The sequence below is a fragment of the Diabrotica undecimpunctata genome, chromosome 1 (genome assembly GCF_040954645.1).
Source record: "Diabrotica undecimpunctata isolate CICGRU chromosome 1, icDiaUnde3, whole genome shotgun sequence".
NCBI classification, from domain to species: Eukaryota; Metazoa; Arthropoda; class Insecta; order Coleoptera; family Chrysomelidae; genus Diabrotica; species Diabrotica undecimpunctata.
Window position 1 is genome coordinate 155,981,465 of NC_092803.1, and position 144,179 is coordinate 156,125,643.

Consider the following 144,179-nt stretch of genomic DNA (forward strand, 5'->3'; position numbering starts at 1 on the left):
TATGATACATATTAGGTAAAAAGTTTTAGAAGAACTTATTATTTACAATTTATTCTTATTCCAATGTTAAAAAATACAGTTTTACAGTCTTCAGTTGTGATTGCAAAATAATCCGGTTAAGACTGTTTAATGCCAAATCCATCACTAAATTCTCAATGTTAATATCAATTCCTCTGTACAGGTAATGATTTTCAAAACAATTAACAACATTGTAATGGATGCGCGCGAATAGCTGCCTGCTTTACATCTAACCAAATCATCAAGCCATCAAATAATAACATACCGAGAAGTGATTTTGCACGGTAAACAGAAACTTTTTATTGAAAAAACAATTCGTGAAAATGGTTTTAACGGTCGAGGCAAAACTGCAAATTGTTGTCTGGCATGTGAATGGATTATCAGACAACATGATTAGACAATAATTTGTAAATATGTTTCCAAATAGGCCGGCTCCAGCAAGATCAACAATTCAGTCTATTATACGTAATTTTTTTACTTATGGATCCGTGTTCGCTCCAAGAGGAGTTCGTAGACGAAGGGAGGTAAATCCAGATTTGGAACTAAGGAACACTTTGATTTGTGCAAGTATTGAACAAAATCCTACCCAATAAACATCTCGTCTCGGAGAACAATATGGAATTTCAAGATTTAGAGTAGGTAAAATTTTGAAAAGACATGGATACCGTGCCTATAACTCATAAATCCAACGAACAATTCCCTGGGGATCAATATAGACGTTTAGAATTTTGTCAAACTGCAATGAAAATGTCACATCAAGATGAACATTTTTTAGAGAACGTTTTGTTCACCGATGAATGTACGTTTTCATTGCAGGGCCGTCACAATTCAATGAATGCTCGGTATTGGTCTCGAGGAAATCCTCGTCAGATTTATGTCGCTCGTACCCAGCGTCCTCGAAAAGTAAATGTTTGGAGAGGCATAATAGGGAATCATGTCATTGGTCCATTTCTTATAGACGGTATGTTGACTGAGCGGAAATACTTGGAACTTCTGCAAAATCAAATTGTCCCAGCACTTCGTAATTTACCAATACCTTTCGATTCCATATGGTTTCAACACGATGGTTGTCCTGCACATAATTCTCGCATTGTCATCACCTGATCTTGCACCTTGTGATTTTTTATGTGGGGATATATCAAGTCCAAGCTATATGGAATTGAAGACGATAGGCCTAGTTCTCTCCAAGAATTAAGAGAAAAGATCTCTGATTCAATGAGAGGTATTAGTCCAGAAACATTAACTAATGTTAGACGAAACTTTTATAATAGATTGGGTTATTGTTCTGCTGCTAATGGAGGCTTATTCGAACATTTATTGTAAATACATTTCATTAGAATAATTTTTTTTTTATTTTTATAGAATTTCTACCTATTTAAATATTTTTGGAAATACATTTATTTAGAACGTTTTTTTATGTTTCAAGAATTTTTACTTTATTTTCGAAAGCACGACATTGTTTTTTCAATAAGATTTTCATGTTTTACTATAAACACTTCTAATAAAGACTGAAATGAATGTTTAGTGATTTAAAGCAAAACGATATAATATCTGCATAATTTCAAATTTTTAAAAAAGTAAAACCTTCATGTGTGATTTGAACCCTGAGCGCCTGCATGAGAACATCGTGACTTGAACTCTGATCCATCAAACTTTTATATTTCTTTAGTGACAGTTTGGGTTATTGTTCTGCTGCTAATGAAGGCTTATTTGAACATATTGTAAATACATTTATTTACAATATTTTTTTTTATTTTTGTAGAATTTTTACTTATTTAAACATTCCTTAAAAGTTCTTTTAATTTTGAAGATTTTTACTTTATTTTCGAAAGTACGACGATATTTTTCTTTCAATATATTTATGTTTAACTTTAAACACTTCTAATACTAGTAACGACTGACATAAATGTTTAGCGATTGAAAGCAAAACGATCTCTGCATAATTTCAAATTATTAAAAAAAAAAAAAAAAAGAAAACCAATGTGGGTTTCGAACTCTAATCATCTGCGACGTCTGTGTCGAATTCCTACCACTAATCCACGAAGGATTGTGATTATTCCGTGACAAGAATGTATTAAACTCCTCAACTCATAGTAGAAATTATTCTTGGTTAATAATTTAAAACTTTAGATTAAATAATTAGGTACTGTTAATTAAATTATTTTATTTACATTTTTGGTTTATTGTGGTCAATCAGTTTTTACTTTATGCGAAATTAAAAAATGGAAATACGTCACACATACGTTACACATAATAATTATGACCGAGGTGATTTAGCTCGAAGCTAACGTCTAAAGGTGTGAGACTATCGATAGTGGTAATGTAAATTATAGTGGTAATGTAAATCCCACCTCTACGAGTTTCATCCCTTTTTATTTCACAAGGTAACTGTGTTTTCTATCTCTTACGTTAAAAAGCCGGGTGGTAAGACACTCATCACTGTATACAAAGAATTAAGTCAAAATATTTGTATTACACTACATACTACAAGAATCATAAAGCAACAGTACGAAATAATACTCAGAAGTAAAATCAACAACTATAAGTGTCTTAATTTCATAAGGAAACAACTAACATTATTAATTAAAATAGCCTTTTATTTAAAAAAAATATATATTTTTATTGTACAAATCTATTACGTATAATATTACAATGGTATGGTAAAATGAGAAAATTTTAATCATTTAAATTTAATTTTTATTCATTTAAATTTAATTTTTAACACACTTATGAAATCTTTAATTGTGATTTTGTTAAAACTCTGAATTTTTACTTATTTCTCTATGGAACTGAACTATCGATATAAACTCTTCATATATATTCAGAATATTCATTCTGCCACTTGTTACACTATGAAAATATATGCAACACACACAAAAAACAAATGTTTCGAAATAAATATTCTACTTCAAGAGAAAAAAATGATTTAGGAATTAATGCAGTCACTAAAGGTCGTGGAGAAAGTTTTTTATTCCTTTTGTAAACTTGGCTACTACGGAAATATGTAACTTTTCTCAAACAGCGACGATATACGAATTATATTTCTAGACCTTCCTCGTACAATATATCAGCGTTGTTTTGACAATGTTTGTAATTAATTCTCTACTTCTTATAAGTTTCGTCTGACACGTAAATCTACAGAAAATCGACAATGAAATTTACTATTCACGGTGACGTAGAATTCAACACGTATTAAGAATAAGAGAATAGACTAAGAAATAGAATGAGGAGAGAGAAAGAAATAGTTCGTACTCGCACTAGACAAAAGTGAACATTTGCTCGCCGTATTAAGAAGTAGGAACTTAATTAAAGTGAATTTGTAGGATTTAACTGAAGGCAACTTAGTCATGTTTATAATTAGTAAGATTTCAATGTGGAACTCGAATGTATGACGGATCTCTATGGAAGTGAGAAATTCTGTTGTTGAGATACATTAGCGCAGCCAGTGTCGAGGAGACAAGTTCATTTCGGTATATTTCAAACCAAAATTACACGTTTTAATTAATTTAACTAAATATAGCAGTATTGTATTCGTAATGAATAAAGATTAAAATACAGTATTCTTGAATTTACGATACTAGTTTGAATAATATAACATAACTATAATTCCCTGAATAAATATGTTAATTTTAAATATAAGAAATTTTCTGAAAAATATACCCATATATGGCGACTTATTAATTTTTGGACTTGGGTTTCCTATTGTCCATTCCATAGGTCTTTATCTCTTCTTCTTCGTCTTCTTTTTCCTCTTTATAAACAATTCTGCTTGTTCATTGGCGGATTGATACCTCCATGGAAGGTTGTTACTTCATCTTTTGTGCGGTCGTCCGATACTTTTTCTGCCAGGTGGTGATTTATCTCTTGTTAGTTTGACTACACGGAACTCCCCCATTCTGCTTATGTGGTTATTCCATTCTTTTTTTATATTCGGTGTCTATTCATTTATACACTGTACGTTACATTTTCTTCTAATATATTCACTCTTTTTTGATCTCTCACCACATTTTGTGTTATTCTTTTCAGTACTCTTATCTTTGCCGTTTCCAGTAGTCGTTCTATTGTTGCTGTATTGGATCTTATTTCTGATGCATAGGTCATTAATGTTCTTACACTGGCTTTATGTCTTTATGTTGCATCTGTACACGATCTTCCACTACGAAAACCCTGTTGTTCAGCTGCTAAACTTGTCCTCTGATTTAGCACTTGTAAAATTTTAGTTGTAAGTTTTAGGATAGTATTTAACAAGTTTATACCTATGTAGTTTTCTGGCTGTTTTTTATCTCCTTTTTTGAATAGTAGAATTAGTTCGCTCATTCTCCATTCCTCCGGTATTTTATTGTGTTTTATAATGTTATTACCTAATTAATGTTGTTATTTGTTCTATCATTGCTGCTCCATAATATTTCAGTAATTCGTTAGGTATTTACCGTCTTTACCTGCTGCTTTCCTGTTCTTTACGTTTTCAAGTATTTTTCGAACTTCCTGTACATTTATATTAAGTTTTTCATTTATGGTAATTTCTGGTGTTTCCGGTTCTAGCGTTTTTTGTTCTTCCTCTCCATAGAGCTTTTTTAAGTAGTCAATCCACGTATCCTTTTCTACCTGTTTTGGTTCTATTAGTTCCATTACCTCCGGTCTTTTACCTCTTATGCAGAGCCATATTTCCTTTTAAAGACCTTAAAAATCATATTCCATTTCTTTCGTAAGGATTCATTTAACAGAAAGTCATATTTTCTTATAGGAGAGAAATCATTATTTGTAGAAAGAATTAGGGTGCCACCATGAGCTGAACTTTAGGTTTTTTCTTCACTTCTGTACAAAACCATGGAGTTCTTTGCCTTAGGAACGATTTATTTTTATTTATATGTCTTTCACCAAGAACTTCCTTGGATGACACTAAGATATTAGACGTAAGTTTTGTCCAGCTTTCTTCTACTCTACTACGTTCTGTGATATATACGTTTCTGCTTCTTTCTGTTATTATATCTTGTGGAGTCATCCTATAATCTTTCGACTTTTATCTTTGTGGTGTATTCGGGTGTTCTGTTATCACATATATGTGTTCTTATTCGGTTTTTACACAATACCAATCTCTCTCTACTTTATCTTATTTTATTATAATCATTTTATTCCTGCATGTTTCTTAAGATCAGTATTCCTTTTCATCTGAGATTTTCCTTTTTCTCTCTTTTATTCCAACGGCCATAAATATTTGCTGATTTTATCTCTTAAAAGATCTGGACATCTTTAATGCGATGGTGTGATGTGTGATCTTAAAAAATAATTACAGACATACAGAATAGATAGAAGGACGAGTAAGTTTAGGTCTACAAGCAAAGTGCGAGAGGAGAGAGAGAGAGAGAGAGAGAGAGAGAGATTCCATCTCTCTAAATATTTTCATTCCAAATCATTTCAAAAATAATTTGGAACAAAAGAGTTAAATATCCGATTTTTTGCAATGTTTAATATATATCTTTTTTGTATTTTTAGGTAGCGATCAGGTTGTATAACCTCTTTGCTTGCCTTTTGCGTGACATATTTTTGCAGTGGGTCATTTAAAGTTTGGCCCTACTCCACCAAGGAATTTTTTTTTATGTACTGTCAAATGGCTTTGGAACGATAAATATAGTAGTAGCTTCTTCTTTAGTAAGACTATCAGCAATCCCATTACCAAAAACCGCTTTGTGCCTTGGCACCCAGAACTCAGTTACTTTGTATGTCCTGCCAGGTGCATTTCGCTCGTGATAGGTTACGACTTATTTCAATACAGTGGGAGCGAAAGCGACGGAGTGGGCAAATTTGTTTCATTTGCATGTAGACCATTTGTTTAATATTATATAACTTTGTGTTTATAGTTCTTTATTTTTAGTTATAGTTTCTAATAGTTAGTTAGTATATTATAGTTTAGTTTCTAATTACTAAAAAATATAACTTTTTGTTTGCCAGAAGCTTTAAAAAATGGCATCTGTGTATAAAAAATCACCTATTTGGGAATATTATGAGATTTGCAGTGATGATTATTAACTGACTGTGACTTTGCTATGTAACAACAAAAACTCGCGGGGTGTAGAAGGATAGAAAGCAATTAATTAAAATTTTCGTACTTATTAAGCAACTGAATACAAAATTTTAGTCATATTTTAGGTAGTATTCAGCTCTTAGTATGTCGCTGATAGACTTTATATAAATAAAATATAAGTGTATCCTATTTTTAAACATACATTTTATTGATTGTGCAAATTAGATTGATTTTTATTTAAAAACTGTTCGCCTAAAGGCGGGTACACATTTGCGAGCAGAACTGTTCGCGAACCGTTTGTGAACGCTATATTCGTTAATGTGTACGGCAGAAAAAACCGCTTGCGTACTGTTTCATCGTGACTCGACTTCAAAGGAAGCTCGGCTTTCAGTTTGGACGGCGCTTACTAGACGCAGCGAACATTTTTATTGTGTCATCAAATCGACATTGTGTGAATGACGTGTTCCTTCCTAGAGAGACGTGAGAAAACAGTAAACTGATTATTGTCATGGACGTATAAATAAAGATAAAATCTTTATTTATACGTCGATGATTACTGTACATAATTTTATTTTTGTTAAACAAGCAAAAACAGGAACATAAATCAGTACCCAAATTATAAATAAAATGAATCATTTCGCACATGTATGTTCGTTGTTGGTTTGTCGCTTTCCATGGATCGAGATAAGTATGCGATCAGTACGATGTAGAATATTTTTCAAGGATCTGTACGCGTACTGTACGTATTAGGACTTTTCTATTGGTCCTTTGCAGCACGCGGTCATGTTTCAACCAATAGGCGGCGGGGTGCCAAACACGTATATGGAATGTTACTTTGGTACGAAATTCATATACGGAATAAATATTCGTATACCCAAAAAGACGACTTCTCATTTAAATCAGAAAAGGAGAGTAATTTTAAAATAGTTGTTAATGTAGGTATTGAAAAAAAAAAAGTAAATCAGTGCAATAAAACAAAATATATTTAAATAAATAATAAAAAATTTAAATTAAAAAAAAAATTAATTAAAAATTATTACGTTACGTTAAAATTATTGCACGAAAGATTATTCCATATTAAAACCAAAACGGTTTAGAAAAGTTTTTTAAACATGGCAGGAAGTTCCTCGGCAAGGCGATTTAAATACAAGGCCAATATAAAAGTACAACCAACTTCAATCAGTCGAAGAAAGTTACTAGAGGGTCACATAGATTACCATTTGGACAATCACCTAAAGTTCAACCTAAGAAAAGAAAAAGTTTAAAAGGTATCACAATCTTTCGTCCAACATCGCAGCAAATCAAACAAATGCAACTAAAAATGGCAAAGGACATTAAATTTTTAAATACGTTAACAAATATTTTAAAATCACTCTCCTTTTATGATTTTATCAAAAAGTCGTCTTTTTTGGTCTGCGAAGATTTAACATTCCGTATATGAATTTTGCACCAAAGTAACATTCCATATACGTGTTTGGCACCTGCCGCCTATTGTTTGAAACATGGACGCGTGTCGTAAAGGACCAATAGAAAAGTCCTAGGTGCCAAATACATATACGGAATGTTTAGATGCTACCAGTGGTGGTCAGCAAACGCAAAAGCATATCCAATCTTGACACAATTCGCAAAGATTTATCTATCGTCTCCCGGCAGTAGTGTACATAATGAGAAACTCTTCTCAGAAGCAGGTATTATTTATGAAGAAAAGTACAATCTTTTGCTATTAACACATACAGAATTTTTTTTACTCATCATAACTATAACCATTGATACATTTTGAGTATTCAAGTAATTATTTGTGATTAAAATTATGTATTTTTAAATATTATGTGTTTTCCCCCCATGGTTGGTTTGGTATTCCCTATTCGGCCAAATACTACATGCTATTATGAATATTTGGAAAAGTAGCCGAATAGGCTTGTAACGTTACTTGTCTGGATGGGAAGTAGGGGATTAAAAAAGAAATACGGAATCTAGGTGCAGGTATGTTAAAAAATGGGGAATTAAAATGTATCGATGAAAATGTCAGAATTTGGCACTGAAAAAAGGAAGAAAATAAAGGGCGCTACTTAGTCCTTTTTCGAGGGACGAGGAAAGCTCGACACTTAATCTATGAGGAACTTAATTTAAAAAAGTAGTCAAAAAGAAAGAAAAACAAACACACTTTCTTTATATTGTCGTTTTACGCTCCTGTTCGATTTACCTCCTTATTAGTTACCAAAAAGAAAAGGAAGATTATGAGAGAGTATTAAAGAAATAATTGCTACAAATTAACAATTTTTATTTCTTAAAAGTTCAGCCAGGCAAAAGTATTATAGAATGTCAACACATAAGCAAAGTGAACATAAATCAAACAAGACAAATAGGAAAAAACAAAAATGTAAATTTAGGCACATCGAGTATTAAACAAAGATTATTACGGAATAAAAAAATTGAGGGACATATCCTATACAGAAAAAAGTGGCACTGCACTGCACTAAATACGTAGGTAATTAAAGTTACAAATGAAATCAGGTTTATTTCTTTGATTCACCAGATGGAAAATATTCTGCGGTCGTATCTCCAAACATGCTGACAGGTTTTAAAATTTAATTGTTTAATTGAACTCACATACGGCTTCAGTGGGCACTGACTCTAATATTTTAACTTAATCAAAATTCGTTTTTCATTTCATTTACGGGTCGCGTACTCAACTGCGGCATTAAAAACAAACAGCCCAAGTCTGAGCTGGACTCCACATATTGTACATCGACGGCTATAAGCATGGAAGTGAAACGGTGACAATACTCAATCTCCTACGAGTGGGAACAGAAAAACTCTTATTTATTTCATGCGTAACTCGCCGCTTTAAGTTTTTGCTGCCTTTTTCTAGCGATTCGCTCTTTCTTTCCTACTATGCTGTGAAGGGTCATTGGCCATAATCTCTCTGGCTAGATGGTTGAAAGACTGCTCAGAATTACATTTTCCTAATTCATATAAGGAATAGTACGAACTAAAAAAGATACCAAATGGGATAAAAACAACTTAAAATAATCTGCTATGCAGACGATGCAATACTATTCTCTCAAAGTGAAGATGATTTATAACATATACTGCACCAATTTAATATAACTGCCAGAAAATTTAACATGTAAATTTCCCCAAAAAAACACAATGCGTGGTTATAACAGCAAATTTACTAAGATGTAAATTGGAGCTGGAAGGTCAGATAATGGAATAAGTAATGGAGATCACATTATCTAGCTACGGAAAGTTCGAAACAGAAGTAAAAGATCAAGTGAATAGAGCAAACAGAGCAGCAGGTTGCCTGAATGAAACAATAGGGAGAAATAAAAATATTAGAAAATAAATGAAAGGCAACATTTATAAAACAGTCATCAGACCACTAATGAAATACGCGGCAGAAACACGACCTGACACAAAGAGGACAAAAGGGATGTTAGAAACGGTTAGACGGTTCCTCAATAGGACGACGATCAGTAAGAAGACCACGAAAACGATGGAACTACAACTAACTGGAGGCAAATTAAAAAACAGACAGAGTCATGTCTAAATAAAAAGAAGAAGAAGAACAAGAAGAATACATAAGGAAGTATATGCCTGTATAGGCTTGTTATCTAGGAGCGTGCTTGATTCGTGCTTGATTCTAATCTAGCACTCGTACAGATTAGGTTGAGTCATTTGAATACATGATTTTAAGTGCGTGATAAAACTAATAGAAATTACAGATACTTGGTATTCTACTAAAAAATATATTTAAACCAAATGATCGACATATTCACGAGTCAGTAGTTTAAAATACAATAAATATGAGAAAAGTACCTATTAGTCCGAGAAACCAACTTGCCACGAATCCTCGTTATATTACAAAAATTAATTTAATAGAAATGAAAAATATCATCCCAAATAATAAATTTGACTTCACAAATTAAAATTTCTGAAGTCCAACAGCGATATTAAATAATCCTTTTTGGTCTATTCTATCGCAGGCCACGTTAAAATTATTTCCATATTTTTTAAAACGGAAAGTATGCAAGGAGGAAAGTGAAATTATTTAATCAACTTCATCACGATAAGCAGTTTTATCACTCATATGTATTAAAACTAGTTAAACAATTTTGTAAACGAGATTAGTAGCTAATGAAAAAAGGGAATGTGATAAATGTGTTAGGAATGAAGCGAGAGAAGTAGCAATTTTAGGTCAATTTTATGTTAATTTGAAGCCTACTTCAAGTACAAAAAAAATAGCTTAAAAATCTGTCAGCAGAGTAGTAAAACATAACAAATTTTATCCCTACAAAATACACTTGGTACAGTAAATAAATGAAGATAATTCAGATAGAAGACTAAGTTTTGTGAGATTATTACTGATACTCATTACTGATTACTGTTTTAGTGGTACCGTAAATTAACATAATTGCCGTTACAGGGCTGATGAAAATCATCGAAACACATAGCCAAGAGCCATTGAGATTAAACGTATGTGCAGGAATTTATGGGAATCGTACTGTTGGGCCATTTTAATTGTAACAAAATTTGAACCAAGAAGCATATCTAGAATTCTTAGAGGACACAGTTGATCCCATTTTGACATATAATCGAAAATGATTACAGTAAATGAACAGTACTCAGATTATTTTTTTCAAGAAGAACTACCTTCGCATTATAGAATAAACGTAATGCGATATCATAATGAATGGTTTCCTAGGTGGTGCATTGGACGAAGAGGTTTTATTTAATAACTGGCAAGATCCCCCAATTTATCTCCCTTGGATTTTTTCCTTGGAGTTATTTACAACGAAACTCATGACAAACAAAGATGACAAATCATCACCGTTCAGGGAACCGTCATGGAACATGTAGGTGAATATGCCTATCTGGATCAAAACATGAAACTAAATAAAGAAACCCAGACAATGAAAATAAGTAAGAATGGGATGGACTTGTGTTTAGAAACTGTCTTATGTACTGAAAAATAAAACATTTCATTCTTGTATCTTCTCCTTGTCCTAACATGCGGAGCTGAGATATGGACATTCACCAAAGCAAATTTGGAAAAATTGAGGAAAACTCAAACAGCCATGGAACGACAGGCGTTGGGGACTTTACTTCAGAAACATCAAACTTAATTATCAATTAGAGAGAGAACAAAAGTAAAAGATATTGAACAAGCTCTTCTTCTTAGAGTGCCATATCCCTACGGAACGTCGGCGACTACCATGCTTATAATATTGTTATACTGATCGCGGTCTTGCGCTACGGGTAGCAATTGGTCCGCTGTCAAACCTGTCCACTGCCGCAAATTCCTCAACCAAGAGAGTTTCTTCCGTCCTATCCATTTCTTTCCTTCGATTTTACCGTTGAGAATTAGCCGAAGGAACTCATATCTTGGTCCTCTGATTATATGTCCAAGATATTCTAGTTTACGCCTCTTATATGTCCAAAATATTCTAGTTTACTCCTCTATTCTAGTTTATTGAACAAGCAGCTTTATTAAAATGGAAGAACTAACTCTTCGAGGATATGATGGAATAGACAAATCAGGAGTTAGAGATCTTATTAGATAATGAGAAACACCCCGAATGCGGTAAAGCGATGGTATTAAAATAAATGCAGGATTAACATGGACATGTCTGGCACGGGACAGAGAGCATAAAAGGTTGAAGAGGCTTATATTCTAACCATCGAATAGAAAAAAGAGTTTACAAAAACACTTTCAATAAACTGATACTTTTAGAAATACCTAATAATGTGCCACATGTGGTATATTCTTTATGTAAAATTAAAGGTTTGTGAAACTGGAAGGATGGGAGTGAACAAATGACGGTTATCTATATCGTTGAAATATGTCCCCTTTGGAATAAAAATCGATCTGTTTTTTAACATCATTTTTATATCATTATTTTCATAGCATTTTCACCAAATTCAATGTATATTGCTAAATATCAGAGTGGTCTCTTTTGAGTGGCAAATCCGGTATAGCCTTCCAGCTAGCAACCTTAGAAGTTAATTCGGCTAATTGAAATAACAGAATGAAGTCTCTCGATTTAATATTTTTTATTTGAAGTGTTGCATATATCGATTGATTTACACTTATTAAAAAATCGAAAAAATGCCTTAATATTTAAACAGCCGCTGTAAATAATTAGGGTAAGGGGTAATAGCGTTTACTGAGTAATGACGCTCACCTCTGTAACTACAGTCCATCTAATTTACTTACCGTTGCACGTCATTATCATTGACAGAGATCGAAGTTGACATAGTTGCCAAAGTATAAAAAAATCCTGAATCCATTTTAAATCAAAAAGGTCACATAATTATTGCAAAAGTGGATTATACAACAAAACAAATTAATATTTAATGTAAATAAATAGAAACAAAACAAGAGTTAAAAAATAATTTGTTAAAAACAATTTGAGCCGCTTGTATGCATCGTATAAAGATGTAAAAGGGAATACTTAAACAAAAACAACACTTTTTTCATTACTTATTAACGTTAGTCAACACCGAAACTGTCAAATAAGTGTTACCAATTTATGCCAAAATATTACATTCGTTCCATTACAGTTACAGTCTGTTCCGAACAAATGTTCCTCATAAAAACGCTTTATAATGCATTTATACAAATTAAATGAAACATATTATTGTGTATTTCTTTAAGTTAACATTAATAGAAATCTTTAAATATTATTTCTACGTGTATATAATAAAAGATGTCTAGTGGCTGTAATGCCAGTGTACTCGGCAACGTGATTCTAAAAAAGAACACACCTACCGCCTAAATATTTCGTGTTGGTATCATGTGACCTCCCGGGCTATGACGCGGATGACGTGCAACGGTATGTAAATTAGATGAAGTATATGTGAAGCACGAGGGGAGGGGACCTCTAACAGACAGCGATGCGAACGGATCAACGGATAGTCAGTTCAGTTCGTATTATGCAACCGTGAAGTGCATTTGTTCGTCTGGGGCCGAGCTGATCTAATTTTTGGTTAGGTTTTTTTTGTTCAGTCCAAGTTCAAGTCCAAAAATTTAATACTTATTTAAATATTAATTTTACTTTTCTGACAATAAAACTATTCTATTTTTTGATAATGCAATCAAGTTTTAACAATATTGTGTATCTTTTTTTTTTTATAAATTTAAATTAATTACAAAACGAACGTTTGATGTTATATCGCTCATCTGAGCACCATTACCCCATGGTGACTTATTTTATTATTGTTGTAGATATGCCAAGAAATCGTCAAAGGACCACCGCTAAAGCAGCTTGAACTAAAGAAGATTTTCAATTTGCTAAAGCTGTGATTGAAGGAGGTTTGTCCAAACGAAAATCGTCAAAATAATATAACATACCATTTACCACATTAAGTGATCGACTAAAAAAATGAAAACATGAGCAACCCAACAATAGGTCGCAAGCCCGTTTTCACCCAACACAAGAAACTGAAATTGCTGAACAAGCTAAGTTGCTGGGTTCTTTATATTATGGACTTAATGACGCAAATTTGCGTAAATTTTTATATAAATACGCTGAAAAACATCAAATACAATTTTGATCAAAGCAGTAAAACAGCTGGATTGCATTGTGTACACGCCTTTATAAGACGCAATCCTTCAGTTTCTATACGCAAAGCTGAAGCGTTAAGTTTAAACAGAATTTTTGCTTTCAATAAAAAGAAATAACCTATTTCTATGATAAACATTGCAACTTAATGGAAAAACATAAGTTTATGCCTAACAACATTTACAATGCTGACGAAATTGGTATCACCAGGATGACAGACCCCGGAAAAGTGCTTGTCGAAAAATAACAAAGAAGAGTCAGATCTGTTACAAGCTGCTAACAAGGAAGCAACATAACAATCATGTGTGCGATGAGTGCAGCTGGAAACTTCATACCACCCATATTTATTTTTGCGAGATAACTAAAAATGGCTGGATAAATAAAGATTTATTTGTCACTTGGCTCAATATAGCATCACATAGCATCATTTGTCAAACCCACCCGAGAATCACCTGTGTTGTTAATTCTGTGGTCAATTCTGTTAATGGTCAATCACAGGAAACCTATTTCTCTCCAAACATTTAATTTTTGCAAGAAAACCACATTACAATGCTTTCCATTCCACCACACAGTTCTTGCATAACACAGCCGCTGAATGTGTCGTTTTATGGGTCGCTAAAAGCTGCTTATAGCATGAATACAACAGGCACATGAAGACACATTTAATGTCTAAGATAACTCCATACGATATTGCAGGTCTTTTCAATAAAGCATACATACACGTTGCGAATGTAAGTAAGGCAGAATCTGAGTTTCGAGCCACGGGAATTTACATAGTTATTGAACCCGCATGTATTCACAGATCAAAATTTTTTGGCAGCTTCGCTGGTTGCCCAAAAATCGAAACAAATCGCTGAGAACCAAGATCCAAACGTCCAGAATTTTGAAGTTGCGCAGTATGCTGGTATAGGTATAGTTTCAAGACATACATCTCCTTTGGCAGGTCCATCAAATAACGATACATACTCGGAACCTGTTTTGGAAGTTGCTTGTAACCAAGAAATTGTTGATGAGCATAAAACTTCTGTATCTTTTGTTGCTATAGCAATGACACCAACTACTGCTCGATCTTCTGAACCAGGCCAAAGAAAGCGAAAACAACATGCTACTATATTAGTCGCGATTACTATGAAAATTATTTTAGAGCACAAAGAAAAGAACAAAATAGCAAAACTCAGTAAGACTAAAAAATATTATAAGTCGATAACAAAAAATTATGAAACAAAAAATTTATAAAAGAAAAATTTTTCAAGAAATAATTCGGAAAAAGTAATGACTTGTGGTATAGCTGCGCCATCTGCGGATTGTGGGCTCGTGCCATTCATGTTCAGGATGGGATTCAAAAGATGGATACATCTGTGACTTATGTATCCAAAAAAAGCAAAAAATATCTTTGAGCGTGATTACCCTGTACGCTGAGCGGAATTATCCAATGTCAGGGGTAATGTCGCTCAAAAATGTTTTTTTATATTTTCCTACTACCTACTAGTGGTTTAAAATTATATGCTTTTGTTGTTAAATTGTTGATTACTCGATAATTACAGTTTTTTTTAGTTTTTTTAATTTTGATTTACAATAAATAATTTAAAAAATATACCACGTTTTCCTTAAGTGAACGACATTCCCTCTCCTTATTGTAATAGCGAAATTAATTGAACATATTCACGAATAGTGGTAGTGGTTGATTATTATCAGTATCGAAAGATATCAATTTATTATTATTTACTTATACTTAATAACTTACTTGAGATACTTTTTAAGAATCGATATAAAAATCAAAATAAAGTAGGTACTGCATTATTTAAACATAACCTCAAATTGTTTGTCCTTAATCCACCTTGTTATGTCCTATGTAGTTTTATTATATGTGACTATTATTTATATTCATGTATGGCTTAGATTGTGTATGTTAAAATATCTCTTATTTTACGATTAAAACTTTTTAAGATTTCAACACTCAAATATCCATAACAAATAATTGTACAAGGCTTTGTATTTAACAACAATCCAGGCCCCATTTAATTAGCATTGCGCACAGCAAATGAATAAAACGTCTATAATTTTTTAATAGTGTTTTCGTCACATGCAAATATGAAATTGTAAAGTTTCGTTATCTCTGTTTTCCCATTGTGCATGTGCATATACCTCCTCACGCCGTGGCCTAACTTTTGTTTTTGCAAAATGTTCCGGCGCGACGGGTCTCTGGACGGGAAGAGGGTTTCACTGTTTTTTCTTTTGTTGTTGAGTCCATTGGATGACGCGAGGAATATAGGGAGATTGTGAATTTTGCACCACCATGCTCATTCGATAAAATTCCAGTGCTAAATGAATCCAACAAATCTAGCATAGTGCTGACACATTTGAAATTTAAGAACGAGATAAATAAAACCTCTAACGGAATTATTTTTGTTTTTCCTGAACAACTAGAAATTTCAGAAAATTAGAAATTTTAAACCATTCTCACAATTTATTTTTAAATCGGAACATCACGTAATTCCTCAGTATTATCAACCAATCATCGTCGACATCCCCTCGGAATACCAACAATCAACAACTTTACTGCCAGTAAATACCCCCTTCCCCGAGTTAAATATAACACTACAACGACCGAGGTTGTCTCTTCAGTAGCAGCTAATCCAGCAAATTGTGGAGTAATTTTAATTAGCCGGCAAGCCTAAACAGGTCGAGCATTAACGGCCCCATATATTTCGGGGATGTACAGTCAAGTGAAACGGGGCTTAATCCCTCGTTTTCCAAGAGATTTGGACATGAGAGAAAGGGAAAAGAGCCATTGAAGTTATCGTCCCGTAGTGTTATAGTCCAGTACATGACGGCTCACTGGAAGTATGTAGTAGAGGAGTTTCAACACAAATGGCGTTAAACACGCAAATGATTTTTTAAAGTTCTGGCAAAACTTATTAATATACTAAAGACAGCAGTTTTGTTGGTAATATTGAATACACACAACCAAAGTTATATGGAACCATCTGGTATTTCTTATTATTTCAAGCGAATTAAAAAAAAAACCAACATAAGAAGTCAAAGAATATTTATTTTAAAGCAATTTAATCACCAATACATATAAATTAAAGAAAACGGTAAACTCTTAAAATTATAATTTTTTTTTTGGCTTAAACTTTTCGTCATACAGCCAGACACAAAAGGAATAGGACAATATCCATCATTATAATTTACCTAAATGCCCTATCAAAATAAAAGATTACATCGATATTAGGAGAATAGAGACACACTCTTTTCGCCTAGGGACCTATCAAGGCATTGATTTATATAAGACACAACAACACTAGGTCACGGAGAGGAGGAAGTTATACAAATGGTCTAAAACAAAGGTAACGGTGTTAATGCCCTATCAAAATAAAAGATTACATCGATATTAGGAGAACAGAGACACACTCTTCTCGCCTAGGGACCTATCAAGGCATTGATTTATATAAGACACAACAACACTAGGTCACGGAGAGGAGGAAGTTATACAAATGGTCTAAAACAAAGGTAACAAGATTAACTAAATAATTTTTAGAGAATTATAATGATAATTTGCTGTCTTTTAAAAATTTAATTAAAGAGTTGTAAATATCTACAAAGCCAAGTGATAATAAATATAGTATGTTCCAAGGAGCTGCTATTTTATATTTTAATAAATTATTTATAAGTTTGGATGAGTAGACTGTATTTTTAAAACAACCAAAAAATATATGATCTAAATCACTTTCCTCTCCACAATTCTCACATTTGTCATCATCCAAAACCTGTATTTTAAATAAGTGTTTTGGATAACATGCGTGCCCGAATCGGATTCTAATATTGGAAGTTATGTGCCTCCTGGAAGCTATACAAGACTTGTACCAAGGAAATTTGGGAATATCTGGCTGAATTACCGAGTATCTATTTTGATTCACAAAAGAGTATTCCTTCCACTGGTAGCTCCACTCCCGAAACAAAATAATATTATATATTTATTTGTGTTTTTTTAGTAGTCAGTGTAACCACCACTATCCCTTATGTAAGCTTCAATTTGCGTGGGCACGCTCCTAAACAAATTATCAATAATTTGTTGCGGCAGGTTGTTCCATTCTTCAAGAGCAGCTTGTATTAGCTGTACAGTGTTTTGTGGATCCTCCCGGTGAACTCTAATTCTTCTTTTAAGCATATCCCACAATTGCTCTGTAGGGTTAAGGCCTGGTGAGCAAGCAGGTTTTCCAGAACAGTGATATCTTCTGCTTCAAGGAAGTCTATAATCACTCTGCTGATATGTGGAGGCGCATTATCATGCATGAAAATTAAATGTTCTCCCATTGCACCTCTCGAGACTAACTACAGCTTCTAGAACTAGATCAACATACAAACGAGCTGCTTAAGTTGATTGGATGAAAATTAAAGAAGTTTTTTTACTGATCATAATGCCTCCTCAGACATGATACTTCCTCCTTTATATCTGTGAACATATCTGGTAACTTTCTTTTTTGCTTGTCTTCCTCGCTCTCTAAGTATACGAATTCGTCGATAATAATAAATGTCACATTTTGCCAATTTCTAATGTTATAGTTTTGGTGTTAAAGAAACCATTTTAAGCGATCAAAATTAAGCTATATAGATAACTCGGGAACCCGTAACTGACTACTGCTGTATAGTCCTTGGGTACGAAGTCTTTTTCATATAATTTTAACTGAAACACTTACACCTGCAGCTTCCAAAAGTTACCTCTGGAGTTGTGGGTGAGAAATTGTTGGGTCTCTTCTAGCTAATTGGTTAATGAAACGATCGTGGCGAGCCATTGTTACTTTTTGGCCACTTTGTCTTAGTCTATTCTTAAGCGTTACTAATTCCTGATACCTAGGATAAGTTTTTGACACAACGCCCTGTGTTACGCCAACCACTGGCGCTATGTCCCTCTGAGACATTCCTTGTTCCACAAGACCAATAATATTATCCCTTTGCACCTGCGTTAACCCCACATCAGGCATGTTTTCGTTTTTGAATGCAAAGGTACGTTTATTTATTTTCGTTTAATGTACAACTAAAGCAAACAATCTTTAACTTACCGAGCTGTGTTATCTGATTGTTTTATCGGTTTGTTAATTTTCAATAAAAGCCTTTATTGGTTTAAAATACATGATGATTCCATATAAGTTTGGTTGTGTGTATCTAGTTAAGGAATTGAACTGCGATGATGCATTAATTTTATGGAAAATATTTATCAAATTTAAATCCGATTCTAATGAACCGTTTGGTATGAGAAATAGCTATTATAGTGCGACTAGATATCCACTTAACCCAATGAAAATTAAAAAATCAGTATATCCTCAATATACCTTTTCATTCTCATATTACTAGAAAGGCACTTTTAGGACTTCATTGCATAAAATTTCGTAGAATACAAAAAGCGATGAAAATTAACAAGAAATTATGCAAAAATTCACAAATTGCATATTTAGATTGTAGCAATGTTTACAGAAAACAAAGAAAAGGGAACCAGAAGCTAAAAGCGAAAAAGCAAAATATGATATAAATGTCTTGTCAGAAGTAGGAAAGACCAATGAGCAAATGTAGAAATATCAATATTTATACTTAAAAAATACGGAAGATAGAGCAAACCTTGCAGTGAACTTTTTATTAAAGTGACGATTCTATTAGGATCAATGCAAATAACATTTTGTACGGATATGCTGTAAATGGCAACGATCCAATACAAGAGATATTTTTTGAATAAGACCCCATAAAATTTTTAAACGAAATCTTCTATATCAATGAAATAATATTTATACGTGACTTTAACGTTAGATGAGAGAAAATAATTTATGGCATGATAGTATGAATATATGGAGAGGTCACAAGAAACAATATTAGAGAAAAACTCACAATAAAAATATTTAAGTACACTTAGGAGGTCTAATGTATATTATAGTAATCATAAGAGCATAATCATAATAAGAAAACACTCTAAGCTAACCATATATGACGTAATAGTGGACAGAGGATCTGAACGTCAATCAGATCACTGTATCATAGTAGGAAAAAAGTATACAGGGTGGGTCATGAGGAACTATACATACTCTTATCTCGTATGAATGGAGGCCCCTGTGAGGAATAACAAATGGCCGTTAAAAACGGTCTGCTCCCATTATTTAATAATGTACAGGGTGAGTTGTGAATTTTACTGAAATTTCTATTGGTCATATTTTTTTAACTATATTTTGGTCAAAAGTTACACTACTACTACCAAATCAACTGATTTATTCAAAATAAAAAAAAAATCAGATTCTGCTTTAAAAAATTAGTTCGTTTTCAGCCTGTATATGGTTTTTTAAACGATTCTAGAATAAACTATTAAAAATTATAATCAATGCACCTTGGTACTGTCGCAACAGTATCGAGACGCAGATGAAACTGTTAGAAATATTTTATCCAAATCTGCCAAAGAAGATCAAAGGGAATAAGCCTTTTGAATTACTTTAGTCACTAAAAGGTAAAAGCAGAATATACTAGCAGAGCCGGTAAGAATAACAAAAGATGAAGTAAAAACCAATACAACATCAACAGAAAAGTCACTGTAGTAGATTGTGTATAGTATTGGAGCAAGAATTGAGCCCTGGGGTACTCCAGCTTATGGAGTGAATAGTGAGGATAAAGACGGACCGGATCGTCCGATTAGAGAAATAGGAATTTATTAGTTTAACAACAGATATGTGCAGTCCAGCAAAGTGGAGTGTTTCAATCAGGCCTGTGTGCCAGAAGCCTTCTATACGTCTAGGAATATGCCTATGACGTGTTTTCTTTCGTTAATTGATTGTGAAATGAAGGTTGTTGCTTCAACCAATGCATTTTGTGTGTAATGTCCAACCATGAATACGAATTGGTAATTTGGAATGGCGAAGTCAGCATCTAGGAATTCTACGAGTCTCTGCGTAAGGATCCTCTCGTAGACTTTACCTCGGGTGCTCAGTAGTGAAATGGGTCTGTACGATTCAGGGTTGGTTAGAGGTTTCCCTTGTTTGGGAATCATGACTGTGCTGGCCACCTTCCATGAGATTAGAAAGTAGCTCAGCGTAAGACATACATTGATTATGTTAGTGAGCAACGGGATTATATTCTCTGGAAGATTTTTGAGGCATCTTCTGTGGATGCCATCTGGGCCAGGAGATGTGATTTTACCAATGTTACATATCTGCCTGACGGTGTCCTAAGTCACATTGACCCTCATCGGGTGAGGATGGGGCCCCATATGAGCCTGAGGGTAGTAGAATTTATCTTCCACTCTCCGTTCATCTTCTCTTTTGGATCTTTTGTTGAAATTGGGGTGATTAAGGTAAACGAGTACGATGTGTATTTTTGAAGGCTTCGGCGTCTTGTGAATTACTAAAAATGACGTTATTGACTATGATGTGAACGTGTTTGACTTTTTTGCTTCGTTAGGATTTTGAATTGGTTCCAGAATCTAGCACCCTCCCGGTAGTCGAGGTTGGCCGTAACTCGCATCCACTGTATTTATTTCAGCTTGTTTAATTCCAACCTTATTGAAGCCAAGAGCTTGTTATATTCTGCTTTGATGAGGGGGTCTCGGAATCTTTTACACCCTCTGATCTCTTTACATTTTCTTTTGATTTGTCCCATGATTTTTGGTGGGTGTTATTGGAATGGCTAGGGATGTGGCTTCTTGAAGAAGGCTTTTTAATTTTAGAAATGCCTGTGTCAACTTGTGTATGTGTTGACATGTTTCGACATGTGTCAGTGTGTTGATATGTGTCACAAATCATAACCACCAGTTCAATATATAACAAATCAGTGCAAATTCTTGCCTATGCTGATGATATCAGCGTATATAGCACTAAAAGCATCAGCTACAGAAATGGGTTTAATAATAAATACCAACAAAACGAAGTACATGAAAATAAGCACACAACCACAAATCCTACGGCCACTTGTTATAGACAACGACGTCATCGAAGCAGTTAACCAATTTGTATGCCTGGCAACGTTCATCAACACTGAAAATAACACTACCGCAGAGATAAACCGCAGAATTTGCACAGCCAACGTGTGTTATTTTGGGCCCAATCTCCTTAAATCCCCAATTACATCGAGAAATACAAAGGTAAAACTCTACAAAATAATAATACTCCCAGTCCTAACATATGATTTAGAGACCTGGACTCTATGTGTTGAAAACATGTTCATATGTTTCGAAAGAAAAGATTCGCCTTAGCAATCTTTGGAGGGATCAATGGCAATGGAATGGAGTAATAGGTTAAGAAAGTACGTCTGAGGTGGGTAGGGCATATAATTCGGATATAACAAACTACTCCAGCTAGAAAAATGCTCCTTGATAGACCCATTCATCAGAGAAGAAGAGAAAGATTCAGAACAAGGTTTCTTGATAAATCGATGATCAAGAGATGAGAAATATGGAAATACGTGCTTGGCGGAGGAAGGCGATGGATAGGGACGACCCACATAGGGTTATAAAGCCATAATTATAATGATGATAAAAACCAATGCAACTTTCCGAAAAACAACAGAGCAGTGGATTCTGGAGACAAGTATTGGGAATTAATAAACTATGGAATTTACAACATACTCGGTCATCCGACAACAAAATTACAAATATGCATAAACAAACTAGTAATTGCTAAAGAGAGAAAAGAAAGTTATTTAACGACGATGATCCACGAAAAGGATAGAAATAAATGTGTCACGATCGAGACATTAAAGCCAATAAATTCAGTACGTCGAGTATATGAAAAGTTGCTAAAAAATGAATATGAACAACGAAGCATAAGAGTAAGAATAAGACGAATAAACAGTTTTAGATTCAAAAGATTAACAGTAGACAATATATTTACAAAACTAAAATAATAATAAAAAAGCTACTATATGTAAGGTAAAAGCGAGTAATAAAACGATTAATATTAATATTGAATTATTATAACGCGTATAATAAATCAATTTGTAAAAAAGCACGCTGGGTTTTACTAGTGTCTCACTTGTATATTTGTTTCATTCGTTTAAATTATGATCTTTTGTTACATCTTTACATCGTGTACATTTATTCCATTGTATTTTTAAATTATAAACTTTTATACAATGGCAAAATTCCCTGGTCTAAAAAGGAAAAAGGCCTCTACCGCCTCCAACGTAACGCCGCCAGTGCGCCGTCGAGCTCAGCAGTTGCGGTCGGAGGTCACACTAGGCAATAAAGAAGTTGCCTAGCTGGTCATTCGGGCTTAACTTACCTAAGCTCAAATTATGGTGGAGCGCCGTGGTCTCTGTTTTCTGCTCTACTCGACACGACGTACACCAACTGACTTTTATTTTACGCCCGTTCAGCCCTGCCTCGCGAATATCAATTACTAGGCCAGTCAGATTGGTTCCTTATGTTTTTAAATACATCGATGAACAGTTATTAAACGAAAATATATTGAAATAAAATTATGAAAACAACTGTTGGATTTTTACTACATACAAATATATTATATTAATAGCATTAACTGTTTATTCTTCTAGCAATAATTATCAACAACTCTCCATTAATTAAGTAAATATTCATTATTTTATAAATAGTCACATGCCGTTTTGAACCTACATGTTATGGCATGCATGTGAGGGTAATGTAAAAAATATAATAAACGTATAAAATTGCATTGCATTTTTTATGAATTCGAGTTCCATCATCGAACTACTTTTGTTTCGAGGTTTCACCTCCCATCAGGAATACTTGTGGTAGCTTGAACTGAAATGTATATAAAATAAAAAATAAAAATAAAAACGTTTATTACCCTTAATATAAATAACATTCCAGACCTAAGATATTTCAACTTAAGATATCGTAGCCTTATTTCTTGACGTCCCGCTTCTGCACCGCCTACTTTTTGGACTACCTCTCGGATCTTGAATTTTTCTCTCCTGGACCCCTTGGTTTCTTTTTTTGTAGGTACTTGTTTTCGGCATCGTACCTCTTTTCTTGATTGACTGTCTTCGGCAACCACCCGGCTAGACCCTGATCATATGGTCGATCAGTTTATGTTTTAATCTGAACATCCTCTGGATCCGATTCTTGGCGAGGATGTCTCTGGTCTTAAGGAGTCTTCTTGTGGCTTGTCTGTGTATAACTGAATCTTCTTAGCCTTCGTTAGTGGACTGGACCTTAAAATATGCGGAAATATTAGTTTCTTAGCAGTATTTGCTTTTACCTTGATTTGTTGAGTGTTATTCGTAAAGTTAAGTTTCCTGTTGAGATGGACTCCTAGGTAGTTGACTGAATCTTCTGATTGGAACCTGTTTCCTCTCATTGTTATTTCTACTACTGGTAGACTTGTCTCCTGAGTGAAACTGAAATGAAATTATATTCATCTATATGGCCGTTATAGTAACATAACTTGCCTGAGTACGCTAGTAGCGACCTCTATATGAAGCAAGAAGAAGTCAGGAGACTTCTCTAGGCTAATTAGATGTATTGCAAATACAAGCTTACTAGAAGCTATTGAACGATGTTAGTTATAACCTTTTATTCCGAAAATACTTATAACTATAACGGCCATATAGATGCAGATGGTTACTATAACGGCCATATAGATGAAGAGCTTTTAATTTAAGTTCGAGTTACGACAAGTGTTCCTGATGAGAGGTGAAACCTCAAAACACGTGTAGAACAATGGTGAAGCTCAAAATGAAAAGTAATGCAATTGTCTACCTTGATTGTAACGTCTTTTCCCTATGTAAAGAATGCAAAGGATGGTGTTTTTTAAGGGTAAACTGTAAATGCATTGTCGGAATAAAGTTATTCCTAACATCGTCCAATAGCTTTCAGTAAGCTCGGATTTGCAGTTTACCTAATTCGACATCGAAGAAAAGTCTCCTGACTTCTTATTGCTTCAGAAACTTATGTAGGTTTTAAATTTCATGTTGGATGATTCACAAGGAAAAGAGGAGTAGTAGCTTTAGTTGATTTTCTAGGTTCGCATTACAAAACCATTATTTCTACCGCTATTGAAGTGTCATTATCATTCTCTTCATCTCACAGTAATTTAGTAAATTTATATTGTCTAAAAATTACTTACCAAGTCCTGTTTAGCCTTCGCTTTGGGCTCTTTAGATGATTTTAATGTTTAACGATTATCATTTCGGCACTGAACAAGTCCTAAATTGGGCGAGACAATGAAGCAATAAACCTACCAAATTTTTGTAGTTGTATGGATCTCAATGAAACTTGTTGCATTCCATTCGTAGGAGTGTCAGGAAATTTTTTGAAAAAAAATGATGATGTGGAAATGAACATTGCATTATTAAATAAAAAAATGCATTTTATAAAGTGCATTCGAAGTGATGAAAAATGATGATGCCCATGAAAAAAAATTGTTAGTTCGGAAATAATTGACGAGATAGAGTTTAATATTACTACTTGGTTGTTTTCGGGGACGCTGAATATCGGCGAGGGTCTCCAGGGTATTTGGTACACAGGATAGGAGTTTTCTCTTCCTGATCGTCTCCTGGAGTTAAATGGAAATTCGATATATCAGTGCAAACTCGTTACTCTGGGGTTTTTGGGATCGCTGATCACGAATATCATAACGGCAATAGTATTAGAAGTACCTGGTCCCCAGAACGGGCCTCCTCTCCTGAAGGTTTGCGGAAATTCGATACAAAATCAGTGCAAACTTATTACTCGGGGGTTTTTGGGGTCGCTGAACACGAATATTATGTAGGCGATGTGTTTCGAGGTACCTTTTACCCAGGACGGTACTGGTCTCATTGAGTTTTATGGAAATTTAACACAAAATCAGCGCAAACTCGTTACTCGAGGGTTTGTGGTATCGTTCATCACGACTATAACGTCGGCGATGTTTTTCGAGTAATCTATTGCCTAGAATAGGACTGCATTTTTCTTGTTTAATATTGCAATTTTAATTTCCACATCATCACTTTAGTTCACAAAATGTTCTAACGTTCTTACGAGTCGAATGCAACAAGTTTTATTAAATTCCATCCAACTGCGAAAATTTATTAGGTTTTAGACTTTTTACTGCTTCATTTCCTCGTCTAAATGATCTCAACCTATTTCCTTCCACCTTGGCACCAATTGGAGCCACATATCATCATAATCGTCATTCGTCTACGGTCAAAGAAGAGTCTCGATCTTCATAAGCTTATTCTTCCATTTAGTCATATTGCTAGCAGCTTAAGGCCAGTTGTCAACAACGATCTCGCTGGAATTTTAATCGACATCATTTTTCCATCTTTGCATTGGTCTACGTCTTCTTCTAGCTCTCTTCGGTTTTGCCAATAAGTCGTACAAGGTAATTTTCACCTGCTTTCCCCAGATGTCTTGTGTACCGCAGGCGTCTTATTTTTTGCAGTAATAGTATCGTTAGCTATTGATTTGTATTTATTTACGGCTCAAAATTATACCAAAAACGCCAGAATCCATATTTATTTTTTGGGCATAGTATCCTTTTAAGGACTTTTATCTCGACTTTTATGTCTTTTATCTTTGTTATAATGCATCCACGTACCACATCCCCGCATTTGAACTGAAAGTACTAAGATTCTGTATACCAGGTTTTTTTTTTCTTCTTAGAACTGGCTTTTGATTAAGCAGTTTGATTAGTTCATAATAACTTCTATTTGGGAGCGTTATTTTTCGGTTTATCTCTCATGACATTATGTTTGTTGTGTTTGTGGTATTTACCATGCTTTCAAGATAATGTGCTATGTTTCTAATTCTGTGGTCAGTCCCCGATACCATGAACCTTGTTTTATTTTAGTTCATCACCTGATTAATATCCTCAGATACATTGGCAAGTGCTACAAACATCTCTCTGGACTTATGGTACGCGGTGGTATTTGTCGTGCGTGAAAAAGGTATAAGTCATCTGTGTATGTCAATATTTGGGTAGATTTTTTGTCTACTTATTCATCTTCAGTCGTTCTTGGAGGATCTTCTTGGACCCGCTGCAGTCTTCATCGAGTTCTTCTAGTTGCTCACGTAACTGTTTTACTGAAAGGTCTACAACCACAATCTTTAGTCAGGCACGCACGTAATTTTTTAAAACGTTCTTTGTTACTAAGATCACTACGAAACTACGCGGATGTTCCCGACGAACAATACTTTTTAAAAGTTCAAAAGTCTGTTTCAAAAGTCACTGTTTTTTTTTTATTTAATAAATTATCTCACACCGTGACACCAACTGTAGCGTTTGACCAATAAAACGAACGGTTCTAATTTATGTAAATGTATGTCGAGATATAACCGTCATATGGGTTAAGTCGAAATAAGAATGTTCGTTATAGTATTTTAAAGTTACATCTATTGTTAAACTGGTTTGTATAAATCCAACAAGGTCTTCGGATATATTGGTTTCTTTACGGATTCGTCTATTAATTATTATTCTTTAATGTCATATTTTATCGTCTTTTAGTGTTAAGTATTAATCAATTAATTTTGACATTTGCCAAGTACATTTTTGTATTAAACTTTACCTTTTAGTTTATAACTAAATAAAAAATGTAATTTTTGTCAATAATTGCGTTTTGTGTTAAAAGTGTTCCAGAATTCGGTACCAAATTAAAAAATATCTTTTCAAAATGATACGCGTAGCCTCCAATAATATAAACATAAGCGACATTTTAATACTAAGTACATAAGGACAGATGCATTTTGTCATAACTCGTGTCCAATTTATATTTAAAATATATTTAAGTCATTGAACCGCTAACTGCTGAAATCAATGGAATCCACGTCCATAACTAGTCGAAAAATTACAACAAACGCTAGATTCTTCTGAAGAGACAAGTTCAATAAAAAATAACCCAAAATTTATTTTAAAATACAAACATGTTCTTTTAAATCATTATAAATATAAATGTTAATATTAGAATGAGGTGTGAATATTGCTATTTCTGATTTATATGAAATTAAATTGTTAAACACAAAATGAGTTATCTCGGATTCCCAATCAAGTCAAAGATTAACGTAAAATAGGAAGAGTAAACGGATCTTGAAAATCTATTGGTGCTTGGAAAGAGAGAAGTTCCAGAAAATCGCCTCAATTATTCAATTCATTAACCGGACTGAGAGCGAGTACACCCCTACATTATTCGGCTTTGGTCAGCATTAATTTTGGCTAAATGCATCGAACTTTGGAATATAAATGTTTAATTATTGCTATTATTAGTAACCTTTGTTTAAAGTTAAATGCGAATAATCGAATTAGAAATAATTTCGAAAAGCCGTTGCGGTTTTACTAGACGTTTTTGTGCAATTTTATGCAAAACTCCACTGGAAATATGTATATTAAATATATACAGAGAAAATATTGAACACAAAAATTAATATATGCACAATAATTAAAATAAATCAAATTGAAAAACACACATCAGAAATTACATATTTTATTGCTTTATTATTTCTAAGAACTTTTATTTCTGGATCAATGGAATTAACTCTTTTTTGTATCCTAAGCGCAATTTTATTTTTGAGTCATAATAATATGGATTTCTTCTTCTTCTTTAAGTACCGTCTCTAATGGAGGTTGGCGATAACTTCTGCAAAATCGTCTCCATCCTATGTTTTTCTTATAAGTGTTTGGAGGTACAGTCTAGTCCAATCCCTTATGTTACGTAGCTAGGTCATTTGTCGTCTGCCAGGATCACGATTTCCTTCTATTTTTCCTTTTATTATAGATTAAAGACATTTATATCTTTCGTGTCTGAATATATACCCAAGATAAGATGGAGCTAATGTTGACCAAATGAAAGAACAAGGCGAGACTTAGACAGTCTTAATCTTAGTTTTGCACCAATACACCTCCTGGTCTTGGTTTTTTGATCTTGGTGTTGCGCTTCCGGTCTTGGTCTTGGTTTTTATAAATTCATTAAAGTCACGCAGGCTTTCTGTTTTAATTTGCTTTCCTAATATCATGTCAAAAGTCTAAGCCTTATACCTCGAGTTTAAAATTTAAGAGGTACAATAAATCCAAACTCTAAACATATAACCGAACTACCATACTCCCTATAACGACATTCAGTCCTAACTTCGAGAGGCAAGAGTTTCGCAGGCTTAGTCTTGTTCTTGCTCAAATCTTGCACGGTAAGTCTTGGTCTTGGTCTTGCTTAAATTAGGTGGTCCTTGGTCTTGGACTTGGTCTTCTAAAATGCAAAAACAAGACCAAGACTGCAAGACCAAGACCGATTTTGGGCAATACTAGATAGAGCTACGTTTGAAAAAGGAACTTGTTCATGTGACAATTAAGTAACCTTTTGGGTTGCGCTGGATAATTTTCATTGAAGGACCTTGTGATATACTATATTTTTCCTTTTGTTGCCAGGCGTAACAATAAACAAAGTGGGTGGGTTTGTCTACACTTAAACATCTATCTATCTATACAGCCCTTGCTGTCCAATTTTGGACATAGGCCTCCTCTTCCATCTTCCACGTCTCTCTATTGTAGGCAGTTTGTATCCACTTCGGGCCTGCGTGTTTCTTCAAGTCATCTGGCCATCGCATTTGGATCAAGAACTAAGAAAATAGTAGCGTCTGATCCAGAGTGGACGGCTACGAACAGCGTCTGACCCAGAGTGGGCGGCTGATACAGAACTCACCAACCCGTCTGGCAAGCGAGGTGTTTTAATGCCAAAAAACCCTCTTCAGAAAACATGTCGAATTATGAAACGAACAGAATAGGACCCCAGGTGGGTAGAGTTACTACACTTAAACATACTACCTATAATTAACTGTGAGAGAAAAACAATTATTTTCCATATTCAGTCCACAAACATTCAAGTAAAAATTAGGTTTAATTAAAATAAAAATATATTTCGAATAAATAGATAACAAAATAAAATTATATTCAAGATAATAATCTAGGCCCAATCCTACGGCTACAGCACTGTTCGGTAACTGTTTGATACCTGCAAAAAATAAAATACAATTTGTGTCATACATTTGAAACGACAATTACGATCAAAGAAAGGAAGGACGGGTCAGAGAAATAGAGATGGAACGGGCTGCTCAACACTCGGTCCGGCGAGGAGCAGAAAGTGACTAATCAACACCTAGACACGGAAAAGAATGGGTCCGTTTCAGAATAATACTCCAAGTCCAGGTAAGAAACTGCCACTAAATCAACACTCTAGTAGTTGTGATTGGCCATCAGTCAACACCTAGGGCCAGTGTAGTTGTTATCAGATCAACACTCTGATAAAACTATTGACGGTTGGCCTTCAGTTAAGCTCCAGAGGCCCGGTGGAGTTCCTACCAGATCAGCACTGTGGCGGAACTCGATTCTCTCTTATAGGGTATCCTGTTTTATACGATCGTTGGCCTTTAGCGCCCATCGATAAAAGTGGAACTTGTGGTGGAAGTACGCGTGTACGGACGTGCGAGGCACATATCAGTTGGTATCTTCGGGATTCTCAGAATAATAACTTTCTTATCCTTAAATTTTTCTTTGAATATCTTCGCGTGTATTATATTGCCCATGAGTTTTCACACCATCAAACGCGTACCGGTAAATAGTTTTAGTTGGTTCAGATTTCAAATTATGAGAAGAATGAGTCAAGCTTTAGTTGTAACTTGTGCGGTGGTACATCAACAACTTGTTTTCATTTGTTATACAGTCAATAGATTTAAAGGAGTGCAGTGGTCTAACGAATTTATTTTGAATAATATTATTAAGTTTAAGTAATCTGGATTCTTCTTATTTACTGCCAAAATTTGTTCGTTCACTCAACGAATTGTGATTTTTATAGTTAGCAATGATGTTCGAAAACACTTTATTAATGAGCTCGTTCTTCTTTAAGACGAAATGTCAAAAATAAAGCAATAATGAAATCAAACAATTCGATTTGCCCATTACTGACAGCCAGCAATTGCTTCGAACACTTTTTAGGAGAAAGATCGTTTAACAATGCAACTTTGTTTGTAGACAGTCAATTTCATTAACTTATTGTTCACTTCCTATTTTTGTGGGTTCACCATTTGTACATTCGTTCGAACTAATTGGTCCTATGCGTCTTGATCCAGGTCACTTTTATGTTCCAATTCTCGATTGAAAGCGTCATTCGATTCATGATTTGACGATGGCATTACTAACTTGACTAACAGATCTATACGATTAACTTGATACCAGGAAAGGAGAAGCCAATATTTCTAAAATAGCCAAACATAGAGCAATGGAAGCAAAAGATTTTAATCAGATTAGATGTATCCAAGATGAAAATAGTAAAATACTAATTCACGAAAAGGATATCAAAAAGAGATGGAAAAAGTACTTTGACAGGTTATTAAATAAAGAATTTGACAGACAACCAGTTGAGTTAATGGAGACAGTAACAACAATGGTGACCCAAATAACAAACGAAGAAGTAGCTCAAAAAATTAAAAAAGTAAGGAAAGGAAAAGCAGTTGAACCAGATGATATTCCTGGAGAAGTGTGGAAAGCATTAGGAGAGACAGGGTCTGTTTAACAGAATTATGGAATTTGGACAAATGTGAGATGAATTGAGAAGCAGTGTATTAGTACCCGTCTACAAAAACAAGGGAGATGTACAACAATGTAACCAGTTTGGCTTTATGCAAGGCAGATCAATAACAGACGCAATTTTCATTATAAGGCAGTTAATGAAAAAATACAGGAATAAAGAAACAAACGCTTATATGGTATTCATTGATCTTGAGAAAGCATAGATCTTAAAGTTCCTTGGGAGATTCTGTGGTGAGCACTCAATACGAAAAGAAGTCCCCGATAAAGATTGTGAGAGACATGTGTCAGGGAGTAACAACTAGTCTTAGAACAGGTGTAGGAGAGACTGATAAATTTTATGTGAAAGTAGGCTTGCACCAAGGCTCGGTGCTTAGTCTTTATTTATTCTCATTAGTTCTGGATCAAATAACACCGAAATTACAGGGTAATATTGCATGGTGTTTAATGTATGCTGACGATGTAGTGTTAGTAGGAAATAGAGAAAACGACTTAGAACAAAAACTGGAACAGTGGAGGCAAGCTCTTGAGGAAAAAGGTTTAAAACTCAGTAGGACAAAAACGGAGTATTTGGAATGTTTATTTAAAGATGGAGTTAGTACAAATAGAATGATATATTTGGATAGTAAAATGATTGTGAAAAGTAATAGTTTTAAGTACCTAGGATCGGTGTTAGAGTAATGGGGGAATATATGGAGATGCGTGCAGTAAAATTAGGGTTGGATGGATGAAGTGGAAGGAAGCAAGTGGTGTGTTATGTGACAAAAATTCCAATGAAGCTGAAGGGAAAATTCTATAAAACAGCCATAAACCAGCTATAAAGTACGTAACTAAATGTTGGGCTGTTAAAAAGAAAGAGAAACAACGAATGCATGTGGTGGAAATGACAATGCTTAGATGGATGAGTAAAGTGACAAAAAGGATAAAGAAGATGAGAGAGCATAGGTTAAGATGGTTTGGTCATATTCAACGTAGAGACGTTAATCACTCAATACGAAGAATTGCTGATGTGTGGGTTCCTGGAAGTAGTAGGAGATAGATAACTTGATAATTTTTATTTATCTGACCGCGGAAATTTATCAGAACATATAACCGATGGATTTTAATGTTCTTGGAAGACCCCTAAAGGGATTCAAAGTGCTAAAGCAATAACTATAATTCGAAAAGGTTACTCAAGACGCCGTACAGCTGCAATGTTAAATGTTAATCGTGCTGCGATAAATAGAGCCAGGACCAGACATGAAATGTATGGAGTTATTAGACTCATCGTGCAAGGGCGACTGCAGCTAGAGAGAATCAACTTTTACAACCATGGGCCGTCAGAAATCGTCGAAGTAGTGCTCGAACGCTACAAAATGAGTTGGTAGAAGCTACGTGTACAAGAGTAAATACTCTAACTATACGTAACCGGCTTCACGAACATGGGTTGAATACAAGAAGGCTAGCTCCTTTGACACCTGTACATCATAGAGCCAGACTTTTTGGATTCCTCAATTCAAGAAACCCAGGGTTTTGGCGGAGGTTCAACTATGGTTTGGGGTGATATAACTTTAAATATCTGCTCTGACTTAGTAGCTACTGATGCAAGAGATACGAGCCCACGTTGCCGGAATAGTGCAAAATTATTTGACTCCCCACAATATTCAGGTTATGGAGTGCCAGCGAAGAGTCCAGATTTAAATCCCATTGAATACATTTGGGATACAGTCGGAAAGCGTTTGAAGAACTGTCAGCCACTAATAACCCTAGAAAATTCCGAGAAAGTGGATGGAGAATGGGAACAACAACTAGATCCAGAAGTTCAGCGAGTTAGAGGAGCCCATTCACGCTATGTTTTGTTTTAAAAAAATTTTTAGCAACGCTGTTTAAAAAAATAAATCGAGTTTTTCATATTTATCAATTTTTATTTTTTGTCCACAAGAAAATTTACAGTGCAGTAACAAAAACTTTTTTAAGTGGTCGGTGGAATTTTTTATTATTTATTCATTGTTGAAATATAATTTATTTGTTTTTTGCTGTACAATCTTATCGATATTTAGTACATTATCTCTAATATAATATATTCCAAACTTTCCAAATAATTATTATTAACGATATTAAAAACAGGTGATTGTTTCTGAGTGTGATCAACACGTAATATATAAAAGATATCTTTAAGTATCCACTTAAATTTTTTTATTAATAAATGATTGAATGGATGTTTTAAAAATCATTTAGTAAATTCGTGAATATGATACTGAAATGTAAGTACTACCTTGATTTATTTTAACTTTTTATTTTCTGATGCAATTATACAAACACGCACGCACATACAATTTTTTACCTTAATTATTAAAGAAATTTTTGTTCTTTATTTTACTGAATCAGCAATAGAAATAAAATCTTTTTCTTTTTGCCTTTTCCTCAAAGGTAGTTGATCACTAGTAATTGATATTCCTCTATTGCGCTAGTCTAATAAGTAAACGTTTTAAATGAGTCAAGTTTTTTTAATAGAGGTTTTCAAGGTTCAGGTGTTCAAACGATACTATGCTAAGGAAATATCTTAATGCAACTTCGTAAGACCTTTACAAAATGGTGAAAGCATTTAAGCTGTGGTGCTATCGTCGGATTCGGAGGATAGATTCGTCGAAGATATCGTGGACGACATACATAACCAATGAGTTGCTTAGAATGACGAATACACAGAATAGCTAAACGCAATTAAAAAAAAAAATCAGAATAGTTTGATTACATTACAACAGAACCTAAATACACACTAGAAAACCGAACTAGACCAGAGAGCTGATTATTCACAGAAAAGTCGACGAAAAATTCGATTTTTGAAGTAGAAATCGAAACGACAACCGTATTTTCAATTAAAGTTACGTGAAATTTTGGCATAACATCTCAATCTGGACTTTCAACCTAGACTAGTTAAACTGTTTCATGGTATTGTTAACATGAGATATCCAACTTCCGAAGACATATAATACAAACGGAATTTGGTCAGAATGGGATGGGATTATTTCCGGTTAAAATCAGTCATTATTCCAATCAACAAATTAAATACCTTGGCAGTCAGTTAAATCTTAAAATAATGTCTTATTTAAGAAGAAACATCCTGGGTTAAAAATAAGTTATCCTTATTACACAAGAATTTTTAGAGAAAACTATTCTCTTAGATTTGGTCGACCACAAATTGATGTCTGTTCAACTTGTGAGACATTGAATAATAAGATAAAATACCCCAATTTAAATAAAACCGCCAAACGTACAGCAGTGGCGAAACTTATGGTCCATAAGCGTCGGGGTACAAACTTTGACACCAAATTGAAAAATGAAAATGATGGTCCCAACAATGGTAACATATTAGCACTAGCATTCGACTTTATGCAGAATATTCAGTTGTCAAAAACACCTGTTTTTGGCAACTGACTACAAAAATAATACATCCAACGAGATAAAAAAAAGAATATGCGTGGCTAACCGCTGTTATTTTGGTCTGGGCCCTCAACTAAGAGCGAGAAGTATGTCAATAGCAACAAAGTGCTAACTTTATAAAACAATAATACGCCCAGTGCTCACATACGGATCGGAACCATGGGCAATGACGACCCGAGATGAAGAGTTACCGCGAGTCTTTGAAAGAAAAGTATTGAGGACCATATATGGCGGAGTAAAAGAACAGGGTCTGTGAAGAAGGCAATATAACTTTGAACTCTATAGACTTTTTGGTGATGCAGATATTGTGAAGACCATCAAAATAAACCGGCTAAGGTGGGATGCGGATGGATGAGAGTGATCCTACTAAAATAACTATGCTAAACAGGCCGGTCGGAAGAAGAAGAAGGGGGCGACCTAAACTCAGATATCTGGACGATGTACAGAAAGATCTGAGGTAGATTGGAGTGAGGGGCTGGAGAAGACAGACACTCGATAGGGAAGGATGGAAGAATGTTTTGAAGCAGGCCAAGGCTCACGAAGGGCTGTAGCGCCAACTGATGATGAAAAACACCTGTAGGGGAGGTCTTTTATTATCAACAATTAATAGTATTTGTATTCTGTATCCACAATATCAAAGACAATACTGCTAGAATGCTTATTTACCATGAAGGAGAAGGTAAAAAAACCGGTAATGAAATTTTTTCGTTTCTTTTGGATTACCTAAACGAAATTTCAGATAATATAAACGAACTTCATTTATATAGTGACAACTGTTGGGGACAAAATAAAAATCAGACACTCATCCGCATATTTCTCTAACGAACAGTGCTAGATTTTCGAAAATTAAACACTAATTTCCAGTTAGAGGACATTTCTTTCTTCCCTGTGATAGGGATTTTGCAATTGTAAAGAGAACCATGATAAAAATCGATACATGATAAATTTTTACGGTCCATCAAATAACCAAAATGATTATAACTAGAAGTAACATAAGAAAATTTTCTGTAAAAGAAGTAAAACCAGAAGATCTGATTAATTTTAAAGTTTGTTGGCCTACTTTATATAAGAAAAACTGCAAATCAGAAGAAACTGCTTCCAGAAGTAAAGCACGCAATGCAAAAGTACACTTCAATATCAGCAAATTTTCATAGTTTATTTACAAGAGTGGAAAAAGGGGGATTGTTACTGCTTCCAAGTTTATAGATGGCACCTTCAAACATACATTTCAGCTACAACAGCCTGGAAAAATTGGTATCATTTTTCCGTCGAAGCCTGCGTATCCATTAGGAAAATTGCCCACCAAATTGAAAAAGATGTTCCGTATTTGTTGAAGAACAATACAAAGAATTTTATAATTTAATACTTCCTTGGCCTACTATTGTGAATAATTAACTGTTAAGAGTTTTTTGTAAGGTTTATAAATAAAATTCAGCGTATGAGTTAAATTTCTCTACTAATTTTATCAGAAAGCTCATATGTCCACTTAAAAAATGTATCACAGAATCTACAACTTTTATTTGTAAACTAAAACCATTATTGTGCGGCGTTAAAAGTACCTTTACTTACCATTTTTAACCATCAAATTTACCGAAAAATCTATTTTTGTTTACAATATACTGTTTTTTGCATCTCCTGAAAAATTCGTTTTTTGGACATGTGTTGTTTCTGCATATAGCGATTCAATTATATTGCTAATTACTAAAATTATGTAATTTAAGAGTGTAGGCGCAAAATTTCGGGCCAATGCTTTTTAAATGTATTCATTTTTTTCATATTATGGGAAAACTAATATGTATTTTTAAAAAATTTAAACGCAGAATGAAAGATTACATTATTAATGAGGGCAGAAAGTTCGTAAAAACTTCTATAATGTTTATTTGAGTAAGTTACAGGGGTGAAAAAACGATAAAATTAAGTGTAATTTTTAATTTCAAATATCTCATCCAAAAGAAACTTTTTGTTTATTCTAAGGGACTTTCGACCCTCTGTAATAATGTAATATTCCATTCTGCGTTTAAATTTTTCAAAAATATTTATTATTTTTCTCAGGATTAAAAAAAAATAAATGTATTTAAGAAACATTGGCCCGACATTTGGCGCCTACGCTCTTAAGGGTCATCTGATCTCATCATGTGGCTATTTCCAAATCGTTTTTCACTAAAGATGATCTGATCGATCGAAAGCGTTCTGAAAATTTATAAATCCATTTTGGATCATTTTTAAAAATTTTAATAAACAATTAATACCATTGTACAAAAAGAAGAAGTTTTTACTTCATTTTAAGTTTTTTTTTTACAAAAATATATAATTACTATGCAAAAATTTACTCCAAAAAGTAGTAAGTTTATCGAAAAATCTATAAAAGAACTCTTCCTGAGGAAAAAGAAACTCTTTGATCTATACAAATAGATATTAATTTTTTAACTTCTTTGGTATTTTATTTCAAAACGTATAAAATAATATATATTTTGTTAATTTTCAGACGTATTAGCCATTGCAATAGCAATAAATTTAGCTGCTGCCAAATATACTTATAGGTTAGAAGGAACACAAATAGATTTTGCTCCAACTAGCAATGGAATAGAAATATACGTCCTAAACGGTAAGTGTATATTCTTCTTTGGTATGTAAGCTAAAACCACATTATATTTACAATCTGAACTGTTTTTTAAATGAATAAAAAAAATTGTAGATACTACTATATTGATTTAGTAATTTTAATAAACTTCGGTTGACAAAACTTATGGTTGTCAGCAAAACGGAGTTACAACCAACGAACATAAGAGCGTATGGAATAGAGTTAGAAAGAGTCCACAATATTACCTACTTGGAAGCAAACGTTAATGATAACTGGGATATTAATAAAGAAATAAGAATACGCATTGAAAAAGCCAGGGCCGCCTTCTATAAATTAAAGAAAATTCTAATTAATAGAGATACTACGTTAACCTTAAAGTCAGATTAATACGCTGCTATATATTCTCCACATTGCTGTATGGTATGGAGAGTTGGACACTTACAGAGACATTAATGAAAAAATTAGAGGCCTTTGAGATGTGGATTTATCGACGAGTATTGCGGATAAGTTGGGTTGATCGAATAAGAAATGAAATAGTTTTACATCAAATGAAAAAGAGCACAGAAATAACAAAAACGATAAAAATTCGAAAGTTACAATATTTCGGTCATGTAATGAGACATCCAGAGAGGTATAACCTTCTACACCTCATAATACAGGGTAAGATCGCCGGAAGGAGAGGCCCAGGCCGACCAAGAACATCCTGGCTCCGAAATCTCCGGGAATGGTATCAAGAGACCAATGCTAATTTATTTAGAGCCGCTCAATATCCTCTTAGATTCTAGTAATCTCTGATATTGTCTGTCTTAGTAATGCAACCTACCGTACCTTAAACCACTGTGTCTTCTTCTTCACGTGCCATATCAGAGTTATTCGACGTTGGCGATCAACATTGCGAATGCTTCTCGATCTTCTGCCACATGGAATAATTGTCCTGCATTTGATATCTGAGATATCGGCCTTCTATTTTGCTTTTAAGACTCAGTCGTAATATTCTATATCGATTTCTCCTCACTTTATGTAAGACATAAAGTGAGGTGCCCAATAAGACATTTTACGGCGATTAACAGTCTTTAGCAATTCTTTATCTTTGTTGGTCCTTCTTAGAACTTCCTCATTAGTTTTTCTTGCTGTTTAAGGTATCTTCAGCATCCGTATATAAATCCACATTTCCAATGATTCAATTCTGTTCGTGTTTAATGCTTTTAGTTTCCACACTTCTGCTCCATACAAAAGTACAGACCAAATATAGCACTTAACCATTCTTTGTCTTAGTTCTAAACTGAGATAATTATTACAAAGAAATGTCTTCATTTTCATTAAAATAGTTTTAGTTATTGCTATTATTCGTTTTATGTCTATGTCTGGATATAGTTGATCAGTTATGACAGAACCCAAATATATAATTTTGTAAACTTTTTTAAATTGGACTCCATTTAATTAAAGTTCTGCATCTGGATGTTTGGTTTTGTGTGAGTTTATTTTAATTCGCATTTTCTCTCCTACTTTGTGAATACGATCAAGCAGAATTTGGAGACCTTTAATACTTTCTGACAGAATTACTGCATGGTGCGCGTATCTAATTACATTAAGTAGTTCCCCGTTGATTTTGATTCCATCTGGCTGTCTTCCAAGTGCCTTTCCAGTCTAAATAGCTGGTCTGAGTATACATTGAACACTTGGGGACAAAATGAAACCTTGTTTGACTTCTCGTTGCATGGAGATTACGTCGGTGTAATTGTCTTCAATTTTTACGATAGCAGTTTGACTCTAGTACAGATTTTTAAGGACACGAATATCTTTGTTATCTATTCCTATATTTTTAGCATCTGCATTAAATTTACATGCTGTACTTTATCGAATGCCTTTTCGAAGTCAACAAAACATGCAAACACATATTTTCTTTGATCACGAGGTTTTTGTAATAGGATCATCATAATAAGTGGCTCGACAATCCGTTGTGGATCTTGGCCTGCTCACAAATAAGTCGCCACTCCTGTCGATTCCTGGCAACTTCCCTCCATCTTCTAACCCTTAGAATCTGTAGGTCTTCTTCCACATCATCAATCTATCTTATTCGTAGTCGTCCTCTGCTTCTTGTGCCCTCTGGTTTTAAAAATGTTAATCTCTTCGTGTATTCGTGATCTGACATCCTAGCAATGTGTCCAACCCATCTAAGTCTCTGCACTTTAACGAATTTCACAGTATCTGTATCGGTGTATAACTGATATAGTTCAAAGTTGTATCTTCGACGCCATAGCTTATTTTTATTTACGGCCCCTAATCTTTCTAAGAATAGAATCTTTCTCTCAAAAATACCAAGAAGTCTTTTATCATTTTGAGATAAGGTCCACCTTCCAGCCCCATATATCAAAACCGGTCTTATTAAGGTCCTGTATATATTAAGCTTTACTGCACGTTTTATATTTTTATTTTTTAAGTGTTTCTGGAGACCGTGAACAGTTCTGTTTGCTATTGCTATGCGTCTTTTTATTTCATCGCTTGTCGTGTTTGTTGCGTTTACTAGCGATCCAAGATATGTAAATTCTTTGACTTGCTCAAAGGTATGGTTGTTAATTTGAATTTTCTGTTGAATATTTCGGGGGTTTTTAGAAACCAACATATATTTGGTTTTTTCCTCGTTTAACACAAGTCCTAATTTACTTGCTGCGATAGCAAGCCTTGTAAAACACTGCATCATGTCTCTCATACTTCTGCCTACTATGACTATATCGTCAGCGAATTCGAGAATTTGCATCAATCTATTAAAAATAGTTCCATTTATTTTAATATTTAATTGTCTGATTGCCTTTTCCAAGGCAATATTAAAGAGCAGACACGCCAACGCGTTCCCCTGTCTTAGACCATTATTAATGTCAACGAACGTAGAGTTTTCTCCTTCAATACTAACGCATGAGCTTACGTTTTGCATTATTAGTTGGGTCAACTTAACTAACTTAGGTGGGATCCCAAAGTCTATCATTGCATTATATAATGCAGTTCTTTTTACACTCTCATAGGCTGCTTTGAAGTCAATGAAGAGATGGTGTGTTTCTATGTTATATTCTAGTGACTTTTCTGTGACTTGTAATAGGATACTTAGCTAAAAAAGTACCTTCCTAGTTCCCATAGCATTTCTAAAACCAAATTGTGTGTCTTCGAGATCTTCGCATTAGAGTCTAATTCTGTTGTGGAGTATTCTTAGGATAATCTGAAGAGTGTGGCTCATGGGGCTAATTAATCGATATTCTAAGCATTTTCAAGCTTTGTGTTTTTTAGGTATTGTAACAAAGATGGACTTGAGCCAGTCTGCGAGAGTCTCTTCGGTGTTATATATTGCATAAAAAACTTTTACTAGTATTTTTATGTTATCTTCATCTATTAGCTTTATCAACTTAGTTGGTGTATCATCTGGACCTCAAGCTTTTCAAATTCTAGCATTTTTTAAAGCGTGTTCTACCTCTGATTTCACAATTTCTGGACCGTCAGTACAATTTTGGTAGGATTCGATAATATTATTTCTGTCGTCATCTTCAAACATCACTGATATATAATTTCCATTCTCTTCTTATTTCTTTCTCATTTACAATAATTTTGTTGCTATTATCAACTAATACAGAGGGAACTGGTTTTTTAAAAGTGTTGCTTATTTCTTTTATTTTTTTGTGCACATTAAAAAAGTCTTGCCTATATATTACATCCTCAATTTTCTCGTACCTTTCTCTCATCCATTTTTTTTGGCTAATTTTATCTCCCTTTTAATTCTTCTCTGTAGATGTCTGTATTCTGTTTTGTTCGATTTCATAAGTCCGTTTCATGTTGTTTCACCAATTTTAAGATGTCTTCTATTATTCATTGATTTTTCTTGATTAAGTTATCCTACAATCATTGTTTGTGGAGTTATTGTTAACTTGGTTTTTAAATTCATTCCATAGTTCCTCATAATTGTTTTGGACGATTTTATTGCCCGCATTGGACATAATTCCAGGAACCAAACAAAGCTTCAATAAAGACTGCTTGAATGATAGTAAAGATCTTATGTTCAGTCTATGTTTGCTGAATAGTCTTAGAATTAGCAATGCCTTCTTTGACCATAAGACCCAATATAAATATACGTTTGAAACCAGCAAAAGGCAAAAATCAATAATAGATTAACCAATAGATATACTACCAAAGCAAATAATTGACGCCAGAACCTTAAAATCAGCAAACCTGGAAGCGACCATAAATTATTTTTGGGCAAAATCAAAATGAAAACAAAAAAGTGGAACAACAGGTGGTACTGTAGACTAGTGCGAAGCTTCATACTATATTTTATGTATTTTTAACATTTAAATAATATGTAACAATAAAACACTGAAAACTTTGTTTGCAAAACTTCCACAAAATTTATTTTAAACTCTTCCCCAAATCACTACAGCTGTTTCGGCTGATTGCCTTTCTCAAGTGATCTATTTTTGACATGCGTTTACACTTTATAGTCTCTAATGACATAGGTTGAGGAGGGGAGAAATGTTTGTCTCAAGTTGGTCATTCAGAATTATATCTGTGTTTTTGAATTTGTTGATTTCCATAGATTCTACCAAAGATAGTTTAAGGCCTCTATTTTGAATGTGAAGAATTTTAAATTCGTCATTAAAAAAATGATTATGATCTAGAAGGTGAAGTGCATATAATCTGTTGTTCTATTATTGAAAGCCCTTTTATGTTTTGCTATTAGTTTATTAAAATTTCTACCAGTTTGACCGATGTAAGTTTTTGGGCAGTCGCCACATTTAAGTTTGTACACACCACTGTGTAAGTGTTTGTTATTTTGGCTCTTGTTGTTTTTAATATATTTGCCTAGGTTGTTATTTGTTCTGAAAGCAGGTGTTATTCCTTTTTTTTTATGTGTTTGGCTATTTTTGTTGATATTTTGCCTGTATATGTAATCGAGCAGAAGGTACCGGGTTTTTTCTCTGGTGGTGGAAATACTAATTTCAGGGCTTTCTTGTGTAGTTTTTAATTTAATATTTTATTAATTCTTTGTTCGTTGTATCCATTGTTTACCATCGTCGAATATCATCCATCAATTATTTAAATAATATATTTAAAATCAAATAAAGTATCTTTATTATTTATTTATTTTTTATATTTTAAATTCAATAAATTATTAGGTTTGCTCCTAACGCCACCTGTTAACGTATTAACAAAGTATGCGTTGCCTACTTATTACCGACCAGTCAAATTCAGACCAAATATTAATAATAAAATATAACTAAATATCATTTGAGAGTAAATTTAGTTATTATATAAATTAAATAATATGTTTAAAAATAATCATTGTATTTATATGAAATCATTTTAAAACGAGAACTAGTATAAAAATTTAAAGAGATGATTAAATGTTTTTTTTTAATCGGATGACATAATTAATTTTGACAATCTATACTTTTACTTCTCATTTAATGTCTATTTTGTTAGTTATTTTTTATGCAGTTTTCAATTAAAACCTGCTTAGAGTAAATATATTATAATGACTAGAAACGAATTGATCGAGAGTAGTGAATCAATGTCAAGAACCGATATTCTATGACGCTAACCGTAACCGTAATCAACTCAGATAAGACGGACCATTTAAGTTTCCTATAATGACAGTTTTAGCCCATACATTACGTTTTTATGGATTTTCGATGTGGTGTTCATGTATCCAACAAGGATTCTTATGTAACCAATATCTATAATTATGCCGATTTACATTTTCATTAATAACAAAAGTGGCATCATTGCAAACCAACAATATTTAAAAATTTTGGATCGTAACAGTTACCTATGTGCAAACTCGATACGTTTATCAACAACGTCATCTGACAACTCTTAGAGCAACCTTTCTTTATATTATGGATTGAATTTATTATCCCGTAAAGATGCAGTTGTTTTAAGTTAATGCAGTCTTTCTGCGTCCTGATTTGGATAAACTTTTAAATATGTTATATATACTCATTTCTGAGATAATTGAGGCGTACAAAATACGAAACCCGGTGTTTTAAAATAAAAAAAATATTGAGAAAAAAAAAAAGAAGATTTATTTGTTTTGCAATTCCTCTTTTGCAACTGATAAAAATTTAAATGCCCAAATGAAAATTTCAAAATTAAAAACTGTCGTCTTACATAATTTATTTTTAAGTTTATTAAGCCGCAATAAGAGCTTGTAGTACATTCAGTATATAACAATTTAATTATTATATCGCTTCTTATTTTATTGCAGATGATCTAGGAAGCCAACTCTACGGTACAATTGGCGTTGGTAAGAATGCAAGTTGTAGCGATTTTCCCCTATGCAAAGTAGGAGATGTTGATGTCGCTTTTAGACTTCTGACTGGCACTGCACTGTCAGTCATATCGACCACCACCAACACGCAAGAGGTACTTAAAGACTGTTACTCCACGGCTTTTCCAGGTGCCTCCACACAATGGTATGGGGGGCCACAGAGGCGTGTCCAAACGTGGCCGTTACAGAACATGATCATTTCTCAATCACAGCCTTATATCAGCAGAAAGGACGACAATCATGCTGTAGCTGAGAGATACTGGTTAAACTCTTTGGGTATTTATATTTATTTAAGTGAAGAGAATCCATTGTTTGTGAGTCAAAATGAGGACGATTCAAAAGATCAAGTGTGTTTTATATCAAAGGTTCAATCGCCCTATATCAATAGAGATCAGGTACGATTTTTATTTAATAAATTACACAGAAAACTTACAAAAGTACAACAGAGAATATTGTTAACATTAAAGCATATCATCATTATTTCTAATATTTATCCCTACATATATGAATCTGTATATGAAATTATCTCTATGTAGGGTCGGCTTCCCTAATTACATTTCTCACTTAGCACCACTCGTGTCCTTCTATTTTATCCGAACCGCTCTACCTCTACTGCATGCATCTTCATCTATATCTCTATTAATCTGAAATACCGATACTGGATACTTTTAAAAAATTACTCTTCTTATTCATTTTAACATCCACAGTTATCATCTTATTTGTAGCAGGAACTCCATATTTGAGTGAATATTCATACTCTGCTTTTCTCCTATTAAATTTTAAACCTTTTTCGTTATGAGCTTTATCGTTCTAGTCCCTAGTTCCCTAGTTCCCTAAATTTTTTCAATACTTTCTACAATCAGCATGCATTAAGCACCAGCAAATATTTTCTCTTTTAGTTTTTCTCTATTAGTAATATCGTTTCACTACAATTTTATGACTCTGTAACGTAAATTGAACCTAGCTGGGACGACACAATATCCAGAAGTTGGGCACTACTGTGGGTAAATAAACATATAAATCTGCTAGCGGCACTTTCCGATGCAAATAAATAAATTCTATTGAAAGAGACACTAAAATATTTTTCTTCGGAGATTTTAAGATACAGATCCAATGTTTATAAAAAGTTTCTCTCGAATATTTGAAATACGTCAATTAAATCTTATACAGTATGGACCAAAAAATGCAACAACTCCGTAGTTTGTGAACTGTTAAACGTTTCTTTTGTTTTTGTAAGCAGGTACTAATTTTCTGCTTCTTCATTCGTGTAGCATTTATCCCATTTCCATAGTTTTTTTAAACAAATGTGTGCCAACTTATTCATGTATCTCCTACCTCTATCCACACTTCCCGACGGATATCATTTATTCTAACTGCTTTACCTTTCTTTATTTTTTGACGTGCTTGACGACCCTTCTCGTTTCTTACTTTGACAATTCTTGTTCGTTTCCTATTTTTATGACTATTGCTGTTGCTGTCTCCGTTGGAGCACTTAGTTTTCTACCAAATTCTTCGTTTAATAAACTGTCAAAGTATTTTTTCCATCAGCTTTTGACATCCTTTTTGTGAATAATTATTATATTTTCGTCTTGATTACATCTAACCTTAACTCAAATCTTGTGTGTCCTTGCTATCTATCTATAGCCCAAAATCTATTCATGTATTAAATATAGGCCTCTCCCATGTGTTTCCATTTGTCTCTGTCTTCTGTTTGTCTTTTCCACATTGGACCTGCGCTTTGCCCAATGTCATCTTTCCATCTCATTTGCGGTCGACCTCTTGACCTTTTTGCAGTATATGGTCTCCAGCGGCCAATTTCTTTATTCCATCTTCCATCCTGATATCTTTCGTTATGCCCAGCCCATTTCCATTTTAATTTTAATGCATGTTCGACAGCGTCTGTTGTTTCGGTTTTGCATCTTATCCACTCGTTCCTCTTTTTATCTCTCAACGATATTCCCAACATTTGTCTCTTTGAGTTTTCTTTATTCTATCTAAGTTGCTCTTGGTACACGTCCACATCTGGGCACCATATGTCAGAACAGGTAGGACGCATGTATTAAATACCTTCGTTTTTAATTTTAAAGGTATTTTTTGGTTTTTGATAGTATATGAGAGTTTTCCGAATGCAGCCCACCCCATTCTTATTCTTCTGGTTATTTCTTTAGTCTGGTCCTTGCTATATGTTCAAGTATTTTATATCATCTTTTCCCTCTCTGGTATCAAGTATATTGTGTAGCTTTGTATACGCTTCTGCTTTAGTTTTTTCTACCGCTATATTTGCATTCTTTTCTATTTTACTTTCGTATAATTTCTGACTTCAATTCCAGCACCAGTAACTTATGTTGTTAGCTTATAGTCTTACAGGTTTCTTTTTTTATCATAAAATAGTCTATTTGAGAATTATTTTGTCTTAACTTTTTTCCTATCGAAAACATGTGCTAACAATCGTTTTACCTAGTGCTATTACTGATTCGAAAATATCAACTCAAGCATTATTGCTAGCTTTGTACTCTATGTATTACTTCTACAAATTTTGAATTTATCTACCTGTATATTAAAATCACCTTCTATTATGACTGCAATATTATGGAAGCAACATATCTCGCAATTGATCATAAAAAGCTTTCGTTTCATTTTTATCCCTACTGACCAAACATACACAAAATTCATCATTCCTTTATCAAGTATAAATTTCGTTGACATTATGATATCACTCGTTCTTACAAGTTCTACTACATCGTCTTTTATTCCTTTATCAAAATTCTAGCAACTCCATTTCTAGTCTTACTTCTCCCTACATACCATATTTTGTATCCTTCATCCAGTTCTTTCGCTCGATATTCTCTTTGCTTAGTCTCTTAAATGTAAGTTCTTTGTACCTCTCTTCCTTTAAGCGCATCTATTAACTTTTTACCTTTACCTGCAAGACTTCCAGCATTCCAAGACCCTATCCACATTTTTTATAATTTCTAATAGTGATTCTCCTGAAATAAACCTCAGCGAAAATCCGAACGGAGACTCTGCTTAATTCTGTAGTATTTTACCTCATTAGAGACATCGTTTCTATATAATATTTGTTATGTAGGCAAATATCTTTTTATTATTACGAGCTAAAAATATTTTCGAGCATTTGATGCCTGAATCCTTTTTATAACTATACCAGCATCATACCCAGAACGCTTTGGACAACAGACTACCGACGCAACCAAAGTTTAGTATTACCTCACGTCTGCTTAAATTTTTCACTATTACCTCACGTCCACAGGCCTGGACCCCTACTGTAAAGACTACCTTGTCAGTTATTGTATTTTTGCCCGTATCTCGCCACTAGAAGGCATGTATAAACACGAAGTACGTAAGAATGTAGTACTAATAAAACTTAGAAGCCAATACGATTTAAAAATTACCAGATTAATACCAGTAAAAACATCTCTTGATACTGTATCTTTAACATTTTTAATATTCAATATTTTTTAGAACATCCTGGAATATGTGATATATTATGGTAATGATCCCAAAAAATCTCATTTACATGCTGTAAATACTTATTTAGGAAAACCAAATGGTAAGTTTAATTTCTTTTAATATTATCCTGTTATATTTTTTTCCAAAACTAAGTTTAATGTTAAATAATGAGATTAGGTTACTAACTCGAAAAATGGCAGCCATATACTAATGGGAGACTTCAATGTTCGAATCGGGAAGACTATTCTACCAGAACTTAAACAAAAATATAACAAAGATGTACTTATTGGCAATGGTGAGTCAATGATAAATTTCTGTTTCTATAATGAAAAGCACGCAAAAGCTTTATTAGCGCATGTTTAAAATCCCGTGGTCAGCACAGATATCTAACGAATCTGCGCTGCTAGAAACCATGCACAAAGAGTAAGAATTAATCAACACCATCAAAATGAGAAAGGTCCAATACTTCATATAATGAGAACACCTAAATAACGCTTACTTCGGTAGGTCATTCAGGGAAAAATAGGAACAAAACGCAAAGTCGGAAGAAAACAACCTTTTTGGCTGCTTAACATTGGACTATGAACAGGTCGAACAGTGTAGAAATTGTTTTATTATCCCTGCCCCTGCAACAAATCAGACTAGGTCATATAGGACATATACAAAAGTATTCAGGATGATGTAAGCACAGACATCATCCCAATACTTAACTAAAATATACAACTCAATAAATTGAAACAAGCAGTGGATGAGGCTCCTGTTGCAAGTCAGAACTAACTTCTGAAATTACATAAAACGTCGTTTAGCCCAGGGACCCTGAGAGTAATTTGTTCTAACGAGTATACAACAAAATAGACTAGTAAGGTGAAGGGGACTATTGAGGCTCTGTGGGAGGGAGCAAACTTAAATATAGCCAATTCCAATATTAAGAAAAAACGCCCCTTGTTCTCATCTGCGTCGTCGGGAAAAAAGCTAATACAATCATGCTGCTCATCTGCTCATTTCAAGGTCTATTAAATACTTAGAAAGGTATCCTTCAAAACTATCATAGTAAGGCAGCTTCAGCAGAAACCTACGGTTGCTATTAGATGGTTTGATGTAGCTTTGATACAAGAGCCTTGGGTTTACAAGGGCAAAATTATAGGTCTATCACTGCCGTTAATGAACATTTGTGTCAGGGATTTAACAACGATAAAGATAAAGAGCATAGAGTACTGTATAGCTGTCCTTCATATCTGTGGCACAGGTTGTTATGGAACGTGATTTAGACGTACTAGGGAACAAAGTAGGAAACAAACCAACTTTCGTAACTTAACATCGACAGGGGTTAATAAATATAATAGCGACCACGATTCACGTGGACCGAACTATTCAAAAAATGGCACGTGTAAGATGAAATGTCTTGTTCAGACTTTTAAAATATCTGTTTTGAAATAACAGGTAATGAGCCTATCAAGTAAACTTATTAAAAACTCATAAAATAAACTAGGAAGCATATCAATTCTGGACAATATGGAATATTGTTTAGGCAGGGTTAAAAAGACGACAAGTCAAAGGACTGAGTCAGACAAAAATATAATTTCGCCAATAATCAGATCAGTGGGACGATTAACTCAAAGCTCTAACTGCATATAATAAGGAACTGGGAAGATAAAAAATAATCAAGGAGATAGATACGCAGATAAGATAAGTCTGTATAAAGTTAAAAAAAAAATAAAACTGATACCAGTAGACACATAGCAGAAGACTAGACTGGATTCATGGAACATTTTTCTAGAAAAAACTAGCGTATGGCACAAGAAGTGGTAAACCAGGACAAAATCAAATGGACAACAAATTTATTTGAGTCATATAAATCACCCCGGTCATAAGAGAATTACTTTCTTCACAAAAAAAATATGTATGATGTTACAGGCTATTTTAGGACTGGAGTACATACCAAACGTATAAAAGCTAATGAGAGTGGATTTAATGCCCAAACCTAGCAAAACTGGACAGGAAAAGTATGTCATTCGTACTGAAGACTTTAGAAAAACCGCTAGATAAGCACATTACAGATAGTGCATTGGTTGAAAGTTCGATACCTCAGGAACAGTATGCTCAATGAACAGGATCTCTGCGGAAACGGCACTGTACCATTACGCACAGAGGATGAGTACATTCTGAAAAATCAAGGGGTGATGTTTTCTACATTTTTCGATACAGAAGAAATATGCCCTACAATGAAATCACAAGGATGATTCGTCTAAAAGGAATAGACAAAACAAGCTGCAGGTGCATAGACTGCATTCTAAGGAGCTATTCGATGTCTGCAAGTTACTGCAGGATGCAGTGACAGAATAAGTGACCAGAGGCTGTCCGCAGAAAAAACCTTATCTCCTCTCTTGTGGGATATGTATGGGTTGATAGCTAGTCTCAGCAACGACAGACATTATATCCTGAGTTATGCGGATGACCTGGTCATCTTAGCCCACTACAAATTTAATGGCGCAGTCGGAGATATATTGCAACAGGTTCTGACTGTATACATAGAATTGACTTCAACATAACATAAGCCCCAGATGTCCAAAATCATAAAATTTACTAGAAGGACGGTTTGAAAGAGATTCTGTCGTCCAAGCCTGAATAGTATTTATTCTATATAACAATATATCTCTATTCTCTATTTAATTATCTAAATATGATAAGTAAAGTAACATATCTTTATCCACTTGTAAATTAATTAAGTGAGCTGGATTTATATCGTGGTGGTTAAACCAATAATTACATATGGATTAGTGGTATAGTGACCAAAGATGCAGCTGAAAGTATCGTCCACAAATTAAGTAAGGTGCAAAGACTTGCTTGATTTACTTCCAGAATCCTGGAATGGGTATTATGAGTAAATGGAACATGTACCATAAGTCAACTGGCTGCAATATTACCGGTTTACAACAGATGGCTTCCATGGTAAACACAGAAAAACAAGTATCCTCATACAGTTAAACAGGCGATAAAATAATACCTGAAAATTACAGAGGAATAAACCTGCTTAGCACTGTTCTAAAGCTGATCACAAAAATGATAACCTACGAAATGGTCATCGAAAATGAAGTACAGGATAAACAAAAAGACTTGTAAGTTTTAGAATATTTATTTTAATAAAATAATTAAAAATAAGCAAAACTAGCAAATACACGTCGGGAAGATTGACTAAGTCCTCTTTTGTTTAGATTATTTATTGATAAAATTATCAACAATATCTAAAATATAGGTAGAGATTATGCAATTTTAGATAAATAAACTATTATAAAGTAATCGATCGTCTTTATGGGAGTAAAAGTAAGAAAACTGCATTGGTCGGACAACCCTTAAGAGTTAACAAAGAAACAAAGACGTGAAAATAAAAATAATGGAAAAAAAACTAAAACAAGGAAGAGCAAGGAAACGATGATAAATAATTTTAAAGATTATAGGGAAATTATAAAAAGAGACAGAAGACATAAGTATATGGTGTTGGAAAGAATAAGCTTAAAATAAAAGAGATACAATAATGATCAATGCGTTATTATAAATCTATGCAATGGTCTGGCAGTCTATATAATCTCTTTTTTCAATACCGTTATTAAATGTTTTAACTACTTCCTTCTATCTATGAATCACTATTTTATCCATTTTTTGATGTAGACCTTACCTTATCTGTCCTGTGCTTTCGTCATGCATCTTATTCTAGCATGCCTCTACATATATAGGATGTCCATAAACACCCTTCACAAAAAAATTGACATTAATGCAATTGTTATTTTTTATGTTTCCCATTTATTTGTATTCCAATGTATTTCCAATATTCCCATGTATTCCAATTTATTTTTTTAAAAATAAATTTGTTAGTCAATGGAAACATATAAATTATATACATATTTCATACAAACATATTTCACATACACGAAAAGTACAAATCGATTTTTCTGAAAATTGAAAATGTTACTACTTAAAAGACAAGCGTTTTGAATAGATATATGATATTTGAATTAAACCGATGTTGGGGCAACATCTTTAAAGAGATTTAGCTCCCTTAGGGAGCATTTTCGATAAGGTGATTTATGTCAAATCGATATAAATGAGTTTGAGAATTAGCAGTTTTCTTTTGTAAAAAGCGTTTGTGGACATCCTGTACTATAGACCATGGAAATACAAGAGGCGAAGAGAAAGACTTTGGAAAATATGAAGTGACAATCTAAAGAAACATGCTGAAACAATATGACTAAACATCAGCATTGGATATTGTTATATATATTAATTAAATGTCTAAATATGGTTAAAATCAGGCACCAGAGAGAATCAAAAATATTAAAATATTATATTTTTATGTTTTTATTAATTATTTACATATATGGCAACTATATACTGAAATTTTAACTAGGTTATCCAAATCCAAAAATGATCAAGGAACCAATTTGGACTACTTGGGCTAAGTATAAAGCTCCGATAACAGATGACATAGTGATCGAGTTTGCAAATAGCATTAGGCAAAATGGGTTCGAAAATGGACAGCTCGAGATTGACGATGCATGGGAGGTAAGTTATGTTGTAATATGAGAACTCCGATTTATTTACCACCTCATCATATTAATTAATCCTAGTTTACACACGAATCAAACAAAATATGATAAATAACTTTTTCTTGTTACGTATATAAAAAAGAGAGAAATAAAAAGTCAGAGTGTTAAGCGACTAAACAACATATTTTAAATTTCACATAAAAAAAAAATAAGAATGACTTAACTATGAGTTTTAAATGGGCATTTTTGTAAATATATTGTTTCTAAAAATGATTTCCAATCTAGTATCATGTTTTGTGACACACTCACTATAACAAACGGCGATGGTTTGGATAGGAAATGCCGAATGACTTCTTCAAACTCTTCCGGGACCTCAAAGGGGCTCTTTAAATCCCACAATCCTATATTTTTGTCACACTTCAAATAGGAATGTCCTTTTACAGAGAATGTCATATTTATTTCTTTCAGATTATGAATTTTGTTGTTTACTACAAAATGAATAAATCGAAAAATAGTAAAGTTTTCATTTTGTCCTCCGGCAGAGTCACACAAGATTTGCAGTTCTTTAACATGGTCTTGTAAGTAATTATTTCTAGAATGGAGAACAAAAGACGCAACTTCGTTTGAACCTTTTTTAGTTATTCCTTCATAATAGGTATAAAAAATAGACTGACCAGAAGAGAGGACACGTAGTTTAAAGGCATACAGAGACAATTGGCTTTTATAGTACACATCGTTGGAAATTTTCGGAACTAAAACATTTTTTGGAAAATAATTGCAGATGGCTTCCTTTTTGTTGCTTTTTTTTGCAGATTTTTTGGCTTGCCTTTTCCTTGAATAGAACGCTTCAGTTTTTCTGTACGCTTCAAATTTTTAAGCTTAATTTGAAATTCATCACGCGTTGCGCATGTGTCACTTCTGAACATTTATTATTCTGGGGCATCTAAAAGCAATACTAAATTCCTTATTAAAAATTGTTCTGTGCGTTTCATTTGAGACATTAGCACTTAGATGCTTTTCCTTAAAGACATTTAAACATTTGTTTGATTGTGAGCTCTTCTGGTAAATAAGTCTTTTTTGCATCTTTCAGACTATAGTGTCTCTGAAGACCCTTAAAACTTTTAATGTGGTCATATACCAAACCTTTTATTAAGTCATCCAGCTTCCTATGTATTTCACTATGCTTTACATGTCTGTTCTTAGGAGTTGCACCTCTTTGTTTGAGGATTTTCTTTATATAGTTTATTTTATTTTTTGTAACCCCATGAACGAAACAAAAAGCTTTGGCATTGACCTTGACCAGAATATTACAATCGCGAACTCAAACTCGATACGCATAACTTGCCTCATGGAAACAGGCAGTATTCTCGTTTCGACGAGGCCTTCTTTGCTATACAGGAAACACCATAATTAAACCAGCCAAATAATAATTTTGCTCATCGTGAGAGCACAGAGTAATAAAATTATTCCATATTTCTTTTCTTTGTGCCTTATTAATTACATTACAAGGCTGTCCAGCTTCATGAGTCGATAACTTTTAGAGACCTCTGACATCCGGCCGGTAGTCTTCCTTGTTTTAAAGACATTATTTTGTTCTCAACGGACCCCTTCCGAATCACTATTAGCCATATTATATATATATATATATATATATATATATATATATATATACATAAATATACATACATATATATATATATATATATATATATATATATATATATATGTATATATATATTTATATATATACATATATATATATATATATATATATATATATATATATATATATATATATATATATATATATATAAATATATATATATATATATATATATATTATATATATATATATATATATATATATATATATATATATATATATATATATATATATATATATATATATATATATATATATATATATATATATATATATAAGCGAGGTTCCTACAACCTCTGCTGGTTCTCGCATTTCGACGGCCATCGTCTTCTGCCCATCCATTCGTCTTCTTTGATGGCTCTATCACTCATTATGTGCCGTACATTTTCTTCCCAAGCAACTGAAGGCCTTGCCCTTCTTCTTCTTTATTATCGTATATAATTTAAAGCTTTCTTTGGTCATCTACCTTCATTCATTCGCTTCACTTGACCATACTAGTTGTCTCGTTTCAATTCTGTCTACACTGGAATATACAGTATTTGTCCTCCTAATATCTTCATTCCTGATATGATCTTTTTTGGATACACCATACGATCTACTTAGAAAATCCATTTCTACTACTTCTATTCTTTTTCTATCTTTTTCGTGATCTGCCAAACTTCTGCCGCATAAGTCATAATAGGCTCTACCAAGGTTCGATAGATTGTTGTTAGCCATAATCGTTTATTAATAATCACACAAACAAATAAAATAAAAAGTTACACTTTTGCAGCTACAGTAGAACACGTTTCTTTTGACGTTTTGACTAAGCTGGTTTTTATTCAGTAAGTTATATTTTAGACATTTTTTACGCCATATTACAGTAGTTTTTTTCCAGTTTAATGGCTCCTCTGCTAAGATTTTTAATAAAAAGTGACATATCTGGTTTTTCCCAGTACCCTTCAAATATTTTCTGTAGAGCGGTGTACGGGCCTTCTCAGTTTCGTTAAAGCTTCGGACAAAGTCCTTCCTTAAGGCTGGGATTGTATAATAATACTGTTTGTATACTGATTGTATAACAACGCTCTTTTGAAGGTTTTCCCAGTAGCATGCATGTCGAGCATGGCGTTGGATTTATCACTTTTAAGCTACAAAGATTTTATGAGCAAATTCGTAGACTTTTTCCAGTTTTTCTTTCAAATTTTCAAAATACGTCAGGGATGTAGGTTCTTATTAGGTACTATAGGGTACTATAGTATACTATATCTTCCGAAAATAATATTTTGAGAAAGTTTTATTACTCTTCCGGTAATCATCATCGATGGAGAATAACCGGTTGCTTTATGTTCGGAACTTCTATAGGCTAAGAGGAATAGGGGAATTAAACTGTCCCAATCAGCGATAAACATTGAAAGGTATTGACAAACAGTTGTTCTATTATGTCCTTCGACCATTCCGCTTAATTGTGGATGGAGAGGCTTAGTGCGCCTTTTTTTAATACCCTGCCCGTTTTTCTACATTCTCGTATGACTTTTCAGTCATTATCTTTCTTTTGACTCTTTTTCAGGTTTTTTCGCCATGGAACTTCTTCTATATGGAATAAGTCTAAAGGAACTATCATAAAAATATTAAAAAAACACAGCAGACTTAGATATAGTTTCACAATAAAACTTATAAATTAATTATATGCTGTAAACTAATACAACTAGTTGAATTTAATATAAGAAACTCCACCAACAGACAATCTAAACATTTGCTGGTTTGGATAGTCGCGACAAAGGGCAGTTGTAGAACTATATATAGAGCGATAGAGAACCACAGTATCTCAAAACAAACAATTTGTTTTGTAGCACTTCAAGATTTCGAATATGTGTTTGGTAGGATGGTGACCATACAGAAGAAGCATAATGAACGACTGATTTGACTTAGGTGATAACTAACCATATAAGAGTGAATACAGAGAAGTTTATCGTATTACGTAAAATAAATCCCAATCTTCACATTGCTGTAGGTATCAGTATGGTTACCTGAGAAACAAAAGACATTTTGACATCAAAAAAACACATAAGTCAGTCATCTTAAAAATCCTAGATAGCTTTTAACACCTGTTTTAGATTAGCCACACATAACAGGATCATTTTAATATTTTTTCATATGAAAGGTATACATATAATCTAATAAATTGTCACCACTCTAATAAATGCTGTCACCATTGTAGAAGACGCCTGTCTCAATATCCTTGGATTGCATCTACAATTCTTAGGGGATACTTATCCCTGCGAGCGGGGCGCAAGGCTTACTGGTTCCACTAGTCTGGACTGACTGATTTCGCCCTCGCGGATTTACAAGAGGGTAGGGAGATTTTGGGAGGAAGGGGATTAAGGACTTCTCGGTCTTAGGTCCTGTAAAGAGTAAGAGGCTATGGGCTTACGTTAGAAGCCGGAGCACTGCATAAGCGAAAAATGTGTATCTCTTCTAGTCTCTACCTGTAACGGCCGGGAAGAACAAAATAACCAAATTTCGAGTTTACAATATATTAAATAGACTATATACTACAACTAAGATAACAAAATATCAGTTATGACCAATAATGTTTCGATCAGGCGCGAAGGGAGACGAGAAGAGACAAAGCAAGGAATTAAAGGGCAGACAATTCCGTATTATTAGATATACCTTGGGTTAGTATATAGATCTTAGTTACCTTCGCGTATTTAGGCTCTAGCTAATGAATACGCCTCCAGTCCTACAGGAATTCAAGATCCGTCAGTTAAAGTACGGCGCGCTATCCCGAACTTTTCGAATCTCCAGATACCGGCACTTCTACGTCACACTACCCCGTCGAGTTTAAATAGCCCGCTCACTGGCTGCGTATCGTCTCGGTCGCCCGTACTTCTCGCGTGGGGCGCTCTCGAGTGCCTCCTTCCCACTAGTCTTCGCTGGCCCGCTTCGTTCGGTTTTTTATGAACCCGTATTCTCAATTTCCGATCGTAGTACCAAGGTCGAGTTATTATTTTTTTTGCTGACTGAGTCCCCGTGTTATTTTCCAGCGAAGATCTATGTTTTTAAACGTGATTTTTTTCTTTTAAACAACCGTGGTGACCTGATATTTGAGACTCGTGTACTATACTTAAACTAGGTCGAGTTTTCAATCTTTGTTTAATGTAAAATGTTTACATTAAATATGTTACTTACAAGCTATGAAATTATTTGTTCTTTAATCAATTTGGAATATGTAATAATTACTTAAATAATTATTACTCTTTTCTAGGCTAATTACCCCTTAATTTTTCCTTCTTTATTTCCTTGCTATGTTTACATTACAATGTCTATAATTGTGAAAGTTATACAATCGTATTAATCTGACAAGGTGGAAAGATCGTTTTGGAGATCAATCTTCAATAGTCTTCAATACTATTAATTTCACAATAAATTTTTAAATCATCTGCAAAAATAATGCTTTGCTAAAACATATGTATATGTCGAATCTACATGCAAGAGGCAACGTGTACTTCATCAAAACGTGCGAAATGAAGAAAGTCTAAATATATTTTATAAAAAATATTTATATTTATGATATAAGTCAAAAACTAATAATAATTCGAATTTACTGATAATTTAACATTGTAGCACAACAAACGATGAAAACTGTCTGAGGAACACAAAATGAAGGAGGCCGCGTTGCTCAGAATCGGCAGAGATGTGGCCGTGCTTCTGTGAATCATTCTTACTAGCACATAGACAAAAGAAAAATTAAAAAGAAGAAAAAGTAGAAATATTTTAACTACTAGATTTAAACCAGAAATATGGGATAAACAATACAAATAAAAATTATAAATAATTTGCACAAAAACGACAAAAAAAAAGTAATAAATTTTTTTTGAAAAATAGCGCCTCTTTCTCATTTTAAGAAAACTTAAATCTAAAATACATATATAAACAAATAACAATAAACAACAACCAATATGCATATATAGACAAATAAACAGTAAATAATCACACCTACCTCGTATGTTCATTCCGCAAAACTGTTATTAAACATTTATTTGTGGTCCAAGAGAAAATAAAAGTATTGGGGAAACTAAACAATACAAAATCTCGTTCAAGAATGATCTTAGTAAAATTCTCAAACCGCAAATTTGATTTCCACTTGTGCTGAGTAAAACAAACATTGAATATATATTCTAGACCAAGAGAACTAAAGTGTTCATATAAGGAGATTCTGAGATGTGCGAATATATAATTGCAACAAGCAAATCCAAACTTTATACAGAGTCGAATAAAAGTTACTGCTTTGTGAATTAAATGTAATTTGAAGAAATATTAAAATATTTTGAATCGTTACAACATATAGTAAAAAAGGTAATTGAATATAACAGCCCGATATATGCTTAATGGATTTAACATTCTGACTCTAAAAAAAGTGAAAATGTTGAATGGGTACAAAATAGAAAACATGAATATTAATATCGTCATATGCTACGCAGATGAAGTTTACTATAATATAATAGTTTCTATTATATATATAATAGAGAAAAAGATAGAGAAGTGAAAAAACAAATAACACAGCAAAAGAATGAAGAATGGGAAAGAATCTGCTTAAATATTGAAACATATATAGGAGGTACAAGAACTTCGGAGTCATGGAAAGTACTGAGAGGATTGAAACAAAACTCAAAAGAAAAAACTAAATTGGGAAATATACAGGACAAAGAATGGAAGGACTACTACAAGGAACTATTAACAGAACAAAGACCACAATTCATTGGAAAAGAAAACAGGCGAAGACGAAGCAGATTCCCACAACAAGAAATAGAAATAACAGATAGGGAAATGAGAACGGCCATAAAAGCAATCAAAAATAAGAAAGCACCGGGACCTGGAGGCATCTCACCTGAGCTTATAAAATACGGATCAAAAAAATTACACCGGATGATACAATGGATATTTCAGAAAGCCATAAATGGAGAACAGCTCCCAAAGGAATGGACGGCGGCATATATGACATCTATATTTAAGAAAGGAGATAGAAAACGATGCGAAAACTACAAAGGAATAAGCGTAATATCATCAATAGGAAGATTATATGGGAAGATACTGCGAGAAAAGATAGAGCAAGCGATAAAAGGCAAAATCGGGGAGGATCAGGCAGGCTTCACGGCAGGAAGATCATGCATAGACCACATATACACACTGGAACAACTGTTGGAAAAGAAAAAAGCAAAAAATAGAGATATACACTTGGCATTTGTGGATCTGAGAAAGGCGTATGACTCTGTACCAAGGTCAGAACTATGGGAGGCAATGTACAAATTAGAAATACAGACGGAACTCATAGAAGCTACAAAAGGTCTGTATAAAGAAAATAAAGTGTCCATTAAAATGGGAACAAGAATCATAGGAGACTTCACCACAACAAAAGGGCTCCTGCAGGGTTGTTCCACATCTCCAACCCTATTCAAAATATACTTAGAGAAAGCCTTAACTACATGGAAAAGAAAATTCGAAGGCATGGGAGTACCGGTACGGAACGAATACCTATATACGTTAAGTTTTGCAGACGATCAAGTAGTGATTGCACAAGACCAAGACGACCTCAGCTACATGATGAAGAAACTACAAGAAGAATATACCAAGGCTGGCCTAGATATTAACCTCGCGAAAACAGAGTACCTATCTACAAGTGAAGAAGACATAGAAGATCTACAGATTGATGACAACGTAACAATCAAAGGAAAGGATAAATTCAAATACCTGGGGTTTATAATTACGAAAAAGGCAACAACAGAGGAAGAAATTACACAAAGATTAGGACAAACAAGAACAGCAATCCGACAACTTAACTCAGTATGGTGGGATAGACACCTAAATATGAAGACAAAAACGCAGATTTATAAAACATTAGTGCGAAGTATTATGACATATGGGGCCGAAAATTGGATCATAAACAAGAAAAACAGCAGTAAGATAATAGCAACAGAGATGGAATGCCTGCGAAGATGCTGCAGAGTAACAAGAATGGATAGGAGAAGTAATGACGAAATAAAGCAAAGAACATCAATAGAAACAGACATACTAACATATATAGAACAAAAAAGACTAAAGTGGTATGGACATGTAAGAAGAGCTAGCGACAGCAGATGGATAAAAAGAATAACCGAATGGAGCCCCATAGGAAGGAGGAAAAGAGGACGACCCCGAAAATCCTGGAGGAACGAAGTAGACGACGCCATGAGTAAGAGAGGACTAAACGATGGAGAATGTAACAACAGAGAGAGATGGAAACGGTTGAGCGAGGGAAGGCAGTGAATACTGTAGAATCCCTAAATATATATAATAGTTTCTAAATAGTTATAATTGTTTAATTAGATCACCTCACAGGAGTGTCAAAACCTCCAGAAGAGGTAGACCAAGAAGAACTTTTTGCATTCGAGAGTGGGACCTTAAGACAGTCGCTGATCTACTTCAAGATATTGAGAACAAAATTAGTACAGCAAATATTGTTATTAGTTTTGTTATTATAAAAAAAAACTGTTCCTACGTTCTTAGTTCCCCATCTCATCTTCTTTATTATTATTTATATATTTTTTATTGATAATTCTGCTACAACTAATATATTTTGTTCAGAAATGTTACGGTGCCCAAGAATTTTCAGAAGAGAAATTTGCCAAAATTTCTGACACTGTTAAACAACTAAAAGATATGGACTTCAGAGTGACATTATGGGTTCATCCATTCGTTAATGAAGACTGCAAGTATCGATCTGATGAGGGCGTCAAAGGCGGTAAGTAGCGAACAAAGATTATTCACACAATTTTTAAAAAATCTTTGAATAATTAATATTCATTAATGTTGTTTTTATTTGAGCTATAACATTTTAATAGTTATTTAACCAACAAGTGTATTAATAAGGGCGATTAACAATTGAGATATATTAACGTTAATGTTCGAGATTGTTAATCGCCATTTTAATTCACGAGTTCGTTACAAAACTTTTCCGTCGACCATACTTTTCAGAAATAAAAATATCTTAGTTTAAATTTTTATTTACTTAACGATAAATAATGACATACAATGACAGACAGTACTTACAGCGGCTACTTCATTTTAAATAATTTGTTAGTGGGAATATAAATAGGTATGTTTGGTTGCCTACACCACAGGTAACTGTGGTTAAAATAATTTATGCAAGCAATGTATGTTGTATTCAAGACAACAAACTAAGTTAAGAGTACAGGACGTAAAGGTGAATAGAGGAGCAGAGTGCGGCTCGGACCACTGCCTGATAATAGGAAAAATATATACACCATTCGTAGACAGGAACCACACAGACATCAACAAAGAACACAGAGAAAAAATAGAGAGAACTACGTACACCTTAGATAATCTAGATAACGAGAGCACACAGTTACTTTACTCCTGGAGACTAACACCAAAACTACAGGAATCACACAGATCAACGACGGATGAATACGAACATATAAAAAACTGCATGAAAGACGCAGCGCTAGAAGCCTTAGGGCCACAGGTACGAAGAGTAGATAAACCATATTGGTGGGATAAAGAAGTGGAAGAAAAGATAAAAAGAAAGAAGGAAGTATATCTACAGTTATTACAACAGGGAGACGAACGTACAAAACAACAATATAAAAACTTGAATAAAGAAGTCAAACGAGAAGTGGTTAAAAAGAAAAATAGTAAATGGGAACAAAAATGCCATTACCTAGACAACCATATAGGAGGGACAAAGAGCTCTGAAGCCTGGAGAACTATAAAAACGATGAGAACAACGACAAAAAACCAAGTCATAATAAATAGAATACCAGAGAACACATGGGTAGAGCATTTTGAGAACTTATTAACAGAGAGAAGAGAAAGGTTTAAACAGACAAATGAACAAGTGGAAGTAGAAGGAAGAATCGAAATATCAATAGAACAAGTGAATGAAGCAGTTAAGGGAATGAAATTAAAAAACGGCTCAGACCACTGCCTGATAATAGGAAAAATATATACACCATTCGTAGACAGGAACCACACAGACATCAACAAAGAACACAGAGAAAAAATAGAGAGAACTACGTACACCTTAGATAATCTAGATAACGAGAGCACACAGTTACTTTACTCCTGGAGACTAACACCAAAACTACAGGAATCACACAGATCAACGACGGATGAATACGAACATATAAAAAACTGCATGAAAGACGCAGCGCTAGAAGCCTTAGGGCCACAGGTACGAAGAGTAGATAAACCATATTGGTGGGATAAAGAAGTGGAAGAAAAGATAAAAAGAAAGAAGGAAGTATATCTACAGTTATTACAACAGGGAGACGAACGTACAAAACAACAATATAAAAACTTGAATAAAGAAGTCAAACGAGAAGTGGTTAAAAAGAAAAATAGTAAATGGGAACAAAAATGCCATTACCTAGACAACCATATAGGAGGGACAAAGAGCTCTGAAGCCTGGAGAACTATAAAAACGATGAGAACAACGACAAAAAACCAAGTCATAATAAATAGAATACCAGAGAACACATGGGTAGAGCATTTTGAGAACTTATTAACAGAGAGAAGAGAAAGGTTTAAACAGACAAATGAACAAGTGGAAGTAGAAGGAAGAATCGAAATATCAATAGAACAAGTGAATGAAGCAGTTAAGGGAATGAAATTAAAAAACGGCTCGGACCACTGCCTGATAATAGGAAAAATATATACACCATTCGTAGACAGGAACCACACAGACATCAACAAAGAACACAGAGAAAAAATAGAGAGAACTACGTACACCTTAGATAATCTAGATAACGAGAGCACACAGTTACTTTACTCCTGGAGACTAACACCAAAACTACAGGAATCACACAGATCAACGACGGATGAATACGAACATATAAAAAACTGCATGAAAGACGCAGCGCTAGAAGCCTTAGGGCCACAGGTACGAAGAGTAGATAAACCATATTGGTGGGATAAAGAAGTGGAAGAAAAGATAAAAAGAAAGAAGGAAGTATATCTACAGTTATTACAACAGGGAGACGAACGTACAAAACAACAATATAAAAACTTGAATAAAGAAGTCAAACGAGAAGTGGTTAAAAAGAAAAATAGTAAATGGGAACAAAAATGCCATTACCTAGACAACCATATAGGAGGGACAAAGAGCTCTGAAGCCTGGAGAACTATAAAAACGATGAGAACAACGACAAAAAACCAAGTCATAATAAATAGAATACCAGAGAACACATGGGTAGAGCATTTTGAGAACTTATTAACAGAGAGAAGAGAAAGGTTTAAACAGACAAATGAACAAGTGGAAGTAGAAGGAAGAATCGAGATATCAATAGAACAAGTGAATGAAGCAGTTAAGGGAATGAAATTAAAAAAATCTCCAGGCCCAGGCGGAATACATCCAGAGTTGATTAGATATGGATCATCAAAACTGTTTGAGATGATCCGAAAATTATTCGAAAGATGCTTAAACGGAGAAGAAGTTCCAGAAGAATGGAGACAATCGTATATCTCTCCAATACACAAGAAAGGCACAAAGATGGATCCTAAAAACTATAGAGGGATCGCAGTGATTGCTACTATAGGCCGACTATACTCAAAAGTACTACGAAACCTGATAGAAAATGATATCAAAGAAAAACAACCCGAAGAACAAGCGGGATTTAGGGCCGGACGCTCCACTATGGATAATATCTTCACATTAAAAATTGCAATGGAAAAACGAGTGCAGAGAAATAGAGAAACTCATATAGCTTTAATAGATTTGGAAAAAGCATATGACAGTGTACCGATCTCCCAACTATGGATAGAAATGGGTAACTTGAAAATAAACCCAATTCTTATTAACGCCACTCAAAAATATTACGAATAAAACTTTGCGAGAATTAAAATGGGACAAGAAATCACCTCTCCTTTTCAAACAACAAAAGGACTACGACAAGGCTGCTGTCTGTCACCCACCTTATTTAAAATCTATTTGGACAGATCCTTAGTGAAATGGGTAAAAAAATGTAGAAACATGGGAATAACGGTGGAAGAAAACAAGCTATATACACTTTTCTTTGCGGATGACCAGGTAGTAATTGCCGAAGACAGCTACGATCTTAGCTATATGGTAAGAAAACTGCAAGAAGAATATGAGGTGGCAGGTCTAAACATGAATATGACAAAATGTGAATATCTCTCAGTGGGAACAGATGAAATATGTGACCTAGTCTTGGAAGACGACAAAATCAAAGGCGTGCAATCCTGCAAATATTTGGGGGTCATTTTCAACAAGAAGGGAAATAGCGCAGATGAAATCAGGGAAAGAATAAACAAGGGCAGAGCAGCGACCCGTGCCTTAAACTCTCTTCTCTGGCAAAAAACAATTCGACGAGAAACCAAAAAACACATTTACGGTAGTATAGTTCAAAGTATTACACTTTACGGTTCGGAAGTATGGGACGTCACCAAAGCTAATAAAAACAAACTTATGACGACAGAAATGGATTATCTGAGACGAAGCTGCGGTAGATCGAAACTGGAGAGAGTTAGAAACGAACAAATAAGAAACGAAATGAAAATGGAGAGAAATATCAATGATGACATAGAAAGAAAACAATTAATCTGGTTCGGACATGTTAAAAGAATGCCAGAGTACAGATGGCCTAGGAGAGTACTGGAATGGATCCCTTCTGAAAGAAGAAAGAGAGGACGACCACGGAGAAGTTGGCGCAACGATATTGATGAAGCAATGGCGGCAAGAGACTTAGAGGAGGCAACTGCATATGACAGAAAAATGGAAATTGGGGGCGGAGAAGCGGCGACAGCCGTAATAAATCCGTTATTATATATATGTATGTTGTATTGCCTATAATAAAATCGTTCATTAATAGAAAATAATTCATTAATAGGGGTCATTAATCAATGATTTTGAGGTGTTAAAATTGATCATAAATAGATGGTCGACGGAAAAGTTCATTTAAATTGTATTTTACATATGTGCGTCTCACAGTTTTGGTTTAATAAATTTAGGAACTGACGATGCGTATGGAAATGTTTTCTATTCTAATAGAGGCATGAAGTAGCATTATCTTGATTTATCTGTAATTTCAACTAATGGTGGTGAACTATTAAATTTCCTTTATATTGAAATTTACGGTTTTTTCAACACAGAGAAACAGATTTCTGTAATTTCTGTAATTTATATAGGGCGGCATATTATACAATTTTGCACCAGAAAGTAGTAATGTCTGCATTTTTTTTTCAAAAATTAAACACCAGATAATACAAGATTGAATATAGACTTAGAAAGAAGGCGGGATTTCTTAAGTAAATTGCTAAGTATCGCTGCGTAGCGCCAACTAGTTTCGATGGTAGAAAATATCTCTATTTTGGATATTTTATATATTGAAATGAGCAACAATTAATTCTTATAACAATTACATCTTTTATATTGCTATGATGCTCTTCCGAAGTTTAAGATGATCTTAAAGAAGAAAAAAAATAAGACTGGATAACAGATGTAGCAGAACTGTAACAAGAGATCATGACAGAATTGGCCTAAAATAGAGAGATGAAAAAAATCTACGTTCGTGGTTCATCACAACACCCACAAATCCTTTCAGAACAGCAGTTTGCAAAATACAGATTACCATGATGATCGCCAACATCCGGAATGGATAGACACTACAAGAAGAAGAAGAATGCCAAATAGAGAGCGAGAAATAAAGAGGAATGAAAAAGACTTGTAGAGAAAATTTCGAAGGAATAAAATAGAAGAGGATGCACTTTTGGCTAAGAAATGCAAGAGCGGCCAGTACTTTATAAGGAGGAAAGTAGAGGGAGTTTGTGAGAGAGAGAGAAAATGAGAGGGAGAAAGAGTGCATTTAGTAAAGAAGAAAGTGCTTTTCCATTTGAATATTGCATCTGCCGATTACAATGGCCAAAATACTTGAACTGATTTTAAAACTAATGTCTAATTTGTCCTATTCTTAAGATTTGACTACTATTAACCAAGGAGATTAAAATCTGTTTCCGTACCTAAATAATAACTCGGTGGTAAGAGATTTTTGTCTAATTGAATGTTGTGAATATCTATCTAAGTTCTTTTATTCGGATCTACTCTGTATGAGTAAAAGAAACAAATTCGTTAAGGATTTCTGCTTAGTTGATAGGCATGTCGTGGAATGCAAATTTTAGATTCCCCATGTCTCTATTAACATCTTTATCAACGTCTGTTATACCTTGCAATTTTTAGAAGGTTCAGATTAAAGCAGAAATCTGAATTTGTTTCGAAACTATTTTACGGATTTTTCTATCAGATGTCGCTATTGCGTCCATAACGAAGCCATTTTATTGTTGCTTCTTAAAAGACAGAAAAGATTTACGTTTTAAGTTGAGAACGCGTATGAATAACTGTTCTGATGAGACTTATTAAGTCGAAATACGTATCAACAGATACATAGACGCTTTGTGCGTGAAATCAAATCTTTGCTGTCTTTTTCAATCTATCTAAGTGTTAGAAAAGCAGAGGACTATATTGAAATTTAAAATGCTTTCTTGCCGAAAATAACTTACTTTTTTTGTGAGACTATGAGATTCCATAATGTTAAATTATTATTTTCTAGATTTCTTCGTTAAAGGAGCTGACGGTCTAAATAATGCAACTTGGTGGAATGGAAATGGAAATGGCCACCAAATTGATTTTACCAATCCAAAAGCTGCTGAATGGTACACAGCTAGACTAAAAAAACTACAAGCCAATCCTGGAATTGATAGCTTTAAATTTGATGCAGGTGAAGCAGACTATGCTGAACAGGCAAGTTTTTGTATTAGGCTATATCTTTTCGTTATTAATTTTACTTTCTTACAAGAAAATATACAAAAACACAATTTTAAATAATGTAAGCATGTAAGTAACTCTTTGCGTTCTTATTACTGTTTTCTTTCTTTACCACAAATAAAGACCTTTTTGTACTTTTAGCCAGCTGTTTTTCCTTATGTATCACAAGCCGAACAAAATCTGTTGCCAAATTTACTCACCACCGATTACATCAAAACTTGTGCCAGTTTTGGAGATTTGATTGAGGTTAGGTCTGCATATAGGTAAGACCCGAAAATTACATAAAAATTTAAACTAAGATAATTACGTTTTTTGGTGTATAAGAACTTTTCAAATAGTAGGTGTCGTAATCTTATCGTAAGCAAAGTGGTTATGACATACAATAATCAGAATCTTTAACTTTCTTATTTAATATAAAACAAATTAAATTTATTAAAAGTGCCACACCTCTTAAAAACTAAATGCACCGCCTATGTTTTGCTAGTGTTAATGACGAATTTTTTTTGTCCCTTTATAAACTATACTAAAATAAATTTGCAAAAAGGTTAGTTATTTAAACTGTTGTTGCGTTTAGCAGCGATATTAAATACAGTCTATCTAATTTACAAACCGTTGCACGTCATCAACGTCATAGCCCGTGACGTCACATGATACCAACACGAAATATTTAGGCGGTAGGTGTGTTCTTTTTTAGAATCAATTTGCCGAGTTCACTGGCATTACAGCCACTAGACATATTTTATTATATACGCGTAGAACTAATATTTAAAGATTTCTATTGATGTTAACTTAAAAAAATAGACAACAATATGTTTCATTTAATTTGTATAAATGCATTATAAAGCGTTTTTATGAAGAACATTTGTTCGGAACACACTGTAACTGTAATCGAACGAAGGTGAAATTTTGGCATAAATTGGTAACACTTATTTGACAGTTGCGGTGTTGACACTTTTTGTACTTTATTATTTTAAATTTTAAAGTGAATACCTCTTGTTTTATATTTTTACCTATTTAATAAAATCTGTTCTTTTTAGAGCAAAATTAGTGTGTTTTATTTCAAAAATGTCACGTGAGAATTTAAATAGTCGTTGTAAAGAGTATAATAATAATTATGTGACCTATTTGATTTAAAATGGACTCAGGATTTTTTTATACTTTGGCAACTATGTCAACTTCGATCTCTGACGTAGGTAATGACGTGCAACGGTTTGTAAATTAGATGGAAGATTAAATTCGTTTAAAATTTTTAAATTCTATCACAGAACCTTGAAGGTAAGAAACCATCATGCGCAGAACGCGTTTAAATTATTTTCATAGTTTTTTTTTAAATAGGCAGTGTATAACAATAACAGCGAAATTATCGAATCAACTTCATCGAGATAAGCAACTTCATCAATAATACGTATTAAAATTAGTAAAAAATTTTTAAAACAAAATGAAACGGGATCAGTCGCTGTTAAAGTAAGTGTTAAAACATGTTAGGGGTGAAGCGACATAAGAAGCAAATTTTGGGTCATGTTTGGGCAATATTTCAAGTACAAAAAAACAGTTTCTTGTTTCTCACCCACTACTGTCCGCAGAGTACTGAAATATTACATTGTTTGTACAACATTAAAGTAAATAAACAAAATTATCGTTTCTGTGGTACCAAAAATCTGTAGTGTATCACCCATGAAGAGCCATTATACCTGTTCAAAGTTATTGCGTAGTGTGCTGTTTATGTTGGAGAAGTCATTGGGCCATTTTTCTTTGAGAATGCCGCAAGTGAAATATCATTTTCTTGACTGATGGAGTAAATCCTAATGGATTACCTAAACAAATTTCACCAGCAGCAAGAAAGTTTTTCATTAAAAAAAATACAGCAAAAGAACATTGGGTGATTTCTTTCAACCCACCTTGTAAGAAGTCTGAAACAGTAAGTTTATTTCAGATATTAACAAGGTGCGGTAGGATCTTTCTGTTGCATGTTTTCGACAATGATCCTTTCAAAATATTACCAAGCTGAGTAAACCGACTATATTAGTATTATCACTATGGTAATATTTCTAAAGTGAAGTCGTTTTACCCTGTCGTATTTCGGATTAACGCCCGAAAAATAATTTATGACTCTAGTTACAGCCACTCTGTTATGCTTTCCCTTTTCTACCTGCTTCGTGGTACCGAACCTCCTACTGGTCGGCTGTAGTACTTGAGGATAAATCAGCGCTACCAAAACAATTTTTTTATAAATTGTGAAAAAAACGCAAATTGAATGCTTTGTGATGACAATTTATTGAAAAAACACTTATAATTTTATTTCACATAAAATTGTCTCAAGGAGTGCATCCATTCCTTGCGGTCGCATAACTGGATAATTTTAGTTGTTATATTTGCAAAAATAGTAAACAGTCTGCGGAGTCGAGGCTCTCCATTGACCGGACTCATCCGCTCCGAAAAATCTCGCTATTAGTATTCAATGATCGCCGGTTTTCAATAATGACAATGGATAACGTACAAGAAAATGATAGAACACCTAAATATAAGTTTTTATCTATAAAAAATTTCATTTATATATATAAAAAACAAGTATTCCGAATTTGCCAGACAATTTGTGTTTCTTGACGAAACATGTATTTTTGCGAAAGGAAATAATAATCCTGGCAAGATGATTCTACCAGGTAATGGCAAAAGATATATTATATTGCATGCAGGAAATACGGAAGGTTTTATACCCAATGATAGTCTTATATTTTCTTCGACAAAAAAAACTGATGATTACCACGGAAATATGGACGCCGATATTTTTGAACATTGATTTGAGGAAAAATTATTAAAAAATCTGGAAAATCCGTCATTAATAGTCTTAGACAATGCTTCGTATCACACCAGAGAGGAGGAAAAGTTTCCCACAAGCAGCTGGAAAAAAGAAGACTTAAGAAAGTGGCTGTCGGAGAAAAATATAGAACACGAACATCTAGTTTTAAAAGCTGAATTATTAAATAAGTGCAAAGAACACATTACTGAAAAAAAATTTGTCGTTGACCAAATGGCACTAAAATATGGTCATGAGGTCCTAAGACTACCACCATATCACTGCCAGTACAATCCAATTGAATTGGTGTGGGGCATCACTAAAAACTACTATGATAAAGATGCATGTAAGACCACCGACGAAGCCAGCGTTTTACAACTCTGGCAAGATACACTAAACCAAGTCAATGAGGAACAATGGCGGAAATGTATTGAGCATACTGAAAAAAAAATATCAAATAGAGTCATATGAAATAGAACAAGTTATTGATAAAGTAAGACCTTTAATTATTCGTAATGATGAAGATTCAGATGAATCGGATAGCGAGTCAGATAGTGATGATACCTGTCCATAGATTAAGACGTAGATAGAAAAATTAACACAAAAGGGTACCAACCACCAAAAAAAAAACAAAAAAAAAAAAAACAAAAACCGCATGCACGAGAGAGCCGGAGGCACACCGCACGCCGCTCTTGAATGCAAGAACCAAAAAAATTAGATTATCAAGTAAGGTAGATTAAGGACATGACTGGGTATTAGACGACGGATGAAAGGATTCGATGCTTGCTCGCTCTCGACTGCACTTGGTGCAGAAAAGGGAAAGCAAGTATCGGCACACACAACCATCATTAGATCGCCGAACAATTGTTTTGACCGGTAGTGATAAAGCCAAATGGGCTAACCTACCACTTAAATGTAAATACACGGAAATCTCCCATTGCCTGACGGGTAATACCGCGAAATAGTCGAGACCTGGCTCCAAAGACCAGGGGGCGGAGGAAAGCCGGGGCTATTTGTACCGCAGGAGGACAACCTACCTCGGTGGGTTTGGGAAGGTGTGTGTGGGAAGTAGGAATAAGTCTTTGTTTTATATAGATATATATTTTTATAGATATATTTATAAAATATATAAAAATAAAAATATAATACAAAATTTTGAACACCGAGTATTAACATTGGCAAATTTTTTTATGCTTAAATAAAAATAGAGTTTAGTACACGCTAAAAAAGAATTTTTGTTTTTTCAGCATAAATATTAACCACAATATTAATATTTGAAGTTGCACGTTTAATATGAAAAATTTTTCAAAAACTTTAAATATCTCAAAAACGGCTATTTTTTCGAGAATGGCATTCCAATAAAAATCGATTCAGAATTTTACGTAGATTCTAAAAAAAATAACAAAAAGCACAGTTTCTATTTAAAATAAGAAACTTAATGGCGACTTCCGGTACAACCGGAAGTGCTAGAAGAATGCAAATATTTAAAAAATGAAGAATGCTTTGCACAACCCATTATTCCAAGTTTGCAGAAACCAGTGACGACCAGAACTTTGAAAACTTTTAACCAACATGTTGCGTGAATGACCCTGTATATTTTATACTCAATGTTTATCAATTTACATTATGATATTCAATTATTATAAAACATAATACAAAATTATTTTATTAAAAAAATCCCTAATGTATTATCAAATTAAGAAAACCGTACATTTTTAATTTGAGAACCGCTGACTACCTGAGGCAAATCTGAACAGACACTTTTATTACTTATACGACAGGCTAAAACAATTCTACTTTACGCTGTAATTACCGAATACTTTAATAAATAATATTATATTTAGTACAATTTCACATTATTAATTAAATTACACAAAATACAATTCTTGGTCTTTTCAAGTTTTAAGATAGTCTATATATTTTTAGAAATCAAAAGTCATCTAATTTTGTACGAATGTTAGACAAGGATAGTAAATGGGATATGGAAAATGGTTTACCAACGTTGGTTACAACTTTGTTCCAGTTGAACTTAAACGGTTATCCAATGTAAGTATTATATTTACATATACTATATTATTAGATTTTTCTTTTCTATACTGTTGTGCGGAGGAGAGTCATGGACTTTCACAGACGCTACCTGTAAGAAAATTGATACTTTCAAAATGTAACTTTATCGTCGAATCTTGAAGATATCCTATACCGACCACGTTACTAACCAGGACGTTTTATTAAGAATGCAAAAAGGAAAAGAGTTGTTAACCACAATAAAAGCCAAAATTCAATACCTCGGTCACATCATGAGGAACAGCGAAAGATATGGGTTGCTGAAATTAATGTTTCAAGGAAAAGTATACTCAGATGCAAAAAAACGCAACGGAGAAAATTTTGGTCAAATTCAAAGTATTTAAATTTTTTTGTTTTTAGCCCTATTTTGATGATTTTTTTACTTTGTATAAATTTATAAATTTTAATTTGGCATATTCAGTTTTTTCAAATTTTTGCAAATTTTATATTTGACTTATTTTACGGGGTTAATTAAAACGTGGTTTTATTATTCTGATTTTGAAGCATCCTGTGGAATAATTCCGTTTGCGAATTTTCGTAAAACTTTATTTTTCGGTTGCAACTATGTCTCTCAAGCATTGTGTTTTTTGTTTTATGTCAAAATAGGCCTTAGTTCATTTTTTAGAGCCAAATGAATTTGCCACCCACAATTTAGGACTTTTTTAATTGATTGCGAAAGCCGTTGCTCTGGTTGAAGATGGGCGAAATTATGAATATGTGGCTAGAGTACTACACACTCATCGCTCTACCATCCAAAGGGTAGTGAAACGTTTTATCCGAACTGAAACAAACAAGCTTAATGCGGGAAGTGACAGGAGGCGCCAAACTATTGCTTTAGATGATCGATTTATACGAGTCAACGCTTTGCGGGATCGTCATTTACTAGCGCTCCAAACAAGAAATCAGCTTCAAGAGGTTCGAGACAATAAGTATTTACAGTTCGTCGAAGATTACATGAATTTGGTTTGCCAAGTTGCAGACCAGTCACTGAGCCCAAATTACTTCTACGGCAGAGAGTGGATAGACTACAATTTTCCAGGGAACATTAACATTAGAATTTAGGACAATGCAGTAATGTTCTTTTCACGGATGAGTCGAGACACTGTCTTCACTCATCAGATGAGAGAGAACGAGTATGGCGTCGAACTACGCTTTCAGTCCCCGCGGTTGCCATGAAAGAGGTTCGGTGATGGTATGGGCAGGAATATCCCGAGAGAGAGGCGCACACTGAATTGGTATTTATTGAGGGTTCTTTGACTGCACACCGGTATATTGAGGAAATTTTGGCGAATCACATAGTACCCTTTTCTCAATATATCGGCGATGATTTTCCATTAATGCAGGATAATGCGCGACCCCACTCTGCCATGTGTGTAACGCAATATTTAGAGGAAGTTGGTATTATTAAAATGACCTGGCTAGCGTGTTCGTCAGATTTGAATCCAATAGAGTACGCTTGGAACATGCTTGGTAGAAATATTAGAGGCCGCAAAGTCGCACCAGCCTCAATTAATGAACTTTGCTTGGCTGTAGAAGAGGAATGGCAATATATCCAGCAAAATGATACTCGCAACCTCATACACAGCATGAGCCGATGTGTACAGGCAGTTATAGAGGCTAGGAGAGGCAATACAAAGTATTAAGTTATTTTTTAGTAGTTTTTCTTTATTATTTGCGTACTTAGGATAGGTTACATTCAAGTTGTTCTTTTTATGTTTAGTTATTGTTATTGTTCATTAAAACCAAGATCATGTCGTTGCTTTTAATCAGTATTTAAATACAGTGCTTCTGTGATATCGATATGACATTCCTTCGGTAGCAGTCACCAAAGCCCCCATCGTTGTATTACAAATTAATACAAAAAATATCGGTAATAATAGGAAAAGTCGTATATTATGGGTGCAAAGTCATTTCGCTCCTAAAAATGAACCAATTCATATTGTCACATGAAACAAAAAACATAATACTTAGAAGACATGATTGCAACCGAAAAACAAGGTTTTACGAAAATCCGCTAACGCAATTATTCCATAGGATGTTTCAAAATTTGGATAAAAAAACCACTTTTTGATTAACCCCAATAATAATTTAAATTTAAAAATGTATTCAAAAACTCTTTATACTAAATTAAAATCTATAAATTTTTACACAGTGTGTTAAAAGAATTATCAAAATAGGACTAAAAATAAAAAAACTGAAATACTTTGAATTTGACCAAAATTTTTTTCCGTTGCTTTTTTTTTGCATCTGAGTGTAGAAGAAAAACGAGGACCAGAAAGGCGAAGGATTTCCTGGTTGAAACATCTACGTACGTTGTTCAACACAACAACCACAAATCTTTTCAGAGCCGCAGTTTGTAAAATACAGATTGTCATGATGGTCGCCAACATCCGAAACTGATAGGCACTACAAGAAGAAGATATTATATTTTAATATTGGTATTATAATTTGAAATATTATGTTAAAATTACAGAACTACTAAGCGATATTTAAAGTGCAACACCCAATAAACTATACAAAATCTAAAGAAATTTGTGGAATTGGTTTATTTGCTTACAAAAAATTGATTAATATGGCTTCAGTAAGACGAAGCGGTAATTTTAATCAGTTAATTTTATTCCGGCACCAAGCAAAATGTTTCGGGAAATGAAATTCTTCTATAACCACAGCTTAAACCTAAATTTTGGTCAAATAGTAAAAAAATGTTATATGTAGTCAGTATTGTTATATTACACCGAGGCCTGGACTCTGAAGGCTGATAAGATCGATCTAGATACTATAGACTATAGACTATTAAGATAAGACATATTTCATACCTAGAGCATATTCATCGAGAAGACCGGTATAGAGTCCTTCAGCTTACCATGAAAGGTAAAATCGAGGGCCTCAGAGGAATTGAAAGAAAGCAGGTGTCATGACTCAAGAACGTTCGCAATTGGACAGGAACACGCAATGCTGAATAGCTATTTAGATTATCCGAAGCCCGTGAACAACTTGGCGCTGTCTTTACTCTACTTTTTTTAGGTCCTTTAACAGCTCTTCCATCCACAGTTTTTTTTATTCTTGCAACAATTATCCGCTGCTTTCTTTTTTTCTTTATATTCGTTTGGATGATGTTCTTCTTTAGTTGATATCCATTTATTTATCTCTTGCTTGGTTTTTCTATTTGATTTTGATTTCGCATTCTGCATCAAACCACTCTTTTCTTCTTTTTATTTCCCTCTGTCCTAGCACCTCTTCAGGTGAATTCAAAATGGATTCTTTTATATTTTTCCACATGTCCTCTGTGTTATTTGCTTCTGTTAGATTTTCCTTTAGGGTTGTCTCATATTGTTCTCTTAGTTCCTATACTTTTAACTTCTCCAGATTCCATCTTCTTTTGTTTTGTCTTGTTCTGTTTGCTTTAATTATCTTCATTTTGATCTCTTCTATTACTAGAAAATGGTCTATGTCCGCGTTTGCTCCTCTGTATGATCTGACATCGTGCATTATTGCTTTCCATTTTTTGGATATTAGTATGTGATCTATTTTAAAAGACAGAAAGTGCATTTATTAAAAAGTCGGAAAAGTGTTAGTGACACAAGAAAAAACAACATAGAAATATGAAAAAGTTTTTCCGATACGTTGCTAACAGAGATAAAGATAACCATAAGAGATACAGACAAAAAAATAACAATTTTTAATATATATATTTATCGATTCCATTAATCTTTTAATTTCTGCATATCTTTTCTCATATCTAGCATCTGATTCTCTAAATCTTCTTTCGATTTTATCCTTAGCATCTTCTATTTCTGCTTTTACATGCTTACGAAACGACTCAATACATTTATTATTTTTTATTTCCTGTTCCTCTAATAATATTTTTGTATTTTGGTTATCTTGGAGCAACTTCTTCTCTTTCGATGTATATTCCTTCATAATTTTTTGAAGATCTGCTTTTGCTTTTTCTTTCATATTTACTAAATGTTTTTGATTGTCAGACTGAAGATCCGTCATTTGGTTTTTGTAAAAATTAATATTATCTACGTGTTCGTCGGTAATTTGTTGTAGTTTTTGATTCTTATTTACAATATCCAATGTCGTCTCATGTAGTTCTTTTTGTGAACTCAGCAAAGATTCATTTAGTTGCTCTTTTTCTTTAAAAAGGCTCTCTTTTTGACGTTTTTCATTATCTGTGTGATTGTGATTGTGATCTATTTGATTGCCATCTGTTGTGCCAGGTAACAACCGTGTTACTTTAGGCTCTCTTCTGTCTATGAAGTTTGTGCTTATAATGTAACTGTTTGTTATTGCTGCTAGTTGGCATAATTTTCTTCCGTTATCGTTTGTCTCGTCATGAATGGTTTCTTTCCCTGCTACTTCCTTATACTGGTTTACTTTGCCTACTTTTGCATTGAAGTCACCAACCATTAGTACTATACCATTTCTGGCTAACATTTCATATAATTCTTCCAGTTGTTCATATCATTTAATTTTATCATTTTCTAGTGCATTTTCTGTGGGTGCATATATGTTTATGATTGTCATATTGAATTGTTTGCTTTCTATTTTTATATATGCCATTCGTCAATTTATCGCTTTAAATTCTATAACTTTGTCCCTAATCTTATTGTTAACCATGAATGATGTGCGGTTTTTCCCTTGCTTGTTTTCTCCCGAGTAGTATATTGTGTAGTTTTTCTTTATATATTTAAGAAAGGAGAAGTAACAAACTGTTCAACCATAGAGCAATATCTCTACTGAGTACAACATATAAAATTCTAACAGCCCTCATCAAGCAAAAGCTCACTCAATTCACAGAGAAAGAAATTGGGGACTACCAGCAAGGATTCAGAAAAGCAGATCCACTGCTTATTTATAAATATACAAAACGATATATATATATATATATATATATACATAATATACAAAAAGATAGATGGGTAAAATTATACCAAGGATACGATAAGATAGGAACAGGGCGACACTTAATGTTTTGGGGTTTAAGGAGAAAATTTAGAAACCTTAGAAACGATAAACCTTACAGGAACTTAGTTTCCTTGTGGATTTTGAAAGATATTTTGGTTCTGAGACCAAATCCAAGGAAAGATACCAACAGTTAATTATTAAATAAATTTGGTCAACACACTATATAAACAAATAATAAATATATTAGGTGGACTCTGTCCACCTACTTACCTACGAAACTTAATCAGCCTGATCTTTCTTCTGGTCGAAGGTATAATAATAATTTAATACAATAAGCAAATATTCAGAGTTATTATGTTATCAGGAAACTTGTTAGGAGTCGACAAATAAAATTCATACATAAAACAAAAACAATATATTCAACAACACAATGATGTAGGCGGCTGACTGTACACTCAAGTAATAAAAATACACCATCAATTATTAAATGGTGGTATACATATAAAAAATAAACAGTATTATGATTGATAAATATCTTTACAAATACAATATAATGGAATCATACACAAATTAAATTATCAGCGAAGAGAGTCTGATACTATATAAAAATATTCAACTAAAGTTGATTAAAGAAAGTCTCTCTTTGCTATGTAATGGGCATATCTCGAGATACTGGGTATAGTAAATATAAAATAAATAACAAATAACACAAAGTCAATTAAAGTTAAATTCAAAGAATACGACAAGATTACAGAAATAAAAATTTAACCAACCCGCACTGGTTAAGTTAATTATCTGTTCGCACTGTTGTTTAATGATTAACTGAGAAATAAATGTTCCTTATTATTATTTATTAGAATTTCTTAGTAGCTGATGGAAAGTTCGTAAGAAAATATTAAATGTTCTTTAAATTGAATGCAAAAATCAGTAGTTACTCTAAACTACAGGTGAAGACATGGATGAACGTAGATTCGCCCAGATAATTAAAGATAACATGATACCATAACCATACCATATTATTCGATCAGATAATTGTAGATACTATGATTATGACAATTTACAGTAGTTCTCGATGACTGCTACACTGCACTGAAGTTATATACAATACTTGTATCAAGCACTGAAGGTATTTAAATAAAAGTTACTTTATACCAATATTTAATCTAATATGATATTAGATTAACCGAACTCAAATATATAAGTGTATACACACATAGAAAGAAAATGCACAGATACGGTAACGAGCATCTATCCTCTAAGATCGCCCAACTAGAAGTCTCTTTCCTTTACTAAAAATTTACGAAACTACTTAAGAAAGGTAGGATATCTCCCACTCAAAAACGATAGGACAGTATCCATTTCTAAGAAGGTAAAAAGTCCGAAGGGTTCGAGGTAAACAACGGTACCAGCAATTGGAGGCGAGAAAAATAAAATCCTTTGGATAACGTTTTTACAGAAAATTACTCTAAACGTGCGTTCGATGACATTTATCGAATTTATCAAAAAGAAACCGGAAAAGGATTAGTTCCTTTCGTACTCAGGGTTAGAAAGTAAAGGATTAGAACCTTTCGTTCTCTGAGACGTCGGTAGGTTCAAGAAAATTTTTCCGATGGTAAACCGACCATGAGCGTATCAGCAACATGGTAAAATAATTAAAAATAATTTAATATATTAACTATAAAAAAAAGTTACAATATATATATATATATATATATATATATATATATATATATATATATATATATATATATATATGTAAGAAATATAGAGGAATATTCAGTACGCAGAAGAATATAATAGGTGATTACCAGTATGGCTTCTGACCGAGAAGGTCAACAATAGACTAGATCTTTATCTCTCGCCGAATTTTAAAAAAGAGCTGTGAATACAACAAAGATGTACATCAAGTTTTTGTAGATTTTAAATAAGCGAATGATTATGTAAATCGGAATACATTGTGGAAGGTAATTGTAGAAATGGAAGTACCTAGAAAGCTGGTAAAATTAGTCCAGATGTGTGTGCATGATTCATGTGTACGTATCAGAATTGGCAGCAGTACATCAAATGAGTTAAACTTTGCTTTAGAACACGCAGTTAGGAAACCACAACTAGAATTAAGAAATAATTCGCTGCACAGGGAGCGAAGCGATTGTTAGCTTTTGCTTGCCTTGTTGACACAATTGCACAATCCACCAGAGATGCGAAAGAAGTTTTGACTCTTTTTAAAAGCGAAGCCAGGGAAATAGACTTTAATGTCAACTAAGAAAAGAACAAGTACATGGTTGTTAACAAAAATCCAAGACTAAAAATTAGACAAAACAGTTTGATAAATAAATAAAATTTAAAAAATCTCAGAAAATTTAAATACTTGGGAGCAGTGATCACAGCCTAAAATAGTTATGAAAAATAGTAGCAGCTAGAATCATGACAGGAAATAGAGCGTATTATTCACTAGTGATGCTACCTAAAATTTTGCTCACCCCATACTACCCTATGGAAGTGAGACGTGATCGCTGAACCAGCGCGAAATAACAAAATTATTAGTCCTAGAACGGAAGATCCTTCGGAAGATATTTGAGCCATGTAGAGACGAGATAACAGGAGTGTGTAGATGAAGACATAATCAGGAACTGCAAGCACTCTATGGAGAAGAAACCAGTACGATTCATTAAGGTAAATCGGATAAGATGGCCAGGACATGTACTGAGATCGAATCTTGATAGACTACTAAATACAACCTTCTGGAAAAGGCCCGATGGCAGAAGCTCAGTTGGTCACCCAAGAAATAGATGAAAAGATGCAGTAACGAATGATCTATATAAGATGACGGTACAGCAATCTCCCATTGTTGGGACCAGCAAGATTCGACGACAATACTAAACGTGGCCAAGACACACTTAGTGTGCGCTCATAACGAGGCGCCGACTCTCGCTCGTACCATAGGCAGGTATCATAGTATCATCGTCACGTAAAATTAATGCATTATTTTAAAAATTCACCTCTAGAGGGGTATCGGGCCATAGACTTGGACCATAGTATTTCAGCTTAGTATTTTTTCGATCCTCGTCCCGAGTACTCTATAATCGACACTATGAGGAGCCGACCACCAAGCCTCGCTGCGACCATCGTATCGATCACCAGGTAAAACAAATGCATTATTTTAAATGCAAGCGTTCACTTTACTGTCAGTGCTATGATGTAGGTGAGGATACCGTGCGATGGTCTTCGTAATGAACGCTCCCTTAGCGTTGTGGAGTCAAGAAAGAAGAAGAGAGCCCCAAGTAAATGATAATAAAGAATGGATACGATCCAAAATTTATTAGACAACTTTAAGATTAAAATGACGATGTGTGGGGAAGTTGTGCCTAAGTACTAGTGTAAAATAGTCATAATTATTTTGTTAATAGCTAAAATTACCTACAGTTATGCAGCAAATCATAATAAATTATAGTTTAAGAAAAACCCGTCGATAACAAAAGCCAAATACGCTGGATAAGAACATCTTGAAAATTATGTTAAGTGGCAAGAAACTGACAAGGAAAAAGAAAAAGCAAAGCTTCTCTAGAGCACAAAAAAATATTACGTAATTACTATGGCCATTTATAACTCATAAGCTTTTGTATTGACAAGGGCCAGTTGAAAAAGAAAATTATTTCTTTAATCGAAATATGTAAATAATTTAAACTTGAACGGGGAAGCTGTATTAAGAAATAAATTTAATCTTTAATTTTAAACTACTTACTGAGCACGTATTTTTTTGCATTCTTTTTACCATATTTAATACTTTATTATCTTTGTTTAGGGTACTACCTGATATGATAGGAGGCAATGGATACGGGAACTTACCAACTGCTGAATTAATTGTAAGATGGACGCAAGCCAATACGTTTATGCCAGCAATGCAGTTTAGTTATTTACCATGGGAGTTTAATTCAGATGAGGTAAGAATAGTCACCATCATTTTTAATACTTTAGTTGTTTGCTTGTCTGATTTTTTAATTATATTTCTCCCTTAATTATGTTTGGGCCTTCCAATATTAACCTGCTAAGCAGATCTGACTGCATACTGAACAGTAGTGTTTAACTGTATCCCTCATGCCCTGTTTGACCTTATCTTCTACTCCTTTTAGAAATTTAATACTAAAATAATTTTAATCTATGCTCTTTTTTTTGACAGCAATTGTTGCCACAACCTGGACTTCCCCTAATAAATTCATTCCTAGTTTTTCCTTACTTATCACTCCATTTATTTATCTAGATCAGGGGTGTTCAGACTTGTAGTGTCTACGATATATCACAAAATATTTAGAAGACAAGGCAGAACCTAGATACTAAAATACGTAGATTTATGATGACGATTGAGCTGGACGTGTTGGTCACCACTTTGAGGCATCATTTAAGTATACTGTTATGTTAACCGCCAGTACCGACCCGTGACCTCCCCTAAGATTCGAGCGTCGATAGGTATATTTCCAAACCCTTCGTCGCTAATGGTAAAGGCTTCAAAATTGGTTCCGATGAATCGAGAAGCGACTATCGAAGGTAAAATAACCGGTCCACATTCTTATAGCAAAATTGAGGGAACTCTAGGTTAACGGAACTTAATATAAATACATTATAAGTCTAACATAAATTGATAAGTATAATAAATTAATATTGTGTTCTTATTGTAAAATATTTCTTAATGTCATATTTAAATTGTTCAAGAAGTCAAAAATATCACAAAGATAGGCTACCTTGATTAACCAATTAACATCTAAGTGGATGTTGTTCTAAGAATATTGAAATTTCTTCCTTCAATTCAATAAGTCTTTTTAAAACATTTCCTTTTGATAGCCCACTTTGCCGTGTAAAAGAAAATGTTTATGTTCACTTGCCATTTCTTTGCACAAACCAGAGAATACTTGTTCAGTAGGCGAGATTTTATGAAGTTTATAAATTTTACACACTCTTGCATAGATTCGGTTAAAAGCAGTGGCATTTTTTACAGCTAATGCCTCTCTATGGATGCTACAATGCACCCAAACACATTCTGGTACTACGGCTTCGATCGTCGGAAAAATCCCAGTACGAGCGCCTGTCATTGCCCGTGCTCCATCGGTACTTAGTCCCACACATTTATTCCATTCAATTTCATTGTTATTAATGTAGCTATGAATCAGATTAAATATTTCTTTAGCCGTTGTTGTTAACAGAGATTTACAAAATAAAAAATCTTCCTGAATAGTATTTTCAAAATAGTATCTTACAAAACACATTAGCATTAACACATTAGATTGGCATTATCTTTACGTATGTACTTTCATCAACTTACAAGAAAAAATAGTTACACTCCTTTAAGTGACCTATAATAGTTTCTTCAATATTATCTGTCATCTCTACAATCCTACGCTTGTGTATTCTTCTTTTTCAGGGACTATCTCCGCTACGGAGGTTGGCAATCATTATAACTATTTTAATTTTTGAGGCAGTAGCTCTAAAAAGTTGTTTTGAGCTGCATCCAAACCATTCTCTCCGGTTTTTGAGCCATGAAATTCGTCTTCTTCCGATGCTTCTTCTTCCATCTATCTTTCCTTGCATTATGAGTCGCAGGATGCCATACTTCTCGCCCCGCATCACATGGCAATTGTGTCGGCATAACTGGTTTCAGCAATTAATTTTTATATTTCTTAAGAGGCCAGTACAAGGTTTTCAAATTGAGCGTCCTAAGAAAAATTGAAAGATATAGACTTTTTGGTAACTATTAATTCCCTGTTTTTATTTATAAAAAAATCAATTTGCTTACCACTGTCTTCCTGGTGCTTCAATTCCAAGTGCCGCTTCAATTTTGAAGGTTTCATGGACTCATTTGAAAGAGCAGCGTAACAAATAACACATAATGATTTGTCATCACTACCCTCTATAAAACCGAACCAAGAAGTAATCTTTGGAAGATTGTCTGGTCCAGGACTCCTTCTTCTTTTTTGTGACAGTTGTAGACTCGCATCGAGCGACCGTTTGTAATTACCACTCGTACCTGCCTCTGAATGGACGTTACTCGACTGTCTAATATAATTGTCGCTCTTAGAACTTGTACCCGACTGCAGATCACTCGACGGTCTGTTTGTGCAAGTCTTAGAACTTGTACTTTGTTTTACAACAAATGTATCCATCGTCAAACTCAACGTAATCAATAAGCACCAAAAATATGCAATCTGGCTTGACAATAAGCTTAAACTGAATGGAATAAAAGAAGCAGATAAAATAAAAGCGGTGGCGTTAGTCAGAGCGCGGCCTTAAAAAGCAAGACGTAAAACGGAGTGGCAATGCGATCCGGCATTTTGCTTTCGTGGCCCGGTACCGGGTCGCGACCCACCATTTGGGAAACGCTGTTCTACAGCAAAGTTTGCAAATTTTATTTAAAAATAAAAATAACTATAATAATTTTTTAACATAAAACCAAAGAATATAGACGCACATGCATATATATTCTTTGATAAAACATTACAATCTTCACTTGCGAAGACGATGCGAATGACTACAACCACTCGTAGCGAGTTTCGAACGTTCGCAATTGTTGCGAGCGCTCAAAAATACGAAAAACAGTATTTCGTTCGGTCTTGAGAATGATATTTGTACTTGTGATGGTCAAGAATAGCACCCCTGAATCCTTGTTGTTTATCCACTACTTTCAGAGCAGTGCTAAGCAGGTGGTTTACTCCGCTGTAATTTTCGAGCATTCTTTTCTCAATCTTTTAAAGCATTTTAGTATCAAGGTACTAGTACGTCAATTCTTAGGTATTGTGTGGCATATAACAATTTTTATATGTAAGTAATCTTGTTTACTAAGTATATTTCTACCATACTTTATCAGTTCATTTGGAATTTTGCCCGGACTTGGAAATTTTTATTTTCTTTAATGATTCGTTATTCATCCTTTTATCCATACTTGGCTTCTAGTGATTACCATGTTTTCAACACTGAAAATTTTTTTTTGATAATAGCAGAATTAAGATAGAAAACGATGCGAAAACTACAAAAGAATAAGCGTAATATCATCAATAGAAAAATTATAATGGAAGATACTGCGAGAAAAGATAGAGCAAGCGATAAAAGGCAAAATCGGGGAGGATCAGGCAGGCTTCACGGCAGGAAGATCATGCATAGACCACATATACACACTGGAACAACTGTTGGAAAAAAAAGCAAAAAATAGAGATATACATTTGGCATTTGTGGACCTGAGAAAGGCGTATGTCTCTGTACCAAGGTCAGAACTATGGGAGGCAATGTACAAATTAGAAATACAGACGGAACTCATAGAAGCTACAAAAGCTCCGTATAAAGAAAATAAAGTGTCCATTAAAATGGGAACAAGAATCATAGGAGACTTCACCACAACAAAAGGGCTCCTGCAGAGTTGTTCCACATCTCCAACCCTATTCTAAATTTACTTAGAGAAAGCCTTGACTACATGGAAAAGAAAATGTGAAGGCATGGGAGTACCGGTACGTAACGAATACCTATTTACGTTAAGCTTTGAAGGCAATCAAGTAGTGATTGCACAAGACCAAAACAACCTCAGCTACATGATGAAGAAACTACAAGAAGAATATACCAAGGCTGGCCTAGATATTAACCTCGCGAAAACAGAGTACCTACCTACAAGTGAAGAAGACATAGAAGATCTACAGATTGATGACAACGTAACAATCAAAGGAAAGGATGAGTTCAAATACTTGGGGTTTATATTTACGAAAAAGGCAACAACAGAGGAAGAAATTACATAAAGATTAGGACAAACAAGAACAGCAATCCGACAACTTAACTCAGTATGGTGGGATAGACACCTAAATATGAAGACAAAAACACAGATTTATAAAACATAAGTGCGAAGTAATATGACATATGGGGCTGAAAATTGGATCATAAACAAGAAAAACAGCATAGGAACAGAGATAGAATGCCTGCGAAGACGCTGCAGAGTAACAAGAATGGATAGGAGAAGTAATGATGAAATAAAGCAAAGAACATCTATAGAACAAACATATATAGAACAAAAAAGATTAAAGTGGTATGGACATGTACGAAGAACTAGCGACAGCAGATGGATAAAGAGAATAACCGAATGGAGCCCCATAGGAAGGAGGAAAAGAGGACGACCCCGAAAATCCTGGAGGAATGAAGTAGACGACGCCATGAGTAAGAAAGGCCTAAACGATGGAGAATGGGACAACAGAGAGAGAGATGGAAACGGTTGAGCGAGGGAAGGCAGTAGTGAATACTGTAGAATCTCTCTCTCTCTCTCTCTCTCTATATATATATATATATATATATATATATATATATATATATATATATATATAGATTTTTGTCTGTTTGCTAGATAATCGTTGTGTAAATTAAAATAAAAAAATATTTTTAAGACTTTAAAATCTCGACAACTAAAACAGGCATTACTAATTTGGAAAACCATTGTAAACAGTATGTTGAGGTAGACGAATACTGCATTAAATTTTTTTTTTTTTGTGAAAAAAATCTTGCGCTTGTTTGTTGGATTTTGACAACATATCAAGAAACCCCAGTACCCCGTATATTTTTCAAGATTTTTGCCCTTTTCCTTGTCTATTATATTATCTTCGTATTTATTAGGGTAATATTTTTTTATTTATCACTAATATTATTCAGTTTTTAGTTTTAATAAAAATCCCCAATTAAAAGAAATACTTTTTCAGTTCAACACGACACAAATCGTGCAAAAATATATAACCCTTCATGAACAATACTCCGATGATATAATCAAAGCAATGGAAAGGAGCGTCAGCGACGGTAGTCCTGTAAATCCTCCAATATGGTGGATAGATCCAACTGATCCTATAGCTTTAGCATGTAATGATGGTAAGTGAATGTAATATTGCAACGAAACGTATAATGTCGAATCTAAACACAATACTCTTGTTGATACCTCAGTTTAAATATTTCGTAACATGTATGATCTTTTTATACGTTCTTGTCCTGTTAGCGTCAAAAGCTTGCACATGAAAAACAGTTATACTTTTCGTGTTTTCCGCATTAATAATTTATTCAATAGATTATATCGTATTATTCTGAATATTTGCTATATTTATACTCAATTATATAAACTTTCTAAACCATAACTTTAAAAACTTTCTTTTAGAATACTTGGTAGGAGAAGATATATTGGTGGCTCCAGTTTTGGAGGAAAAGAGCAGATCTAGAAACGTTTACCTGCCACGTGGCAGATGGCGTGACGGTCAGAATGGAACGGTGTACGAAGGTCCTTTATTATTCAACTACCCAGCTGATATTGACATTTTACCTTATTTTATTAAAGAAGAGTCTTAAATGTAGTTATTTGTAATTGTTATATTTTTATAAAAATAAAAATATATGATGTAAAATTGGTGTATTAATTAGCAATTAAAGTAGAATAATTAAAAAAATTAACTAAAAATATAACATCAATCTTTACAATCTGACACTCAATAAGTTTGCTGTTCAAAAACAATCAAGAAAATGTTATCCATCCTTCATCGTAGCTCCCACTATACTACATTCGCATAAGACAACCGGCCCTTACCCTTAAAACTGATGGAGATATCCAGCAGAATATATCCGTAATTCAAAATATGAAAAACCGTGCTAAAGGATGCAGGATCACACGACACGGGGCCTTGAACGGTTCCCTTCGAATAGCAGAGGACCTCTGGTTGTAAATAGCATTACTTGCTTAAGAGGAGCTCTGAGCGAGTGGACGTTCTTTATTCCCTAGCTACTCGAACAATCATAACGATCCAATAGTAAAAATTATAGAAAAAATAGATGTTCACCTGACAAAGACATGTACAAAGTATTAGAAGAACATATCCTGGAATCCCCTTAAGATAAACTCGATATACTCGAAGACGGGCCAGAAGTTAAATTCTACGGCTGCTCACATAATCCAGGATGGCTTCCAAATAGCTAATTAAGGCGACTGAAAGACTAAACCCATGAAAAGGAATTAAACTTTGCGATCGAAGAAACTGATCTTCTCACAACTCAAATATGTACTGTATACATACCTAATGAAGAAAAATTTACCTCAATATTTGCTGAAAAAATTCTTTACCTCATTAAAGAAGATAAATCGGAACCTGAGGGCTAAGGACTGGAAAATACTGTACTGTGAGAAATCTGGTCCAGGAAATACCTGGACTTTCTCAACATACGATCTATCTATGGAGGCTTTAGAAAATTAAACTTATGGCTTTTTTCGACTTTGGACAGATCATCATCAGAACAAAGACTAGCACGAAAAAGGAGACATCTTTTTTTCTCGGAACAATCAAGGCCGAAGAAAACGGAAACAAGCGGAGAACAGTTAAACTCTCCAAAAAGTTTAAGCGGATTAACCAAAGAGAAAGGAGAAACATACTCTTAAAGTGAAAGAAGGGACGACCGGAAACCTCTTTAAAGATCAAATTCCCTCCTAGAAAAGAAGGTAAAAGTGGAGACCATAAAGATCGCTCTACTAAAGGGTATAGAGGAAGGGTGGGAAGGGTAAAAGGAAAACTTTCCAAAAGGAAACAATGATTAAATTCATACAGGCGAATTTTCAACATGTCAAGGCTGCTTTATATACCACTGGCAGAAGATTCGCAAATGAAGCTACAGATGTAACACTAATCTAGGAACCTTGGTATACTCGAATATACCGATTATACCGCTATAATCGGTATAATCGGTATAGTTATAAGTGGGCAGCAACTATGTTATTTAAAATAGAACACTCTGTACATTAATGCATTTTTAGATTTTGCGTAAGATTCTAAATAAAATTTGTAAAAGGTACCGTAGGTCAAAACTTCCTTTTTTTTTGTGAGTTTTGAAAATTAATATCTCATCCATTTACAATCATAAAATCTGAAAGTATATGCGAAAAACTCAATAAATTTGTAGGGTCAACAAAACAAGAAAAGCATGGAAAACGGTAAAAAACCTGAGAACAAACTAAAAAGAAGTGAGTAGAATAGATTTAATAAAAGAAACATCTTGGATCGAATATTACTCACAACTTCTGACTGAGACAAAAGCGCAATTCACGAACAACATTACAACAATATATGAAGTGGAATACGATGAAGTCGAAGATGCAATACGAAATCTAAAAAATCGAAAAGCATGTGGACCACAAGTTATACCGAACGAATTATTAAAACACAGCCCACAAATATTGCGGGAATTACTAGAGGATGGACATGACACCATCGGAGTGGACAAAAGCACATATTAACAACATCTACAAAAAGGAGATAGAAAGAATTGTTCAAACTACAGGGGGCTAAGTGTCGTAAATATATTCTCAAGAATCTATGGAAAAATATTAATTAATATTAAATTAAATAAAAATAAAATTAAAAAAGAGATGACAGATGTAGAAAAACAAAATGGCTTTCGTGCAGGCAGATCCTATACAGACAGCATATTTTCTCTAAAGCAGGTTGTTAAGAAAATATTAGCCCACAACCTTTCAACTGATGCAGTCTTTATAGATATATAAAAGGCATAAAATAGTGTACCACTTTCAATGCTCTGGGTAGCAATGGAAAAACAAAGAATAAGCTTTACTGCTACAAAAAATGTGGTAGAAAATATAGATGATTTACAAATTCTTTTAGAAATCATTAACACACAAAGCAAAAAGATGAGACTAACAAGGAGATAAAGGTCAGCATTGAAATAGCTTAAAAAGGATTTATAAAATACAAGTCAATGTTTACAAATAAGAAATTGAATATGGTTATCAGAGTGAAAGTTCGTCTAATGTTATGTATGGTCGTAACTGCTATATGGGATAGAAGCTTGAAATCTGAAAGCCCAATCCTTAAAAAAATTGGACGCATTCAAAATGTGGCTATATAGGCGTATTCTTAAAATTTGTTGGACTGCAAAAGTCTCAAACGAAGAAGTGTTAAGACAAATTAGACATTTCAGAAAGCTTATGAACACAACTAAAATAAGAAAATCATCGTATCTCGGCCACATATTTCGAAACGATAATACTCATTTCTACACGTCATCATACAAGGAAGAGTAGATGGAACAAGAAAATCTTGGCTGAGGAATACCAGAGATTGGGCTAACCTCAGTGTTTAACAGATATTTCACGTTGCAAAAGATAGAGAAACACTTAAAGAAGTGATCACAAACCTTCGTTAGAAGATGGCACTATAAGAAGAAGAAGATATTCAGATACCCTTTACCTAAAAAAAGTAGTTTAACTTATTATCATAAAAGTTGAAAGCTGCAACCTTGTCTTCTCTGATCGCTTAAAAGGCTTTAAACTCCCATCGCTCCTGCAAACCTCGTACTCTTGTTAAATGTTGATTTACTTCGATCCAGTAATGCGAATTGTGCCTATTACACATTCCGTTTTTTGTAAATTTTGATTCGTCACACTATATAATATTCTTCAAAAATTGATTATCTTCTTGACATTTTGTCGTTACAAATTCTATGCTTTTATTATAGTTTGTTTTCTTTAAACTTGAACTGTGGTGTAAGAATGGGGATGAAATTTTTGATTTTTTTAAATTCGCTGAACAACTTAATGAAGCTTCGGGATAAGCAGCATAGTAACCAAGAACATTTATTATATAATCAGTATTATCAACAATAGGATCTTCTTTGTAAATTTTTTGTTGAAAACCATTTCCATCACGTTGTAAAAGTGCTAATACTCCCAAATAACAACTATTATAACATCTTTGTACAGGGTTTACTTAAATAAAACTATTACCTTTAACATAAAATAATCATAATATAAGATATAATATATTATATCATAACATAAGATAAAACATCTTACCTTTAACATTTAACCCCAATTATCTCCAAAAGTGTTAAGTTTAGAAAACTTGTTTCATAAATCCTAAACCTATATAACTTTTATCATATTTCGTTAAGTTTTTAGTAGCTGCTCTGGGTTGATTAATTGTAAAGGCCATTACTGGTCTAAATTGGTTTGTGTCGATTTCAGTTGCAACAGTAAGAGGAATTTAGTTGTGTCGTTAAATTTTTATTACTTTTTATATGTTATATACTTCCTTGAATGTTATTAAAAACGCACGTAGCTTTCGCTGAACCCCTGGATTATCCCCACGGAACCCTGGGGTTCCGCAGAACACAGTTTAAGAAACGCTGCTCTAGATAAACTGTGTACTAGTTCCTTACATTCTTTTCTATTTCTTGCTTTGTTTTTAATTTCACCCCATCTTTATACAATGTTTTCGTGTTTTCTCGTTGTAGTTCTTTTCCAGCTGTTGTCTGGTCTTCCTCTTTTTCTTTTCTCCTCTGGTTGGTATTCAAGTGCTTGTCGTTATATTTACATACAAACAGTTATATATACTCATTTGGATTGGTGTCATTAAAACAGTGGCTATATTTACGTCTATTTACTTTTCACGCTAATGATAAGTTTGATTCCACACAAAGGAAAATTTTTTTAAAATCAATCCATTATAATAAAATGTAGTGATAATGAAAATAAGGTAATTAAACATAAATACAAGATCACAATGAAAATGTAAGTGATGAATAGATTTTATATTATATTTAACAAATTCTGAAATAAACCAAAATCATTAAACAAAATGTTTAAAGCCAAAAATTAAGATTTTGTAAATTTTAAAAAACTTAAATGTGTGATGTTATTATAAAATAGTTATTTGTCTACCAAGGGTATTAAATAAATGTTTATATCTATCTTATATATCTTCTTCTTCTTCTTCTTCGTCTAGCCATTTACGTCCACATCTGAACATAAGCCTCTTCAAGTCTTCCTTTCCATTGTTTTTTATTGTACGCTACTTGTAGCCAATTTTTCCCGGCAGTTCTTTTCAGATCATCTGTCCATCTCATAGGAGGTCTGCCTCTGGGTCTTTTGTGTTGGTATGGTCTCCAGGTTAAAATTGATCTGTGCCATTTGTTTAGATCGCTCCTAGCTACATGTCCAGCGTATTCCCATTTCAACTTTAATGATTTTTGCACCACATCGGTGACTTTGGTTTTCTGTCTTATCCATGTGTTTGTTTTCTTGTCCTTAAGTGATAAACCTAGCATTGCTCTTTCCATCGCGTGTTGAGTGACTCTAAGTATATTCATATTCTTTTTTGTGATTGTCCATGTTTGTGCCCTATAAGTTAATATCGGAATAATGCATGCATCAAAAACTTTAGATCTAAGATGTAATTGAATTTGTTGATTTCTGAGTATATAGTTCACTTTAATGAATGCTGCCCAAGCTAACTTTCTTCTTCTTTTTATTTCTTCAGTTTGAATTTCCCTATTTAGTATTATTTTTTGTCCTAAGTATATATATTCTTCAACTTTTTCTATAACTTTATCGTTTATTATTGTCACGGTGTCTTCGGAGTGCATGACTTTTGTTTTGTTTAAATTCATTTTCAGTCCTATTTTAGAAGATTCGGTATGTAGTTCTAAAAGCATGGTTTGCATTTCTTGTAGGTCAGTAGCTATCAGGATTATGTCATCTGCAAATCGTAGATTACTGAGGTAGCGGCCATTGATGCTTATTCCCTTATATTTCTAATTTAGGATTTTAAAAACGTCCTCCAAAACTAAGGTGAACAGTTTGGGTGATAAAGTATCTCCCTGTTTGACTCCCCTGTTTAATGGTACAGGGTTCGTGTGTTCATTTTCATTTAGGTAGTATGTAGCTGTAGCTTGGTTCATAGTTTCTTTTATTAAGTTAATATATCTGCTGTCTATTCTACAATTTTGCATTGCGTTTATTACGGCCGTGTGTTCTATGGTATCGAAAGCTTCTTCGTAGTCTACAAATGCTAGGAAAACTGGAAACTTGTATTCGTTACATTTTTCTATTAATATTTTTGTGGTTAACAGGTGATCGGAAGTTGAATAGCCTTTTCTAAAACCTGCCTGTTCATATGGTTAGTATTCGTCTAATTTCCTTTTTTTTCCTAATTTTTTTTTATAGTCTACAAATTCTCTTGGGTTTATTGGACATATCAAAACCGTACTGGTTTATTGGACATTTTATTGGATTCATTAAATTTATTGGAAATATTGGTATCAACAACTGAATTGACCAGATTGAATTGATTGGCCACATTCAATTTTACTAATCAGGACATACAGCCACGTGTGACTGTAGCTCTCTCTCCAGAAGCCACAACTTCTAATTGGAGGACCCAACAGCTAGAACACACAAGCAGCCCATCGAAGCAATAAGTAACACTTATTAACTGTTAAGCTTTGGCAGGGTTAATTATTGTTTTTTTATTCATTTAAATAAATTTGTTTGGTTAAAATTTGTCTTATTTGCTATCAACTGAGAACTCAGGTTCAATCCCTAGTTTAAGACAAGACGAACTCACCCTTAAGATACTGAGCTAAGCAAGGTATAGACGATAAGCTCCCATGGTTGATTGAGGTATTATTTTTACAATAGTATTTCAATTCTCTTTGGTAGTCTTATCGTTACACATCTTATATATCTATTAATACTCGCGGTGCATACTTTTATGTCATACTAGTTCGTTATTGCATCTACAAATAAATATGTTCTAAAAAATCTGAAAATTCGATTTTACTTTGACAATAATCAAAATTAATTAAAAACAAACAGAATAATAGAAAATATCTTATTTCTATTTATTACATGTTGGAAAATTTATAATATTTAATAATTTATTATTTATATAAAAGCATTAAGATAAAGTAATAACTAAAGTTTACCAAGCGGTTTCGTAGACATTCGTAAAATAAAACGCAAATTAAATCGTTAAAGATGTTGTGGCGAACTAACATTTCTCCGGGCAGAAATGCATATTGATACTGTTTATCAAGGAGATAATGGAGGATAGATCCGAGGAGTGACAGAGACGAAGAGATGGGGGAGGCCTTTGTAACCAAATTCCCACCTCCTAGAGAGTTATTGCTTATTCTACACCAGAAGCTTTCTGAACTCTAATGAACTCGAGGCCAGGCACGTAAAATGGGAGGACTAATGTATGCTAATATATCTACTTATCCTCTGTACTGTGATCGCTCTATATCCTGTATCGAGACTTAATTGCATCTTTTACTGGGACGCTTCGAATTTATTTCACAAAAGTTGAGAACTTGTTGGACGGAATATCTATTAATCGTATGAATATATTTAAGGAGGACGACGCCGTATTGCAGACTCTTTAAATTTTAGGGCAATTTATAAGCTCCCAGTTTAAGCTCTAGATATCCGAGGTAACACTGATAACCTTTTTCTGAAAACGCTTATCTATTCACTGGTGCCGTAACAAAAATATCACGTAATTGGCGACTGCTGTAATATTTCCATATATTCCATAATAATTCCAAAAAATATAAAAATATGCAATTTGATTTAATTATTAACACTAAATAGTAGGTATACTATTCCAAATAACGACATATTGATATTGTTTTAACCTAAACAAAAAACTATCACACGAAAAACTTAACGTTTACATTAATAAAACGCAATTTAACCATAATAAATTAATTGGGCATGCCTTTAAAAAGAATATTAAGTTTTGAAGAGTAGTTAAATAAAGTTGCTCATTAGCACAAAAACAATATAACCCAGAAACCCTGTGGCTTGATATAAGGAGCTTCAAATGGATATAGAAATATACTTATAAAAGGCGAACTTTCATAATACAATTATATTGATGTTAACAAAAATCTACTATTTTCTACAAAATCACAAAAAAACTCATACTTTGCTAGAAAAACCGAACTCAACATATACAAGAAGTGTAATTACTAGACTTCGGCAAATATGCAAATAAAGATGTAGAAAATATGCGCATAAATATGCACGTGTTTACCCGAAAATATGCAAATATTTTACAAAATATGCATACAAATAAATAAAAAAATCGTAAAATAGTAACAATTTTATTTAAAAAAACAAGTGTACATAACTAAATATTTCCTACTATTCATTAAGATTTACATTTATTTTAAGTAGCTACATCATTTTTAAGTATGAATAAACTTATTTAGAATTATGGTAACAATGAATGACCAAGTGGTGTTCAAAATTTTCTAACAAAAACTTGTGGCTTCTGTCTGAGTACATATATTTATATATGAAAAAACTTCGTTCAACATCAACTGATGTAACGGGAGCATTTTTCAAACTAACCAAAACATTTGGTTCTAAATTAATTGTTTCCGAAATATTTCCAGCTAGAACACTGACTACTTCAGAAAGAATATGGTAACCTTTATTTTTTTCCATAGTAGCTTCAAATTTTTTTAAAATATCTTTTCCAATATTACCTCTAACGTTCCGACAACATGACGCAAATTCTTTTATTAATGCTGTACTTTCGAACAATGACAGTTTTGGTGATTCTAACTGAGTAATTGTTTTTTGAACAAAACTAAAATTTGATTTTATAAATGAAAGTTCTTGTTGAAGCAAGTTACTCTGAAAAGTTTGTTTAGAATCCAAAAGAGATTGGGAACTTTCATCTGTTAACGTATCAATTATGTTCTTTATTTTAACAAAATGATCTGCATAAAAATTAGCTGCTTCTAACCATGTTCCCCATCGCGTTAAAATAGGTTGTGGTGGAAGAGGAATGTTAGATAGCATTTCTTTATAAAGTTGAATTCTTATAGGAGATTTAAGAAATACTTTTTTGACACTGGATATCATGGTATTTACAAGAGGAAACTTTTTTCATAGTTCCTCTGCAATTCTGTTTAATCCATGCGCTACACAAGTAACATGTATTAAATCTGGAAAAAATATTTTTAAATTTTGTCCTGCTTTCACCATATAAGGAGCAGCATCCGATAAAATAAGCAGTAATTTATTAGAAGGAATAGTTGTCGGAAGAAAAAAAGTTGCTAATGTTTCTTGTATAAAACGCGAAATTGTTAAAGCATTTGTTTTCTCAAGTTGCTGGCATGAAATAAGATGAGATTTTGGTAAGGTATCTTCTTTAAGAACACCAATCAATAAATGAGCAATATACTTTCCTGAGGAATCAGTGGTTTCGTCTACAGATATGTTAAAATAATTATCTGCAATTTCTTCCTTAATATTAATTAACACCGACGAGTATAGCCCGTTCACATTATTTCTTCTTAGAGACCGATCACTTGGAACATTAAGTTTGCAATATTTTTTTAGAAACGAACTAAAATTTACATTTGCTAATTTTGAAAGCGGTATGTTTGCAGACACTAATGCGCGACACAAGTCTTCATTAAAAGTTTCTTGCTCATCTAATTTTTTTGAAGTAGATTGGAAACATTTAGCCATTGAAGTTTGATGTTTTCCTCCTATTTTTCCTTTTTTTGCAATGTGTGAAGCAGTTCTCACATGTTGGTCTATCTGAAATTTCTTCTCACATGCTATCTATAAATAAAAATAAAAACCTTTATTTTAACCCAACCTTTAAAATATAAAAATATACAAGGTGTTTTTGGTTAATCAAATAACTGGTTTGGAAAAAAAAAACACTCGCTAAGTGTTTTAAATGCAGTATTAATCCACAAATTAGTTTTTGTTACTAACCATTAGTACATCATATAACTTATTTTAAAATTCAACAAAAGTTTTTTTTTTTGTTAATTCAATTACAATAAAAATAATTGTGTTTTAGAATAGCTGACTTCACAAAAAAAAATTAAAGGTGAAAAATTTTTCTAAATACACACCATTGTATTGTACCATGGACAATTTTTTCTCACTAAAGGAAGCTATTTTTCATTTAAAAACAACCTATGAGTACTAAATTTCAAGTAAATACGTTTATTGGTTTTAAAGTTATTGTTGTTATTAACTAAAAGAATTTAATTTTTTTTAATTTTAACACCCTGTATCTCGAAAAGTAAATAAGTTTGACCCCTCATTAACTATATCGTTTTGTTCAATTTTTCGAGAAGTATCTACAGTCAAACGTTGTAAGTGTCATTTGGAAACACCCTGTATGTATGAAATATTAGATATTTAATAGAAAATATTAGATACTTACAATTTTGCCACAGACTGAACAGTAGATTTTTCCCATATCCATAGACAGCTCTTTATAAGGTTTAATCCAAGTTGAAGCAGTGGTTGTTTTAGGCATTATAAAATCACAATCTTCCTTTTTGTTACGGACAACGAGTGTTTACGCTTTGAATATAAAAACAAAAATGATTTACAAATCTGAGCATCAAATTAGAAATGTTTAGGTACCTAATTCAATAAACTGGGAGATTTCGGAAAATCCCTAAATTAGGAACAAAACTATTAGCCGTTTACCTGCTGTTAAGATACAATAAATTGTAGATAGATTTGGGGATTAGATCATAAAATGCAAATGAGCGAACCCTTAGCGATTATCCAATAACTGAATGCCTCAGTGACCGAGACTTTCTAAGAATGTTGAGGGCTACTTAAATTGATCTTCTTTGAAATTGTAAATGTTTTGTACCTGTAGAGATTACGTACTTAGATCATTTCTTGATTAAAATGACTACAAAATTTTATACAAGAATTGAAATAAATTGGTATGTTTAAAAATTTTCAAATACAGTATAAAAATCTGAACTTTTATGCACTTTATGCAAACTTTTATACAAATATGCCAAAATATGAAATATTTGCATAAAATATGCACAATATGCAAAATATGCAATATGCATATTTGCCGAAGTCTAGTAATTACGAATGGTCTGAAGACCAGTCCAACAAAAAATAACCCTGTATAACTAAAAGTTCTTCCAACATCAACTTACCAGGCAGAAAGAAGTTGATGAACACTAAATAGCATCAGGACTCAACCTGTTCAGTGTGCATATCTATTACATAAACGAGGCAAATTACTATCTTCATCATGCGGCTACGTGAGGAAAATAGTGCATCAACGACATATTGAGAAAAGTAAATTGTAACAAACAAATATAGCTTTTGACTCTATGCGTGATCCTGTCTTTATCAAACATAAAAAACTCAGAAAAAGCAGTGGCGGACTAGGCAAGATAGTAATACCGGATTTATCGGAGATAGTAATACCGGACCTATTTTTTAATCATGTCACATATTTTGGGTTTGATAGTTGGGTTTTAAAGAGTATAGTATTTGATTATCGAATTCAAAGAAAAAAAATAATATATATGTACAAACATTAAATAAACATAACTTACGAGGGTGTATTGATATAAAACTAGCCTTTGATAGAAAAAACAAGTTTTTTTGAATTAAATCGATTTATTTCTCAACATAGTCCCCTTTTAGCTCAATACACTTAGTAAGACGTTGTTCCAATTTTTTTATTCCATCCGAATAGTACTTTGTCTCGAGCTCTTCAAAATAGGCCGAAGTTTCAGCGACGACTTCATCATTTGTTGCGAAATGGTGTCCTCCGAGCCATTTTTTTAGGTTTGGAAAGAGGAAAAAATCGCTGGCGGCAAGATCTGGGAATACGGTTCACCAACTAATTCATAGCCTAATGCAACCAATTGATAGCCCAATTCGTGTAATTTTGCCATGGCGACGGCCGATCGGTGAGCCGGTGCATTGTCTTGGTGAAAGAGCACTTATCGAATCGATCCAATAATGGTGCGTAGTACTCACCAGTGCCCAGCTTTTATCCTCATTTTGTTGTCCCTGGTAATTCCAGACCATTTTTGCAGCTTATGAGACGCATTTGTTTGTTTTGTAGTGAGTTTTGAGTCCAGTTCCAACCCCAGAACTTTTAAAGGAGATATAATATTCATTGAAATCAGGTACTTTTTGTGTTAAAATTTTTGAAAGTAAAAATAGACATTTTTCATCAATAATTGCTTTCATTCCAGATAGGTATAACCTTCTACACCTCATAATACATGGTAAGATCTCCGGAAGGAGAGGTCCAGGCCGACGAAGAACATCCTGGCTCCGAAATCTCCGAGAATGGTCTCAAGAGACCACCGATAATTTATTTAGAGCCGCCGTAAACAAAGTTATTATTGCCAATATGATCGCCAATGTTCGATAATCGGACAGGGTACTGAAAGAAGAAGAAATATGACAAGTTAAAAAATTGTAATAAATAAAATTATAAATTTTAGGGATTGGTTAACTGTCATATTAATTCTTATAAAGTTTTAAAATTTAATCTTGACATCTGAATTGAGAATTTATTTTGTTTTGTATCTAAAAAGGTTAACCTGTATGCATAGTTTTTGTATCTGCAATTAAATTTATTTTATTGTATATCCAATATCGCAATCACAAAGAAAATTAAAATATGTGATATTATATTACGAGTATAATATTATTTGTTGATTTTATCAATCAACTACTTGGTATCATTTGGATATGTTTCAACAATAATTGTGACTATGACATTTTCTGTTAAATAAAAATAAAAATTAATTATAACAATTAAAAAATGGAAAATCTAATTTACCTAAAAATTACGGGCCCTAGGCACGTGCCTAGGTTGCCTAGGCCTTAGTCTGCCTCCGAGAACAAGACATACTTATTGCTAGAAACAATCATCCGCTGAATTCATTAATAGGTATACATCACTTCAGGGTGTTAAAAACTCCGCACCAGAACTTGACGATATCTCTTATACCTTTCTTATACACCTTCCAAGAAATGGTAAACAATATTTTCTAGGTTAAATATTATGTTTTTATGAGATTAAGCCACGTTTAACGTTTCATACATTTTCTACTGGATTTCCTACTTCAGTGGAAAATCAGGTCTTATGCTCACTTTGAAATGTTTAAACATTTATGTTTAGAAATCTCAACATCTATCCTGTGTTTACAAGAGACGGACACTCAATATCTAAGAATATATATATTACAAGTTTTAGGACCTAATTTTAAAAAATTATTAGTTTTTCCGTCGACCGTCCATTTATGATCAATTTTAACAACCTCAAAATCATTGATTATTGACTCCTATTAATGAATGATTTTCTATTAATGAACGATTTTATTATAGGCAACACAACATACATTGCTTGCATAAATTAAACGATCTGTGATTGGCAGTGACCTGTGGTGTAGGCAACCAAACATATACCTATTTATATTCCCACTAAAAAATTAATTTAAAATGAAGTAGCCGCTGTTAGTACTATCTGTCATTGTATGTCATTATTTACTTTATTGTTTAAAATTTTGTGTATTTGAAAAATCAAAGGATGGATATTGACGAAGAGTTTAATTTAACTCTACCAGAATTTAACTTCTTCTATCACAGAATTTACAGAGGTCCAAGAAGACTTAAATATAAATTTGTCAAAATGCTATACAGCAGATAATTATTTATCAATCTTCTTCTTTAGATGCAAATCCACTAATGGATGTTAGCGATCACATTTTCCATTAATTCTCTATTTCTTGCAATATGTATCAGAGATTGTATGTCGTTAATCCCTGTCCATTGCCTTATGTTTCGGAGCCAGGACATTTTCTTGCGTCCCATTCCTCTCTTGCCTTCAATTTTACCCTCGATTATAAGTTGGAGGAACTGGTATTTTTCATTTCGCATGATGTGACCTAGATACGCCGTTTTCCTTTTCTTGATGGTTTCGAAAAGTTGGCGTTCTTGGTTTATTCTTTTAAGGACATCTATATTTGTGATTTTCGCTGTCCATGGTATTTTTAGGATACGGCGATAGAGCCACATTTCGAAAGCTTCTAATCTGTTTATATCCCTCGTTTTGAGTGTCCAGCCCTCTACGCCATATAGCAGCACTGACCACACGTAGCCCTTAGTAAACCTTCGTCTCAGTTGAAGATCGAACTCTGAACAAGTCAGTACCTTCTTGAATTTTACGAAAGCTTGTCGAGCTTGCTCAATGCGACATTTTACTTCCCTGTCAGATGCCCAGTCCTCAAAAAGCCACGATCCCAGGTATTTAAATTTACTCACTCTTTCAATGGACTTAGTATTCAGTGTTATGGTGGAGTTTTCAAGTACATCCAAGTTTCTGGAGATGATCATAAATTTGGTTTTTTTGGTATTAATCTCTAATCCCATTCGCTTACTGTATTCTCCGATTATAGTGACAAGTTGTTGAAGATCGACTATGTTGTCACAAATTAAGACACCATCATCAGCATATCGTATGTTGTTGATCAGTACTCCATTCACTTTGATTCCCATCTTTGCATCCTCCAGAGACTCTTGAAATATGGCTTCCGAATAAATGTTAAATAAAAGAGGGGAAAGCACACATCCCTGTCTAACGCCCCTTCTTATATGTATGGGTTTGGATATAGAATTGTCTATTTTTAACTGTGCCGTTTGATGCCAGTACAAGTTTTCAATGCATCTTATGTCTTTTTGGTCTATATCAACTTTCTTGAGGATCTGCATTAACTTGTGGTGTTGGACACGATCAAACGCTTTTTGGTAATCTAAAAAGCATAGGAACACATCCTTCTTCTGATCGTAACAATTTTGGACCAGCACCTGTGTTGCTACTATTGCCTCTCGTGTTCCTAAACCTTGCCTAAACCCGAACTGGGAGTCACTGATGTCCCATTCACATTTATCAATATCTTCCTTTAATTTCAGTAATTGTACCATTTCGAATATTAATGTTTACTATAATAAAACTACCACTAAAGGAACTTTGAATAAAGTCAATGAAAGCTGAAAAAATTGTTGTTTATCGTTAAGTAAATAAATATTTAAACTAAGATATCTTTATTTCTAAAAAGTACGGTCGACGGAAAAGTTTTGTAACGAACTCGTGAATTAAAATGGCGATTAACAATCTCGAACATTAACGTGCTCGCTTCGCTCACGCGTTAAAATATCTCAATTGTTAATCGCCCTTATTAATACACTTGTTGGTTAAATAACTGTTAAATTTCATAGATCTTAACATTATGTAACAATAATTTTTTAATTAACATCAACTTAACTAAAATTGTAATTTACTTTGTAATTTTATATTGTATTTATTGTATTTTATCCTCCCGATAATAACCCTTAGTGGTTGATACGGTTAATAAGAAAAAAGTACTGTGATTTTAAGCTTAAAAACATATAAAATAACTCAAACGCTTTAACATATAGAAATTCATTTTTTTTATTCGAAATATTGGCAGTTTTACACAAATTAAAAAAAAAAAAAAACAACGCCCTACCACATTAAGAACCCTTAGAATCTATAAATTCAAATTTATAAAAATTGCAATATCTCCGGTTCTAATCAACGAATATTATTTATTTTTTTTAAATGGGGTACCTCGTAGCATAGATCATAAAAACGCATTTAGTTAATTAGTGAATTAATTTTTTTTAATCAAATAAAAGGCAGATATCGAGCACAGTTTTTATTAAATCTTGCCCAAGTACTTTCGCTCATTTACATAACATTTACACAACACGAGACAAAGGACAATCAGTTTAAAAATTATTATAAAATTCAAAGAAACTACATATTGGGTGACATCAGGAGAGAGAAAGTGATTATCGCGCAATTTTTATCTCTCGCGATTTTTGCGCATATTTTTCACTTTTTTTCATATTTAGCCCAAGTCTATTTATAAGTAAAAAATTACGTTTATTCTTTTGCATATTTTGTTTATTACATATTGTTGTCACCAAATTTATCAGACAGTTTTTGATACCTGTATAAACGAGTATCAAAAGAAAATCGTTAGTTCCCTGGTCAAATAATTATTAATGTCTGCTGCTATCCATCGACATAATTACACATTAAATATATCGTTAATCGTTACACCATTATCAATACAATCGTTTCAACAAAAAACGACATTAATTTATTTATTCTACTCGTAAGTTTATTCTTACAAATATTTACAGCTCCTCGATAGACCTTTTAAGTTCTTTGATATAAATGACCGCAAAAAGGTCGAATTTTTCTCAACGGCAGCGTGAACAGAGCTTCGGTGTGAACGCAAAAACGTGAGGTCAGCTGTCTTTAATACCCAAATATATTTTACTTTAATGTACTGTATGTTAGTTTAAATCGAGGTTTTTAAAATACCGAGGATTTTTAAGAATGGTAAGACATTTGTTTTCCTTTAGTGTATTTTATTTTACCGAATATCTATGTAACATAGTGAAACAAATTTAAAAACGGGTGTGGCAGTCCAGTGGGACTGCCGGTAGAAGTTATACTTCTATACACGCGTTCGTCGTTACAAATTTATATGGGAGTCAATCTGCACAATCATTACATATGTAATGGTATAGGTAAGAGAGAGCAGAAAGAGAAAAAGAATTAGGTATACAGGTATATGGTGCATCGTTTGCTGTTTATAAACATTTGACCTGTAATAGGAGTATAGTAAGTAAATGAAGGATTGAATCAATATTTTAATGAAAATATACTTATATTTTTATTTTCATATATGTATAAAAGGAGTTCAATGCAAAAATTTTTTTTTACACGTACATATACACGCGCGTATAAAAGTATAATTTAAAAAGATGTTTGTGGAGGATAAAAATAAAAAACCAACAACTCGGATTATGTTGTAAATTTTCATTTTATTTTAAAATTTAGCATTTTTGCGTATATTACATGTATTTAATAACACTAACGTGGGGTTTTTAAATATTTCAAAAATAAAAAAGAAAATTCATATTGGGATTCGAACTCACATATACCAGCGTATAAACCAAACACGTAAGAAATTTGTCAATTAGACATAACACTAACGTATTTCCAACTTGACAGTTCTTGGTCATACAGTGATTTATTGTAATTGTAATTATTATTTTGAAATACAAAAGCCTAAAATAATTATGAACATTTAATAAATAATACAAAACATCACATAAATAATAATATTAATATATATTATATTATATATAATATTATATATATATATATATATATTTAAATATAATTTAAATAAATAATAATATTTAATAGATAATATATGGTAGCTAATTATAATTTATTCTCTTTCAGCCCTGAAAAAGCCAAATTAATTCTCTTTGGCGAAAACGTTCGGCGAAACAATTGATACACATTAGAGTCTTTCTTGCAGATTTCCCCAATATTTAAGAGTTTACTATATATATATATATATATATATATATATATATATATATATATATATATATATATATATATATATATATATATATATATATATATATATATATATAATAAATATAATATTAAATATATATACAAAAGGAACATTTTTATTCCCGATAGAGAAAGACAGAGAAAATATATCTTCTGTCTCTCTCTTACTCATATCTTACATATGTAATGATTTCATATGTGCAAATTTCCAACGTCGACCGCGCGTATAGAAGTATAACTTCAAAAATAAATGAGTGGTTAGATTAGGTTAGGTTCAGTATCAGTAGGAGCGTAACCAGCGTTCCACTTGACCTAAAAGGCCTATTGTGGCTCGAATGAGAGGTTGCAAAGAAAGATACAGTAAGAAATAGTGCAAGTAAATATTTGATACCTGTCAGCTGTCAAGAAACGGTTGCTGACAAGTCTTTGTTATGTCTGATAATAATATTTTTGAAATTATATTGAACTGAAATTTTTTTTTGAGTATATATCAAAAATATATAATACTATTGTCATTTAACATTTCCACATTGGACGTCTTGTTCAAAATACAATTTTTATTTATAATTAAGGAACCTGTTTTAATCTCTTACGTTGGAAATTAAACATACTCGTTAAAAAATAGTCCAATATAGTCTAGAAGCTGGGGAAGGGAGTTTAGCAGTCGGATTCGATTTTTCGAGTGTACCAGGCTGAAAGCTCGTTAGATAATTTGTTAGATTTAATTGTTTAAATGATTTTATCTCCCAAACTATTAGAGGTACTTAAATTTATCAAAATTAAACTTGTTACTTTTAAAAATAAATGAACAAAATAGAGATTGGTTAACTTTGATTCCGATTATTAGAACCGTGGTTATAAAAAAGTTTGTGAAAAACAATTACAAAATAGACATTTGATGGGGCTTTTCCAAGCATAACTCAGCTTTTTTACGTGCGAATAACTTTCAACACTTTCTTATTTTTAAGGTAATTATTGCAGCTTTATTATTAATTATTTTATCTTTACTAATAAGAAAGTTCTAACAATTTGGCAATCAAATAAAAGAAGCAAAAAAGAAAAAACACAAAAACAATTTCTGGGCACAAAAATGTGTCCAAGTTGAAAATTTAATTGGTGGTTCTCAGACTTCGGAAGCATGGAGAACTATCACTAATCTAAAGAAAAACACCCATAACTCCTTAAGCAACTTAGTTCTTATAGAAATGTGGTAAAATCACTATAAAAATTTACTCCAAGAGTCCAGCTTGGAATATAAGGGAGAGGAATATAGTATGGAGAGACAAACAAATAGTAACATTAAGACTATAACAACGAGGTCCGTACTGCGTTAATTAAAATGAAAAACCGGCGATCTCCAGGACCTGGCAATATAGCTGTAGAGTTACTTAAAGCAGGAGGTCCATTCCTAATAGACCGAATAATTTTTGTAATGAATCCATACTGCCAAATGAATGGAAAACCGGTAACCAAGTGTCCATCTTTAAAAAGGGCAATCGAAAAGATCCTAACTGCTACAGAAAATTAAGTATCCTACCTACTTTCGGGAGATAGTCTGGAAAGATAATAAATGGAAAAATACAAGATAATGTAGGACATCTAATTAGCGAAGACCAAAGTCGATTTACGACTGGTAGATCTTGCACTGATAACTTATTTATAATATAACAATTAATAGAAAAAAGAATAGCGGTTGGTACCGAAGTACATCTAGCCTTCATCGACCTAGAAAAGGCGTATGATACAGCTCCAAGACTTAAATGGTGGCAAGCTTTACAACAACTCAGCATTAGTCTATACCTTTTAGGAATAATCACAGAAGTATACAGGGATAATACTACCTACCTAAAAATCGGAAATAGACTATCAGAAACAATAAAAGTAACTAAAGGACTAAGAGAAGGATGCAGTATGTCAGCCTTACTGTTTAATTTATATATTAAGGCAGGCCTCAAAAATTGGAAAAACCACTGTCAGGGAATGGCAAAATGGGAATGGAAAATTTTCAAAACAAATGTCGAAAATATTGGCAAACTATGACCCAAGGTTAATAAAGATCATCAATTTAATGTTATTTATAAAATAATGTAAAGACTGTAATTCAACATATATTGGGGAAACATACCAATACCTGCATAGAGGGGTTGTTGAACACAAACATAGTGTACAAACCAACAAATTAAACACATCAGCTTTACCCAAACATTCTCTAGAAAATAACCGTTCCATTGATTTTGAAAATTTACAGATGGCAGGTCAGGTCACATAGTGAGACTGAAAGACACAAGATGGACCAGAAAACTAATTGACTGGCGACAACGAGAAGACAAACACAGCAGAGGACGACCACCAACACGCTAAATGGACAACATTAGACGAATAACCAAGAAATGGCAACAAGAAGCACAGAACCGTGAAGAGTGGCGAAAAATGGGAGAGACCTATGTTCAGCAGTGGACAGAAGAGGTTGCATGATGATAATGATGACTATAAAAAAGCTGATAAAAAAGCTATATGCAGAGGAAGAACAAACGACGTTAGAACCGAAAACACCAGAAATTACCACAAATAAAGAACTACATAAAAGAATATAAATGTACGGGAAATTCGGAAAATACTTGAAAACCTGAAGAACAGAAAAGCAGCAGGTAAACAGGATACCAAACGAGCTACTGAAATATTGTGGAGCAGCAATGACAGAACAATTAACAACATTAATTAATAAAATTATAAAACACAATTGGTCTATCAGACCCGTATCGGTTTCCACGATTTTCCTGTTCATTTCGTCTACTATTATTTCTGTTTTCTTGATAATATGTGCGAGTGTTATTTCTATTCTGGTTTTCTTGATATCTGTCCTCGTTCCATTGCCGATTTCTTTGTTTATAATTTCCTCTTCCGTTGTTTCTATTTTCGTTTTTCCTTCTGGGAATAAATTCTCTTTTTTTTGTAATCTCTCCTAAAGTTTTGTCCTCTATCTCTCTATTCTTGATTTTCGCGTTGTCTATAATTTTGTTATGTGTTATATAAAGTTATGTAATCTTCTAGGGTATCTTCAAAATGTCTTGTATTGTTGTATAATTGTAGTGCGTATGTTTTTTCTGAAATACCCATTCTATCATGGTATCTCCCATTTTGCAACTCTTTTTTTATTTCTAGCTGTTATATGTTCCCCCAGAAATAACTCAAAAACTTTTGTTCGAATTTATGCTAATTGTCAAATTCTTCTTCTTTGCTCTCAAACCATAAACTCGCCTCATCTTTAAGATGGTTCCTTATCGTTTCTTTTGCTGTTTTGAAGTTACCGATGTATTGTGTTTTCTTTTTTAAATTATTTATGAATATTATTGGGTGCAAATTTTTACATCCCCGCCAAACTGTATTTTTATATCACCGGAACTTTGGATAAGTATTTCTCTCCTGCCTCTTGTCTCTCGTTGTTTTCTGATATTATCAATTAGTTTTTCATTATTTCGGCATCTTTGTTCTATCTCTTTCTTGTCTTCTTGAAGAGCATTTCTAATTTATTTTCTAATTCCTTCACTAATTTCTTATCTTGCTCTGCCATTTCTTTTCTAGCATTTTCTAAACAACATTTTACTTCCTTTTCATATTTGTCTAGACGCTTTTCCATTTTCCCGTTATTTTCTTCTATTGTCTGTTTCGTGTCACGCTGATTTTCATCCATTTTTCTGTTATTTTTTTGCTGATTTTCATCCATTTTCTGGATCATAATTTGTAACAATTTTTCCATACCTGATAGGTTCTGTTTTTCCGTTTCCATGATTTTTATTGTTTTTTTTTGCTTTTGCTTCTGGTGGTCGACATGTAGTTAAATTTTATCCCCGCCTGATAAGAAATTCGAAAATACCTTGTATGCTACAGAGACGAAAATTTTTCTCTCCCCAAATACAATAAATTTATCACACAATTTTTTTTTATAAATTATCAAAATTCAAATCAATCAAAAGTAAAATAAATATCAAGCAATAAATAAATTTTCAGCGAAACAAACCCAAAGGCTTTTAAAATATATTTTCTACAAATACCGGGAAACAATTGTCTATTAACATTTAAGTATTTACTAATGTTTTTCAGTCCTTCAGGGTAAAACTCATTTTGGTAAAACCACTGCTTAAGACTAACTTTAACAAATCTTAAACTTAAACAAATATTTACAAATCGATGTACAGGGCGTTGCAAATTTATGTAGCCGCGTTCTATAACAAAATAAAATTTTTATTCTATCTTTGATTGATAAAATGAAACAAAACAATATATATATATATATATATATATATATATATATATATATATATATTGATACGATTAGGGTTTATAGAAAATAATTTATAAGTTATATACTACATAATATTAGATATTTGGTTGTTTTAAATAAGTTATATACTAGAGAATTTTATAAAAATTATTTATGTGAGGGCATTTTTAATAAATTAGCATATAATAATTGTAAAAAGTTGTATTTTAATATTGTAAATATATATAAGTGAGCCATGTGCATAGGCAACCAAAAATACAGTGAGTGATAGACAGATATTTATACTCTGAAGTGACGTTTAAGAATATTTACGAATATAAAGTGGGGTTATAATAATATATTGTTTGAAATGTGTATTTTATTAAATTAGAGTGTTAGTTACTAATTTGAATGTTTATTCTGATCTGAAAAGCCTAAATGTCAACAAAATTATCAATGGAACATTAACGAATTCTCCAGAGTGCAGAATTTGACCTGTGTTTATGTTGGAACATTCTGGAATAATGATTATGGCGGTGGATCGAACAGATATTTTTTTCGAGAACATCTATATAGAAGTTAATAGAACGAATGGAACATGATCTCTTACCAGATGGTTCTAGAATATCCAAAAGGATATAAATACCCGTGATTTGGATTCAAGAGGGCAGTTTTTGGAAGTTTTTAGTCAGAAGTCAAGCAGTTTATTATGAAAGTTAGTAGACTAGTTAGTGAAGTCAATTGTTCACAGTTTTAGTAAGTCAGTCAAGCAGTTTAATAAGAAATATGAAAGTTAGTTGGAGATAGTCCAATTGTTTAATATAGTGAGTTAAATGAAGATTAAAAATTATGCATATATTTAATGCACATTTATAATTATACACAAATAATTATTGAAGATTATAAAAGTATATTAGAAGAATATTGGATGGACATTGGAAGGAATTAAAATTATATTATGATTGGAGATTAGTATAAATCAACTTATAATAATTGGATATTGGTATATTGAAAAGAAGAATAAATATAAATGGTGTTTGCTGGTTTGTTTGGTGGTGTATAAATGCTGGTGAAGAAAACTATATCTTAAATTGGTAGAAGCTGATAATTGGAAAAAGTAATTTCACAAAAACAAGGATAACCGAAGTACGAAGACATTCAGTGATGATTAGAATCTATATAGTGGAAAACAGTTCATTTAGGCATTCAGTGAAAGAAAGGTACAAAATTTTGTTAATATAATTTAGTTAGTGTTATAACAATTTCAATTTTGAAGATAGTTTGTTTAAATTTAACATTGTCCATAGAATTTAATTAGTTTTATAAGAACATCAATTTAAAGATAGTTTATTTTAAATTTACATTGGCTAGGTTAGATATATATGTGTGTTTCATAATAGTTATAATAAAGATAATTTAAAAAGTACTTACAAGCTAATTCTTTGAGAACCGCGATAAAAACCCTATATATTATATTATTAAAAATACTCATTGCTCATCATTCAAACAAAAAACACATCATAACAATATATATATATATATATATATATATATATATAAAACAGTTATAGATATAATAAAACAAAACTAATCAAGGTAAAAAGCCATCTTCTCTCTCTCACATACACGCGAAGATTTACCAATATTGCCCGATCCAAACTACATTGGACTAAGGTGCATAATAATATCCAAAATGAGGGTCTGCTCTAGTTATAAAGACCTAGACCTGTTACGATTAAAAGACCCCCTATTTAAACTTTCTCAATTACCTTTCGGAGCACTCCATACAGAATGAATTTTAAGCAGGCAGGAAGTAGTAATGTTTTGGTCGTCGAGATTTTCGAAAAGTGCGACCTTATATATTCATTTTACGATGGAATTTATTATTGAAGTAGAGCTCAAAAAGTTATTGCTAATTAAAGTTCGGAAAGTGACTTATATACTACTTGAATTTTAATAAGTTATATAGAGTTAATTATGCTCTTTAACAATACACAAGGCCACTTCTTGAGTTACGGCGTGCTACGAGAATATTCGAAAAGTTTGGTTTATTTCTCTGCTTTCAGCAGACTTTACAGCTTTAATCATTACAAAAAGTTTAGTTTCGGAAGTCGCTCACAAAGACTGGGAAGTGACGCTATAAAACTTATTTACCACACACCAGAATTAGTTTTTGTGGAAGAGGAGTCAACCGCATTTGGTCAGAAAGTTTATTCACATATTATGCCTAGGTAAGAAAACACTAAGGCACTAAAAATTGCTGGAATAATGTATTACAAGAGGCTGCAGGGACGTAACGTGAGAAAGTAAGTAAGAGATGTAATAAAAAATAATAGCCACAAGGTAAGCTATTATAATATCAATATAATATTGAGTTTAGTAGAGTACACAAAAAATGTCAAAATAAAATAATATCCTTATACAGAAGTAAAACACTATACATTTGTATTTAGGTATAAAATATATAATTATAACTTGTAAAAAGTGTCGTCAAAATTTATACAGTAGCATAACGTGGACGTTTTCGATCTAGATCAGATCATCTTCAGTGCCTTCTTTTGTAATTGAAGCTGACACTAAAATTGTAGCTGTGACATCAATATATTTACATTGTTCCAAATTTAAATTCTAATGGGACTCTAGGTCGATGACATTGGATAAAATACAAATGTGAAGTGTTTTACTTCTGTATAAGTTTTTTAAACGATGGTATACAGCCAACTACTGGGATTTTCCCATTAATTTTTATTTTTTTTTAAATAATATTCATTACAAACGTATATATTAAGAACATATATATCTCCTTCTATAGTTTTTAAAATTTTATTCATTTTTTTTATATAAACTTCAAATAATGTTGAAATTTCTCGTCACCGGATTATGAGATTACGTTGTAGATTTTCAGCTGTATCATAAAAACTGCGATATTAATAATTATCAATTTTAGTAATATATTAAAATCACCCTTAATTACTTTAAGTTGAGTTCTAAATGATCATTGTTACAAATTAAAGGGTTCGGTGAAAAAACTAATCAACTCCATTTTTTACCCAAATTCAGTTTTTTTATGCATCGTATGAAACAATGTTTGCACATCTTTTGGTGTAAGAATCAGCCATCTACAACAAATATTAAGGTAAATACATGAGCTAAGGAGTTAACTGCATCAATTAACATAAGCACTTAGGTGCAAGAATCGGTTAACTCCAGGAAATGACTGTTTCTTGTTACCAATGGTAACACTGGTAACATCAGAAAATCAGGCCACGGGCGATGGCAAACGGAATAGCATAGCATTTCAATTATGTATTTTGAACATTGCGGTAGTGTATCGTAGGTACGAATAAAGTGTAAAATAGATACTATTAGCCATTAAGCAAATTTAAATATTGATCTAGGAAGATTTTTTGCATATTTTTGTTACATGTGACATTTATTAAAACATATTAAGATAGAACTTCTAAGGTGGATAGGGCATGTAATGCGAATGGAAAAAAATGACCCAGCTAGAAAAATGCTCCTTGATAGACCCATTGGTCAGAGAAGAAGAGGAAGACCCAGAACAAGGTCCCTTGATAAAATCGATGAAGACATGAAAAATATGGGAATACGTGCTTGGCGGAGGAAGGCGATGTATAGGGACGACTGGAGAGAAATTCTTGAGTAGGCTAGGACCCACGCAGAGTTGTAAAGTCAGAGTGATGTTGTGTCATTTATTAAACAAAACTAATTATAATAAAATTTATTAAAAAAAAGGGATTTGACTCCCATTACCTGATCATGCGGATAATGGGAGCCACCAGTTATTGTAATATGAGTGTTTTTAGTGGGAATGGTTATATCTGCGTACCTAGTTGCTAAACCTATTCTTTTTTGTCCTTTTTTACTAAAATAGTTTCCGCTTCTTGAACTGTTGTTATGCCGGTCTCATCCATATTATATATATTCGATTTTTGAAATTTATATTTGGAGATAACAGCTTCAAGATTTGTAAAGAACCGTGTGACTTCTGATTTGTTGAAACCTTTGATACAATTAATGCACGTGGATTGGGGCTTACGGACGCTAATGGTAGGATTTCGTTTAAAGAAAACTTCCATTCAGTCTCTTTCAGCTAGCTGTTTCTGGTTATTAAAACGATGCTTTATCTTAAGACTTTTTGTTCATCTATAGACAAGGCGTCAAAATTGCTACTCCCATAAACCAAAGAAAATGTTGGAAAGCATAACCCACTTATTCCATTACCCACCAACCTAGCACCCATTTGGAGGTCTTCTGATGTCCATCAACCCATATCGATTTTTCTTTGTCATGTCTTCTCCTTTTTTTTTTCTATTCGAATTATCGAATAAAGGCCTCTCCCCTTTCTTTTTTACCCATTCATCCCTGTTGTGCGACTCTTTTAATATCGTCGCTCCAGCATATTTAAAGTCTTCCTCTGGGTCTCATTGCTTCTTACGGTCGCCAGTTTCCAATTTCTTTTTTCCATCCTCCATATTCAAGACGTTCTTTGTGTCCAGCCCATTTCCACTGTAACCCATGAACGGCTAGCGTTACCATATAGTAACAGTTGCACCCATCTCTGATTACGTTCAAATGTTGAGACTTGTTGTAAATTCGGTATAATGTTGCGTAATTTTACTGTGGAATATTAGTGCAAGCAGTGATTTTCAAACAGATAGAGAACTATGGTTTACAAGGCGTCAGGCTGATAGGGTCACCAATCAGAATAAATGAGAGAGAAGTCGAAACCGTATGCAGACATCTAAAGAATGGCAAATCACCTGGCCCCGGAAATGTAGCTCCGGAACTCATTAAACATGGACCCAAAATACTAATTCAACGACTACGACAACTTTTCCAGGAATGCATAAATAAACATGAAATACCTGAGGAATGGAAAGAATCGCATATGAGCACCATCCATAAAAAGGGAGATAAATCGAAACCTGAAAACTATAGAGGAATTGCAGTTACTAGTAGTATTAGCAGAATATATGGGAAAATAATAAAAAATCGAATAGAAGAAGAATACCAAGATATGGAAGCCGAAGAACAGGCTGGTTTTCGTGCAGGTCGATCTACAATAGAACATGTCTTCTCTATTACTCAGATAATTGAAAAGAAAGTTGCTCGTGGCCAAGAAGTCCATCTGACGTTCGTAGACCTTAGGAAAGCATATGACAGTATCCCGCTTGATAAATTATGGGAGGCACTGGGGAAAACAAATATAAATATAGAATTGATTGAAGCAGTAAAAACGTTGTACTACCAACAAACAACAAGAATTAAAACAGGAAATCTGATAACACCGGGATTCAAAGTGACTAAAGGACTAAGACAAGGATGCTGTATATCCTCAACATTATTCAAAATATACCTCGAAGCAGCACTCAACAAATGGAAGAAAAAATATACGAATATGGGCATACCACTAATAGACTTAACTTTGTACACTCTGTGCTTTGCAGATGACCAGGTCATCATCGCACAGGACTCTGAAGACCTTAGTTACATGATGCGAAAACTATTAGAAGAGTTTACAGAGTGGGGTTTGGAAGTGAATATGGAAAAAACTGAGTACATGAGTATCGGAGGAGATCAACATAACCTTCTCGTAGAGGAAAATCAAGAGATCAAAATATGTGATAACTACAAATACCTAGGAGTAAAAATCACTCAAGACGGAAAATTAGATGCAGCCATTAAGGAACGAAATACACAGGGAAGGAAAGGCATAGCCTTACTAAACAGCGTACTGTGGGATAAAAACATCTCCAAAGACAACAAAAGAAGAATATACAACACCATAATAAAAAGTATCACAACATATGGATGCGAAGTGTGGCCCCTAAAAGACAGATCAGAGAAAATGCTTAGAGCAACAGAAATGGACTTCTGGCGCCGCTCGGCGGGAATCTCCAGACGCGACAGAATAACAAACGAGAGAGTCCGAGAAATCATGGGGGTTACACATAATATTGTTGATGACATCAAAACGACACAACTCAGATGGTACGGACACGTAAGGAGAATGCCGGAGAATAGAATACCAAGACAAATTCTTGAATGGCAACCAAGAGGTAGGCGAAGACCAGGAAGGCCTAGAAGAAGTTGGAGAGAAGGAGTTGATAAAGAAATCAGAAAAAGAGAACTGGAAGACGATCTATGGAACGATAGAATGAGATGGAGATTGGAAATCGGAAGACGTCGAAGAACGTTGTAAACCGAAATTATATATAGTGATTTAACAGAATTTTTCAAAACAAAATTACTATTAGTTGAATTAGTATGTTAAAGTTTGTGGTATAAAATGGACTCTCAACCAGTGGACTCCTGTCAAGAGAAAGTGTTAGAAATATTTTATTTTAAGCATAATTGTCAAAATATTGGTATCATATGATAGCTAATATATATATATATATTTAGGGATTCTACAGTATTCACTGCCTTCCCTCGCTCAACCGTTTCCATCTCTCTCTGTTGTTCCATTCTCCATCGTTCAGTCCTCTCTTACTCATGGCGTCGTCTACTTCGTTCCTCCAGGATTTTCGGGGTCGTCCTCTTTTCCTCCTTCCTATGGCTAATATATTACTTTCGATATATTTTAGATTATTTTGATGTTAAAATTTACCAGCTTCATAATTAGCATTATTTTGTAGGGCGTTACCATATGGTTACGCTAGCCAGTTATGGATGTTAATGTTAATTTACTTTTTATTTGTTCTAGGCGAGGTTTTACGTTAGAAGATGCCTTGAACATGGTTTATGGTGTGAATGGCAAACTTTGATAAATCGTATCGCGGATACTGTTATACCTAAAAACTTCTACCAAACATCATTTTGAAGAACAATGACTATATTTATTAATTTGTAAAAAAAATTTATAAGGCAAAGAAGAAAAATTGTGTGTGTTCCTGTTTTTTGCTTCGTTTTCTAAATATATTTTTGTAAAAAAAAAAAAAATTTGATTTTAAGAAGTGGCACTTCGATAGGAAATTTAATTTTCAACAACTTTTTTGTAGATATATAAATACCAAAAGTGGATAGAATTTATCCAAATGCACCCTAGTGCATAGGGACAAATTTACCCCTCTCTCAAAAACGCTACTTTTTAAATGGTAACACTCTGCGGTATTTTCATGTTTGAGGGTCCATTGACCACATTATGAAATAATAAAATTAATGTTGTCGTTCCTTTCTAAAGTACATAATTAATAGCCTATTAAGGCAAAAAAGTAGTTTTCGACAGCTCAACTTTTATTTTAATGGTAATAACTCCCCCTTAATACAACCCTTTAATATAATAAATAATCTTCTACATGAGAGGAATGATTATCAAAAAGAAACTAATTATATAAATGAGTTTTAAGCTGATTTCTGGCTATTTCAGTTATCAACTCTATAAATTTTCATTTATTTTTAGATGAGTAACTTTCATCTTCGCGACTGAATGAAAAGTCCTCCCCAACATATAGACGAGGCAACGAAGCACTAAGCCTACCAATTTTCTGCAGCAAGATGAATCGCTATGCAATTTTTTCATTCGATTCGAGAAAGTGTTAGGAAAGTTCGTGAATAAAATTTATGACGCCAAAATGAAAAATTGCATTTTGTGCATCAGGCAAATGAATTTCCAAAGTGCATAGACAATGAAAAATTTGCAACTCGGAAAATATCAAAAATGATGAGTTCAATTTTTGTACTTGGGGGTTTTCGAAGTCACTGAACACGAATATAATAATGACGATGACACTTGAGCTACCTGGTAACATTCAAATTTATTTCTTCCTAATTATCTTTTCTAACAGATAATTTATTTTCTAACTAGCTCTTCTTATTTGTGCAATTGGACCCAGTACAATATTTATATGCCAAATTGCAAACCAAGTCATTCTTTCTACATCCACATTTTTATATAAACAATGGTGGTTTTCACAATAATTTGAAATAGAGCGACGAAAAAAAATGGACGTTAACTATGTATGTAACTTGGAAAATATATGTATAATAGTACGTGTGAGAGACTAATTATAAGATCACAGGTGAAAGTAAAAGGCAGGAAATGCTACAGGGGACATTATAATATCTATCACCTGGTACTTCATCAGTGCTACCAACTGCCAGTTAAAAGAGCCAAATTTAAAAAATAATGTAATGAATCACTTTTTAAGTTTTGTATAAAGTTGCATAGGTTTAAGGTTTAATGACCTCGAAATCCCCCGAGTAATGGTTGCCGACTGATTTAGAATCAAATCAAAAACTAAGAACCTCTTGGGCACCAGGTAGGGGGTATTTCAAATGTAGTGGCGGAAATTTCTCGGCACCTCTCGAAAATACAAGAGTACCTATACGAAATGATAATAATAAAGTAAAAAAATAGAAGGACAGTTTTATAATCAGATGTACTTTCGTCGTCGCGTCGCTATAATCATTTAAATCAATCCCTAATTCTTCAGTAATTACATCTATGCCACGTTAATTTTCCGGACGTGTACGAACTCATCACCTTATAGTCCCCCATAAAATTATTAGACCCTCCGAGATATAGTAAACTGATCACCGGCATCCTTTGGAGATAGGTAAACTCATCACCGCACATAGGTAAACTCATCACCAGCATTTTGGCCTCAAGGCTCTTGTTTCTAATGCGGAAGAATGCCTGTTACCTGTTCTTGTCGTTTATGTGATATTTTGTTAAATTTAGAAATTACTTCAAGCAAATTGCTTTAAAATAGATATTAATATCGGGTTTCTTACAGTGTGGCCTATTAGATGTATCTGCTAATCTAAACGGTTATAAGATCTGAAAATTTAGTTGCATAGGTTTTCAATAGTGAACTTTATAATGAAAATATTTATCAACATGCGCTGTTTCCGTTTATATCGGAAATAGTTCCCAACTTATTAATTAATTAGAAATCTATTTATTTGATAATTTTTCGACTGTTCTAACAACCATTCAAATTTCGTCATTTTGTGTCATGTGGAACAATTTCACCCAATCATGTCAACATTAGACTGATAATTGCATTCAGTGCAATTTTCAATCCCTATGACAACACGATCGAGTTTGACAACTTCATCCAAATAAATTTCAAAATGTCACAACATTTTGAACACTACAACAAGATTATAAATATTATGCGTGGTAATATATCTTCTATAGTAGAGAACAGCAACGAATCTAATATTAACTTAAATTTTAATAATTGTACTTTCACTAACTGTACTTTTAATAAATAAATGTTTCGTTATGTTGAGTTATGATTTTTTTTTCGAAAAATTATCCGTCGAATATCCCTCGGACATTGATGAATGCCTCATAATTTCATGACAAATTTCTCAAGCTCGTTGCTGGGTAACAGCACTCAGCCTTCGGCTTCGTGCTGTTACCAAGGAACGAGCTTTCGATTGTCATGAAATTATCTCGTCTGTTATCAATGTCCTAGGGATATTACTACTGATGAAATATTATCCTCTGAAAACAACAAAAAGATTTAAAAATTAAAATGTCTTAAAAACTTGAAACATGGAATTGAATTTAAAATTATTCGCCAATAAGAAATGAAGAAAACTATGAAAATTTGAAACATTGCGAAATCTACGTGGGTAGGCAAAAGAAAATAAATTAAATAAACATGTATGTACCGAGAATCAATAAATAACTTTACTAATTTTTTAAGGTGAGAAATTGAAAAAAATGGGGTTTCAATTTTATAAGAATAATGAGAATTATTAGAATTTTAAAAAAGAAACATTCTATTTGCAAGATAATTTACTGTTACAAGTTTTTATGATATCTGTATGACATAAATTTCACAAATTCGTAAACAAAAATTTCGTTCCTACTCAGCTCTTCTAACTTTTCACGTACGGCGTCTTCGTTTTATGTACGTAAACTCTGCAGTTTTATGTACACCATTGTTTAGTACTGTAGAAGCATAGATACAAATGTGAGAATATTGGGATGAGAATGGTAAAAACGGTTGGAAAAATGGAAATGAAAGGGTTCACAACGGATTTGTGGTGAAATTTATATGGTTAGACTGGGATGCCCAAACAGTTAGAGGAGAAAGAGAATTACTTATGTAGTTATCTACGATGTAATCGGTCATTTTCATAAATTAAGGCAGGTTAGGGATATCCGCATGAAATCATTGACAAACGATCGTCTACTCGTTCTGGGTCCAGAAATGGCTAGCCAAATAAGTGGTGCAGCCACTTGCCATTGGAATCTCTCCTCTTGTAACTGATTACCAAACCCAGTTTTTGGATTTTGCGAAACGAACTTTCAGTCAAGTGAAATCAACACCCAATTCGCTTCGCAGATCGCCGAACGGCAATTACGGCCTTGTGAATCGAAATTTCAAAACCAACCACAAGTCTTGATGGACTTAAAACGACACCAACTACTTCGAAGCAACGAATTAATTAAGTAAAGACCGTGGCGTTTGTCGGGAAGAACATAATATAAGAGACACGTAATGCCCATTTAATAAGCTAGGACGGTGAATAATTGCAAGAAAAATTTTGAAGCATATTAAAATATACCATCCATGTCATATGCCTCTGATTTTGCCAAGTAACGTAAATTCTCAAGAATGGCAAAATTAATAATATTTTGTTGCCAATTGTTATGCAACACAAAACATTTATCGCGGTTCGTCTTTAGATTCATCTGTCGGATTGCTCGATGTGCTTTCCTATTGTCTTTGGTACAGGTGGCATAAAATACAAACGATTGTTGCTCATATTTCTCATATTCCTCCGATATAATTGTGACTTATTGACAATAAAATAGTAACTAGGTACTTAAGGATGCCTCAAGAAATTAGCTCCAGAACAATATATTTTAATCAATTTTGATTTCTTTGATTTTTGTGCTTCTATCTACATTTAAGGTCCTAAGTATAACGAACCCTAGGTGGTGACGTCATCAAAAGCAAGCTATAAACAGGAATGAACCTCCTCCTCCTAAGTGCCTTCTCTCTTGAGGTTGACGATCAATATGGCACATTTCTCTCTATTCTGGGCTTGATGAATTAATTCATTTCCTTTTGTGTTGGTCAAATCTCTGATGTTTCGTAGCCAAGATTTTTTTTTCGTCCTATGCCCCTTTTACCTTCAATCTTGCCTTCTAATATTACCTGGAGCTGCTCAAATTCCCTATGGCGCATTATGTGTCTTAGATATGACGTCTTTCTAATTTTGATAGTATTGACCAGATGAGGGCTTGTGCTCATTGCTCTCAGTACTTCTTCATTCGTAGTTCTGCTGGTCCAGCTAATTCTTAGCATTCGGCAGTAGGTACATCCACATTTCAAATGAATTTAATTTGTTGACCTTATACTGTTTTAATGTCCAGGTCTCACAGCCATATAGTAATAGAGACCACACATAACACTTTAGTGTTCACAATCTTATTGAGACTGATAGCTTGGGGTTACAGAGCATTTTACGCATATTCATGAAACCAGATCTTGCTATTTCAATGCGACTTCTAATTTCTTTTGAGTGGTCTAATTGACTATTTAGTTATCTGCCCAGGTATATGAAGCTTTGGGAACTCTGAAGGGTGATACCATTTATTTGTATGTTAGGTGTAACTTGTTCATGGGGGTTTTTATGGAATACCAGAATTTTGGTTTTGGAAAAGTTAATGTCCAAGCCCAGCCTGTGACTTTCTTCTGATAATATGTTCATCAATATTTTTAGTTGGTCTTCTGTTTCTGCTCTACTACGGTGTCATTTTATATTGTTAATGATGATTCCATCGGCTCTGGCACCTTCAGGGCGATCTTCAAGAGACATATATATATGTTCGGCATATACATTAAATAATAGGGGGGATAAAATGGGGCACTTCTCGTTCTATGTTGATGTACTTAGTGTTTCCGTTCTCTGTTCGAATGCATCCTGTGTGGTTCCAGTATGTATTACTTATGATAGCTATGTCGTGTCTGTCCAACCCTACTTCTTTTAGCATCTCGATCAATTTTCTTTGATGCGGTCAAAGGCCTTTCGATAATCGAAAAAGCACACATACAGCCGTTTTTGAACCTCAAGATACCTTTCTGCTACCAGTGTCAATCCCATAATTGCTTCTCTAGTGCCTGTACCCTTTCTAAAGCCATATTGAGAACGACTCACGTATTCTTCACACTTATTTTGAATTCGGTTATAAATTATTCGCATAAAAATCTTAGCGGCATGACTCATTAGGAATACAGTTCGATGGTCTTCACATTTTTTTGCTTTTTGTTTTTTAGGAAGAGCTATATATGTGGATGTTAGCCAGTCATGCGGTATTATGCCCTGTTCATATATAATGTTGTAGAGGGATGTTAATTTCCTGACAGCATTATCACTTAGGTGTTTAAAGTTCGGCTGTTATTAGGTCTTCGCTGGGTGCCTTGTTGTTCTTTGCGTCTTTTATTGCCTGCAAAACTTCTTCGGTGAGAATGAACCTAAAACCTTAAATATTAATTTTAGCAAAAAATGAAACAAATCGAATTTAGAATAAAAATAACATACTCGAGGAGACGAGGGCCATTCTGGGCACCAGGCAGCTTGAGAACCACCATAGTTATCATATTCGTGTTCAGCGACCTAGAAAACCCCCGATTGACAAAATTAAACTCATTTCTGGCCATATTTTCCGAGCTGCAAATTTTTATTTTCTGTGCACTTTGAAATGCATTTCCCTTACGTACAAAGTGCAGTTTTAATTTTACTAGCATGAATTTTATTCACAACATTTCCTGACACTTTCCCGAATTGCAAAAAGTTGATAGTGATTCATCGTGCTGCAGAAAATTGGTGAGTTTATTGCTTTTTAGTGCTTCATTGCCTCGGCTAATATCCAAACCATAAAACACAATTTAATAAATTTTTAGGTAACTGAACAGCAACTTGTTTTAAGTAGTTTTAACAACTTTACACACTTATGAGTAAAATAGTAATTATTTTCTGAACAATTATAATGCAATTAACAACTTTTGGGCAATTGAACTCGGTAACTACTCAAAATTTTTCAGTTGTTCATGATTCACTAACGAACTCTCAATTTATTTCCAAACACATTTTCACGATTAAACAATTTCTAACATATTTAAAATTAATGGCTTCCAAAATTTTAACTATTTCGTCACTGAATAACATTAAAAACTAAAATAGGCATCTGTTACATTATTCAATTACCAAAAAAATGTCAATTAAAGTTTGATTGCTTAGAAAATAAGATACGGCAATTTTTATTTATTTTAATTAGCAACTCCATAAAATCCCCATGAGTCCGCACAATATTAATGCAGATCTAATTAAAAAAGGAGGGTATGAACTTATAACTAAAATCTATGAAATAATACTACAGGCGTGGGAACAAGAAATAATGCCGAAAGAATGGTGTCGTCTTCTTCTTAGCGTACCTCATCCTTTAAGAACATTGGCGATTATCACAGCCTATTTTACTCTGTCTGCAGTAGTTGTGAAGAGTTTCAGGGGCGGATATATGGGTTCCCCTCAAGATGGTTCAAAATTAAAGAAAACCTAATATTTATGTCTTTTGTGCAGTTTGGGTTTATCTTTTTTTATGTCTTTTGGTTGGTGTTTCATTGGAAGTTCCCCTCCCAAGGCAAATGTCTAGACCTGCTACTGAAGAGTTCTACTCAACTGCTGTTTTTCTACTCAACTGCTTTAAAATTTTTAACCAGGACATGCGTTGCCTTCCTGGTCCTTTTTATCTTTCACCATCTCTTGTATAACCAATCGCATCAACTTTTTTTTTCATTTCTTAGTATGTTTTCTTAGTATGTAAACAAAGTAGCACATTTTTATTTTGTTCATAGTCCTTAAAGAAGCATAAGCTTAAGCAAGGTAAAAACTCAGGATCCGTTCATAGTGTTGAGTATTTATTTCTTTTTATTTTTTCATGTTTTTTAGGGTTTCGGTATTAATTAGGTATTATCTCCATGATATTTTCTACCTTATTCGATAACATCAAAGCTCAAAGATAGCAAGTACCCTTTAGTTGCATCCGTAATTATCCAGGCTTAAATTCCAGATAACAGGATAGAGAATACTTCAGTTCTCAATACTCCAGTTCTAATGTCTACTCCCAGTTTCCATTGCTTAATAATGCTTTTATCTTGAAAGCGTTTCTCACCTTTTCAATGCTTCGTTTTACTTTAAGGACACTGGCCCATTGTTCAATTAGGTCACATCTGGGTACTTTCTTAAAAGTTTTTTTATGGAACCTTAGAATGTTGTAATATTAATCTTGTTCTTAATGACAATCATAATTTTTGCAATATCGAGCAGCTGGTCATTTTAGCGCCAATGTATGGGGAAGAATTTAATCTAGAGGAATGAGAATAGTATGGCGTATTGATGTCAGGTTTGTTGGGCAGACTTATCTGAATATTCTAGAAAACATCATGTTTCCAGTTGTCGAAGAGTTGTATCCAGAAAATAATTTTATCCTCCAACAAGATGACTGTCCTGTATACACTGCATATATAATAAACCAGTGGCTTCAGAATAACAACATCGAAACCTTACTATGGTTCATCTACAGTCCCGATTTAAACTCAATCGAAAATGTGTGGGGGGTTATTATAAAACGGTTGTATCAGCGTAATTTTATTCCTCAAAATGTTGAAGAGCTGTGGCACGGTATACAACAGGTTTGGGAAAAGCTCTCTGAAAAAAACAATTTCATAGTTCCTTTCACGCAAATTGACCAAAGACTACAAGCTTTTGATTGAGATATTACAAAATATTAATTTTACTTTTACATACCTAAATTTAGTATAGTTTTGGTCTTCCAGATCTTCGCTTTCTTTCGAGAGTTTCTTATTCCCTCCATTTTTTATTAATAGAAAAACTGTGGTTCTGCTTATGTTAAAAAAATGTTTTGCTGCCTCTGATAGTGCCCAGTTATCTTTTAATTTGATTACAATTCTTGCTTTAATATAGTGTTGAGTTAAGTCGTTTGTTTTATTCCTTATTAATAATAAAAATACCCAAGCCAAGAAGAAATTGAGGAGTTTTGGGAAAATCAACTTTCCACACCAGCTGCTCTTAACACCAATGCTCGATGGATAAAAGATACGACGCACAGCTGTCAACACTACCGTACAACTATCTACGAACCCTTCACTACAGAAGAAGTCTCTAATATCATCAAAGAGCTTCATAACTGGAAATCTCCTGGACCGGACGGAGTTTAAAACTTCTGGCTTAAGAAGTTCTGGAGTGCTGATGAGTGATTGTCAACACTAATTAATCGTGTTATTTCTAATCCGCAGCAAATACTATCATTCCTAACTCAGGGAACAACTTATTTAATACCGAAGGATCAAAATAATACCCAAGATCCAGCCAAGTATCGGCCAATTACGTGTCTTCCAACTCTGTATAAATTGGTGACATCCTGTGCAGCCCAACGTATCTACCAACACTGCGCTCTAAACAATATCATAGAACCTCAACAGAAAGGATGCGCTAAGGGTTCCATGGGTTGCAAAGAACAACTTATTATCAATTCAGTCATTTCTAACCAGGCATACACCAAAAAAGGAACCTCTTCACTGCCTATTGACTATAAGAAAGCCTTTGACTCAGTGCCGCATGAATGGCTGGTAGATATATTAGGAATATATAAAGTCGATGATAATATAGTGACCTTTCTAAGACGTATAATGACAAATTGGAAGACTAAAATTCACCTCCAAATACCTGGTGAAAGCAATATCGAAACGGAAAATATCGCAATTAACCGCGGCCTATTTCAAGGAGACTTGCTAAGTCTATTGTGGTTCTGTCTAGCGATGAACCCACTATCTCAGCTATTGAACTCCACTGACTCAGGTTTTAGCATTAAAAACAACAATACTGTAGTGGCGAAGCTTAATCATCTGTTGTATATGGATGATTTGAAACTAATGGCTTCTACTCGAAATTACTTAGATCAAATGCTGAAAACTGTAGAAACTTTTTCAAATGATATCAGTATGCACTTTGGGTTAGACAAATGTCGTGTACTAAATATAGTCAAGGGTAAGGTTTAGCCCGAATGATTCGATATGGAAAATGGCCAAAACATCGAGGCTATGGGCGAAAATGACATGTATAAATATCTAGGAATAAAGCAAGCGCGGAAAATTGACCATAAACAAATGAAAATCGAATTAACATCAGAGTTCATACGAAGAGTAAAACAGCTACACCGCTCACATCTTAATAGTGAAAATTTGTTTAAGGCATTAAACACCTACGCATTTTCCGCACTTAGCTACTCATTTGGGATTATTAAGTGGACTAAATCGGATATAGAAACTCTTCAGTGAAAAGTACGAACACATCTCACAAAGGCACAAAAACACCATCCTCTAAGTGCAGTAGAAAGAACGACATTACCGCGGTATTTAGGAGGACGAGGACTTATTGATATAAGCGAGCAATTAGAAAAACAGATTACTAATTTACGAACTTATTTTCAGGTGCAGGCGGATACATCTCCTCTTCATCGTGCGATTTGTGCAGTAGATGACACAACACCGATCAAACTGAGGGAACAAGAAATGCGCATACACCATCTTACTAAGAATGAAAAAATGCGCATCTGGATGGGTAAACCTCTGCACGGGCAACATCCGAATGAAGTCAGTCAAGACTATGTCGACAATATAGCGTCGAACTATTGGCTGACATCAGGAATGATGTTCCCTGAAACAGAAGGTTCATTACTCGCCATTCAGGATCAGGTTATACCCACCAAAAATTACCTGAAATATATCGTCAAAGACCCTTAGGTCCAAAACGACAAATGCCGATATGGATGTCAAGCCCAAGAAACTATCCAACATCTTACCGGGGGCTGCCAGGCATTTGCTGCAACTGAATATAAGGAACAGCATGTTTCAGTAGGGAAGATCCTCCATCAAGAGATAGCTTTTAAACTGGGACTGTTACAAACAAACCATCTCCCATATTATCAATACGTTCCTGAGATTATGCTTGAGAATGACAACTACAAGCTATACTGGGATCGAACTGTGCTCACAGACCAAAATGTAGCACATAATAGACCAGATCTAGTGCTAGTTAATAAACTAAGAAGACAAACAACGCTAATCGATGTGGCAATACCTAACAACAATAATCTACGTGTTAAGTACAATGAAAAGATCGGTAAGTACAGAGATCTGGAAATACAAATAAGGAGATAATGGAGAATGGAAAGTACCCAGACGATACCCATTATTTTTCTACCACTGGAGTCATTCCGAAGAACCTCCTAGAAAACATAAAAAAGCTGGGTCTAAATGAACATCTATATAAGATCATGCAGAAAGCTGTGCTACTTTCTACGTCCAGATGCGTGCGAAAATTTTTGGGAGATACACCGACGTACCAAGTCACCTAGGACTCGATAAAATGGAAAGAGTCCCACCAGAGCTCAATCCTTTTGATACTGTAGGTATCTGGGATGAGTGAATTTTCCCCTTAGAGGGAGTGTGAGCCGTATGGCTAAATCTGGATAAAAATAATAATAACAACCGTATTTTATGTAAAAACATCATGTATATACTCTTTTTAAAATGCAAGAATTCAAAATAATATCAAAATTTAGACGTTAATAATAATTATTACAATTTATGAATTAACATATATGTAATCAATTGTTTATTGTTTGTTTGTTTATTTTATTATTTGTCTGTCATAATAAATATAATATAATGCCAGACCAATCAAATACACTGCTCAAAATGATCAAATCTTACTAAGAGTCGTATCAGTTTTTTTAGAAACCAGCTGTACATATATACATGAGATAATTTGCTTATAAATATTAAATTTTGTTTAGCATATTAATGACTTACTGTTCCACTGAGTGGAACATTATAGTTGTCACATAAAGCAACATTAGTGTGACCAATTATATGCCGGTGGGTAAGTCGGATATGTCCTAGACGAAGTCAACTTACTACGACTTGTTGAGCTCTGTTGGGAATTTGATATTTCCACGGTTTTGCAGATGTTTTCACCTCGCGAAGTTTTGAAGTTGAACTGTCCTACTGGTTTTACCACATATTTTTGACCTTTACTTTACCGGATGATTTTAAATAATTTTCCACTATATTTCTCACTTTACTCGCGGTTTCACTGTTTCTTGCTTGTTGGGAAAGATCCGGTTCTTTATTTCCTTAAAGGCCAGTGTGTGAAGGAACCCATTAAAATTTTTACAGTATGTTGCTATTTTGCATGGTAGCTAGTTTTTTAGTTAGAAGAGCAATTAGATGTGTTGTATACAGTTGAATAAAGGTATTGATGAAGCTAACAAAATCGGTTGATTTTGTCAGCTTGAATCGGATAAGATCGTTGGATATATTACCGGAGTTAATATGAGCGAGAGCTTGATAGATGGCATATAGCTCGCCAGTATGTATACAGCTTAAGGATGGTAGTTTATACTTGAGTGTAATATTTTAAGTAATGACAGCTGCCTCAATTCCAGTAGATGTTTTAAAAGCGTCTGTGTATACGTCATAGAAGTTAGAAAATTTTATTATTTGTTGTACAATACTCCCTACCTTATTAAGGAGTAGGGAGTATTGTTCTTTATAAAGATATTTAAGGGAGTGTATGATTGAGGAAGACTTATTGTCCAAGGAGAAATTATTCTTATAAATTTGGACTAGGTATTTGGTATCAGAATTTGAAAAATCATGAGATTTCACGTTCCTATTTTAAGTACATAAGTGCAACCTTCTATATTTAAGTGGTGGTTTTCCAGTTTCTGCTCGCAAATTTTCTATTGGGCTATTCCTAAAGGCTTCTGTGGCTACTCTTAATGCTGTAGTTTGAATAACGTCAAAGTTATTCCTTGATTACCTTTTCACATTTTGTGTTCCATCATGATAGAGGTTTGTGTTTTCTTAATATTTTGCTTTTTCCTATAAAGTGAACGGCTAAATTATGGAATATTATCATAATTTCGAGAACCGTCGAGTTTTGAGGAAATCCCGAAACAGGTCGATTTTTGTTATAAAATACCCATCTTATAACGTAAATGAAGTAGGGATGACATCACCGGTGTGGGTGTAGTGACATAATCGTTAATTTTTTTAAATAGAAATTGTTATAATGCGACACCTCATTTGAAGGAGAATTTAATTCTCCATTTAACGACATTACATTTTTAACTAAAATATTTTTTTTATAATACAAAAACAATTTTTTTTTTAATTTAAATTCAATTAAATTACATCTAATGATTTAATTCATAGTGTACTTTAAAGTAACCAAATTATGCATAACCATTATTTTAAATTAATTTTTCGAAATGCCATCCATCGGTTCCTGCCATGACTTTCTGAAGTAAATACTTAAAAAAGCAAATATAAGTAAAAATAATAATGGACACAAAAAGTTATTTCATAAACACTGACACTTTTTGTCAAATGTTAATTCAAGCAAGTGATAATAGCATAGTTACTGTAATATTTATTGACGTAAATGTTTTGATTTCGTGAATTGTCATCAGTTGTCAATTGTAATTTTTACTTTTGAATACTAAATTATGGCTCACTTAAATGAAACACAACACATAGAAATATTAATTCTTAGCGGATGCGGAGATAAAAAAAGAACACAGAACGAGGTATGCAATTTATTCAACGCAAAATATCCAGACAGACCCATCAGCCAATCATCAGTAAGTAAAATAGTCCAAAAATTTGGAGAAACTGGGCACGTTAAACATATTCCAAACGCTGGGCGTCCTAAAATTGAAGACAATGTGAAACTTGATATTTTATTAAATAAACATGACAATCCTCACAGTAGTTCAACAGAAATGGATGAATACACTGGAGTTTCCCAACGATCGGTATTACGTATTTTAAAAAAGAAAAATAGCATCCCTACAAAATTCAACTACATCAGGAATTAAACGACGACGATCCCGATTGCCGGCTTTAATTTTCTGAAATTATGCAGGATTTATGTATCTGCAATCCACATTTCATCAATCAAATCCTTTTTTCCGATGAAGCCACATTTTTTATACATGGTATAAAACCCACATTGGATAACTGAGTCACACACGCAATATCCTCAGAAAGTAAATGTATGGGCAAGGATCATTAATGACAGAATCATTCACCCTTTTTTCTTTTAAGAAAATCTAACAGGAGAACGTTATTTAACTTTTTTGAGAAATCAACTTATACCTGTCCTTGCTAACATGTACCCAAATGCCAATAATCCAAATTTACCTAATGAAAATATCTGGTTTCAACAAGCCCTTTCGCATTACGTACGTGAAGTACGTCAATTTTTAAATCATTGCTTTTCCAGGAGGTGGATCAGAGGACGAGGTTTTATAGAGTGGCCAGCAAGGTCGCCAGATCTAACACCTTTAGACTTTTACCTGTGGGGTTACATAAAATCAAAAGTTTATGTCAATAGACCTCAAAACTTACAGGACTCGAAAGATAGATTTAGGCATAAAATGAGTCTAATTACTCCAGAAGTCATCCGCAATGTACTTGATGAATGTGTCCGTAGATTCGCATATCGTCAAGAAACCGATGGATGGCATTTCGAACATTTAATGTAAAATAATTATTATGTATAATTTGGTTACTTTAAAGTACATTATAAATTAAATGATTGGTTGTAATTTAGTTGAATTTAAATTAAAAAAAATGGTTTTCGTACCCTGAAAAAAATATTTTAGTTAAAAATGTAATGTTTAATAGAGAATTAAATTCTCGTTTAAATGAGGTATCGCATTATACCGATTTCTATTTAAAAAAGTTAACGATTACGTCACTACACCTACACCGGTGACATCATCCCATCGAGTTAGAATCTATGGAGAGGGCATCACGTGACTAAAAACGACCTCACTTCGGCCATATTGTTTTGACACTTTTGACAGATCGTATATGTTTTTTTACGTTTGTTGTTTTTCGAAAATTTTTAGTTTTATAATACTTTTATAGAAACTGTAATAATATATTGTGATAGTGCATAATAATGGTTTCTTGTTCTCAACGTAGTTGCAGTGGCAGAAACAATGTTAATAAAAAATCTTCAGGAATAATGTTCTACAGGTTAGTATACAAATATGTAAACAAAGTAATGGCCCGTACTTCAGAGAATAAATTAATAGTATTTGACTGTATTAATTTATCTTTATGATAATATATCGTGTTTTTAGTGTTTACTGCGGGATAAATAAATCATAGTTTATTAAAAATGTATTGCACTTTTTTAGATTATGATTAAATTTTCTGAATAACCAGTCATATTTTTATAGTAGTTTTAATATTATTGAGTCCGGCCATGATCCCACCGCCATATTGGTATCACCGTTAGCCACGCCTACCTACGCCGTTCTTAATACACACGTTAATATGCTCATAGCTTCTCCATAGATTCTAACTCGATGCATCATCCCTACTCCATGTACGTTAGAACATGGGTATTTTATAACAAAAATCGACCTGTTTCGGGATTTCCGTCAAAACTCGACGGTTCTCGGAATAATGATAATATTCCATAATTTAGCCGTTCACTGTATGTGTTTCTGTCATGTATGTAATAATATTAGTAAAAATGTTGAGACTTTCATTTATATCAGTGTTTTCAAAGCTAGTTTCTAAATTTTATGTTTGTTTTTACTCTTTAAATTTAATAATTTGTGAGGATTGATCAAATAGCGTGTATGCTTATTCATTATGGGTGCCGAACACTAAAAACGATTTACTCGTATTGCTCATTGTTCACGAAACAGGTCACGTCACGACAAAGAGAATAAACCGAAACAACGGAAGAATTTCGCAAATTTGTTTAATATTTGATTTGATCGTTTCTGCTGCTTGAACAAAACATGACGTCAAACAAACACTTTATGCTGTAGCGCTACAAAAAGAATTAAATCTAATATGAAATGTTCTTACGGTCAGATGTAAAAATTTGTATTTAGAGCGATTGTTTGTGAAATTAATATCTATTCCTCTCTCGGCTATCGCATTCGAAACAACAATGTACAAATAGTACCAATTACTTTTATTTACTTGAACAAAATTCCTGCCTTAAAACATGAGTAAATGTTTAATTTCTTCTCTCTATTAATAAATAAATGATCCAATATGCAAACAAATATTTTTATTATAGCCAAGAATTAGCTAATTCTGCTTTTTTACCGTATGTCTAAAAAATCATCTAACTAAATTTCTTTATTAACTGTGGTCTTAAATTTTACACAGGACATTGAAACTTATCTCATCATTCGGTCAAATTTAATTAAATTCGGGTTTAATAGACTGTAAAACGTCCTGAATAGACAAAGGCGATACTCCCAATCTATATTAAAGACATCGAATAGCAGCAGTATCATTAAAGTAGAAAATTACTTACCTATTTTTGCAGTTATATTTAGAAATAGGAATTTTAAAAAAAAAATTATTTGAATGATTATTTTGATCTTTGATCTGTTTTGACAGGTTTTGCCATTGTCCGGCTGTAATCTTGTCTTTGACTAGTAAATGTTATTTAGATTTTTTATAGTAGAAAAATGATTGTAGTAGTGTCTTTAAGTATATATATATATATATATATATATATATATATATATATGTCTGCTGTAATCTTGTCTTTGACTAGTAAATGTTATTTAGATTTTTTATAGTAGAAAAATGATTGTAGTAGTGTTGCTTTAAGTTGCTACAACTACGCCAAATATATATATATATATATATATATATATATATATATATATATATATATATATATATATATATATATATATGTATATACTCATATAGAAATTCAATTCAATAGAAAATATTATTATTCAGATTTTGCCATATGGCTAGATGGTTGGTTTGGAGAAGTCCCAGTTTAATAGCTATCTCTTGATGAAAGATCTTTTTTATTGGGTCATGTCGTTCCTTATGTTCAGTTGCAACAAATGCCTGGCAGCCTTCGGTAAGATGTGGTATGGTTTCTTGGGCTTGACATCCATATCGGCACTTTTAGTTTTAAACCTAAGATTCTTTGACGATATATTTCAGGTAAATATTTTGTTGAAGTAACCTGATCCTGAATAGTAAGTATGTTCCAGAATATATTTTGTTTGAAAGAACATATTTTCTGACGTCAACCAATAGCGCGACACCGTATTATCGACATAGTTTTGGCTGACTTCATTGGTATGTTGCCCATGTAGATGTTTATCTATTCAGGTATGCATTTTTAACTCCTTGGAAATATAATTTTTTGCGATATTCTGGTTCCTTTAATTTAAGCAGTGTCGTATCGTCTACTGTGAAGATCGCCTTTTTCTCCTTAGACTAGTCTGTGGTTAATTATATGATATTTTTAACTTCGATATTGTTTTCACCAGATATTTAAAGGTAAATTTTGGTCCTCCAATCTGTCATTGAATGTGTCAATATGGTCACTATATTATCATCAACAATAGATATTCTTAATTTATCTATAGTTAGGAATGATAATATTTCCTGCGGAATAAAAATAGAAGAATTAATTCATGAACACTCCAGAACTTCTCCAGCCAGAAGTTTTAAACTCTATCTAGTCCAAGAGATTGTCAGTTATTAAGCTCTTTGATAATATTTGGGACTTCTTCAGTCGTAATGGGTTGCTAGGGAGTAGGACTGTTGTGTTGACAATGTTGTATCGTATCTTCGATCAATTCAGCATTGGTGTTAAGAGCAGCTGGTGTAGATAGTTGATTTCCCCAAAACTCATAAATTTCTTCTTGGCTTCAGTAAGAGTTATTGAAACTTTCTACAGTGGAATTGGGGTTCCCATATAACGCTTTAGCAAAAGGTTTTAATTACTTTGTTATCGCAAGTCACATTCCAATTGAGACAATCATCTGTCAATCTAAAAACACTATCTCCAGATTACCCGAAGATGCTAAAATACCTATAGAAGACATCGCTAGAGTTCTTAAAAACTCAAAGCCTCTTACTCCGAACATTAGCCAATCCAAGAAAAAAGCCACTTAAAGAATTTCAGTTAAGTCCAAATCTACTCATTCTTCCCGCCGATAAAGGCTATGCCACCGTCAACCTAAACACTTCTTCTTACATTAACAAACTCTCAAATCTCATTAATACTCCATACTACAGACAAATCCCTAATAATCCAACAACATATCTGGAGAAAACAACAAAAGCCATTGTCAATAAAACCTTTCTTCCTGTTGACATAAAAACATCTTTAATTTCTCATAAAAAGTATCTCAGAAATCCTTGAATATATAGCCTACTCAAAATTCACAAATCCGATATTCCTCTATGTCTCATTGCTAGTGCATACAACTACCTTACACAACCATTGGCCTAGTACTTGGCCAAAACTCTCCAACCTCTCGCCGAAAATGCTTTGTCCTTGGTCAAACATTCTTTTTATTTTATCAAATCTCTTAAACAATACCCTATCTCACAATCAGAAATTCTAGTTAGTTTTGATATCGTTTCACTGTTTACAAACATTCCTATAGACGAAACTCTAAACATTCTGAAAACTAAATACCGTCTCCAACAAGACCACTTATCTCTCACTAAACATTGTATGTCCTTTACTTGTATGTCTTATTGTATATATTTCATCTTCTTAATACTGATAGCTAATAAATTCAACAGACAAATAAATGGTGGTTTATTGAGCTTCCCACTATCTTTAGTAATTGCCAATATCTGTATGAAAGACTTCGAGACCCGAGTACTACTCACGTCAATGTTAAAACCCACATGTTGGCTACGATATATTCATCATTTGGCCTAATAGCAGAGATGCTTTGGTTTTTTTTTAAACCCATTTGAATGGTATACATCCTAGTATCCAGTTCACGATGGAGGTGGAAACTGATTTATCCCTACCGTTTCTCGACGCTATCATAAAGAAAAACTATTTCCAAGGTTTTCATCACTCTGTTTATCGAACACTCACTCTAACCAATCGTTACTTGCATGCCAACTTTCATCATCCACCTTTACAAATTAATTCAGTCATTAATACCCTTATCTCCAGATCAATAAGCCTTTGCGATGATGCAAGTAGACCCTTTGAGCTCTCTAGTTTAAAACAAGCCCTCATCTAAAACGGTACCGTGAAAATCAAACCAATCGGAGCATCTACAGACATCAACCTTTGACTTAATCTCAACCCAAAGACTCAGACTCTAATCAAATAAAGGCTTTTTTTTCTTACATCAAAGGTGTCACTGACAAAGTCGACAAAATTCTTAAATCAAGAGGAATAAAGCCAATATTTACCCGCCACGAAAAATATATTCTCTTGTCCGATCAATCAAAGATAACATACCAAATAAATAACACAGAGTTTATGAAATTCCTTGTGCAGACTGACCCCTATCTTATATAGGCCAAACAAGTCGTAGAATCCAAAATATGATTTATGGCCATCTCATTTTTGTTCGTAATTCCAATTTAATGTTACTCTAGGTCAACACCATCTTCATACAGGTTACCAAATTGATTTTGAAAACTCAGATATTAAAATTTTAATATCATATTTTTAAATTTGATTATATATAAGTTCAATCTTACTATAGAATTCCTGTTTTACATTCTGGTCTTTATTCTCTAAAGGATCATGCACATTTATTAAACTTAATTTTACCTCAGCCTACAAATCCGTTCAGATATTGGCTCGAACTCCACTGTCACACTTTGTAACAGATCACTAATTATAAAACCCATGCCCAACATTCCGTCTTCCCCACCACTACTGAAAAATCTGTAGTTGTCTGTCATTGTTACACTAGTTCCCTTTTGTTTCGTTTCTTACATTACAAGTATATCAACTTTGTATTGTTTCATCATTAACGCTATATGTTTTGAGATGCCTGCTTCATAAGTACTTCTCTTGTTCTAGGAACCTATCTGGATTGTACTTAAATGACATTTATTTTTCCTTATTTTCCTTGTTTCCTCTATTGATAATAACTTTATGTCCTCGTTTATTGCCATAGTTCCATTTTCCTTTGATCCATGTCTACTGATCGGCTCTGGTTCATTGGTGGGTCTAGCTCTCTTTTTGTTCGGTTTTATCTCCATACTCTGCCTTCTATTGTAACCTTCCAAAACCTCTTTTTTACTGTTTTACCTTCTCTTCGGCTTCTTGTGCTTTTTTTATTCCCTCTTGATTTCTTTTCTCAATTATTGTCAAGTCATCGTTTATATAATTTTTTTCTTCTTTAAAGCATTTTAATTTTCTTTTGTTTCTCATTAGCTTCTTCTTTTCTTCTTGGTTTTTTTAGCTTCAGTAGACATGTCATCTCTCCTATCTTAAGAGCTGATTTAATCTATACCTGTATATGTGACATTTTCTCTATCATTTTTCCCATGAACGATTTCAGCACTTCAGGGTCATTAGCATCTATTTCCAAACCTGTTACGATCACGTTATCCTTCTTCTTATCTTTCTCTAGGCACTGAAGGCTGGTACTTAATTCTCAAACTTCCTTCTTTGTCTGTTCAGTTCCCTTTTTGATAGCTTTATTATCTTTCTTTAGCTTCTGATTTTCTGCTCTTAATTCTTGTATTTTTTAGTTTTAGTATCTCTATCATCTCGTCTTCCATTTCGATTCTACTTACCTTAATTGAAGTTCTATCTATCTTTCTACTTCTCTTAAAGACCTCCTTTTCACTCTCTTCACAAAAAACTGTTTCACTAATCACCGTCTAACGTCGATTTTTACAATTTATATTTCGTGTATCCGAAATTCGGATTTTATTAATGCAAAGTACACGACCTATAAATGTTCGACGGTAGGCCATAAAATGCAATTTTACAATGATTCAATTCTACTGGAAGGTAAATAAAGTATAGATATCTATTATCGCTAAAAAAGGTAAAAAAATTTTAAGAATTATGTGAGGTTACTAATTATTAGGTTTAATTTGTGATTAAACACTAATTCTGATCCCTTTTGCTTTGTCTCTTTTTTCTTCTCATCAATCACCGACTACATAATCGCAAGACAAAAATTAAAAGGTATGTCACAATGTAGAATAAGACGTGGATCTAAGTGTGGATCTGATCACTACTTGATCACTTAATATATTGGAAGACATATAAGATATAAACATAAAAATCCTATTTCAAAGAAGAATAAAATTCGATTTAAAAAACACAACTAAAAGTAATAATATGGAGAAAGAATACCATAATCTAAATATAGTGGAAAGCAAGGTTGTGAAGAAAGTATTAGAAACAGAAAAAAAATCATAATGTCCTTGGCTGTCTGACGAGATAAAAGAAAAAAAAAACAAGCTAACTATTCAGTGAATTTTGTTTATAACCGCCAAACCATAGTTGCTAAAAGCCGAGTTGTCAAAAGAAAATACTTACAGAATAATAACTTATAAAACCCTCGTACAAATGTCTAATTTACGAGTATATATCCAATTTTTCGATGAATATCTTCTTATATCTTCCATAACTTTCATACCAACACTACTATGAACATAATTTAATTCTGACAGCGAATTAAACAGCTAAATGGAAATATTCTGTTCATATAATATGTAAGTATGCTCCACGTTTCCCAAATCTCAGAATTAACGTCTAACGAAGATGTAACCCACAATGAATGGAAATGTACAAAAGGGCTCCAACAAGTTCTTATCTAATTAAATCCAAAGCCGCCAAGTAATTAGTCGTTCCACACTTGCGACACTACTGACACCCATCAAACTGATGCAAAATCTAACAAGGTAACACCCTCTCCCTCTAGTTCGTTCCGTTCGCTTTCATAATTTCACGACTAAGTTTATATGTATACAAATAGAAACATAAATAGCACCTTTTGTTGCTGTGCCTCGTAGCTAATGAAACTCTTGTAGATGGGGAAGTGCGGTTTTGTAAAATGTTTAAGTAGTGAGATAACTGTTTCGGATCTTAATTACTTTTGAACTTTAATAATCACCGGAAACAGAGATAAGGAGAATATTGAAGAAATTTATTATATTTGAAATTATTTTATTGTGTACACTTATAGCTAAGGCTAAATCATCTTCTTCTTTGGGTGCCTCCTCAGTAGATGTTTTAGATCACTACTGCAAATTATTATCAATTATGGGCCTTTCTTATTAGCGTTTGGAGACCTAATCCTGTCTGATTAATATAGCAAGGTTATTATTATTAAACGCATCTGCTTTCTATCTTCCGTTCCAGGATCATCTTCAGAAAGTTATATCTGCCTAAATATATGCATACTCCATGGTTATTTGTTATATTTATAAAGCTTTGAGTAAACTCATTCCTTATTTTTAAAATACCTGTAAATAACAACAATACGATATTACGTCCACTTGTTTTTGTAACGAGATTTTAGGATTGCGCGTTAAGTTTAATTGATATGATTATCTCAGTACAATTGCGATAAAATTTTTGGATTTTGGATAGTGTAAATATGCCAGAATATGTTGGAAACTACTGTGTTTTCTTTATGGAGCATTAGCTATGGTGGTGAAAATTTGGCATGTGTAAATATGCCAAACGCAAGAAAAAATTCGAGTGTCCAGTGTTTGATGCTACTGCAAAATTTAAGCAAAATGTTTTATGAATATACACGGATTCAATGCCTCATTTAAACTCTGCAACTTTTTAAACCGTTGAAAAGTAGCCAACACAATTATGCTCTCTAAAAAGAGCATAATTCATATCATCTATATCTCAGATAGGAGAATCATGGTAAAGATCAAAAATCAACTCAATATCCTTCACTTCTACAGCAAAAGTACCCAAGTTTCTTCCAAACCAACACTATATACAATGTACAACCATACACATATAATACAAATACACAATACACTCGCGTTCCCCCCGTGCGACAGAGAAAACTGATGCAAAACAGTCCCTGCATTTCTTTCTGATTTGCCAGTACCTAAATGACCAATGAGGTCACGTGTTCGATAAACTCGGCCCATTAGAAAGAGATGCAGGGACTGCTTTGCGTGTTTTCTCTGTCGCAGTGTATGTGACGGTATGGCAGCAAGCAGTCTAGTTGTATTATACAGTTTGTCAATTTTAAAACTTACAATTAGCTAAATCTCTCGAACAAAAGTTGATATCGAAAAAAGTTTAAATTGCAAACCCCTACTTGTGATAAATCATTGAAAATACTATAAAAAATGCTATCCAATGGTATAAATAATAATTATACAGGGTGAAGCAATAATTGTGAAACTTTGGATTAAATGGAAAATTTAATAAGGTTTTTGTTGATTCTGTTGATGACCTTGTATAATTATTGTTTAATATTATTATTGTTTAATAATTATACAGGGTGTTAATATCACCTGGCTTACTATGACTTTTATATTTGTAATGCTATCTCCCGGACTATTATTTTTATTGATAAGTGCTCGTCGGATGTTTTTTTTGTTACATAAAAACTTAATTTGCCGTTTTTGCAAAACAAGTTGAAAACATCTGTTTTTCGGGTTTTGCCAGATTCAATATTCAATTTTTGGTTTATTTAAGAATTTTAAATGTCATCAGTTTTCATCATTTGTACGATCGGTACTGTTATTCAGCTGTAGTTGTCACGATGGTTTACACTATACCTCAACGCGTGGAGATCATTTTCATATTTACCTCCCAGAACCAGTGTTATTTACGAACAGCTTAAATATTTCATGAAAGGAATGCGAACAAAAATGTAAGTCACGTGTACGTCCGCGATTTAGTTGAAAAGTTTAAAGAAACGTGATCAGTGCAAAATAAAAAAAGGAATGCTCCAAGATTACTGAATGAAGCATCCCAAATTGAGGTCCTTGGAAATTTTACAATAGAGCCTACTGCATCAACACGTCAAGTATCTGCAATGACAGGACTTTTACATTAGTTGGTTAGAAAGGTGTTAAAATTACATAAGTTTCACCTATACAAAATACAAATTCTTTAAGAACTAGGCGATGCTGATCCATACTGACGAATTGAGTTTCGTGAACTCATGACTGAAAGAATTCGCGTTGAACCGAGACTGTTAAAAAATATTTGTTTCACTGATGAATGTACTTTTATGCTGAATGGTAATGTAAATAACCAAAACTGTCGGTACTGGTTGTGATGCAAACCCGCATCGATTCAGAAAAGGTCTCACTCAATATCTTGAAAAACTGAATGTTTGGACAGGAATATTAGGCGACGGTATAATTGGCCCCTTGTTCATACCAGGCTATTTAAATGGCAATATTTATCTCGATATGCTGTAAAACATCCTCGAACATTTAATTATGCATGAATTGGAGAACTAAAGGGACGATCAAGGCAACCTAGTTCTAGACGATGATTTGCTGCACTTCCAACAAGATGGAGCGCCTCCTCTCTATGCAGCTCCAGTTGACTTTTTTCTATGAGGTTACCCCAAATCAGTTGTTTATAAAACTCAACCTGCGTCACTTGGGGAAATGCGAGAAATAATTACGAAAGCATGTCGCGCTATTACTAGAACAACGTTTGCCGAAGTTCGTGCAGAATTTGAAAATAGGCTGTATTATTGTTTACAAAACAATGGAACATTGGAACACTTGGAACATTTACTTACTTGACATTTTTAACAAATTTGTAGTTCAACAAAAACCTCATTAAATTTTCTATTTAAGCCAAAGTTTCACAATTATTGCTTCTATATATTTCGATAACATTTTTTATAGTCTTTTCAATGATATATCACAACTAGGGAATTGCAATTTAAACTTTTTTGGTTGTGGTGGGTGGAGCTTTGGGGGTTGATAGGGGTGAGTTATCTTTCATGTCATTTTAGTTCCCTCTGTACTATCCTAGAAACGGTTTCAAGCATTTTTCTATATCAGCTTTCGTTCGTGAGATATAGCCCATTGTAAGTTTTAAAATTGACACGTATGTCTATGTATACAACAATGATTTTCCTATTTACCATTACCCTACTTTCTCAGCCGACACTGTTCTTTTAATACAAGATACAGATGTCATCGCAATACATACTCAAAATCACCTGAACTATATCGATATGTGGTACTTATACAACTTATTCTCTTCACAGACATTCTTTATTTTTGTATTTTAATGCTATGCTAAAACTTTTTTCATCCTATATGTTCGGTATCAATAATATCGATGACAGGCTGTAACTGTAATACTCTAATTGGGTGTGAATACACATTCCTTGTGACCTTTTGACGTATGTCATATATTTTATTAAACGTAATGTGCTTATAGTCTAAGATCCCACTGCAGGATCACTACATTCATGACGTAGTTAAACATGCATTTAAAATTAGGAGAATATATTGATAATAGGTTGCCAGACAAAAAGTAGCCACAAATAGTAGTAATTAATTTTTGATTTTTATTAAACAAAAAGTTTATTTCGTTTATTCATTTTTTATATACAGTACGCTGCTCATGACGTATGTGCATGTTTTTTTATATCAAATTAAAGCTAATTTTTTTCTTAATATGGTGATATAAGGTTGCCTGAGTAAAAATGGTCGCAAATTAGGGTTGCCTGCTGTTAAAAACGCAAGATATCAAAGAAGAAATAAAAGGGCAGCTAGCGCACAACTGCCTAAAATTCATTATGTACATTTTCTTAATGATAGACGAGTGAAGCTTGAAATTTATAAGGCCGTAGGTACCCTTAAAATGAACCTAGAAAGCTATTGACAAAAATGATGGATATATTTTCTAAGTGCAGATTAAAACCACCTTTGACTTTATCGTCAACATTTAGCCTTATGAGATCTACCTGTATTAAACCACTTTATGTTGAGACAATGGAACCGCCCAGTACATTTAGAAGAGAATATCTCAGTCAAAAAGTTCTCCTTAAAGTTCGTTGTTACAACACTTGTTTATATAAAGATGTTAGTAGTTTAAATTATTTCGACTTAACAAATAAATATTGGACTCACAACGATTCTCCACCGTTATGCTAAGCATTTCGAAATACTGCAAATAAAGATAAGGTACGTCAGGATAAGAGCGAACGCATTTTTCTAGAGATGATGTTCATGTCACTATTAAAACTAAAGTATGCATTCTAGAATAATCACAATTAGTATATAAAGTCATTAGAAGTTTCTAATTAGTACTGATTTAGTAACACGTGTTAATTATGCAAACATTATCAAATACAATTTTTTTTTCGTTACCTGATCAAATATTCTCACTTGCCCCAGACTGTGGGGCAAGTGGGAATAGCATGTGGCTATTATATGTGTTGTATATTTCACTATGTATGGGGCAATTGCGAATAAGAAACATAAAATTTAGTGTCAGTAATATATATTTTTATAAAAAGTCCAAAATTTTTTGATGAGAACAAAATATAAAAGCTAAATTTCCTAGCATACGAAATTCAATCCTTTGAAAGATACACTGAACTGGAACGATTTTCCTCTTCTATTTTCTACAGGATCTGGCAATATCATGACAATATTTTCCCTGGAAACAGTGTCAGTGTTATCATTATCTGGCCAGTAAAATGTATAATTGTTATTCTTCTTTTTCGTGAATTTAACAATTGGATTGTTGTTTTCCTGGTCAAATCCCACTATTGTTCCAATGAAGTGTTTCACAGATTTCTTTCCGGTATATTTCACTACAAGCCACTGTCCAGAGTCAAAATCTTCCTTTAAATTTTCAATATTGTTGTCCATATCGTCATCTAGGATGTCCTCATCCTAGATGACGATTCTCCCCAAAGAATCATCATCTAACGGTGGATATATATCAGATAGCTCATCTAACGAATCATCATCTAACGGTGGATCTATATCAGATAACTCGTCACTAGAACCGGACCTATGCTGTTTTCGTCGTCTAGATTTTATTTTCCGCTGATACTTTACCCCACTGGTGCTGGGCACTGCTTCAATACTATTGGTTGCTTTTTCTTGTAATTTTTGGTAATAATCATTACTGGTTATAACCTCGGTACCAGGAGTTACTCGTGTTTTCTTTACTGGTTCCAAACGAGGCATTGGTTTGACTGTTTTCAAAAGCAAGTCTTCGAAAAAAAGACAAAAGTGTGTCTTCGACAAAAGAAACCGATGGCGGTAAATCTTCTAGAGATGCTTCCATATTTTCGGCACCTTGATTCATAGTTTTGTTATTTATCTCCTTTCAACGTTTAAAGGCATCGGGGTGAAATTTATCTTCTTCTAAAACGTCATTTTTGTATGGGAATATTCCCGCTTTCCGAAATCCGCTTTGGATGTTTTCTGGCTTTGTACCATACCACACGTCACGAACATGTTCAGAAAATGTTCGCTTCGGCATTTTTATTCCTTGATTTCTTTGCTGCCAAGCCACCAATTTTTTGTCCCACTCAGTCTTAAAGGATTTAAACACGGACAAATCTAAGGGTTGTAGTAAATGCGATGTGTGTGGCGGCAACTTGAGAATGGTAATCTCATCTTCACGAGCTAATTCGGTGATTTTGTATTTACGTAAGTGCTGTGACCATCATATATCAATAATAGTGGTCTTTGTTGTCCCACAGCATTCAAAAATGTATTTTTTAGGAAATTGACGAAAACGTCCGTTTCCATCCAGCCGTTTGGAGTAGCTGCATATGCTATATCAAGATTATCTGGGTCCTGTGTTGCCATCCACTGGTCCCATACGAACTTTCCTTTAAATACAATACATGGTGGTACTTTGTCTCCAAATGCATTTGCCGCAGATAATATTGTTACATTCTCCTTACCTGGACCACTCGTAGTTCGCGAACACGGTTTACCTTTGGCTCCTAGCACCTTCACTCGGGATGGGTCAACGCATAAGCTGGTCTCGTCCAAATTCCATATTTGCTTAGGCTTATCATTAAGATCTAATTCAACAAGAGTGTTCTTTAAGATCTCAAAATACTTATAAATGGGAAATGGATCACACATCTTCTTCCTTACGTACTCAACCGATTGGGGTTTCTTGAGAGATAACTTGTATCTTGCTTTAAAGCCGGTGAACCAGTCATGACCAGGAATATTATTTTTAAATGACGTTCTTATATTATTTTGTGTAACAAAATCAGAGACAATCAACAGAACTTCACGTTTTGACAATCCAAAGCCCCATTTTTCTAGAGTTTTCAATCCTTCAGCTAACTTGCGTTCATGATCGGCATGAATAACTGGTCCTCTACCTAATGAAACACTTTTTTTTCCTCTGACACCAGTTAAATGATTGTGCAATGTTTTTTTGGAATTGCATAATTTCGGCTAAAATATGCTCGAAATATGTAGTGTTGTTTTTCCAGATCTGATATTTTCCAGTGCTTTTTGCAGCTGTTCCTTACTATAAGATGTCGCTCTCTCCATCTTACGTTGATAAATGCGAACCATGGTAGCACCTAAAAAAGAGTCAATCATTAAAATTTTAATCGGGGCAGGTGGGAACGTAACTAATTATTCCTAGTTCCCACTTGCCTCGATAAAATTTTATTGAGGCAAGTGCGAACATTAGTGTACGTGGCCTCTAAGTAGGGTTATGTATATTGAAACACGTTTATCGTATTTACGAAGTGCACTTTTACACTAAAATAATACGGCTATTAATAATCTTACCTTGAAAATCTTGCTATTGCAGAACACTGGGGTAAGTGCAAATTTGACAAATCAAGTGGATTTTTGCAGATATATATGTTGAATACCTCAACTCTCACATGTACTGTCGGTAACGTCGCTCCACCGTATACAGAACACATGGTTATGAAGTTGAGTAACGTTTACACTAGATTTCGCTATTTTACTATCGTTGGTTGAATTACGGTATTGAATAGTCGCACTTGCCCCAGATTCCTACTTACCCTGACTTACCTTACTGAACTCAAAGTTGCAAATAAAGTGGTACATTTTGAAGATTTCTTTGAGTTACTGGATCAAGTACATATAATAAAACCTATTTATTATAAGAACCCTTTAATAAGTCGTATTGTTTTAAGCAACTATCTGACAAATTGGCCAAAATCTGTTTGTATTTATACAGACGCATCTAAAAGTTCAAAGGGTACTGGTTGTGCCTTTTATATTCCAGATAAATTTATAAAAAAAATGTTTAAGCTAAACACAAATTTCTCTATTTTTAGTGCCGAGGCTGCGGCTATATGTGAGGATTTAATTTATTTTAAATTGGCATTATATAGTTCAGCAGTAATTTTATCTGATTCATTATCTGTACTTACAGCTACTCAAAAACCGCAACTACCACGTAGTACTTCTAATCCATACATTTTTGTAATACAAAAATGCTTATTTGAAATTAATAAATACACCCAAAAAATAAAATTGATGTGGATCAAAGCACATTCAGGACTTACATATAATGAACACGTAGACCAGTTAGCTAAAAATGTCATCATTCATGGAATACTAACCAACTATCAGCCTTACATTATAGATGCTTCTGCTTGTTCAAGAACTGAACAAATGAACAAACTGGAAAGCACACTGGGAAAATTACTGTAGTATTTCAACAATACAATACAGTTTGATACTACCAATTATTCCAAAAAAACCTTGGTATAAGAATTTCATCCTTCCTCGCAAATATATAACTACCATCAGTAGACTTAGATTTGGCCATGCATGTTATCCTGCACATTTATTTAAAATAAATATATTAGATTCCGATATTTGTCAAGAATGTCAGATTAAAAGTGACTCAAACCACACATTTTTTGAATGTCTAAAGTATAAACAATCCACCAACAACCTAATTAAAAGAATCATAGACAAGAACATTCCACTTCTTGTTAATATTTTCTTTCTACTATCACTTTATGAAAAGAAAATGTTTGACTGCTTGATAACCTTTTTTTCTGATAATAAAGTATGACTGTAATTAGTAAGATTTGTAAATAAAATAATCATTAAGAGGATCTAAATCTCCGAGGTGATGAATCGGGTTTATGTCCTAACGTAGCCAAAAAAAAAATATATTACTATAGTTGTATTTATTAACATAGTAGGTAGACATTTTTATTTGTAAGATGTATACACTTTGTATTTCACATGACGTCTTTCACTAACTGAATTATAATAAAGGTATTATATAGTATTTATTAACATAGTATGTACATTAGCTAAGTATGGAATAATTATATTATTATTATTATATTAATCATGTTTCACTAATTCTTTAAATATTTAAATGCATATTTAAATTCTTTAATAAAACTCATGTTGATTGAGACTGGCCGAATGACAATTATCCAAGCCAAGAAGAAGAAGAAAAAAAAAAACATTTAGCCTGTTTAAAAAAATGAACCTGAGTTTGCATATCTAGTCATCATCTAGTGCGGTGATAATAAACCTTTAAGTGAAATCAACCAATCCGTGGGGCCTCTAAGCAAGTAACAAGAATGAAAATAATTACATCCTTTTTGTGAATTGATTACCTGACAAAACAATTCCAGTACAATATTATAAAAATTTATGGACCAACTAAATGAAAAAATTTTTGAACAAAGACTTAGACAAAGTTCAAAGAAGGACACATTTTATTTACCGCAATAATGCACGTGGTTGTACCATAGTTTTTATAAAATCGAAATTAATCGAATTAAAATACGAACACTTGGAACATCAACTCTACAATATATTACTCCTAGTGAGTACATCACGGCTGGATCATTTGTGGAAAGAGAAAATGAGATGATCGTAAATGTGAGATTCTTTTTTACGTGCCAGCTCCGCGACAGAGATTCGGAATAATCATGGCTATTCTGATTTTAGATGCGGCTGCTCTAAATAGTTGGATTGATATGCATGTCGTTGTATTCTCTAGTGTTTTTCTTTTTTGGAAGACAAATAAGTATTCAGGTAAACCATCCGTTGGGTATGTCACCTAAATGATAAAATTCATTAAATAGCTTTACTGGAACATCTATATACTCATGTTCTATTATCTTAAAGATGTCGATAGGCAGTTACCATAGCCCTTTTTCTATTTTGCGTGTTCTTTAATGTACACAGTATTTCTTCCCTTGTAATTTTTTCACTTGCTTCTTGTTCTTCTAACGCTATGTCTTGTAGGTTTCCTTTTTTATCTTCGAAGAGCTCTTCAATATATTGTTTTCATTGTTTTAGTTTTTTGTTAGTCGTTACCACGGTTTTTATTTAGCGTATGGACTTTCTCAGTACGATAAATATACAAATACAATAATATTTACATATATATTAAATATATTATTTAAACACTAAAGATGACAGAATGAATGACACTAAATATTAATGTCCAATTTACATAGCCATTCAATTGCTTCTGGGGAACATTCCGCAAAGTCCTGGAGGTTTCCACAGTAGGCACGATTCAAGCAGTCTGAAACACAATGGCTTATGGTCTGTCCATATGGTCTGTTACCACGGTATTACCGTTTTTATCTAAGAGTTGTATTGTGGGATCTTTTTTGTAATCCTACCATTTCTTTAAACTTTTTATGTAAGTTGAATCGATCGTATTTATTCTGAAGATCCAGCTCTTAACATTTTTCTTCAAAGTAAGTTTGTTTTGTCTCTCTTATCTTTCTTTTGTTTTATTTGTTAATTATTTTGTATTTGTGACTGTCTTTGTTCTTAGCTTGTCTCCATTGGTCCATCATGTCCAGTATCTCTTTGATCATCCAATTATCTTTCTTTCTTATTGGCCCCTTCAACATCTTTTTGCATGGAACGAACAGAGAGCTTTTAGTGTTTCCCGATGTTTGTTGATCTCATAGGTGTTAAAATTAATGGGAAAATCCCAGTAGATAGCTGTATACCATAGTTAAAAAACTAATACAGAAGTAAAAACTTCAAATTTGTACATTGGTATAAAATTTTTCTATTAAAACCTGTTAAAAGCGTTGTCCAAAAACTAGAAAAGCATAACGTTTTCAATCTGAATCTGATCATCCTCAGTGCATTCTGTTAGTACATCTAGCTAGCACAAAAAATGAAGTGGTGACATCAATATATGGTTTACATTATTATAATATTAAAAAATAATGCGACCCTAGGTCGATGACATTGGATGTAAATTTTATTACTTAAAAAGCAACATGGTTCCTTGCTCGACTAGAACACGTGACGGGGTTCTTGTAAGTTTAAACGACACAGACCAAC

At 33.3% G+C, this 144,179-nt stretch overlaps 1 protein-coding gene and 1 pseudogene across 1 annotated transcript; both read left to right on the forward strand.

Moving 5' to 3' along the window:
- Positions 1-33,197: 33,197 nt before the first annotated feature.
- Positions 33,198-85,076, forward strand: LOC140432417 (myogenesis-regulating glycosidase-like). Its single transcript, XM_072520306.1, has 12 exons — positions 33,198-33,346; positions 37,009-37,128; positions 43,352-43,809; positions 46,895-46,982; positions 51,285-51,439; positions 59,690-59,846; positions 65,689-65,883; positions 66,049-66,166; positions 70,624-70,743; positions 79,475-79,613; positions 84,387-84,549; positions 84,830-85,076. Exons 1-12 carry the CDS (start codon positions 33,334-33,336, stop codon positions 85,015-85,017), a joined length of 1,914 nt encoding a protein of 637 aa, XP_072376407.1. The 5' UTR covers positions 33,198-33,333; the 3' UTR covers positions 85,018-85,076.
- On the forward strand, positions 34,099-35,918 carry LOC140442472 (uncharacterized; annotated as a pseudogene).
- Positions 85,077-144,179: the final 59,103 nt, after the last annotated feature.

What these genes read in the sequence shown, in the direction of transcription:
- LOC140432417 (XM_072520306.1), top strand. An exon ending in CCTATATCAATAGAGATCAG is followed by an intron (nt 43,810 to 46,894) that starts GTACGATTTTTA and finishes AATATTTTTTAG; the next exon opens with AACATCCTGGAATATGTGAT. An exon ending in AGACTATGCTGAACAGGCAA is followed by an intron (nt 65,884 to 66,048) that starts GTTTTTGTATTA and finishes ACTTTTAGCCAG; the next exon opens with CTGTTTTTCCTTATGTATCA.